The sequence below is a fragment of the Perna viridis genome, chromosome 3, assembly GCF_037379345.1.
Source record: "Perna viridis isolate PV_CMFRI_1.1 ecotype Kerala chromosome 3, ASM3737934v1, whole genome shotgun sequence".
NCBI lineage: Eukaryota > Metazoa > Mollusca > Bivalvia > Mytilida > Mytilidae > Perna > Perna viridis.
This window is the reverse complement of record NC_142447.1, coordinates 48,915,336-49,027,328: the sequence shown is the minus strand read 5'-3', so window position 1 is coordinate 49,027,328 and position 111,993 is coordinate 48,915,336. Positions and strand designations below refer to the sequence as shown.

The following is a 111,993-nucleotide window of genomic DNA, read 5'->3' as shown; positions in this document are numbered from 1 at the left end:
AAGTTCAAAAATCAAATGAACACTATACATATATGTCCGAAGGAAGGCATATAATTGCCGTATGATTTTTGTTTACTTACAATATATGACATTACCATGGTATCGCATGCTGTCATAGTTGTCAATACACACTTCAATTATGTTTGATAACTTGAGTATAAGTGTATAGATCTTTATGAAATTATACTACAAGGTGCCATACCACAAAGGGAAACTCGGGATTGATTTTTTGGCTTGTGACTGTATGAACTGAATTAGGAAATTAGAGCAAGCATTATTGTCAGTAAGGCCTCAATGTAGTTCCATATCTATTGATTTTAAACACTTGTAACATTCTACAATAATAATTTTAAAGAAGCTTTATTTTATATATCAATATACGTGTATTACACCAATATAATTATTGTATACTATATGCTGAGAAATTTAATGATTTTCAATTTTTACAACCAGCTGAGTAATAAATAAATTTATATAAATAAGAAAGGTTCAATGAAATAGTTTTGGGGATATACAATTATTATTCACTTTTCACTACCAAGTATATTATTATAGGTGGATCCAGGAGAAGGGGGAGCATTGGCCTGCCTCTTATTTAATGTAAAAAAAAATTATGTCAAAACTTGAAAAATACTCAGAAAGTAAACACATAGTTCAATAAATTTGTCTAATTGTATTATTGTATGATTACTACTGTTCGGTGTTCACTGATCATTACTGTAAAAGTCCTTCAATTCCTGGATACCAATTTTCATGGACTAAGGAAGAAACACAAGTTTGTGGATTATTGAATTCATGGTTTTGAGGTTTTCAGTATACACATTGATGGGATTCTCTTTTTCGTTGGGAACTGAATTTTATGGTTTGGCTTACCAATGAAAATGAAAATTGGTACCCCACGAATAACAGTATTTTCACAGTATATCAAAGTTTTGTCCAATGTGGTCTTACAAACAATGTAAATAAACTACAGGTATTCTTTAGCACGTTGAAATTTTGAATTATGTATATCAGGTCAAGTTAAGAAATGTTCCAATGGAAATTTTAAAGTTCTTTGAAAAGTTTCATTCTGTGTTAGAATCTTGTTCTGTGCCAAAATTTTAATCACAATCCAACCTCTGAATTGTATTAAGCTTAAATGTTGTGTCCATATTGCCCCAACTGTTCAGGGTTTGACTACTGCAGTTGTATCAAGTAGAACCATGTGAAGCATTATATTTTTTTCATGAATTGATTTTTTAGTCCTAAAATTATGTTTTTCATGGTGGTCATATGAGAATCATACATAGCGATTTTTCCTTTGTATATTGTACTTAGTTCTTTCTTTGATTGTACATGTAGTACCTAGTCTGTTACCTTTAGTATGTTCATGCTACATGTACTACACTTTTTGGTGGATTTGTGTTGCTCACTTATGCCCTTGATTTCTGTAAGTGTATTTCTATTATTATTTTCATGAAATTTTTTGTGATTTACTCCTATGTCATTTCTTTCCCCACTTACTTTCAAGCTGTAAACGAAGGTTTTGTAAATATTTTACATATTAGGTAAATGTTAGCTTTGATTGAGTATAACACTCTTACATTGGAGATAGAAGTTGAGTTACCAGAACTGAAATAAACAGTTTGCAGACATATTTGATTATTTTATTTGTCAAGAATTGGACTGTTTTATGTTGAATTTTGGTCTCAAAGATGACAGTGTTATCAAAATAGCTTCCTGAAAATAGAAGAAAATATCATAAGTAATACTGTAAACATTAATTTTCAATGGTTGCTAATTTTCGTGGATTCTATCAAGATAACATATTTGCAGGTATTAATTTTTACAGTTTAAAAAAATTATCAGCGTTATTAAGAATAAATTTTGCGGGTACTATTCTTTGCTCTTTTCTGCCCATGCAAAAATAGCGAAAATTAGTACACCATGAAAATCAATACTTTTACAGTGAACACCTAAAACGTAAAGATTAATTGATTGATTGTTTTACTGTTGGTTCTTAACGCCCAAGCTTAGTGATGCTGCAGGCCTGTTCTTTTGACACTCGAACCTGCACAAGGCTTAAATATAGAGGATACCTTTATAAAACTAAAGTGTGACCAATAAATACCATGGACTTTTTTGTGATTGTTTGATAATTGCATAATAATTGATTAAAGAATGACTAATCAGTATGACTTCTAAGTGAACTACATGTATAAGTGATGACTACCTGTGAAGAATCAATATTTTACAGACCAGTTTCAGAATATACTACATGTATCTATCACTCAATGTTTGATAAATAGATGTATGATACATACTTAGGTGAGTCCTAATAGAAACAACACTGCTCCACATGAAACTTACCATAATTATCTATTTTTGAAAATATTAATATGATTCCAAATTTAAATACTTTGCACACTTTAAACTAAAAAAAATTCGCAAAAGACTTCACCAGTGTAAACACAACTAAAACCAATCATACATATTAATTTTTTAACCAAATCCACTAAGGATTAACTTGCAAGTTCTATTTGAGGAAAAAAATACATCAAAGACATGCATTGAAACAAGAAGTGGATTCATTAAGTTTAGAATGCCTTACACAAGATATAATTGAACATACTAAGTGCTGCACATCAAATTTCAAATCATGCCAATGACAGATTTTCAAAGTACATGTGATATAATTTATGAGACAGATGACAAACACACTTACCAAAAAAGCAAGATGGGCCAAAAAGTGGGAAATACTCATATTTCCTTGATATCAGGAAATACTGGAAGTTTGGAAATTCATGAACAATTTAACATAATGCATTGGCTTAGTTGTTCATTGTTCTAGTGAAAGAGAGAGGGACAGATCGGACAATAGCATGGAGGTCCATTAGTGCAAAGGTTAATCCTCAGGAGATGATGATAGTCAAAAGCTTGAATTGTCTGAAGTCTTTATAGTTGGTACGTCATTGGCTATGTGGCTACAGGTCTGCATTTCAAAATGACAAAATGGAAACAACCCAGAATACAATGCAACAGATTTTGCAAAGATAGCCTGAACTGGTCAAAATTGATACGCGTACATTGGTATTGGTATTTAGGCTGTTTTGATCAGATAAGTTTTTGGGTTGTTTTGAAATTAAAGTCAAGGGACAAGCTGGAATTTTTTTTTTTAATATTTATAATACATACGGATATATCTCTCTAAAAAGGCAATGATTGTCATTCTCTCTAAGAATCAATGTTGGGATATAAAAATGTATCATATTCTTTCTTTACCTCAGTTCTGATAGTGCGACTGCCCTGTCCTGGACAGGTATTTAGATAATATTGAAACAATAAGCTTGGATCGTCAACTGATAAAGCTTCATCTGCATCTAAACTAGCCTCCAAACCTTTCAATCCTCCAAATACTATCAAACTATGCCTACAATTGATCAAATTGGAAAATATTCTTTAGAAATATAAACATCACAGAGGAGAAAAAATTTTAAAAATTGTTAACGACGACGACCGTGGCAAGTGGTGAGACCATGCAGGGCTGTTGGTAGCAGAAACAGCCCGTTTGTGACCAGCATTTTCTGCATGTCTTTTAACATCATTTACTCTTCCATGTACAATACTGAAAACAAATTACATGCATATGGTTGGTAATATGCCATTAGTCACTGCAGATAATACTAGTGAATGGACAAAATTTGAGCCATGTGTTGATTTAAGCAATTTAATCCACTTTGGTAAATATTTGCAAGAGTATTTCTTCTTTTTCGTGGGAGTGTTGGAAATAACATACCCCAAATGTCATTGTTAATTTTCCTTCAGAGTAATCATCCTTTTGGTTAAAAAAAAAAAATTAAGAATTTAATAAATTGTCAACTTTGATCTGGACCTAGCTATCATTCGAAATCTTAAACTATGCTGGGTATCCTGATTCATTGTGAAAAGTCTAGAGAGCATCCTAGCATTAATCAGCTATCCAAAGTCTTGAGAGAATCCTAGCATTAATCAGCTATCCACAGCTTTAAATCATCCAAGTGCATACAAGTCCAATGGTATATGTGTAAAAAAAAAAAACAAAAATGGCACCAAATAAAAATAAAAAAATATAATCATGGGAGGTCTTCCAGTAGAAGTCAACAATCAAAGTGCTAATCGCTCTGGCGGTTTTTGATTCTTGTGAAAATTGTAGCAAAAACAAAATTTCAAAGATTTTTTCCCCAATTTTAAATCTATCTAAAAGTTAATGTGCATCTACAATCAAAGGCCATATTAACAGAATATTTATCCTACCTAACAAATATACTTAAATAAAACCAATATCAGCTTAAGAAAATAATTTCCTTAACACAAGATTTTCCAAAACTTGACACTTTTATCAAATTGAATTTTCTCGCCAGTTTTACTTGGTTAAAATCACTGCTCTTCACTACCTATTTATAAATAGTAAAACATTAATAATAGAATGGATAATTTGACTTATAAGTGTATTAAAATCAAAATACATGTATTTAACACATTTTATCCTTCAAGACACATTACTGCAAGAAATAAATTCCTTAAATGTATATTTATTACTAAATATCTTTCAAGACCAAAAAGGAGTCCCTCAAATCATGAGTTGATATGAAGACTAGATGTTAATTTTTTTTAGCATAAATAATAAAATATTATTGAGCTGATAAATTGCAAGAAACATATTTACTTGTTATAAAAGAGGTATTGAAAGATTTAAAAGGCATTTCATTTGGACTATACTTTTGTCAAAAACAGGATGACCAAGAAACTGACCAATTGCAGAAAAAAGGTCTGTTTTGTGGGAGTCTAGCAGAAATCAGGAGGGTTAATACATAATGAGTTACATCTTACATAGCATAGTCGGGCAAGTGGTCTAAGCCAATGAATTCAGGCAATGTCATAGATATCACAGTTCCATCAAGGAAATGACCAAAAATTTATTCAGTATCAAAGATAATTAATAATCAACAAATGTAACTGATTTGAGGATCTCTTAGTAAAATAACGGCTATGAGATAATAGACCAGAAAATATGTTACTTCTGATATTCACAGATTTACTATACTATTTAAGAGCTCATTCATTTTACCAGTAATTACTAAAAAACATATATAAAACAAATTGTATAGGAACTGATCAAATAAAGTCCCCATCTCAGTTAAAGTTACTTGTACATAAAACTTACTGGTAATCTTCTGATGGACTGAATGCGTCAATCTCCAATCCCCTCTCCGATGTTCCTATTGTCAGGTCATATCCAGACTTATAGGGACATTCTGTGAATACAGAACCCAGACTACTGGCTATCCTGACATTATATCCCCAGTATATCCCATCTTCTTTCTGAGGAGTCAATGGAGATACCACTTTACCATGGAGTTTCTTTTTCTCTGGAGAAAATGAACAGATTATGGCATAAAATGTGCAATCTACTTAGAATAAGATAATATGTATAAATTTCAACTGGGCAGCAGCCATTGATACAAATAATTTCTAAATAAATGCTTTGATTAAGAATCAATTCTTCAATTGGACTGAAATCAATTAGAAATTAAATTATAAGGATTATCTTTTTAATTCCTGTGGATGAAAACAGTAGACAGACAGACATATGGACACATAACTGTCATTGAAAACAGGATGGAGAGGATGGAGAGATAGACAGATGGACATATGCCTGTCAATTTTGTGTCAATGAAAACAGAGGATAGACAGACAGACAGATTGTTGCAAAAACCGAAGACAGAATCTTCCCAATGATATACACCTATCAATGAAACAGAGGGTGGTGGGCTGATAAACACATACCTGTCAATGAAACAGAGGATGGTGGATAGACAGAGACACATGCATGTCAATGAAACAGACAGAAAGATGAACACATGCCTGTCAATGGAAACAGAGAATGGTGAACAGACAGATAAACACATGCCTGTCAATGAAACAGAAGATGGTGGACAGACAGATGGACACATGCATGTCAAAGAAATAGAGTATGGTGGACAGACAGATAGACACATGCCTGTCAATGAAACAGAGGATGGTAGACAGACAGATGGACACATGCCTGTCAAAGAAACAGAGGATGATGGACAGATGGACACATTCCTGTCGATTTTGTGTCAATGAAAACAAAGGATGGTGGACAGAGAGACAAATGCCTTTTAATGAAGCAGAGGATGGTAGACAAAAAAAATTAACACATGCCTGTCAATGAAACAGAAGATGGTGGACAGACAGACATATGCCTGTCAACGAAAACACAGAATACATACAAATAGATGGTTGAGAGACAATGAAAAGATAAGATAGACGGGCATACCTGGACACACTTCAAGGAAAACCAAGGATGGACGGACAGGTTGACACATATCTGGTTAAGAAAACAAGAGTGTGTCAAATAGTATTTTGATATTACATGTATGTGTATTTGAGTTTACAAATTGAGAATAATGTATTCATCTTATAAAATGATTTGACAAATAAAGTCTACCTGTAATAATTACCTGAATATTGGTCCAATAATTTGACAGTTACCCTAAGACCTGGCTGTAAATGTTTATCTATCTGTACTTCTTTCTATAAATAAAGAGCAGATACACAGACAATAAATTAATTTTAAAATATGCCTTAAAAATAGTGATCTGAATAGAACTTGAACACAGTATGTGCCAAGTTTGGATAAAATATGTTCAAGAATGTTTAGTGGAAATAAGGGTGCTAAGGCCAACAAGCAATTTGTAAAAATTCAGTGAGCATTGTTGTGTTGTATGAAGTGAGCTGGGCAGAGGTGGAAACAGATATCATACCTCATCATAAATGAAATCATCCAAAGACTGAATACAGTTGATATACTTCACAATCAATTTACTCAAAGAACCCAATCAAATGCCCAGAATTTACTACGCTGAGACATATATCTGTATTAGAATTTTGGTTGATTCAATTCATCGTGAGACATGATATCTGTCTCCAGTGTCATACTGAATTTTTACAGGATGTATGTAGTATAACTGTAACCCTTCATAACTGTTTTCACTAGTCAATGATATTGACGTCAATAACTTCAATAACATCACTTTTCTTTACTGGTGAATGTCTAAAAGTAGTCATATTAAAAATGTCAAAACATGAAATTGACAAAATATGCATTTTGCCCTAATCTTAGCAATCATTGGAAAGATTACATACTTTGAGAAGACCAACATTAACAAATGATCCTTTGCCAGCCTTGACAGGTTTGTCTAGGACCACTCCTTCTCTGTACTGGCATTGGTCCTCAGCCCTCATATGGTGGGGGCAATCTAGGGGGTTCAATATACCTGAAATGTAAGAAGCCCATGTGGTGGGGACAGTCAAGAGGGCTCAATATATATTCTATGAATTATGATGGTTGTGGTTAGTAGTAGGTTCAGAGAACAATTTTAATTTTGTAAATGACAAGTCATCCTGTAGATTGTTGCACCAATGAGATATATGTAATATGTTACAAATCTAGTTGAGAGTGATTTTGATCAAAAACAATGTATGATTGATCAAATGCTCATTAAAATATTTGCCAATAAATATTTCACTTTATGGTAGAGCTTAACTCCAGAGTCTCAGAATCGAAATAATAATTATTTTACTATACAAGTTACTAATGCTTGTGGAATTTTTTAGAAAGTCATGTTTCAAAACTTTTTTAAAAAATTGATTTTTATATTATATCATCTTCTGTTGGTCTGTCCAATCATCGGTTAGTATACAGTTTTGTTTCCGTATGAAATTTGAACAACAACTGGACCAAATACAAACAAACCTTAATGAAATATTGGCAACTATAAATTACATGTCAAGATCAATAATGGTGTATAATGCTGTTATCATTCAAAAGATATGGCTCTTTTATAATTGAAAACTAGGAGGGTTACTGGTATCTATGACCACCAGATCAACTTTCCCAATATTGAACTTACCAGCATATTGTAAATCTTTATGCTGAGGAAAGAATGACTTTCTGAGATACTGTGGACATTCTAGATACTGAAGGATTCTTGCCATCTGGACATTAGCATGACCTTTCTTTCCAACACCATGAAAATCTCCCTCTACACTTCTAAATATCAATTAATTATACTACTATTAATGTTGCTATGAAATATAATCTAAAAATGATAATTTATACTTTATTTTTTGAAAAAACATAATCAATAACAATTTTTATTTACAAGTGTAAATAAAGTGGTTGTAATGCTCACACATAACTAATACATACCCGGTACTTTTTGTTTGAAGATTTATAAATACTTCAAGATAACATTGCATTTTCATATATGTATCCTTAAAATTTTATCAGTTCAATTAGACTTGCATACATACTTCAATAACCTTTTGAAGTAAATAATCAAGATTATTTACTTATATAATTGCTAAGAAAAACACACTAACACCATATTACCTGTCCAATGATCCAGTTTCATCAAATATAATGATTTCATTAACTTTGAATATAACAGCAGCTCTGGCTATCTGAAAAATGCACAAAAAGGAAATTGGTTCCAACCTCATAGAATAATATAAATTAAAAATAAAAAGGGAAGACCCCAAAATGTCAGTGCAGGATTAATTTACTCCTACACTGTGTGAAAATCAAAATGAGCCAAATTGTCACTTTTTGGTCAAATGACCAGTAAGAAATTCCAGGGTATGTATGTTTGGTCATGTTCAGACAATTTTTTTTCAGCAGCATCAGGAACAGTGTATACCAAATTAGGCACCTCCACCAGTATAAAAATAAACATAATACTTTATTATCATACCCACATACATACTGTCCAGCAATGAACTAAATATCAGCAAAAAAAATTCCGAAGCATCAGCAATGGGATGATTCAAATATAAAATTCCAAAACACAAGGCCTAAACATGAAGACATGAAACCAAGACGATCTATATACACAATGTAGCGAAGCCGAATAAAATAGATCATGTATAAAACTGAAGATAAGGGAAACAAGGCAAAATACTAATGCACTAGCAATATGTACTCCCAAAAACGGGAGTGACATCAGGTGCTCTGGGCTCATCCTTTAAACCCAAATGCACTTCTTTCTACAACAAAAGCAAGGTCTTATTATTTTTTTACCAACAGTTAAAACTTCACTCATACTATATAAAGCATTAAATTCAATTTAAGGTAATACATGATATATTTCAAAATTACAGAGAGGGATAGATAAGTATTTCTTTGTGTCTTATCCAGGAATAATAACATCTATATGAAGTAAAACTGAGTAAACCATATACCTGTCCAGCTAAATATGTCCTTAGTTCTGGTGACTGAGCATTATCCAGTATAGATCCTGGTAAGGCTATTGATAAAGTAGCTGGACCTGTAATTACCATGTACATTCATATTAACTTGTTTTAAACATGCATATAAATGGAAATATTTCCACAAACAACAAATATTAATTATCTTTTAAATTTAGGCAGAAAATACAAATCTGAATAAACAGTTACATTAGAATCTCTGTATCTTTATAACAGTAGATCAGATGATAAAAGAGTGCAATCATTTGTTAATGTATTCTTTCTTATAACAATATAGATGTGTGCAGTTTTGTGCATGTCATAGAAGACAAAAGTGAATAAACATTTACAAACAGTGCCAAAACACTCATACTGAAGAGCCCAGGAAATAAAAAAAAAGCACTTTAGTATAAAATAAAGCTTAAACAAAAAAGACTAACTTGTGAATAAAAAGAAATACATTCTATGTGGTTGTATCAGATTTTGTTGAAGAAAATATCTTTTAATACCGTTACATATTATTTTAGTGTACCATTTAAAAGACTCTTATTATATAGAAACAAAGGTTTAAAATACAACCCATCATAAACAATTATATATAGTATAAATGTCATCTTAAGTAATTAAAATATTGAATGAAAATACATATGCCATATTAATATTAATAAATGTACTACAGTTTTAACCTTTGACTGTTTCTGTAACATTCAGTTTATCATTAGCATCCTCTTGTTTTCTCTTTTCTTCCTGTGCTTTTTCAAGTTTCTGAATAAGTCTTTGTTCCTTCCACTTTCTTCTTTCTGCTTTCTCTGGACAAAGATAAGAAATATTTTTTCACTACTGTAATTTTCAGGACCATTGTGATATTTTGGAACTTAATGGTTTTTAGCCTGATATTCCCATGTGTTATACAGACTTTCCTTTTGACTACTGCCTAGGGTTGATGAGTTCAGTAATTTTGTTATTACCCTTTATTTCTTTGAGTAGAACAGCTATCCAAAATAAAACAAATATTTAACAGTATCATTTCACATAATATGGATTAATATCTCTCTGACCTTAATGATTTAGGTTTTCCTTCATGTATGTGTATTTCTATTCTCATTTGATAAAATAATTCATATGTTTTAGTTTGACTTTGCCATGTTTTGGGCCATGCATTTATAATACCTATAACTTAAAGAAAATCATTTAATACTAATTCTTAAAAGATTTCAGTTGTGATCTGTCTGGAATACACTTTAAGTCCTGAGTACACAGTATTGTATTCATAGAGAAAGAGAAGGGGATCCATATTTCAGGTTTTTATGTATGGAAAGAGAAGGGGGTCCAGACATAAGGTTTGTATGTACAGAAAGAGAAGGAGGTCCAGACTTCTGTTCAGGATTTTATGTACAGAAAGAGAAGGGGATCCTGAATTATGGTTTGTATGTACAGAAAGAAGAGGGGATCCTGACTTCAGGTTTGTATGTACTGAGAAAGAAGGGGATCCAGAATTAAGATTTATATGTACAGAGAAAGAAGGGGATCCAGAATTAAGATCTGTATGTACAGAGAGAGAAGGGGATCAAAACTTCAGGTTTGTATGTACAGAGAGAGCATGGGATCCAGAAGTAAGGTTTGTATGTACAGACAGAGGAGGGGATCCTGACTTCAGGTTTGTATGTACAGAGGGAGAAGGGGGTCCAGACATAAGGTTTGTATGTACAGAAAGAGAAGGGGGTCCAGACTTCTGTTCAGGATTTTATGTACAGAGAGAGAAGGGGATCCTGAATTATGGTTTGTATGTACAGAAAGAGGAGGGGATCCTGACTTCAGGTTTGTATGTACTGAGAAAGAAGGGGATCCAGAATTAAGATTTATATGTACAGAGAAAGAATGGGATCCAGAATTAAGATTTGTATGTACAGAGAGAGAAGGGGATCAAAACTTCAGGTTTGTATGTACAGAGAGAGCATGGGATCCAGAAGTAAGGTTTGTATGTACAGACAGAGGAGGGGATCCTGACTTCAGGTTTGTATGTACAGAGGGAGAAGGGGGTCCAGACATAAGGTTTGTATGTACAGAAAGAGAAGGAGGTCCAGACTTCTGTTCAGGATTTTATGTACAGAGAGAGAAAGGGATCCTGAATTATGGTTTGTATGTACAGAGAGGAGGGGATCCAAACTTCAGGATTGTATGTAGAGAGAGAAGGGTATCCTGAATTAAGGTTTGTATGTACAGAAAGAGGAGGGGATCCTGACTTCAGGTTTTTATGTGCTGAGAAAGAAGGGGATCCAGAATTCAGATTTGTATGTACAGAGAGAAAAGGGGATCAAAACTTCAGGTTTGTATGTACAGAGAGAGAAGGGCATCCTGACTTCAGGTTTGCATGTACAGAGAGAGAGAAGGGGTCCAAACTTCAGGATTGTATGTACAGAAAGAAGAGTATCCAGACTTCTGTTCACTTTTTTATGTAGGGAGAGAGAAGGGGATCCTGACTTCAGGTTTGTATGAACAAAGAGAGAAGGGGATCAAAACTTCAGGTTTGTATGTACATAAAGAAGGGTATCCAGACTGCTGTTCACTTTTTTATGTACGGAGAGAGAAGGGGATCCTGACTTCAGGTTTGTATGTACATAGAGAGAAGGGGATCCAGAATCATGGTTTGTATGTACAGAGAGAGAAAGGGATCCAGAATCATGGTTTGTATGTACAGAGAGAGAAAGGGATCCAGACTTAAGGTTCTAATGAAGGTGAACACATTGTTTGGAAACATTAAATGAAAAAGTTTGATTTTTTGTACAAAAAAAATGTTTCAATACATGTATACTCACTTTCCTTCTTCCATTTCTTCCACTCCTTTGGCTACAAAAAAATAATAATAAGCAAAATCCTTGAATAATATTTACATACATGAGAAATTACAGATGGAAACAGGTTTACTCTGTGGTCAAAAACTGCCGCCATAAAATACCCAATATCAAAGAATTATTTAAGTACAAATGTTGACAATGTATTAACTGTTAGTAGTTTTCATTTGCTAAGATTTACATGTATGCCCACTCAACCACAGAGTTAAAATTACATTGACAATTACATGTATCATGCCTTGCATCATTATACAATAATAAGGCCTCACTTAAAATAATTTTGGTTTCCCCTTACCCGATCCCAGCTCCTGGCTTTGGGTGGATGGGTAGGAGGGTGGGTAGGTCGGCGGGTGGGTGGGTAGGTAGGTAGGTAGGTAGGTAGGTAGGTAGGTAAATGATTCTGTAAAAACCACAATCCAAGTATGAAAAATATAAAAACAGTCTTGTCAGAGAATGGCAATACATTTATTTGGGTAGGGCCAATTTTTATGGGAAGGTAGGGTAAGGGGAAACGAAATGAATTTTAATTTTGGCCTAATTTTCACAGGCTATGTCAAATTTCCTTTATTTTCCTTTATGTAAACACCATTGAGATAACGGATTTGTTGCTTTACTGTAGATGGAATGTTTTTTGTTTGGTAAAGGATGAAATATAGATTTGTATTAAGTTAAAAACATATCCATATCATGTGATTTAAAGATCAAGGAATTATAGCTAAAGCATACTGAGTTTTGTTTAGGCTCTTACATGTACTTATATGCTTATCAAATTTTAAATTCAGCTCAAAAGACACTCTTAACTCCTTAACTTTGGTAACTAGCACTACCTGATCATAGTCATCATTGTTATCCTACATTGTGTATCGTTCACTACTTTTATTACTGGTACAGTGGATTGACCCCACTCCAGTGGTCAAAATATTAAGCCTCCAATAAAAATTGAAAACAACAATTGATGGACATGTTTTGTTTCAATATAAGTAGCCTGAAAATTCTTCTATTGAATCTGAAAAATATTGTTTTACAATTGTAAATGCTAACCTACTTAAGGAAAGGATGAATGACAAGGGTCACCAGCCACCATTATCGATTTGTATAACATGGTTCCAGTGAAAAGGTGAAATTCTTGGTCATGCATGCATTTAATAACCTGATTTTATTGAGGAATGCCTCCTTCTTAGAGGACCATTAATCAGTTCTGTTTATTTATTGTAGGTTGATAATCAATATTAGAATATTATAATAGAATTTTAGGGTGTACAGTAAATGATATAGCAACTTATAAAAAGAATAATAAACAATATGTGAAAGTTCAACATGATTTGAATATGTTTAGTTAATACCTCTTGACCTGTCATTGATGATGTACACAAATGTATGATCCAAAGGCACAGGCCCTTGTTCTTTGTTATAAGAGACTTCAAATTTATGATTGCACCAGAAAAGGTTAAACTACTACAATATTACCCAGACTCAGATCTCCAGGACATTTGGACTACATTGTATGTACTTATACCAATATCTTATTTTTCCTAATTGAAAGGGCCCATTTAAGGCATATGAACATAAATATGAAAAAAAACATAACAGCTTCTAATAATAAAAGTAACATAAAATGATAGTTCAAATGCAAGAGGAAAAGGTCTGTAATCAAGGGGAGATAATTACGCTATTATAGTAGTTCATATTTTTTCAGTTTTTTTCTGAGTTGCAGGCCTTTATAGTGGTATACACATAAAATAGATAAAAGAACTACTATCTTCATTACTCATAATCCATGTAAAAGATTATTTTTGCTTAAATTAACTATAGCTAATATACTGAGGTCTCACTGTATCATGGTAGTTAACTGTTTTCTATATTGAGAAAAAACAGGCCTTTGGAAAGCGGAATTTTATTTTGTCTGAAGTTACTACAAAATCTAATCTATCATTGCATTTAACCTATTTTTCTGATGCAGAACCTTTAACACTCAGTAATTGCTTGCAAAATGGTATGGTAAATTTCTGTGCCTAAAAAAAATGCTACCATTGTATCACTGTATTGAAAAGAATATTCTCTAAAATCATTTTTATCAAAAACCTTGCAATGGTAATTTGTAGAAATGCACTTCAACAACTTTCCAATGGGTCATGGTAACTTTTAAATCCCTATTTCATCCAGAGACATTTAAATTTAATGATATTAATGTTTCTGTTTTATCTTCATTCAGTTTGACAGCAATTTTCCAAACATGACCATCGAAAATTTTGAAAATGGCTGAAAGAGTAATCAAGGGAACCAAGATTTCAGAAATGTAAAAGAATGTAATCAAAAGACAAAGACCAGATATGGAAAACAGACACACTACAAAACACATAAAATAACCAAAATAATACATACAAAGTAACAAAATTAAATGAGTAACTCCGACTCCACTAAAAACTGGGAGCATGAACCAGATGCACCAGTAGGGTAAGCGTCCCCTGCTTTTCTAGAAACATCTGTTGAGTTGCTCACAAAAGGTCAAGTACGGGGTAGACAAAAGAGGAAAGCAAAACTATGACATATTGAACAAATCGGTTCTTACGGTATAGATGGTTACACAGTAACGATCCAAGAGTTCATGGTGACGACCATAAAACTTCTGTAGTGATAACTTCAATCTTTAAGCAACACAACCCTGTTCCAGAAGCCTAGTCATAAAAGTCTAGCGCAATTATGAAAACAAAAAGTCTGCGTAGATATGGCAAACTCTGGCATAACATATAAGTTGTGAAATGAAAACTCCATATGCAGGTGCTGAAGGGATGTTGCCACAGATGACAGATGACAATATGGAAAGAAAATCACATAAAAATTTTGAGTTGGTCCCTCATTTCCCTGTCTTAGAGAAAACTTTATAAAAATGTGGTTTCAAAGTTTACACTTACTGTACATGTAGTCCCTCGGTCAAACACAATAGATATTGAAAAAGTGTATCATTCCATGTTCTTGATCTAGATCAGGGACTTTATATTACAGGGACTGGTCCCTAGGTGTGTAACAATGTGTAAATAATGTGCAAGATTATTACAGGTGACTTCTCCCTCTCATACTGAAATGTGTAACCTGTACTTTTACCAACCCCTGTACCAAAATACTCTTTTGCCGATTTCTTAATTATTAAAGTGATATCTCCACTTGAAAATTGGTACACGATTACAAAATAATATGACGGCTAGGCTAGAATTAAATATTTTTAAAATGCATTTCAAAAGTTTTTATTCGATTTTCAGTTTTCAAAAGTACCGAAATGTGTAACCCAAAATTCCCATACCCAGAGTCAAAGTCTGGTATTTTTGTTATCTGTACAACTTTATAATATATTTCACATTGGAACATCATAATATTATCAAAATATTCAAGGGTAATAAATCAAAATTGTATCAAATTCTATTCATGAGACTTTCGTTTTCATTCTTGATATCTTGATAAGTGTGTATCCATTCCTTGCTGGTATGGGGATCTGTGTTATGTACGGTACCAACTTAAAACTCCTGCAATTCTTTTTTTAAACAATATCAAATCTTTCAAAAGCTATCCAGAGTCTTAAATAAAAGTTAACATCTGAATGTTTTCTGAAAATCGTAAAAATTGGGACAGGAAAGTGAGAAATAGTCAATTATTAGTTTGGTATGGTAACTTTTGGTTACATATTTCTGGATTTTTGAGACTATAAAATCAACAGAGTTTGAAAATATCATAACTGTTTTCAACTTGTTTTAACTTCAAATGGTAAACAACATCAGTAAAAAGTTTTGGTTCAAGTTTCAATAAAAAATTCCTTATAATAATGAAAAAAAATCAGTGATGTAGTGATTTGGGTCCAGGGAATTCAGTATGGGTACGTGCACAGGTTACACATTTCAGGGTGTACCCTCTAATAAACACTCCCTTTCTAGAATAAGACTAGTTCTAGCCATACCGTATCTACCGGAATCTGGGTCGTTTCGCCACGAAACCAGTTCACAAACAGAGTCGTTTCACCTACTTTCCTGTTCGCCTCTGGTCGTTTCACCTACATACTACTTCGCCTACAGTCATTTTGCCTGTGTTTTCGTTGTAATTTGCAACTCGTCATTTACGATTGGATTGATGTTTAAGTTAATAGATATACTCAATACGGAAAGTGAAATTTAAAATTATAATACGGTAAGTCAATATAACAATTACCTACATATATATCGAATTACGCTCAGTGGACTTCAGTCATGTAAGTTTAGCCTCCAGTGGCACCTAATATGTGAAAAAAAAAAAAGATTCTGTGGATATTTAAGTGTTACTCAACATGTGGCACACACCAGTCGTAGATCAAGAATGATAAGTCAATTAATTGCAGGTGGGAATGTTCTTGTTGTTTATTACCTTGTTAAATAATCAACACGTGTTGTAGGTAAGGAACATGAATTTCCACATTCATTTTAATTATTTGTAAATGAAATATGAGACTTTAAATATATTGTAATTTTTCATGGTCAGCTATTCTGTTGGAAAAGTCAAAAGAACCATCTAATGACATGTCTGGGTCGTCAGGTACCTCTTCTGGTGCTGGCTCCGGTTCTGCTTGTGCTGGGTTGGGTTCTGCTGGTGCTTATGGTTGCACCCAGTTCCGTTCTTCACATGGTGCACATGTGAAGTTCAGACCATCACCATGCTTTACCTGATTGAAAGTCTGGAGTGAGATACCTCTAGAAAAAAAATTTATTTCTTTTCTTTCCATCCCTAAGTAAGTCTAAAAAGTTATAAAAAATGTTAAGGAGCCCATTAAGTCCAAAATTTCGATAAAAGTAATGAATAAATCAAAATAACAATTGCCTGTTGTCTAATCCATTTGCTTTATATCAATAAAATATAAAGAAATGAAAATAACGAGAAATACAATACAAATGAACTGAAAATTATATCAATAAAAGTAAAACTCATACATACGAGTGCCACAAAGTCTGTGCTGCCAATTATCATACACATCACAAGACACTGCATGCTGTCGAGGACGAACCTCTCTGTTGCACGAAATACATAAGTACACTGGCATAGTTTTGGGGAATAATGAGAACTTTTCATATTATATCGTCTTTATATACTTAAAAGGACAACTTCAAAGCACCAAGCTGTGAAATGTGAACTTCTCTGATATTTCTAATTTCTTTTTCGGTCACATTTCTCGAAACTTTCAAGTAAGTTACTTTTTTCAATTTAATTTTTCAATATGTTTAATTACCGTTTAATTAGTTTAACAAATGTTAATTCGATTAAATTTTTAATCACGACAAATTTTCAAATATAACATTTATGATCTTAAAAAAAAACATCATTTATATATTAAACAAACAACCAAGCCACGTTTGTTTATTCAATTAATTTAATTGCGAAGCTGATTGATTGCATGCATAAACTTAATTATTTGGCATTTCGTTTTTTGGAAATACTTTGCTTTCCTCATTTTTATTTCTCGTAAACTAATCATTTTCTTTATGCATATACATGTATAAGAGACAAATAAAATCGGTATTGAAATGCATATTTTTAATGCAAACCATAATAACCCACTTGTTTTTTTTTTATTTATTTATTTATTTTCCTTTAATTTAGCGAGCACAGCAAAGCGGTGTGAACTCTACGGTTTTCACATGTACTTTCTATATTTCCCTTAAGGTTCCCCAATATACAAACGAAAAAGTCATTTCCCATAAGTTACAAAAAGTGACTGTCCTTACGGAGAAAATTCATCCTTCAATCAACTAAATAAAAAAATATAGGTTAAGATTACGTTTCAATGAAAATAAATTCATTTTTTCTGATAGTTTTCAAGTCTTTTTTTATTTATTTTTTACTTATTTAAAGAAGTTAATGTTAAGTTTTTAAAAACTTTGGGAAACACGTGGATGTGTATGTACGTGTTATGGTGTATCTCCGCTGTTCCACTGTTGCTGTTGTCAAGAACCTAACCCGCCTTGGAAAAAATATAACTCTGATTGTATTATCAAATCGAAGCATAGCTTATCTAAGATATAAAAGGCAATCATTTTCTTGTTTGGAATTTGCAGCTGTTGTCTGCATTTTGTTTACGTCACATAATATTTGTAAAATATTCCCACCATCCGTGGAGAACTGTAATATTTCTGGTATCTGTACAGATTGATCTGACAGGCCAAAACTGAAAAGGATATTGCTAAAGTTGTCCCTAAGGGATAAAAAATGTACAGTATTCCAAAGTGCTATAAAGTTATTGACCATTTTGAGGGTGAGGGGAAAGGAGGTATGGGGTTGGAATTTTGGGGAAAAAATTGTTCAAGTTATTCATTTATTTAAAAAAAACTCCCCCATTAATTAACATGACAGATTTTCAAATAGAATTATTGATTTTGCTTGCTGCTTAAATATAAATAAAAATATTGCACATGCGAAGCAAAACTTTTCATCAGGGTTGACCCCCCCCCCCCTATGTAAGGTCCTTTATTATTTTTACGAGTCTCGCACAGTTGATGCATGTATGGTAAAGCTCATGGTGCTCCCTGTTTTAGGCAATGCCTACCCCATATTATATTTTACATAAACCCTCATACACAGAAATCTTCATTTTTCAACACATTTCATACCGCACAACTCACTTTAGTAGGTGAAACGACCCAAGGGGAACAGGAATGTAGGCGGAACAACTCGGTACTCGGTACCTATCTATCTGGCCTGTGTCACCAAGGAGTCTAGTTTGATTATCTGGAGAACATGCAAAACAACGTGTACTAAATTATCTGCAACCAGATATCAATACTAAGCACAGCAACAGATATTAAGTCCCAGACAAATACAAAATGTACAACATTACAGTGTTTTGTTGTTGCTCCCAATACTGTATGTACAAACTGAATCTAAATAAAGGAGCCAAGATGAAGATGAACTTACCTACAACAATACGGTGGGATCCACGATATTTTGGGAACAGGGTATAAGTAGAGGGATATTTTTTGTTCAGTAATTATACTTAACCATAAAATCGTTACATTTTGTGGTAAATCTGATTTGTCATATGATCTTTTCGTTCCTCTGTCTTCTTGCATGGTTAGAAGCTCGAAGGCGTCGAAGCTCAAAAAATTTCTTGCACAGGGGAAGTAATTGTAACTCAGGGAAATTGCTAAAACCAGGATTTATTGAAAACTCTAAGAATGAAAGAACAAGAACGGAATAGACGGATTATAAATTGCAAGGTTTAATATTTTCTCTTTTCAGATTTTTATTATTCAATATTTAGTTCTACAGCAGCATTTTCATCGCCGTTTAAGAATTCCTAATATACTTTTCCTGATTTTAGGCGGTCCACCAAGTGCGAATCAATCAGCTGACGACTTCCAGTGATTGAAATACGCATATCTCTTTGTTGGCAGAATTGATTTGTTTCAAAGTAAGTTTGGTAATAGATGGTGTCACGAAGATACAGTGGTAGTCTATTAATCTTATCACTCTTTTTTATAGCTTGGGTGTCGTAGTAATAGGCACCACAGGCACAGTCACTGCATCAATCATGTTCAGGCTTAGTCAGGGAGTATATCCATCTTTAATATTGAGAGCTGAATGTTTCAGGGAATAATCTTTGCAGTTTTACTCATACAGATGAAAAAAGTTCATCTTGGCTCCTTTATTTAGATTTAGTTTTTACATACAGTATTGGGAGCCACAACAAAACACTGTAATTTTGTATTTGTCAGGGAATTACTCTCTGTTGCTGTGCTTAGTATTGATATCTGGTTGCAGATAATTTAGTACATGTTGTTTCAGAGCATGTTTTTTATGTTCTCCAGATGATCAAACTAGACTCCTTGGTGACACAGGCCAATGACAAACCCATTTGGTTAAAGAACTAATTTCATAGCCAAGTGAATTTACTGGCTGTTTAAATCTACATCTTTATGTACATGTACAATGTACCTACCATGATACAGGTACATTTAGAAAAAAATGCCCTTCCACACTTCCCTTTCCTCAAAAGTCTTCATTCCACAAAGAATTCAAGATTTACTGTAGTGTAATTCATGTAGCTATCCTAACCCAGTGAGTTTTTTTTCAGTTGGGTGCCAAATGTTATCAGAGTTATGATTTAACTCACAAACTTATACATGTACTTTGTCACTCAAAATCAAACACTAGACAGGTAGGTCATCCTGTCACACTTTGGTCCTCAACTAATTACTCAGACTTATTTTAACATTGCTATTAGTCCCCACATTATATACAGATTTATTTCATTTTTCCTTTATTAATGCAAAATGTATGTTATAAAATTTAATGATGATATAGCAAATAAACGATTTAAGCATTCTTTTATTTTTTTATGACTTTTAAAAATTTCTGTTTAAACCCGTTGGGAGAACAAATCTCCCATTTTCAAAGGCTGTCTCGTGTCTTGGTCAAAAGATAAATTTGTACAGGTGCGTAGCTGCTGTTAGGCAAAAAAGCTTTTGCCTGCACTTAATTTTGCCAATTTTTTTTTTTTTTTTTTTGAGATAAAATACATCCAGGGAGCTTGGTGGGGGGGGTGGCTTTGCCCCCCTGGACCCCCTGCCGTAATTTTGCCTACACTTCAGTTTTGCCTCAGCTACGCGCCTGTTGTAAATAAACTGTATAACAAGAATGGAAATGGTGAATATGTCAAAGAGACAACAACACATCTGGATGAAAAATGGCCAACTGATTTAAAAATGTAGATTTTTGAATATTGAACGATTGATATCGTTAGTGTACACTTTTGACTTAACCCAGGTAACAGGCTTATAAACTAGTTTACATCCTTCAGTCAATAAGTAATTGGTTGTAATTTTCCCTCTGAATCTTCTAATTACAACACATGCTAATGATAATAATATTAATTTATTAATTCAGCAGTTCAGAAAAATTAAAAAAGGAAGTTTGTCCTTGTCAAAACATAAGTCACAATATTTTTAACCAAACAATGAATGGACAGTTGACTTCAAATAGACTCACATATGGGATCATTTTCAATCAGAAACTCAAAATGTGACAGAAAAAGATATTTTAAAACTGTATATCATGTGGACTGATTTCCTGACCCAAATCTCAAAATTCCCTGAATGGAGTTTCAAGGTTTATTCTACATGCTATGATGTATGTATGTTATTAGTCCCCTACTAGAAACTTTGGTTGAATTGAACTTTGGTTTGCATTCTGTCTGTTTGTCTATCTGTCTGCCAGTCTGCTAAATCAGATTTCCACACTTTATTGTCATTTTTGCAGATATTCATTAGATATTTGGTGAATATGCATTGCTTTACCATGAAAGAGTAATCAAGGGAACCAAGGTTATAGCGGTAATCAAAAGAATATAATCCAGGGACAAAGACCAGACATGGAAAACAGACACACACAACAAAGAACATAACGTAACTAAAATCATACATACAAAGAAACAAAAGTAAATGAGCAACTCGGACTCCACTAAAAACTGGGAGCATGGACCAGGTGCACCGGTAGGGTAAGCGTCCTCTGCTTTTCTAGAAACACCCGCCGAGTTGCTCATAAAAAGTCAAGTCCGGGGTAGACAAACGAGGAAAGGTAAACTATGATCCGTTGAATAAGTTACAGATCAAGTTCAAATTTTATTCCATCTATATATTTTTGCAGGGTGATGGTGCTTTGAAATTCATTGGAAATACTCAGTTTTCCACATTTATTTTTGCCATATTTGCTGATGTTGATTTTATAATTAGTGAGTTGATTTAACATGACAATTTACATATCAAGTTCATATTTTGATAATGAGTAAGCAGTTACACTGTATATCTGAGTGAGTTCTAGTTTAAGTTCAATTTTTTTTAGTCTTGTGAATTTTGGCTCAGTTGTGGCCTTGTGTATTTTGATTACCAGTATTAGTTGTCAGGGCTTTTTTCTGTGACATCCTGATTAACTTATTATTACTATGGTTGTTACTGTAAATAGTACATGTACAGGTTGGACTGGATGTTATTTGGTTTGCTACCATGTACATTTGTAAACATCAAACTGTTGTTTTTTTTTTTTAAATTCTTGTCTATTTGTCATAGTTTCTACTTTAGTTAGTCCTTGATTATTTATTGATAGTACATTATTTCAACTTATAACAGTGATATAACCATGTTGGTTTTTGTTTTGTATTTATTGTTCTTTATTATATGTACATTATGGATGTACATCTGTACTTTTCTGAGGTCAAAAAGTTGATATGGATTGTTACATGGTAATGAATACTTTTTGTTGTTGTCAGTAATACAGTTCAATAGTGAGTTTGTATTGTGTAGAATGTGTTATTTTCTACCCAAGGAATACTGGTAGGTATAAGTGGTGTACATTTTATAATGTGACATAAAGTTGATGAATTGTACATGTTTTATGATAAAAGTTAAATATCTCGATAGACCTTGTTTCATTTATTGGTACAACAGATGTAAATATGGCATGTCTCTCTAAAGCTCAAACTTAAATTTCTTTTTTTAACTAAAAGGAATTATAGTTCTGATATCAGCATGTTAATTTTTTGTGGGTGGAAAGTAAGTGCAAATGTTAGATTAAAACACCACAAATGATACATGTAAAAATGTTATCTTTCCAAATATTTATGCTAATTATATCCCACGCAATGAGGTAACGAAGGGAATAATGTTTTTGACCCGTCCGTCAGTCCATCTTATCTTTGCCGGACTTTTTTTCTAAACACTTGCAGATATTGACATTATTTTTGGTATATAAATTTACCACAAGTTACAGTTCAAGTATACGTTTTGTTCTGCATTGATGATTCTTACCAAAATTACGGGCCTTGAACTTAGAAAAATTCACAGAAAAAAACGTTTCCTGTATTTTTTTCTAAACGCTTGCTGATATTTATATAAATTCACCATGAAAAGTTTCAGGTCAAGTTTAATTTTCATTCTGCTCTGATGATTTTTATAGAAATTATGGGCCTTGAACTTAACAAAATTCACAGAAATTACAATTTTCCAGACTTTTTTCCAAATGCTTACAGATATTGACATGATTTTTTGGTATATAAATTTACCATGATAAGTTACAGGTCAATTTTATGTTTCGTTCTGCTCTGATGATTTTTACCGAAATTACAGGCCTTGATCTTAGCAAAATTCACAGAAATAACAGTTTTCTGGACTTTTTTTCGAAACATTTGCAGATATTGACATGATTTTTAGTAGAGAATTTAGCCATGATAAGTTACAAGACAAGATAGTAGTTGGTTCCGCTCCGATGATTTTTACTGAAATTAGCTAAATTCACAGAAATAACCGTTTTTGGACTTTTTTTTTTCTAATCACTTGCAGATTATGACATGATTTTTGGCATATAAGTTTACTAGATAAGTTACAGGTCAAGTGTACATTTTGTTCCGCTACGATGATATTTACTTTGGATTAACTGAAACACAAAGAAATCACAGTCTGGAGTTTGAAACTACCGTTCTGAGTAATAGAATTTAGTTAAAAGATAAAGTTCTAAAGCCTAAAAAACATTCTTATTTACTTGAGTAGAATCCAGCATGGATATGTGAGCGTGCTCACTAAAGATCTTTAATTTTAATAACTACCAAATTGTACATTATAGAGACTGAAGAATTAAGAGTTTACATGACTTCAGTCATGTCTCAGTATATTACTTTATTTACATAACAGCCTGCATGTCATAGACATGTAATAGAGGTTACGTTCATCTTCTTAAGTCTGTCACAAAGTGTAATAGGTACTCATTTTACTGCTGTTAATATCAGTTTCTAATACTGTAACACAACATGTATGTAAGCAATGGATATATATCAAAGTAGGACATTATTTTTAAAAACATGTAATAGTGTTCAAGATGTGATTAAGAAATAAGTCCCATGTCATATTTGTGAAACTTTATATTTAATTGATACATGTTCAAAGTACTACTAAATTTTTTTGGAAACAATTTTAGAAATTCTACTGGGAATGTAATCAGAGTAAATGTTCTTTTAAATATTTTTTTACATCCTTGTTAAACTCCCATCATGATCAAATAATTGTGAAAAACATTTTATAACAGACCAGAGTATTTAGGGTCATTAAGGATATCAATTTATGACATGTTGTTTTAAGACTGCTTTGTGTCATACATTATAACTAGACTTTGGCCACAAGAGTAAATGTTTACAATGTAGAGTAATCCAGTTTAAACCTAATATTGATTATAGGAGGGAACATTTTAAGTACATGTATACTAAAACTTATCTTTTACATGTTAAATATAACAAATAAACCGCATATGTGTTCAAAATAATTGGAACTAAAAATAGATCTAAATATTGTAATATTGATATTACATAATGCATACTACTTTATGGATTATTGGATTTGAGATGTAATCCTTACACATCTTATTCCATCAATTATTAATAAATATTATATTCAGTGTTTAGTATTAACAGATGGTTGGTTCTTATCTAATATTGGTCATATTTATTGCATTTTGATTTTTTAAATTGATAAATTTTATTGGAATTATTAAGGAATATCTATTGGAGAATTTACTATATTTGCAGATAAACAATGTCTGAAGTTATAAACACTCCAGTGAAACGTCCAAGATCTGGTACTAACAGTATGAACGGAAGCATTGAGGGATCATACAAGATGTATAAACGAGACCCTGCTCACAGGTATATAATATATGTAGGGTAGAGTTAACTTTATTTATCCCATTAGATTGTAGAGATATTTATAGATCAAGTTTCTTTGAGATGCATACTAGATGTATATTTAGTGTAAACAGAAATAGTTCCCCTTCTGTTTTGTAACTAAAGTACGTCAGGATGATTCATGCTAATTATGTCATTATCTACGTCATTATCTACGTATACCTTACTGCATGTACCTGTGTGGTGATTGGTTTTACCTTGAAATTCTTTATAGCTGAAATAAGCAGTGCATTCTCAAACATCACCTCATTTGTACATATGTATGTACACAAACACATTATCAATGGAATGCTTTGGATGGTCCATACATAATTATACCCCCACTTTCCCAAACTTTCACAGAATCTTTATTACATGTTCCCATGTACACCTCCTATTTTAGATTTTGATCTCAAGTACCAGTAATTTGGGGGTTGCATGTAGCAAAACATGGACTTTGTCATTAATGAATGTCGCTACTCCTGCTACACCAGTGAATGGAATTGAAACTTTTACACAATCTTTAATACAAGTTTCCATTGCGCACCTCCTATTTTAGATTTCAAACCAAATCTGTATGAAGGCAAAAAAATGCATATTATCAAATGGGGGAGTTGGAGTATCCAGTTAGTGAGCATTGCTCACAATTTTTATACTTTGTAATTAGTGTAAAGGAATCTGCCAACCAGCAAACTTAATGGGTATCGGATCGTCAAGTCATGATGATGCAGCACAGACAAAAAAATTATATAAGTCTAAAGGATTATACAACGATAACGATAAAGATGTTAATACATTATAATGAAATATATAATGAGCAAAATTTTTAGTCAACAAATGACCTTCTACAGTGCCTTAAATAAACTGAGTGTGTATGAAAGTAAATGGTCTGTGAATACAACTCACTACCTAAGCAGGTGAATACCTGTGACTTAAACAATTTTATTGACAGTTAAAGAAGATCTTGAACATTGTGTTATAGACACATGTGTTGATCTTGAACACTGAACTATAAAACTAAAAATATTTACAAACACTGTAATAAGAAACTACAAAATAGGAAGAACTTAATGGTTTTTGTTAATTCCATGTGGGTGTAAAACACAGAGTTCTTTTATCCAAAATCCCTCCCGCTTCACTCTCTGTAGATCGCTCCAGACCATGTTTTGTTCCACGATGAAGATTTTCATTTTGTTGAAATCATCGAGGCAGTGGTTTGGTAATCTGAAGTGTTGACTCACTGGGAGTAAAGGCTTTTTTGTTAGGTTGCTCCTGTGTCCGTCCGGTGGAGCAAATGTATAACATTAGCACTCTTGGAGTGCACGTTACAAAATATTTTGTTGAGTTTTTTGAAAATCTTCATCGTGGAACAAAACACGGTCTGGAGCGATCTACAGAGAGTGAAGCGGGAGGGATTTTGGATAAAAGAACGTGTTTTACACCCACACATAGACACACACACAATGTCTCAGAATGTGACGACTTCTGTACAAATTCTCCTGTCATACTCTTAACATAATCCTAACATAATTTTTTTAATATTCCTACAAGATTTTCTATTTGCTACACTGATCCAATTGATACAGGGAAGATAATGTCAAATTATAGAGGGGTCTTTTATATACATGTATATGTTTATAGGAATCTCCTTGTCAATTCATCACCATGTATATAAAAAACAAATTAAACAAATAAGGTATAAATGTACATGGGGATGAATTGACAAGGGGATTCCTATATACATGTACCTATTCCTCTATATTAAGTTTTGGATATTAGATGCCATTGATTGTCCAAGAATCTTATGTTGTGTCAAATATACATTGTACAAAAGATACTAGTTTAAATTATTTAAGTAAGGGATTTTAGCAATAACTGCCTCATTGCAAACACTGATCAAGTAATTAATAAAGGGAGATAATTTAAACATTTGCATGGCTGTTTTGATTTCTTATATCAATTCAAACTGAATATTACACAATATTCAATGGGTAAGTGTTCCTGTCTGTTTTTAACACTGCACAAATTATGATAAAGGACTATATTTAAAAAAAAAATTATGTACATGTATGAGTAAATATTTTTTCTCTTTTTTAATTTGTCATTTTGAAGGTTTTAGAACAGCTGAGTGGTTGAAAGGTTTAATTTTATTGATCATGGACTCTTTTGGCATGCAACAATCTTTGAATACATTTCTTCAAATGAAATGAAAATAAAACTAATTATTGTGGAATTTTGTTTATATTTTAATATGTTCTCTTTATTTTTTTTAGAGTTTTTGTTAACAGAAGCTTGAATATGGCCAAAATAAAGATTTTTGGTTTTGACATGGATTATACTCTAGCAGGTATATTCAAGTAAACACTAATCCATGATTAACAATAAACTTTGAAAAAGTTGGGTCACATATTTTTAAGGATCTATTGAAAATTAAAAATCTGTATAATATTTTTTAAGGTTTGACATGGTATGTCATAAGTGATTTCTTCATTTCTGTTCTTTCTAATGTAAACTGTTGTTTCTTTTTTATCATACGACTGTAAAAAAAGTGTGATCGTACAATGGTATATTGCTGTCATTGACTGCATTGTTGCAAGCATCCATAGAAAATTTGTTCTCAGACAGTAATTGAGATATGAGTGTATGGATCTTTATGAAATTATACTGCAAGGTACAACACCAAAAAGGGAAGGCTGGGATTGATCTTGGGGGTTTGTGACTTGAAACACTAAGGAATGAGGTGCCAGAAAAGAACCAGAAACAAGTACATGTATGTTCATGACATCTGTGACTATCAGTGAATGGATGTCTTTGAAATTGTACCACAAGGTACCATTTCACAAAAAGAAGGCTGGGATTAATTTTAGGGGTTGTGACTTGAACCATTCAAGAACTAGGTGGCCATAAAGTAGTTTAAACAGCATTATCTTGTTGTGTGGACAATAAAAAGGGACAACTTTGATTCTGGTAAAATTCTTATCCAGTGCCAAATATTTGATCACAATCAAAATTCAATGCTGCATCAAGCTTGAATTTTGTGTCCATACTTGCTCCAACTGTGTCTTGGTTTGACCTCTGTAGTTGTATCAAGTTGTGTCCTTTGAAGCATTTTAAAAAGGTAAAAAAACTTAAACCTTTGTTTCCTGTTACGTGTCAGAAAAAAAATGAGTTTCACATTATTTACTTATTTTTTTCCCAAATTTCATAGAAAACAACTTCAAAAACATCTTATTAACCACCTGGACACTGAAAATGTACTACCATCTGTAAATAGTCAGGTCGTTTGATGGGACAATTGTTGTTTGTTGACTTGAAAATAAATCAGTTAAGGGGTCAAGGCATGAGTCAGTCGGGTAACAGGACGCAGAGGTATGGTTTTATTTGGCATAATAGCTTTTGTTTTAGATCATGTTGTAATAAAATATGGCAGTACCAGTTAATAACAAGATTTTATTCATTGTATCTCATTGCTGTCTCCCACTTTTAGCTCCACTTATCATTAATTTCTTTTGTTTTTCACTAAACACAAGCTTTCTAGTGTTGTAGTTTTTTTCATTTTAGTGTACAAGTCCCCAGTATATGAGAGTATGGGATTTGAGAAGTTAAAGGACAGATTGATAGCTATAGGATATCCTGATGAAATCAAAGCTTTCCAATATGACCCAGCTTTCCCATGCAGGTCTGTAAATCATTATAAAAGAGTACTAACTGGGACTAAGCAGTAACAGTATAGTCACAAGCACACAATCTGGTAGACTGAAAGAGAAACAAGGCCTGAACCCAGAGAAACAGAACTTTAAATTAAATACATGTAACTATATACTGCCTCTAACTTCATTAAATCTTAAAAGTTTGATAAGAAGTAACATGATGTTCAGTCTATTTTATTCTCAGAATTATAATCATGTATTATTTTATTTTGTGATGTCCAGGCTTGATAGGTAATACAGTTCTAATGATGTCAAGATAGAAATGTGCCCATGATACAGGATGTTTGCAAGGGTTAAATGTAAAGTCCCCTTTAACACATGCTGTTATGATGATGTATTTTTTTTATTTCCAGAGGGTTGTGGTTTGACAAACAGTATGGAACTTTATTGAAAGTTGACTGCTATGGAAATATATTGGTTGCTGTACATGGTTTCAAATTCATGAAAGGGTAATATACTTTATTTTATACAAAAAAAGAAGGAGTTTGAAGTTGCAGTGAATTCGTTAGTCTGTTTATGACATTATGCATAGAATGACATACCAGTAATAGAAAATAAACAAGAAATGCTTATTTTTTTTCACTTCTACAATTATATCTCTTTATTTAGATTGAAAACTGAAGAGAGACAAGATTTACAACAGTTCTCAGTCTGCTGTTATGAAGTCTGTCTTAGGTGTGAAAAATGCCTTATATTAGATATTATTGCTTGAAGGAATCAGAAAGCTACACCATATCAAAATGCCAGATTGACATAATTTTAAAAAAAAATCCACATTGTCAAAACCAAGTGTAAAAGCAAGATAAAAAAAATGCCAACAAATATACTTTACAAAAATAATTTGTTTTTTGTCTGTTATATTGTAGTTATGAAATAGAGAAATTGTATCCTAACAGATATGTTCAGTTAGATGAGAATAGGATATATGTACTGAATACATTGTTTAACATCCCTGGTAAGTTTTACAGTTTTGAACATTATGAAATATAGGTTTCTAGAAACTTGGAAATATGTATGATTCAGTCATGCTAGAATTGATGGAACTAATAAAAATATATTCTAAAAAAACACAAAGGGGGGCATTAGCTATTTTAAGCAAATGTTTTCTAGTTTCAATATGTTATTATACACCAAACAACACTCTTTCAGGTGTATAGGAATCCCCTTGTCTGTCTGTCCTAAACAAAACCCCTCCTAAATTGTCATGTAGTCAAGTTAAACAATTAAAAATAAAGAAACCTCCTACACAGATTTGATGAATCTGGGTATACTGATTTTGAGTTATATGTCCACAATAAAGGTTAGATATCACTGTGATATATAAATACATAAGTTGCAATTTTTTCCTGTATACAGTAATCTTATTTCCATAATTTATAGTTATACACTGTGTCATAAATTGGTTCTGTTTATATAATTTTAGAGACCTACATGATAGCATGTATGATTGATTTCTTTACATCAAAGAAAGAGTTTGTCAAGTAAGTTTAAGTTCTATGGTAACTATGGTAACTGACTTGCTTTTGATGTAGTGCTAGTGAATGGGTGAGTACAAATAATTGATTTATTATAGTCATACAATCTGTTGACTTTATTTGGTAAATAAAGGGACATAATTCAGATTCAAAACTGGTTACGGGAGCATTGGTTATAGTAAATCCAGAAATTATTGTTAAAATATTGGTACATATATAGTATGTTGTTTTGAATTTTTTCAATTATTACCAATAAAAAGCTGTGATTCTCAGTAATGATATTATGACATCTTACTTTAGAATAGAAAATTTATGATGTTGTGAATAAAATTTCTGAGTTTATTGCTATTTGGTTATTGAGTTTTGAAGTTTCATCTGTTTTGTTCTGTTGATTATGTTTAATTTATAAACATTTGTGAAAACGTTTGTTTGACGATAAATTGCATTATTGGAGTGAATGAAAAATATATATATATATATATATATATATATCTAGTAGCATGGAAAACACATAATACTTGACAATGTAATACTAAAGAGTTACAAATAACATGTAACATAGATTTCAATTTCCTCTACTTAACAAATGTAATATATTTTTTGATAAGTTGAATTTGTTACACATAGTGTATGGGTTCATCTTTTATGTATTATTCTTGTAAATTCTCATATGATCTTGTCTACCACAGATTTTTGGGTTTCAAAACTCTTAAATTTTTTCCAGTTAATTTACAGGCAGGTACTTCTTAAAACATCTTTAAATCAGAACAGTTATCTTCAATACTGAAAGCTGATTAGTCAAACAAGAATTTATCACATGCATGCATTAGTTTCATTTGTGTTTGGTTCTGTCTTCTTCACTTGAGGTTGGCATCAAAACAGAATACAAGTACTGAAAATTTATCTGAGTATAAGCCTCTTTTTATTACTTGCTTAAGACTTGTTTTTATATGACCACCAAAAAAAATGCATTTATATAATGTTATTGTGCTGTCTTTGTCCATAAACTTTTGGTGTCAAAAAAATTCTTGATTATAAGTGTATAAAATTTTATGAAGTATACCAGAAGGTGCCATACCATAAAAGCTAGGCTGTGTTTGATTTTGTGAGTTGAACAATTAAGGACCAAAAAAAGGATCACTGCAGTTCAGGTTAAAATGTTATTTAATTGCAATCAAAACTCAGAGCTGTATCAAGTTTGAATTGTGTGTCCTTAAATGTTCAAGGTTTGACCTCTTTGTTCATATCAAGCCACCAGGGAAACATTTAATTAAAACTAACTTCCTAAATTGTCTATGTAAAAGAAGAAAAACCAATGATGTTAAGACTTAGTTGGTTATGGGTATTTTAAAATATTCTTGCCCCCTCTTCAGTAAGGCTTTTGAGTTTTATGTGGTTATTTGGTACTCAAAGGTGACAAATGTACATTGATGCGGTTCATGCTCAAGCAGTACATCTTGAATTTTAGATTGACATGTTTACCTAAGTTTCTGATTGTTTTAAGGTTTAAATGATGCAATTGAACCATTTTCTTTAGTTGAAAATACACACTATTGATAGGATATTTTCGTTTTTTTTGTTTTTTTTTTGTTTTTTTAAATAATGAGGGATAGTTTGCGGAAAAATAAACCCACTTACATTTGTCAGTTTTAAGAAGATAAAAGATGAATGATGTAGGAGATGATTTATATGCTATTGACAGGTGATGTAACCATGGTAACCTGTCCTCGAGTTTTCCTGGTACTGTATTAGGTAAACCTAATCTCTACCTTGGTACTGCAGAATTCTGATAAACACTTGGTTAATTGTTTCTTCTTGCTTAATGATAGGATGCATGTTTTCTCAGCGGAAATTATTCATTTATTATTAGTTTGATTATACTATTTCACACTAAAATGCAATTTACAGTTTTTACAATATCAATGGAAGTTAATGTGAAAGCAAGTAATGTTACAGATACCACAATTCAATTTTTATTATTGGGATTGCAACACAAACACATATTTTGCAATAGTAAAAGCAACATAGTTATTTTGAAAGTACTAGTAACTCCTTTAAAATAACTAACAAGGCTGCAAACTAGTGTGCATGAGTTTATAAGGGGCTCGTATTAGAAAAAAAAATGTTCACAAGACCGTCAGAATTCTGCAGTTTTTGAAAATAGTTAAAACAAAGAAATTAGAACAAAGTAATGTTAAAATGTTTATGAACATGTCTTACAGATTGTATTGAAAAAATATGTAAATTCTGTTCAGTAATAAATATATTGTAGTACTTGTTATATTGGATACTCTAGACATTGATATTTGTTATTTAATGAACATGCACATGCATTCTAAAGAATCATTTCTCTTAGAATTTATTTTCCTGTTTTATTTGCACATTCTTCAGAGATAATGTTAATGTATATATGCTTTTTTGAATATGTAAATGAAGTATTATGCAATGAAGAACAAAACTGTTTGTGTGTACCCATTGGAATGGTACTTTTGTATAAAAACTGTAACATTGGATACTGTAAACGTATTAATTTTCACTGGTGCCAATTCTCACAGATTTTGTCAAATGAACATATTTGCAGGTATAAAGTTTTGCGGTTTTTGATCCCTGGGAAAATCCTGAAAATTAATACGTTTACAGTGTATGGACATTGGTCCTTACTTGAGTCATCATACTGCTGAAGGGAAATATTCACTCATCGTTTAGTTATATTGTATGAATATGATGAAACCTTTGTGTGAATTTGTCATACCATCAAAGCAGGAAAGCTCACTTATATCTTCTGTTGCTTAAATGTTTCTTGGGAAGTCCTTTAGGCAACTGTTGATCACATGTAGTACCACAGAGAAACTGTTAGTCAAGTTAGTTTATTGTTTTGTAATAATCAATACTGTGGTTTATATATCCTCAGGCTGGTATAAGATTATGTCATATTTTTTTTTTGAAAATTTTATCCCAATAGATAGATTTTTATCCAGAATATTTTGTTTTTCTGCTTTCAGATTAGAGAGAGGGGTACGGTCTGGTGATTTGTTCATGTCTTACCAATCTATATTCCAAGATATCAGAAATTCAGTAGACTGGGTCCACTTCCATGTAAGTACAATGTACTTTGTAAACTCTGTAGACTGTTCCTATCTTTTTTAGTACTTCATGATATCAGAAACTATGTAGACAGGGTTCTTCTGTGTCAGTGCTTCCAGGATATGAGAAGTCCACTTCTGTATCGGTGCTTCCAGGATATCAGAAGTCCATTTCTTTGTCAGTGCTTCCAGGATAAACACATATCAGAAGCTGGGTCCACTTCTGTTTAAGCACTTCTAGGATATTAGATACTCTGTGGCCTTGGTCCACTCCATTGTCAGTACTACTAGAATTTTAGACATTCAATAGGCTTAGTCCACTTTTATATGACTAATAATGGAAATAGGTGTGATCTTACTTGATCCTTTGAGATATGACATATGAGATTTCAAAAGTCCACAGAATTTACAATTATCATGCTTAAAAGAAAATTATGGATCCAATTGGTAAATTGACCCATTTGCCATTTATGTATTCATTATAAAGCTTGGAAAGAGGTTTTTTTTTAATTTGACATAAGTAATACTTTAATGACAATAATTACTTATTTGAAGAAAAGAGAAAACTCAAATTATGAAGATAACATTGAATTTTAACTTCAACTTGAAAATTGAATTTCTTGAGATAGGTATTGAGATAAGTGTTGTTTTACATATACATGTAGCTTCTATTATAATGATTTATAATGACTCATTTCAGGGTGATATGAAGGATGTTACTGTTCAGAACTTAGAGAAATATGTACACAAAGACAGAAGACTTCCTCTGTTCCTTGAAAGGTTTGTTCTTTTACCAATAAAATGGGATATTTGATTTTAGTGCTGAATATAGATAAATGATGTAGCATGTTTAACATTTGGAAGCTAGCTAACAGGATAAGAATCTAGAATTCATGATCTTGTATCACATTAATTTCAATTTATCAATAGAATTTGAACACTGATATGGAGTAAAATTAGTCATTTGTTTATAATTATAATTAACAACCACAGGACAGGTAACCAGAGCTGTATGTATGACATGAAGTCTCATGGTCTTGTTTACTTTGCATCTTCATCTGTGAAGCCAAAATCTTATCAGTCTTATCTGGAGATATTGAGTAATGAGTTGACATCATTATGTATATAATAGATTAAAGTCATGACTTTGTGTATTGTGTCATCAAAAGCATTTTTATGCCTCTATGGGGGGAATTGGTGACTTGCAGGTTTACTGCTGTATTTTTGATAGATTTTATTTATCTATAAACCATTCAGGCATTCATGTATTAAGCTTTGGTAAAACATGGAAATTGTTAATGGGGATCATTTGAAGTTTATTATGAGGCTTTATAGTCTAATAGGTTGTACACTGTTAATACTACTTAACTCATTGTTAAGCACCAATCTGTTGAACAAGGATGATGATGGCATCCTTTTCAAATGGACATTACTTCCAGTTCAGGATTGTGAGGGCACTGTTGTGGCAAATGGACAATTGTATTGTATTAAGAAAAACAAAACAGTAAATAAAAAGATAAATGTTTATCAAGAAGTGTTTTATTTTCAGGATCAGGGAATGTGGTGCCAAGACAATGATAATAACCAATAGTGACTACAAATATAGTAATGTAAGTACTCAATAATGTCAGAATTATAGGGTTTATAAACATCTGAACACACAGTTAATAAAAACTTAAATTTATATGCTGTAAGAAGGAAGCACTTTATTAGTTGTCACCCTTTGTAAAACATGAATTTACTTATTTTAATTCTATGCAAGTTTTCAAAATATTTAATTTATATTCAGTCTTTTATTACCCCTCTTAAAATGTTAGATGGAGTATATAAGAGTGACCCTATCTGCCTGTTCATCCACTTATCTTGTCAGCCTCTCCCTTATCTACTTATCTAGTCGGCCTCTCCCTTAACTGCTGATTAATTTTCATTGAGGTTTTATATGAACCGGTAGATGTGCATGACGGAAAAAAAATGATTATTGAAAGAGTAATAAAGGGAACCAAGATTCTAGCAGAAATCGAAAGAATTTTATCCAGGGACAAAGACCAGACATGGAAAACTGACATACACAATAATGTAACTGAAATAATACATACAATGTAAAAAAAGTGAATGAGCAACTCAGACTCCACTAAACACCAGAAGCATGGACCAGGTACACTGGTAAGGTAAGCGTATTCTGCTTTTCTAGAAACACCTGCCAAAAACAACTGCTGAGTCCCTCCAAGGGGAGGTACAATCAAACTATAAGATTGTAAAATTATTATGATTCTGAGAGAAGAGGATATTCCTTTTGCTTGTTTGCTGTCAATATTTCTAGTTCTTGTAGAACTGTTGATATATACAATGTGCTACAAGGATGTGTTGTGTAACTTACGTAGTAAATACAGTATCTTTATTTTTTATTTCATAGAAAATTATGGAATACCTGCTAGATTTTCCAGAGGTAAGACTAAAATGATAATCTCCCCCTCCCCGGTGTGTATCATTTTAGTGGTATGTATATAATCAATGATTTTAAGAGAATCAATGTCTTATGAATGTTAGTTATTAATAAATGGGTTGATCACAGAATGTAAAGATTTAGGATGAACTTTGTTCCTTGGTTTTGATATCCATTTTAAAATGACCACCAAAAAATGGGGTCGTACTAGTGTATCATGCTGTCATCATCATTGTCCAAAAACATTTGGTTTTGGAACTGTAACTCGAGTATAAGTATATGTAACTCTTTGTACCACAAGGTTCCAAACAACATATAGGTTTGACTCTTGGGGTTGTGGCTTGAACTGTTTATGTATTAAGGACCAAAAGGGTCAGAAATCAGCATTTTCATGATGTCTGGTCAATAACTTGGGTAAATGTATACAAACTTTTTAGAAATTGTACTAAAATCAATGTTTCATCCTGGAGTAGGAAGGCATTTGATAAATTTTGGGGTTTGGGACTGGAACAGTTAAGGGATTATGGGTGAGAAACAAGCATTTGGACTGTACCTTAAAAGTGTATGGAGCTCTATGAAATTATACAAGATGCCCTACTACCAAAGGAAGGCTGAAATTGATAAACGCTGAGGAATTGGGCCAAAAAGTGTCCACTTTGAGATATGTCCAAATTCTGTCTGGGACGACAAAACATTCACTAGCAATCCAGATTTAGAGCGATACCTAGTTTGAATGGTGTGTTCTGACTTCATATTTGTCTCAACTGTTCAAGTGTCAACCTCTGTTGTCGTATCAAGTTGTGGCCTGTGAAGCATTTACTGTTATGTAGTAATAAAATGCTTCCCAGGCCACATCTTGATATGACAACATAGCTTTACCCTGGAACAGTTGAGACAAATATGGAGTCATGTATACATTAGGGTTTGCTCTAAAGGTACAGTATCTGAATCGATCTGTGCTACTAAAATTGCAATCGGTCATCAATCACCAATCAGTCATTGATCCGTCAAACCAATACATTAAACTGGTGATTGCATCATGTGACTACAGACAGTCAATATATTTTAAGATCACTTGGCGTCAGTTGTTGTCGTTGTCCGTTGTTAAAAAGTTTTCAAAACTCTTCTCCTCTGACACTACTTGACCAATTGGAACCAAACTTGTTATGAATATTATTTTGGGTATCCTGCATAGAACTGATGTGGGGATTTTTGATCCGTCAGAAAACATGGCTGCCATTACTAAAAATAGAACATAGGGGTCAGACAGTAGTTTTTCGCTTATATATCCAAAACTGCTAGGTTTAGCCAAATTCTGGCAACGGTAAAAGTGTTCAGCATGAAGAGTTCTATTGGTGGTCATATATTCGTTTTAATCCATTGAGCCATGTAGGAGTTATTGCCGTTTTTTGCAGTTTTTTTGCTATTTTTAATGTTATTTTTTTCAAAAATCTTCTTCTCTGACACTATTTAATCAAATGGAACCAAACTTGGTATGAATGGTCCATGAGGTATCGTGCATAAAATTGATGTGGGGATTTTTGATTCGTCAAAAAACATGGTCCGCTGTTACTAAAAATAGAACATACAGGCCAGACAGTAGTTTTTCGCATATATCTCCAAAATGGGTAGAATTAGCCAAATTTCTTTTTATTGCTAAAATGATCCTTATTATAAGGCCTACAAAAGTCTCTAGATATAAAAGTTGTTGGAAAACTCCTTGTAAGAGTTATTGCCCTTGAAAAGGGAAAAATGTTTTTTTTTTTGCAGTTTTCAGCCAATATCTTAAGAAAACTATGGTAGATAGAAAGAAACTTTCAATTAGTGAAATGATTCTTATGATAAATCCCACCAAAGTCTTCTTGAGTCAAAATTGTTGGACAACTTCTTGATAAATTTATTGCCCTTGAAATGTAAAAGTCAACCAGGTGAGTGATTCAGGCTCCTGGGAGCCTCTTGTTTTATGGATTCTGTTGTTTCATTTGTCAAATTTTACACATATTTACATAATGCCAAAATAAACACCAATTCATTACTTTTACTTCACATTTTTTTTATTCTTAACAAAATTTGTGGATTTAATATCTTAAATTTAAGGTAAATTTAATAGGTACATTGTTGTAGTATGCTGGGTTTGTTCCAATGAAAATTCTTAAATTTACAAGAACCAATCATTCTGTCAAAATAGAACTGGTTATTGATCCATCAACGATCAATCAGTCAGCGGCCATCAATAAGTCAAATAATTGCACTGATCAGTTCAGGGGCTGTACCTGATATAAAGTTAGTTATTACAGATCATAGATGTTATTGTAATATGGAGGTGTTTCATTTCATCTTTAAATATTTGTGTATGTATTGTTATAATGTTTTAAGAGTTGATGTGATTTAAAGTTTCAGCGACCAGAACATGGGGTATGTACCTGTGTGCTGATAAACTGGATTGATTTACCCTACATAATGCTTTACTTAAAACCATTTTATCATGTGTGGTTTTTATAATTCATAAAAAAATTATTTTTTATGAAATATCACCATTTGAAGAGCTTTAATGGACATGTATCTATTGTTTGAGGTACATGGGCTATATATATAGATTAGTGTAAGAGACTGTCAGTCATCCACGAAAACTAAGGGATGTATTCTGAAATGAAATACTAAACAACAGAATGTCTTTTTCACGAAGAATAAATTATTTTCCTTCTTCCTTGTGCACATTGATTTCGTTGATTATAAAATTCTAATTTTTGTTTTCTTCGTAAATTCAGCCATCCCGAAACCTTTTAACATTCTTTAGACTAACAACTGTTACATTTTTATACAACTGTATAATGTTATGGTCATGACATTGTCTGGTGGCATCATTGTTCGTACACATTAAACTTAACCACACTAATTTTAGTATGAGAGGAATCATATTTGGGTAGGTTTTAGAGGTTAAGGCCTTGACAGTTTAGAAAGTAAAGCAAACAAAGGACCAGAAGCCTTTTCTGGTTTTTGTACAATAACTGCTGAATGAATACATAAAACTTTGAATAACAAAACTGGAAACTAGGGGTTCTTTGATATGCTGAATCTAAGCATGGATTTAGATAATGGATTTGTGTGCCCCATTTTCAAAGTGGTTCAAATTCTAGAATCATTTGATTTCAAGAAAAAATAATTCTAGGGGTTCTTCAATATGATGCATTTAAAGATGTAATTAGATTTGGTTTAATTGAAACATATTATGTAAATGTCCACTTTAAATGCTGTAAGTTCTCTGACCACATTCATTTCACATCCATGATATATGTTTTGTCAATACTTATCCTAATTCTTAAACTATTTAGTGTTCAACCTTAGTGTTTTTATCAAGCTTTGCTCCCGTAGAGATTATATCTACCTTTGGTTGACATTTGTAGTAGCTAGCTATGTTTTGTAAGACTTATTTTTGTATAGTTTTCTTTTTGGCTTTATTTATAATGTGTATATTTGTTTGCTTCATTGAAAATCCATCTTTAATGGTAAATAAATTCATTGACCAGAAACAAATATGACTTTACAAGACAGACTACTAATGAATTACTTGATTAATTGCAGACAAAGGGAAGAGATTGGATAACATTCTTTGATTATGTCGTTGTTGATGCCAAGAAACCATTGTTCTTTAAAGATGGCACTATTCTACGTAAAGTTGATAGAGTAAGTATATGTTGACATAATACTAGTAGGAATATCTACTGCAATTAGTACAACAAGTGATAGTAGTTCTGTTGTCAAAGTCTAAAATTGTTTTGTGTTTTGTAACTTATAGAACACATTACATTCTACATTATCTATGATCTTTTGCTGACAATGCTGAACATTACACATTTTACACATTTTGCAATGATGACATTTGTTATTCAAGTTTTTAATTTAAACTAAACCATTTATTTTAGGCCACAGGAGCATTGAGTTTGGGTCATCATGTTGGTCCATTGGAAGCAGGCTGTGTATATTCTGGAGGTAGGATCTAAATACCAGTACATATATATACAGTCATGATTTTCTTCCGCTTTGAAATGGAATTACACTTTTTCCTTTTCTTTTTTTACTGTGTGTTTCGCTCTGATTTCCTTAATTTCCACCATTTTGTTTGATTTGAAAAGTCATCTTTTTACACTTTACCTTACATATTAACTGTAGCATGATACATTTTACTATTCATTTTAACTGTTAAATTAAACTTTTTTCTATAACAGGTTCTGTAGATGTGATCTCTGACCTGATTGGTGCCAAAAAAGGTAAAGATGTACTGTATGTAGGAGATCATATCTTTGGTGATATTTTACGTTCTAAGAAGGAGCGAGGATGGAGAACATTCTTGGTGGTACCCGAGATGGCACAGGAACTTAAAGTCTGGACTGAACAGAAGCCATTATTTGATAGGATAGAAGGTCTTGAATGTGAAATAGCTGACACATATAGGTAGGCTTGTCTAGTATTTGTCAGTGATTGAAATAGCTGACACATTTAGATACTGGTAGGCTTGTTAAGTATTGGTCAATGACACATATACAGACATGATTTTTTTCCCCTTTTTCAAATCCAGACTACCATTACTATTCTTTCTTTTACTGCATACTTACTCTCCATTTTGCCTTTTTCTGCTTTAATTGTTGACCTAGTTAAATCATCCCTATTTATAGGTATACATGTTTTGTATTGGTCAATGATTGAAGCATTTGTTTGTTATCTAAAGATGAAATCCCATCTATGTGGAAATAAATAAATACTTCTAAAATTAATTATGTCATATTATTGGACCTTAATTGATTTTTTTTGTGGGTTTCAGGAATTTAGACAGTAGTACTAAAGAAATACCTGATATTTCACCTTATAAGAAAGAAATGATGGTAAGTAAAAATTAAATTTGATTTTTACTCTTTATCTCATTATTCATTATAATATTGGCTTTCAACAGATACAACTTAGGATGCTATCAATTTGTTATAGCCCTTAGATTTATGAAAGGAGGACTTAAGATAGCTAAAAAAAAATTTTGATTTAGGCAAACAGTTAGAAGTTAATTTTTTTGTTGCTTGGCATTTGATGAATGACTTTCTCATTTACAATCATACCATATCTCATATTATTATATTGTTTTGTCTAAGAATTAATGAATAAGAATGCATTTTGCAGGAAACTGTCCACCAGTTAGATTTGTCCTATGGTATGCTGGGAAGTCTTTTCAGAAGTGGTAAGTAAACTTATTAATTTGCTAGATACATCTTTGATGTTAATGAGTTGAATATAAAATTTGGAGATATGTAGATTCTGTTGTTGACTGACTTTATAAAGCTTCCTTTCTTCCTTCTGTTACAAAGTGGGAACTCATCTCTTACCTGTTACTCCTTCTATTTCACTGAATGGAATTGAATGAAACTTTCAGAGTCTATAATACATATACCCAGTGTGCACTTCCTATTTTAGATTTTGATCTGAATCAATTTGGGGGTTTCACATAGCAAAATATGGACTTTGAAATCTGTGAATATGGGGACATTGGGGACAAATCTCTTATCCGTCACTCCTCCTCTTCCTCTGAATGGAATTTCACAGAATCTTTATTTCATATGGCCATTGTGCACCTCCTATTTTAGATTTTGATCCAAATCAATATTGAGGTCAAAAAGTGCATGATATCAAATGGTCACAGTTTTTTTAGTTTCCTTTTTTAGCTGGCCTGGCCGAAGGTCACGTCAACTATTGCCATCACTTGGTGTCAGTTGTCGTCGTTAACATTTTCTTCAAACATCGTCTCCTCTGAAACTATTGAATGGATTTGGATGAAACATAAAAATTATTTATCCTTAGAGTATCTTGCACAAAATGACCGTTTGGATTTTCAATCTTTAAAAAAAACTTGGCCACCGTTACTAACAATAGAACTTAGGGATCAGACAGCAAATTTTTGCATATATTTCCCAACCCATTAGATTTAACAAAATGCTGACTGGGTAAAAGTATTAAGCACGATGAGATCTGTTTGTGGTCAACTTTTTGTTAAAATCTGTTGATCCATGTTGGAGTTATTGCCCTTTTTGGATGTTCTTTTGCTGTTTTTTTATGTTATTACTTTCAAAAATCTTCTCCCCAGAAACTACTATCATAATATAGAATTCAATGAAAGTTGGTATTACTGTTTTTTTGGAGTATCCTACACAAAATGACCATTTTGATTTTTGATTGGTGAAAAAATGATGGCCGTTGTTGCTAAAAATAAATCAGGGGTCGAAATACAGTTTTTTGCAAATAACTCAAAAACCTTAAGCAAAAGTCAGAAGGAGTGTAATACTGTTCACCATCAGAAGAGGGGTCTTCTCTAAAATTTTCATAATGATTTGTTGTCTGTTGTAGGAGTTACGGCCCCGGCAACAGATTGTTTTCTTGTTTTTCACAAATACAATTCTCTGAAACCAGTTGCAACAAAATTTAATAAAAGTTGACATACCATACCTAATTCTTTTAATGTTTACAGCACAAACTGATCATTTTTCACTGGTAAAAAAACATGGCCCTTGTACTAAAAATAGAACATATGGGTCAAATTTCATTTTTTGCTATTTTTTCCTCAACTATAGAAGAATAATGAAAATATAAGCTACTCTTAAGATGAACATGATATTCTGAGCTGACTGGCAGTATTGAAATTATTTTTTAGACATCCATTTTGTGATCATTTTCACCAGTTGCCCAGATCCTAATTCTTTTTGTTTTCTTAAGGAAACTAGGTGTTTTATGTGTTTTAACATTTTCTTGCTAACTTTTATTCTTGTTTTGATTTAAACAATAATTGGTTTATATAACATGATCTTCTGATGTGAATGGTGATGATGAAAATGTTAGATAGCCATGGTTTAACTTCATTTTATGTTCTTTTTCAGCAAATTTATACTGGGCTAATGCCCCCTTAGACCTGGTGGAATAACAGGGCATAGGAGGGACCCCTACCCAAATTTTTTCCAGAGGTTCTAAAAACACTTTGAAGGCATTTTCAACATTTTACAGTGCCTTCAGCAATATTTTGTCAAACATAGTAACAAAGCATGATACCTTTACTTACTTAGTTAATAGGGCATGTTTTGCTAGGGATTGGAGGGGGTTGTCTCAATAGAAGGCACTTTTATATTAAACATTCTGGAAGTCCTTATGTCTTGAGTCAAACTTGAGATGTCGATTATACACAAAAACTGACAAAACTTTTATGGTACTTATATTTGATGATTTGAATTTTTGAAGCGGGGTGAAATATTGAGTTAAAAATTCCTTGATGTCTTTTGTACAAGTTTTCAGAAATTATATATTTACCCTTTGACTTACATTTACTTGACAGTGTATAATGATTTTCTTTTTCCAATAGGTTCTCGACAGACATTTTTCTCAGCACAAGTCCAGAGATATGCTGATTTATATACAGCAAACCTTCTCAGCCTTCTTCATTACCCATTTACTTATATGTTTAGGGCACCTGCTGTTTTAGTAAGTATCTGTCAACTACTTTTCAGTGTAGACTACTAGTGTTAGACACATCCTCTGGTTGTACATCCTTTTCTCTCTATATCTCATTAAGGTAGTCATAACACATGGTATCTCTTTTCAGTGATATACAGTTTATGTGCTTTCAGTGGGCAAAAGAGTTTGATATAATTAAAAAGATTATCTTTTTTTCACATAAACCTATAGGAAACAGTTTTTTTTCTGAAAGGCCTGTTCCATAGGGGAGATTAATGGCAGGAAAAATTCTTTATAGAAGTATAAAGAGAACTTATGTGTTTCGAAATTATCAGGAGAAAAAATGTTGGTGACCCCTGATTTTTATACGACTGCAAAAGATCATCTATAGACACTGGTTTTCGCAATAATTTGAGTATTGGTTTATATTTATAAAATTTTGTTACAAGGTTCCAAATTACAAAAGGAAGATTGGTATTGATTTTGGGGGTTATGGCCCCAACTGTTTTTGTCGTCTGCCGCAATGTGGAATGGGGACATAGAAATGCTGGTTATCTGTCCGTGTGTCCGTCTGTCTGAGGACGTAACTCCTCCGAAACGGCTGAAAGGAATTTGACCAAATTTTGTAGGATTGTTTGTCACTATACTAGTCCACCATAATTAACTGCTATTTTGATTCGACATTTTTTTATGGGAGTTATGGGACTTTGTTCATTTTTCACATTATTCGCAATGTGAACACCTTATGGAAGCAATTCCTCAGAAACCGCTGAACAGAATTGGACCAAATTTTGTAGGATTGTTTGTCACCATATGTAATTGACCGTACTTAACCGCTATTTTGATTCATCAATTTTTATTGGAGTTATGGGACTTTGTTCATTTTTCACATTATTCGCAATCGGAACACCTTGTGGGCGCAACTCCTCAGAAACCACTGAACGGAATTGGACCAAATTTTGTAGGATTGTTTGTCACCACATGTAGTTGATCATACTTAACCACTATTTTGATTCGACAATTTTTATGGGAGTTATGGGACTTTGTTCATTTTTCATGTTCTTTTTTTGCAGATTTTTTTGTTGTTGTATGAAGAATTCTTAACCTAACTTAAATTGATTCATTAAGATACATTAACCTTGAATCACCATATTGACTTATGAAAGCATATAAGTTTTGAATCTGCTATTTATACAAGTGACGAACATTTGTAATTCAACACTACAGCGGCGGGGGACATATGGCTACGCGTAGCATTCTTGTAGAATTAGGGCTAAAAAGGGGCCTAAAACAAGCATTTCATGGAATTTTAACTATAAAGCTCCAATGAAAACATAGGAATGTCTATGTAAGATATTGTTCCATAGAATTCTATTCTACAATGGTCAGACTTGGATTGATTTTTGGGGTAAAGACTTGAACTTTAGGGGCCATTAAGAGGGGCAAGAAATATACATTTTACTAATGTCCAAACAATAACTCGACTATTAGATATTGAATATTTTTGAAATTGTATTACAAGGTGCCATACCACAAAAGGAAGACTTGGATTGATTTTTGGGGTTATGACTGGAGCCAAGTAAGAATAAGGGGTAACAAAGGGGCCAGAAACAAGTATTTTGTTTCTAATTTCTTGTTAATTTCTGGTCTGATTTTGAATTTTTTTGGTTAGATCCTTATGAAAATCCTTGCCTGATTTTCAATCAGATTTCAGATATCTTTTACAGTTTCCAATGATAAGGGACCAAAGGAGGCCGTGCCCTAAAATATTATTGTCTTCTTTTTTTTTTGTGTGTGTGATTTTGATTTATTTTATTGGATACCTCATGAAAATCAGATTTTAGATATTCCTTTCAGTTTTTGTGCTATAAGGGGCCAATGAGGACCACACCCAACAAAATAAACTTTTTTTTGGTGCAATTTTGAAATTATTTTTTACTGGGATCCATATGAAAGTCTCAGCCAAAATATAAGAGCTTCAAAAAGTATGCTTACAAGTTAACCCTATCATTTACTGTTTTTGAGATAATGAGGTAGAAAGTGATCCATAAAGGCATCCTGAAGCAGTCTTTTATCAATAAAATTGAATTTTATAGTATTGTGCAATATTGTGTCCAAATGAGTTGTTGTGTCTGTTGTGTCCACACTTATCTCAAGTGAACATTGTTCAACAGGCTTCAGTCTTATTATGCTGCACTCAGTGAAGCTTTTTATTTTAACTACAAAAGAATATCCAATGAATACCCTTTTTACAAAAATGTAGAAATTGCATAGCTTATTTTCTTTCTCAAAATTCCTGCCTGCTATTTATATGCCTGCCTTTTAAGACAAGACATATTATCATACCAGTGTCGGCTCATTTTTCACACTTCACACTATAACTCAAAAATGCCACTTTTTTTGTTTAATTTTGGTAAACTGAAAACCCCATCAAAAATGACAACTTTCACTCAAGGATACTTTCTCTATTTGAAGACCATTATTTGATCTCTGCATCACTTGATTTGCTCAGAAATTTTTCATTAGAATGTAAGAAAAATAATGTATTTGAAAGAGTTATTTGCCCTTGAAATGTTCATTTTCAGTGCATTTCAATGAAATTATAACTCGATCAAAATGATATGGAAAATCTTGTCTTTTTTTTTAATTTAACGGTGCCAAAGCCAAATCAAATTTACAAAATAGTTGTTTTTTTTATACTATGTTTCACCCTTTGCCCGATTCTTACAGACTGACAATTAAGATGCTAAAATTGGTGATTTTCACTGTTTTTATCTCATATCTTGGGATCCATAAAAGAAAAGAAATTTCATTTTATAAATTGATCTTGATAACCATGCCTGCCAAAATGTTCTGCCTTGAAGATGAAAGACTCTTTTTAAGAGTTATTGCTTTATGCTATTTTTGACTTTTAAATTGAAAAGAATAATAGATAGGAAGAAATGCTTAATATATAAAATGATTTTAATGGCAATAATTACATAAATCTAATTACCCTGGTAATTACTACATGATATCATAATCACCATTTAATCATTTTTCCCTTTTAACTACAATTTCTTATTTTCCTGGTCAATGGTTCAAGATATCTTAGGCCTCTGGTGTATGAAAAGTTTTAGTTTTGACTACTATTTAAATCTTGGTTCATGAATTTCCTTTTAATTACCAATAACTAGTGTTTTTCTAAATGATTATTTTGTATTGAACAGATGCCCCATGAGTCTACTGTAGAACATGATAATACATACCAACTAGAGGATGGGGATACCAGTATTGGATTAAGACAACGACCTGATAACTTTAAATTTGGTTCTCCATCTAAAGTGCCGAAACCACAAAGTGTGCCACATTTACATGCAGACATGCCAAGTAAAGTTACACATTTTCATGATGAAGATGATTCAGATGATGATTCTAACAGTGCTTCTAGTGATAAGTCTATGTAGAATTTAAAGCTTTGACTGACTCTGTGACTTTCCAGTGATAAATCTATGAAGAAGTTATGGCTTTGACTGACTGGGTTACTTGTGAATCTCTTGTTTAGTGCTGACTATTTTGGGGCCATAAGTAACTTCTAGAATGAAATGTACTACATTTGTACTAAGAAGCACTGAATCAGTAATGTTGGTATTTTTACTTTTTAAATGATATTGGCATGGTATTGTCTTAAGCTGTAGAAAAATAGAAAACTCTTTTCAACTATTTTTTATTAATTATTATGTCTCCACTACATAGACATATTGTAATTTTCTGCCTATCTGTCTGTCTGTTACACTTTTGTAAGCACCACTCCTTGAAATCTACTGCACTGAATTTCATGAAATTTTGTAGATAGTGAGGACATGATATGTAGTTGTGCATATTATCAGGAATTTGTGATTGATGACTTCTGTAAGAGCTCCTGAAGGCAAAAACAAAATTTTGATTTTTTAATAACATGCCATTTAAGTGAGTTTGTAAGTTAGTTATTGTCAATTGTTTAGTATGTCGATAATACATACATAAAATGAAATATTATTTATAGTGAAAAATTGTTTAACTTACTGTAAGAAAAGTACATATATGTGTTGTTAATGTTTATGCTGCCAAACTTTTATGTATACTCTCAAATGTCAGATAGTTTAACGTGACAAATATCTGTGGTGATATTTAAAAAATCACATAGTTTGTAAATGCATGCAAGTTAATGGTCATTAACACCAACAACTCATTGTAATTACTACTGACATTTAGGTGACATTAATAGAAACAGTGTGTAAACTTGGCAATTTTGAATTGGTGTGCAATACATCCTAGCTTTAATTTGATTTCTGTAATTGGTGGTCAGGGATTTTTGTATTTAGTCATATGTTGTAAATACATTGTTAGTGCTAAACCTTTCAGTTCCATTGTTGTGTTGCAAATCTGAAAATCCATTCTGTTACTTGTGACTTAGTGTGAATTCTAAAATAGCTACCCGGTAACAGATGTGGAATAGTAAATATTTAACTTCCAGGTTAGTGTGTAATATCCTAATTTGTCAAATTAACATGTGGTATTTTAGAACCTATTGATTCAGTTCAATTAGTGTAATTATGTGGTTTCTAGATTTTATCAAAACCAATGATATGAAGATATGTCTATTTAAAGTTAGTTGTCTGTGATTACTTTTATGTTTAATTGTTTATTTTAAATGTCCTTAGATATTATTTCCTTTTAGGCTTTCGTTAATCTATAAACCTCCACATCTGTTTTTTAAGTTTTGTTTTTATTTATACATTGTGCCTTTGTTATATAAACTGTGTATTCAGATTTTTTAGTGCTCAACTTTATCTTGTGAGAGGTATATCTATGGTTTTTGCTAACTGCAGCTCCAGTTCCTGCCTTTATGCTTTTTGGTTTAAGGTTTGTTGGTTATATACTATGCTGATAGTTATAGTTTCTTAATATAAATGATATTACTTCTTTTTTTCTGAGTATACTTATATGATTAGGGTTTTTTTTATGCAGATGTAATTTTACAATCCATTCATATATTTTTAAGTCCTCTTAGATTCAGTTAAGTTTATCTCATTATTATTGTTTAACTGTCATTCATGCTCCCAAAACTTGTTGTTTTTAGTAACCTTAGAAATATGTGACCAAACTGTTAAAGATAAAAAGGTGCCTTGATTTTTCACTATCTTAACTCTATAGATTCCATCATAATATATCACATTGGTTTCCTTATCAACAATGTTTTTATTAAACTATGTGTTTACAGCTGTTTATATTAACACCTATGTACACATTTTTTCATTGATTCACATATCTTTTACATATCTGCTGCACATGATCTTGCCAAAAACTTTTATATATGGTATGCACTTTGTATGTGTAAATAACCCATGACTGATATAAAACATTATATCATTGTTGATATAAAATTTTCTTCATTGAACTATTCTAATGCAATATTATCATCAAATTACTGAAATGGGCTAATGCACTTTAATTTATTATCAGAACAGTTAGAGGTGACCTATAATTTCACATATGTATACTACTGCAAAAAACAAATCTTGTTTCAAAATGTTATGGTGTAGTTGACAGCAGCAGTGTTTGTAGTCATTGATAAGTGTATCGACATCTCTATTAACCTGTGCTGAATTTCATAAAATGAAATAGAAACCTGGGGTTCTTATAATCTTGAGTGCTTGTTTAAAAAGTGACATAACAGGCTATTTGATTCATGAATAGCATTGTAGATTCTCTGCATGTCTTAGTTAAATGTGTTTTTACACACCAAATGCACTACACATTTTTTTTGTTTAATTCTTTATCAAAGTTACATTTCTAAGATTCATAATTTTTCATTGACAATGGTTTAAATTTGAAAAATTTTTTACATGTGCAACTTTTCTATTTTTTAACTGTACTTTTATCAATATTCCCTGATTCTTCATTTTTATTGCAATTTTGTGATAAAGATGTTTCAAATAATAATTCTTTTGTGGCTATGAAAAAAAAGAAGACAGTCATGTAAACAAATTTGAAACTTGTTTTGATCCATGAATGTCTGGTCAAATAATGTCTCTGGACAATCCAACCCTTGGATAAATTCCTCTTAACGATAATCAGTAACAATTTAACCTATGACCTTAGAAGCTCTGAAAGCCCAATTTCAGTCTGACAGGAAGTTGACCTGTAAGGATCTTAACTAATTTTAACTTAAACAAATGTTCAAAGTCATAGCTCACTGCTTATTTTTTTGTCAAATTATGAAGGAAAATAAATCCTAGGTTATGTAAAACTGTAAAAGGCATATAAATATCAATATGTTTAAATTTGTCTCATAACTGGTTACACCTGCCTCATATTGCACCCTTCAACATAGCAAGTCAACAGTTTTATATATTAAGTTGAATGCTTGTGAAAAATAAAAATCTGTTTTGAATGGTCCACCATACATAACAAACATAATGCTAATTTTAATTAATTTTTGAGTTTCTGTGTCAAATAATTAGTTACAATCCAAATTTAAAGATGTTTCTAATTGAATAAGGTTGAATATAGTGTGTTCATACTTACTCTACTTGTTCAGGGTTTGACCACTATGATGGTATCAAGCTGCATCCATCCCACTGATATTACTGAAGGCTTGTGTAAATTTTCTTGAAACATATCCAAAAACCAGTCAACAAATTGATATCATTGTGTATGAATTTCTATGTGCATGTTCAATGAAGAGTTATTATATGTGTTTAAATACATTGTTATCAGAATATGGTTTTATTTGAAGGAAATTGGTAAATATTTGAGCATGTTAATTTAGATTATATTATAAACTTAAGGGACCATCATCTTCTTTGTTTGTTGTCATATACTGATTGTGGTCTTTAGAGAGAAATATATTGCTTATGTGTAGACATTTGTATTCTTTACGCTCCAGATAAATATTATGTTTGTATACCCCTCCAGAGTGTGAGATATGAAGTGATCAAGCTGTCTGTCCATTGTTTGCTCAGAGTTTATCTAGTTTCATCAAGAAACATTCATAAGCATAACTACTTCAGGAACTCATGAAAAAGATTGAGTAACTTCTGGTTAAAAAAAAATATCTCCGATAACACATAGTTAAATAATACAACAAAGAAAACACTGTATATTGGTATGGCAGTGCTGTTTTTAGACATTTATAATTGTGATGACTATTGAAATTTTGAGGCTAGACTCGATACTACAGGTAAAGTGATTAATTAAAGGTTGTTTAATCATTACAGAATTTAGAGCACAAACATAATAAACTACTTACACATGTGTATACTTTACAGATTTTTTTTTAGTTTTGTTTTGGCAATTTTATATGATAAATTTTGTAAAACTGAATTGACAATCAGATTAAGTTAATGGTGTGTTAAGGATGGTCAAAGTTGACAGATAAATTTAGCTTTTGATCTAGTGACCATGATTGTCTCAATTGTTCTAGTTTGTGGGGTTGTATCCTGCAAATCATTAGGTTTTAACAATATTCTGACTCTGTAGGTTGTAGCCAGTCATTTGATACCTCTCAAAGTGACATTGAGTACTGTCATTTATTACAATAACTATATTTAGTGATCTACAAAGTTAAATTGGTGTTCTGGGTATTTCTGTTTATTAATTTTCAAGTGTCAATCTACAAGTTCCAAAACCTACACAAAAATAAACAACAATGAATCAAGATTCAGTACAAAACTATTATAAAATGATTATAACATACTGGTACCCTATGGCGAACAAGTTGTTTAGTAAATACTTCATTTTCTTAGTATTTAACTGGATATTAATATTGAGAAAATGAGCTGACATTTTTTTTCAAAGTTCATTGAGTTAAAGTGAAGTAATTGCTCATAATTACCTAAATACCTTACAATTATGGGTAAAGTTTAATGATAGCTTTATAATTTTTTTTGCATTGGCACGATTTCTTTGTATAGGGTGAACAATAAGGACCTTTTTGTACAGAGCAATTATTGCCGGAATAGGACCATACCGTTATACATTTCCCTATCTGATCTACCGGTTTCTGTAAGTGTAAGTCCTTATTCTATATGGTTGATTTATGGCATAAATTTTCATGAATTGAAAACCCCTGAAATTGATTTATGGCATAAATTTTCATGAATTGAAAACCCCTGAAATTGAATAAAAACGAGAAAAATATGTTATTCACTTATAAAAGACATATAACCTTAACTATGAAGATGTTACTGGCATTAGCCACAGTGATGTATTGTTAGTATACACTTTAGTTAACGTTCCTTGGTTTTAAAATAATATTATAAGGCTAATTTCTCAGCAATCATTTTTAGGGAGTATTGGAGATGACTGAAAGGAGAGAATTATTTTCGGGTACTAGAATTCCCGATGGCTTTAGATAGATTTGTATTTAAAATGCTGATTTAGTGGAGGCAACCTATCTTTGAAGCAATAAGGTATTGCTGAAATTTTAAGAATTGACTTGAACGTAATTTTTTTATTCACAAATCACAAACTTTTATTGTTGTCGAGAGACATCATAGGGCTGTTATATTGTTTGCATATAATTACTCCCGAAGACTTTCCCCTAAAGAAAGTTTCCCATTTCTAACGTGGCTTAGATTATACCCCAAAAGGTGCAAAAAGTTTCCCTACTAAGAATGCTACCTGCTAGGCAAGTCTAAGTACTTTCAATGTAAATTTCTATGTTTTCCAATTTACAGAAAATGATTTACATTTTCCCAACAATTAAGGGCAGTTTTGAAAAAAAAATATCACTGTATGTATTCAAGTATTCATTCTACTCTCGCAGACACAATGATTGTGCTTGACGGACAGAATCTCTGTCAGGCTGCAAGGACAGGTACCTGTGGACAACCTAGAGGCAATATCATTAATTCCAGAGCTCACTTAAAACTGGCCATAATCAAGTCCCTTCAAGTTTTAACAAGGAAAGCAGACAGAATTTGGGCTCGTACAGACAGAATTATAAATAGCATCGTTAATGTATGTAACTAACCATTTTTTAACTTAGAAATATCTGAACTTATAGTCAAGATGACTAATTTGTTAAAATGCAAAACGAATTTAACACAAGTTAAGCTAACGTGTGCGATCATCTCCACGTGCAATAGCGTAGAATTATAAGTTGCTCCTCAAGTTTAGCAGACATGGTTTATTAAAATGGAAAATATAGAATTATTATCATGAATAACACCAACATCAATGTTGTTATTATTATGTTGTGTATTGTATCCCAATACTAAACCAAATGCAATTTTTCATCACCATTTTATATTCAGATTTGTAATATTAAAACTATAACTAACAAAATCTACAAAACAAGCGAAATATTTGTTTTTCTTAAACAAGGACATGGATTTTGTACCAGCAATATCTACGGGAGATTCTATACAATCACGACCATGCAATAGGTACATACAGTACAACAGTATCATGAATAGTAGCTTAAGTCAGGTAATATATAAAGATTATACAACGACATGTAGTCGGTAGCTTCTGTATTCACAGTTCTTGGTTCTTACTACATACATTATAAAACGGATTTGTATGTGAAAGCCTTAGCCGTCCACCCGATAACAACTAGATCAGAAATGAAATTTCCATTAACAATTATACAGAGCAAGACAACAAAGCTCGAGTGAAGTAAGATGTGAAACACGTCATGTGTGCACCGGTGTGTTGACAAACGGACGGACAGACTTAGTTGATATTACGACCGGTAAATACGGCCTTATTTTGTTTCATATATCTTGTTACAGTTCTTGTATATTTTTTTTTTCAAAAATAGTCCCGACGGACACAATACTTGAGCTCTTGATATTGGGACAAAACGAAGGTCGTATTTTGTTAGCTGAGAGAACCATGGAAATCGATTTAAAAATAGTAATTTGCTGGGAGTGCTAAATGGCTCTATAAGTATTGTAACAGGCGGATGGACACAGGTATTCCAAAACTAGGTCGTATGATGAAATTCACAGTTCCTTTTTCACATTTGTTTCATCAGAAGGTTTTTTTCATTGGTTCAAAGAAATATTAATGCGACTTAAATCGAAATCTTTTTTTTTTTAATTTAAATGCAACTTAAATCTATAAAAAATTAGAGTAATACCCTAACGTCAACAAAAAAATCATATAAATTTCATTTTTTTGATGCCTTTTTTAAAAAAAACATAATTAAAGTCGAATTGGTTACCATACATATACATCTTTTTCGGAATGATACATAATTGTTATTACAAAGGAATTTTACTCATCACTAGATGCCATATGTTTTATGTTTTCAAGTTTTGCTCTATAAAAAGATCAAAAGTAATTCGTATTTTGATTGATTTCATTTGGAATAAAACTAAGCAACTTAAAAATATACAGGGTTATTTTTACATGCATCAAAATTTCAAATCGTGTATATCTTATAAGGAAAAAAATCGAACACCATGATTGTTTCATTTGATTTCGACAAAGAAGAAAAAAAACAGTTCACTTTTTTATTTTCGTTATTTTTCTTCCATATGATTTGGAAGGGTTTCTCATAATGTAATAGGCTTAAGATCTATTTAAGTAACGACGCCGTACAACACCAGACTTCTCACTCTTCGATCGAAGCAGAATCGTAAATGTTCTCAAGTTGTCACTATAGAATTATATCCCAGTTAACACAACCGACTTTAAATCGGCAATGGCAACTTATTTTTTTTTTTAATTTTCTGAATGAGTGTTCGTTCCCTTTCATATGGATTTATTAAACACAAAGGTAATTGCATGAAAAAAAAACAAACAAACAAACAAAAAAAACACAAAATATAATCTGGATGAATATCATTAATCTTCTTGATTGTAAAAGTTTCAATACAGAGATGAGAGTGTATATTGAAAGGAAATGTATAATTAATTATAACGGATCAGAATTCAATGCTTCAATGCTCATATGAACGTGCCCTGTGCAGGTCTGGGTGTTAAAAGAATAGGCCTGCAGCAGCGCTAAGCTTGTAAAAGGCGACTAAATAGTGCTCAGAACCCTAGCCGGGGGCTAGGGCGCTCTGCCCACAGAGTAACTGGGATGATCCCCAGGTGGTGGAATGGGGTACCCCTGGCGTATTACATGCTGGGGTTGTCAGGTTATAATACGGAAAACCTGACCGCAAACCATAGTGGTGCACCGTGTCGGGAAAGATGCCACATTCCTCGCACGTTAAAGAACCCTACTGTGGTATTCTTCCGGAGTTTGAACCATAGGGCTCCCCCACAGGAGGCTAAATTGCCCGACCCTACCCATCTCTCCCTATTTCCAGTGGCAATCAAAATTTGTCGACCCCATTGTCCTTGTGTCCCATCCCTTTTTCATTTCATCATAATTTCATGTTCATTTTATCATCAATCGTCTGAATATAGCTGAAATATTGCTGCTCGGGCGTTAAATCCCAACAAACATCAAACAAATATCATATGAACGTATATATCAAAAAGTCCAAAAAAAATATACATAAACTTGGTGTGTGAATAGAATTGTCAATGAATTGATAGGTTCTTATATTAAATCAGGACATATCACATTTATTTTCGTGCTTGCATTAAATCGTTCTTGCTATACTGTCACCGTAACAACGTAAGTACCAATTTATTATTACATGTAATTGTTCCATTGTACTGTCAGTATATAATTACTTCTTAAGTTTATCTGAATGAAGTACACAGGTTACAGAAAAAAATGTAAGCAGTTAATAAACATGTTAGAGCAGCCCAATAGAAAATGATCGGGGAATTTAAGTTTTTTGAAAAAAGAACAAGAAAAAATCACGGTGGCCCTCTTAGTTTTCTTTTTTAAGTTATGTAAAATGTCAGATTAGCATTCTATCCAGCTTTCTTGAAATCAAGATCGATGATTTTTTTTTTTTTTTTGAAAATTGAAATAGTAAAGTAGCGACCATCATATTTTTTAAGTTTTCATCAAAGATCCTCTCAAGGTAAAATATAGGTAAATCTATAATAAAATATTCGTTATGATTTATCATATGAAAAGGAATGTCTTATTGCTAAGAATAAAATTAAAGATAGTGGGATGTGGATAGAGGACGCCATGGACGTTCACAGACAATATAAGCAAGCAAATGATATGTGTACATGTATTGGCAATTTCACATATTGTTAAGACAGTAAAACATTAGCAGAAACTTTACCAACCCCCTATACAAAGTGTATATTCGCTATTTTAAAGCTAGTAGAGTTATGTTATTCGAAAGGAATAAGTCTGCGGGGGAGATTGGAATTTTACCTGAATTCACCCGAAGTTTAAGATATTCTATTCTGACAGTCACATAAAATTACTTCGATAGTTTTTCATATGTTATGTTAGATTCCATTCTATTCAAGTTTGTCGTATAGTTTTTTTAAGGATTTAAATGTATCTATGTACTCTCACCAAAATTTGCATTTAATATTGAAGCCTATGATGTTTGTGTAAGCATAGTGTCGATATTTCTTAAAAACCTAGTTCAGGCAAGTTTTGCATGCATTTTTTACTTTCCTTGTGTTTCAGGTAGAATTGTTAGCCAGTCATATAAGGATTTTAAATGAGTCTATAGAAGTGATAAAATCTTTGAACAATTCAGAGTATAGTCAACAATTACGGAATCTGGAAAATCGTTACATCAAATCATTAATTTGTGAAATCACGAAGGTATTGCATTTTATGGGCTGTCCTCTAGTTAATCCCTCGTCTAATACCATTCAGTTATGTCCTGTATACGGCAGATATGGTATATATCAACAAACCTATTTTTTCTTAGGAAGATTACGAAGATTAGTTGTAACATTACATGAACAATACTCATTTATGACAATCGAAGACTTAGTACAGTATTTGCCATCTTAACTAGCAAAGCGGATGGTGTCTTGTGTTTCACAAAAGACTTATAAATGTAATATCGTGTAATTTGTAACCTGTAATAACTTGTAATGGTAAGATCAGGATACTTTAGATAAAGCCATGTAAGGAACAGAGATAAGGCCTCATTCCTATTCATTTTTTTAAATTATTTTCTAGTCACAAAAATTTATAAGCGCATTATTGCCGCCCATTTGTTGATTAGTATGATTTTCTTTATCATGTTCATTGATGTTTGTGCAAAAACTAAATACAATAACACCATAAAACACTGACATTATATATATAGTATATGCTTCATTTCTTTTGTTGATTTTTGAACTATTCAGCGCTTCACAGATATAATTTTGTCCAACATGAGAAAATATAACAAAACACAAAACAAAACAAACAAACAAATAAACAGACTAACTCAAAATACAAGCGTAAGGATATTGAAGTTAACAACAAATTTGCTTACGTTTAGAATTGCAAATAAAATTTGTTATATATGAAACATAATAAACTTTCACGTTGTATTTCGGATGTGAGCTCTTGAAATCAACTATTGCATCATAGCATTTTAGACAAACGACAGAACTATAAATTGTTCAAATGTGTCTATCGATTAAGTAAAGGTGATGGTATCTATACCCAATCTGGGGAAAATTTGAATGCCGATGTGTCAATTTGAACTGACAGTGCAGCCTAAACAAAACCAACACAGATGGAGTTTGAGTCAAACAAAACACATAAGGAAATATGACCACAATACACAGGCACTTGTTTCTATCAATATCTGGGCTTTACTATTTACACTGCCCATAAAAAAATCTGTTATTTTTTATCAATATATATTTTTTTTTCGACTGCGTCGGTTACCCTTATGAAAATAGTACGTTTTTCTGTTTGAAAGAATGCAATTTAATGACAATTTTTGTTGGAGAATTTCAACGGGAGATATCCGTTTGCGTCAGTTTTGCGTCCTTTTGCGCAATTTTATAAAAACGGAAACTCATTTGTCCCAATAATTATTGTATTCGATTGCGCCACTTATTATGTGACTAAGCAAACCGCGGCAATATAATTAAACACGTGAATTGTTCAAAAGAGGGCTGGAACTTTTGACTCAGAACAAACATATTTTCTCGGTGTTTCAAGTTTCAACTTTTATTTCTTAATACCCTTAACCAGGGAACATATGTACAAAACAAAGTAACGCAAAATAACCAAAAAAAAGAGTAAAAATAGATTGGTGCAAAGAACAATTAAACATATTATACATTGTACATAATATTAATTATGTCATATATGGAAGGCAGACATGACTAAAACATCATATTTATAACTATAGAAATACAATCATTTAAATACAGAATGTTTGATTTTACAAAATTTTAAGGCATTATAATATCATAGTTAAAAGTGTTAAACAATTCATGAAATTTTAACAACATTGGAGAAGCACTGAAATATTTCGGTATAGCAATTTTTTCTACCATTTTTGAAAAATGGACAAAGAAAGAGACAATGAACTTCATCTCCTAAATAATTAAAGTTACAAATATTACATATTCGATCATTCCTACCTTCAACCTAAATATTGCCTTTTTTAATTGGTAGTTTGTTATTAACACATCTAAAATTACATAAAGCTTCCTTTAAATTAGTAGGAAGATTTATGAAATATTTTCCTAACTTAAACATTGTATAGTTGATACAGTTAGGTAATACACATACAGTAGTACACCACTTTTGTATAAATTGATCACATAATCTTCGTTTTACAATCTTGCTTAGGTTCACAGATTTAAGTACATTTTGGGTTAACCAATATTCACAACATCCACATTCATTCAGTGTTTTTTTTTCTGGAAGTAATATCCATTTAGAATGATAGATATTTCTATGCATAGTATATAGAACTTTATACAAAATAGATGAAATCTTATCCTTTTTACTACGAACAAATCTTTTCCATAAACAAACAATCCTGCTTCCGATAAATAAATCAATAGGAAATCTACCAAGTTCGCTACATAAAATACAATTAGGAATGGACTTTTTAGCATTTATAATTATTTCATAAAATTGCAAGAATAATAACCGCGTACTTCACATGCAAATAGAATCAAAGTGCTGAGGCACTGAGTCAAGGAAGACCTCAAAGTAATCAAAAATATTCATGTTACCAAATTGTAAGCCAAATAAACCGATCAAAGCCTATACTCGGCGTCACATAAATACGATACTGTTAAAATTTGAATAAAAATATTTTCTACGACTTTATTGACACCTACCGTCGTTTAAATTGTCTTAAATGACTTGCTAATTCGTTTAGCCAAACGGCTTCTCCCTAAACATTGAATCGTTAAGTTCCGGTGAGATTTTAATTCTCGGTCCCAATATTTACATTGTCAAAAGTCGGCCATTTTACAGTGATCGGGTTGCTAGGAGATGTTGTTTACGTTTAAATGGTTTGTCCAAAAACCAAAGAACCCAGAATGCATCTAGGCGCTAATTCGGATATCTCGGATTTATTATACGCGAACATCGTACAACATCGAGAAGTTGATCAAGCAGACGATTGTCACCGGAGTTCGACGGGAACTTATGAACTTCGTTTGTAAACAAATCGTCCCGTAGAAACCAACATGGCGGATATTAGTATAGGATTTTCCCGTAAGGATTTGTTACGCACGATTTCAGCCAATAAACGACTCGTTGGAACTATCACGTCATGCATATATGCGAACTATCTTCAGATTAAACAAAAGAGAGACAACTCTAGCGGTAAGTCCAGACAGTTGAACAAATATAGCTTCAAACCGAAAATGTGCTGTATGTGACGTCGAGTATAGTTCTTTTAAAGAACAACCATTTGTTTTTTAACGCAGTGTATATTTGTACAGTACTTTGATCAATATATATATTTTTGGATCTTGTTTTGTATTATTGCTTTTGGTATTCCTGGCTGTACGCATACGTTGATGTCTTCAAATTTCCGAACACTTAAATCAGCATTTCTTACAAAATATGAATTCCACTGAGAATCACTATCAATATTCGATGAATTTTCAAAATAAGAATGGATCCACACCTTGAAATTTGGGTTTGGAGATGCATGAAGTAGAAATGAATCTAACAGACTGGAGGAAGTTAAACAAAGGCCTAATCTCAAGGGAGATATGAGCAAAAAACTTTTCCTTGCTTGTGCTCACTTTCATGTCGAATTTATGTAATAAATTAAAACTAAAATTCGTCCTTGTCATTGTTGTCTAGATTAGGCTATGGGTTTAACTCGTCGAAACTGTGCACGTACTTACAATAAATGATTAACTTTCTCTAGGAGTTTTTCAGTGCAAACAAGGATAAAAAATTAACTCTTGTTGTAAAAATTACTATACAGTTTAAATATTATCAAACTAAAAAACAACTTTGTAGCTCATAGATTTGAGCAATTTAAGATTCCAATTAAGTTGAAAAGTCAATTGTATATAGATGTGGTGAATACAGGGAAAATGAGAATAAATCCATCTTTTCTTTTCTCCAAAACAAAAAAGTTACTAATGAACCCATACCCTATGAGTACCACTTTTTTATGATGAATCACTATTGCTGAGTATTTTATACCTGTCTGCCTTCAATAATGTATGTGCATTTCTTTCACTTTTTTCTGCATGATTGTTTCACAAATATGTACAAGATTGCAATACAAGTAAATCTTATATTTCGCAAATTTATAACTGCTAAGAAATCAGGCCTCATGTTTTTATAGTTTTTATTAAGAGATGTTGACATATACATTTACAGCTGCTTCATGCTACACATACATGTACCAGCACTTGAGAATCATGAACTTTGTTTCATGCTTAAATAGTGTTCCAGCACAGAAATGGTCTGTTTTACTTTTGCTTTCTTCTCACTTCATCTAGTGAAATTTTTAAGTGATAACCACTGAAAAGAAATCAAGGAAAAAAATCATAACAGTGTCTGATATATGCAAAATGTTACAATGTAAATTCATGATAATATACATGTATTTTAACCATGTGATATGGAGAAACCTGCTCTTGTTGGGAAATATTGTTACATGTACATATAATTTCGTACAAATCAGACAAAAATAAAGGTTGGGTGGTTATAACAGTACCAGGTTTTTACTGGTTTTTAAACCACCTTGTCAATATTCCTCCACTGATCAATACTGGTCGATTGAAATTTTGCAAACAATATTTCTGTCATTATTCATCGTTTTTGCCCTACATTAAAACATGTTGATATAGTATATATCTACTATATTTCAGTGTTCGTAGGTTTTATTCTTTTAATATCAGCTGTATTAATTAAGAAGAAAAAAAAAATAAACATTTCTTTTTCTAAAATAATTAAAATTTATCTGAATAACATAACAAACTTTACAAAACTGTACCGTGTACTTCATGAGCAGATCTTTGTTTCAATAACTATTAATAACAGGTAACATAAGTAAGAGTAGAACAGGTTACTTTTCACCTGTCATTGTTAAAATATCCCCTCATAACCAGATAGATCATAAAAAGTGGTTTGAAGTGATGAGTTTAAAACAATAAATTAAAGTCATTTCGTTTACCAGATAAAAACCTTCTAAATACAGAAAATGGAGAGCTTGCTAAGGATATTGCTTTAGGGCTTCTTCCATGTATGATTTTAGCTACCTGCTGAATTATAATGATGTTTGGACCCCCATTTCAAAATCTCTGGATCAATTCCTGAATGTTGACTTACCCTACTCCGTGTTCTTTGTTGTGTATGTCTGTTTTCCATGTCTGGTCTTTGTCCCTGGATTACATTCTTTTGATTACCAATATAACCTTGGTTCCCTTGATTACTCTTATCTATGAGCAATTAATGTCACATTGTAAAGTGGAAAATAATTTAGATACATGTAATACTATATTACAAATATTATAATTTCATGTATGAAATCTTTAATTGATACTGTACAGCATATGCCAGTAACCATATTTAAAGTACATGCACATGTATTTTTGTACTTTTCAGTTAAAATTTCTTGTTCACGGACATACAAATGTAAACTGCAAATTTTGCTAAGAAATGACTACACCGTTCTACACTAGCAATAAAAATAGTATATCTATCACCAGTTTTGAAAATTCTAAATAACTGTGTACATACAAAGTATATGAATAAATAATGTATACCTTCAACACTTACCTAGTACATTGTACATGTAAGGATGTCCATGAAAATCAGCTCTTAGAGAAGTTCTACTTTTGGTAGCCTTGATACCCAACACATTTTCAATGTACTTTCATGGACATAGAATTTCTAACATAACTGTTTCTTAATATTTAATCCGCATTCAAAATAAATGTATCTGGTATATCTTGACAATGTACTATAAAAGAACCATATTGATAATCAATTATGACTTACATGGATATAATACACATGTACATTGTACATGTATTACTATTTCTTTAAATTCCATACTGAATAGTACATGCCAAAATCTGTATCACATGCAGTACTAACAGGAGACTCCTATATCAACTCAAGGGCCACTGGCCCATGGGGTGATATAGGTCGAGGGTTGATACTGCATATCAAACAGATTTTTTGCATGTCGTGTTTATTCTTTCTAATGTACTTGTGGTAAGCAATATAAGACTAGGGGTGTTGTATAGGATATGGCATATAGGTCTATGGGTGTGATTTAAAGAATGCAATATAGGTCCATGGGTGCGATATACAGTATGCGATATAGGTCTAGGGTGTGATATATCTATATATATATATATATATATGTTGTACTACCATACATCATACATCGTGTACTAAGTTACAACCCTAGATTAATCCTACGAGGAGGAATGACCCGGCCAGCGAAAGTTACAACCCTAGATTAATCCTACGAGGAGGAATGACCCGGCCAGCGAAAACTATATTTTATATAGCCTAGCTGGCCGAGTGGTCTAGGGCGCTGGACTTTGTGCAGGCGGTGTTGCCATAGATATGTCACAGCAGTACGAGTTCGAGTCCCGCGGAGGGAACGACCAAAAATTTGCATCGCAAATTTGACAGTTCTAACATCGTTGGGAAATTTTCAGACCATTCTATACGTTTATATATCTTCCCTGTATCAATTTGATCCGATGGAGCAGTGTAGCAAATAGAGTCGCCACATTCTGAGACGTTGTATAATATTGATTTGTTGTGACATGCATCATTAATTTGATCCTCTATCCTATATATTAACATCTAAATGAACTGTCCCGTACCACCTTACATCGTGTACTAAGTTACAGCCCTAGATTAATCCTACGAGCAGGAACGACCCGGCCAGCGAGAGCTATATTTTTATGTAGCCTAGCTGGCCGAGTGGTCTAGGGCGCTGGACTTTGTGCAGGCGGTGTTGCCATAGATGTCACAGCAGTGCGAGTTCGAGTCCCGCGGAGGGAACGACCAAAAATTTGCATCGCAAATTTGACAGTTCAAACATCGTTGGGAATTTTTTTTAGACCTTTCTATATATATATATATATATTCATAAAACTAGTAGTAAGATAAGTAAACAATATAATAGTTCTATCGATTTCATCTTTCTGCAGGGACTCTTCAGGATAACTGAACGACGTCCATTCAGTTATCCTGAAGAGTCCATACAACATGCAATATAGGTCTTGGGGTGTGCTATAAGGTATGCAATACATGTCTGTGGATGTAATATATAGGGTACTTGAAATGGGTTTGGGGATTTGATATACGGTATGCGATATAGGTCTAGGGTGTGGGTGTGATATACAGAAGGCAATGAAGGTCTAGGGGAGTGATATAGAATGCAATATATGTCTAGGGGTAAGATATACAGTATGAGATAAGTCTAGGGGAGTGATATACGGTATGCGATACAGGTCTAGGGGTGTGATATAGGGTATGCAATAAAGGTCTAGGGTCGGTGTGGAAGTTTGTATTTTAGGAACATGTACAAGTGTATGTGTAATGTCATGGCTCCTGTGTCCACTCGCGTCCCAAGGACATTACTTTATTTCACTGGATACCCACCCCTTTTTGATATTTGAAGATTATCTACTGAATGTGATGAATATGCCACATGACCTCCTTTCAACCCCTTACCGTTGAACAGAGACATTGTTTATGTCTCTGCTTTGAAATCATAATAATTTAACAATTCTGTTTATTTTCTATTTTAAATGCTTCATTGTTTGCTACATGTATGTACATGTGTGTTTACCATTTTGTTGTTTTATGTACAATTAACATATATGTACACTGCTTGAATTCCTGGGATCAAATTAATCACAAATGAATTTTTCCAATAAAAAGGATGGGTGCCAACCCCATGCACCCTCCCCTAGATCCGCCACTATAATCTATACTTACTACACAAAAAGTGTATATTGCAGCTCCGAAAATCCGTCATTAGAAGCTCCCGACATCTTCACTAAATTAACATGATCAGACCGAGATAAATAATTGGCAAATCTCGATTGAGCTTTCCTCCCTGCGAATGTTCGGGTCAATTTGACGAAATAGTTCATCTCTCTGCGTCAAAATTTGAATAGTTATTATCATATATTCATTGAAATATCGCAGCTCTACAATTATTAAACAACCTTAGGTCTCACTAACTACTTCTAACGTTTCCATTACTTTACATGTTAAAAAAGGTAATTTTCAAAGCTTCACTGTGAATTCAAAGGACAAATGACATCTTAAAGTTGCATACCGTTGCAAAGCTTGGAAAATAAGGCTTCTAAAATCATTATGCTAATGGTACGATGATTGTAGAAATTCTTCACAAAATTTACTTGAATAAATAATACTGGAAATCCTCATTTTTACCTGTTCTGCTAACTGACAGCATGGAGGCAAATTACTCACACATGTAAACAGTATTCATACACTTTTGTAGTTAATTACATATATGATTTTAAAGTACACATTCTCAGCTTTATTTTGACTACTTTTAATCATAATACACACAAATAACGCACTTACAATGCATATGTCTAGTTTCAGTGTGTTTTTGGTACTACATAGGGGGGTGGCCATTTGACCCGGAAATGGTTAGTGTGACCTTAATATCGTTACACGCCCATGTTGTACGTAAAGTAAACATCACATATTAGACATGGATTATGATCGGCGGCGGAGCGATATCGTAATGCAAACTTTGCAAGGATAATAATCCGCGGAGTGTTATTTTGGTAGTTGTATGTGGAAATGTCTACCCTGATTACGTAATATAGTTGCCGACGATCTTTAAGTCAAGTTCAATCTATAATAGACTTCCTTGACAAAAATAGGTGCAACCATTGTGTCAAAGATTTGTAGTTGCAAATCAAAGGGTAAACCAAGACTTCTACTCTTACGTAATATACTAAACATAGCTTTTCTACATTGTTCTATCAATTTATTAAAGAACCATTGAAAATAAATTCAACGCATAAATAAGCAAAACCGTCAATGACATTTAAGACTTCATCATAAAATTTAAATACGGGCTTGTCAGGGGATTTACATTTTCTAAATGCAACAGCTTTTAGCAGCATTATTTCAAGGTTCCAAGTTTTACAATACAGATACATAGAATGAAGTGCAGCTTGCAACTCAGCCGTAGATTCGACAAGTATAACAGTGTCATCAGCATATAATAGAATACACCATCTTAGATAAACAGCAATTTCCTCATTATCGAGTACAACATGAATAGCATTACATGTATCAGACAAATCGTCATATGCATTTGATATAAAATGGACTAAATCATTAAGAAACAATGAGAAAAGTACAGGGGACAGGTTTTCACCCTGTCGAACAAACACCAACATTACTTTGAAAATAATGTGACATTTGACTACCTTGTCGTACATAAGATTTAGCATTTTTGTACATAGCTTGAATGATAGTAAACATTTTACCATCAATACAATTTTGAAGTAACCTATTCCATAGAGCTGTCCTATTGATTGAATCGAAAGCCTTGCGGGATTCAATAAAGGCACAGTATAATGGCTTATTTCTATGCAAGTATAAATCTACTAAACATTTCGAGTTGAATATATGATCATGAGTTCCATAGTTTTTCGAAACTCAACATGTTCTTCGCAGAGAACATTCATAACTTCTAGATCATAATTAAGCCTGTTATTTAGTATAGCAATAAACAGTTTACCATAACAGCTGAGTATTGTATTTCCCCTATAATTATCGGAGTTAGCAACATCACCTCTATTTTCATAAATTGGACATATAATACCAACTGACCATAGGTTAGGTACAATACCAGCTTAAAAAACAATGCTTAAAAGTTTAACAAAAATAAGAAGCATTTTTAAGTGTTGAATGCTTTAAAAACTCATTTAAAATCATACCTTTTCACATGATTTGTTTTTTTTTTAATTTTTAACTGCGTTTACAACCTGATTCACTAATAACACTATTTACAATATCGTTCAAACTAGTAAAGGAGTAATCAAGGGAACCAATGTTTTAGCGGTAATCAAAAGAATGTAATCCAAGGACAAAGACCAGACATGGAAAACAGACATACACAATAAAGAACATAAAGTAACTAAAATCATACATACAAAGTAACAAAAGCAAATGAGCAACTCGGACTCCACTAAAAACTGGGAGCATGGACCAGGTACACTGGTAGGGTAAGCGTCCTTTGCTTTTCTAAAAACACCCGCCGAGTGGCTCATAAATAGTCAAGTCCGGGGTAGACAAACGAAGAAAGGAAAACCATGACCCGTTGAATAAATCAGTTTTTATGATGCAAATGGATACACCACAACGATCCACGAGTTCACGATGACAACCATAAAACTTCTGTAGTGATTACTTCAATCTTGTAGCAACATAACCCTGTTCCAGAGTTGACAATTCTGAATGAAAAGTCATCAAGGTTGTCGTAAAGTCAATAGTTTTCCTTTACCATCGATTTCTAAGTGTAGGTCAAGATATTAGTAACATTATTCTTATCAAAATCATCAACATCATCACACCCAACATTATCTTAAGTAGCTAGTTTCTTAAAATGATCCTAAAAACATTCAGTAGACACTTTTTTCAAGTACACATTTTTACTATTGCAACTAACTGACCTATTTAACAAAGTCAAGTAAGATTTTGGATTGTTATGACTAAGTTACGAAGGGGTTTTTTTTAGCAAAAGTTCTTCTATATGTATTATATTGACAATTTAATATACTTTAATATTCTAACTAGTCCTGGCTCGCAAATTATAACACTTGACTTATGATACTCATTTCTTTTTTTTGTTTGTGTGACACTCGGCCTTAAACCATGGTTATATCCTTCCTTAGAAATATCAATATTTTCTTCAACGTATTACTATCATTAAAATCTTTAATAATAATTTCATTACATTCACCAATAAGCTCATTAATCAAAATTTTGGTGACAGAGTTAACATCAAGAGAGATAAGTCGATCATATAAGGCATCGATAATATCAACATTTAAAGCATCATTAAGCACTTGACAATTATTTTCATCCTATTTAGGTTTGATAATGTTATTAACATTATTTTCTATTACATTTGTAGCAGTTATATTACACAATATTTCAATATGTAAAGCATTATATACATTATTTATCATTGGATCAAAAGGCAATATTTCAAAATCAGATACATAAGGGAACAATTCAGGTGATAAACACAAAAATCAACAGTATATGTCAAGGAACCTCTATCGTTAAATAATCTACCATTTGCAATCAGATTTTCAAAGTTTTTACATAACTGTAACAACCTATTTGCATTATTATTAACATTATTACAACAAGAAATTTTTACATCAAAATTTTCTAAGTTAACAATGTTAATAATGTCTTCTAACTTTACAGAAAATTACACTCAACTGCCCAAAAGAGTAAAATCACCTTAAGTACTCGTAAATCTCTCAGCATGTAAACTCTGTAGTCTTTTTCAGCTGTACGGCTGATCAAATCATTCTGAATTACATCTAAAATACTGCCATAGTCACTATATTCTGGTGGTATATACACAGAACCAAATATAACAGTCTTGCTAAAAACATTTTCACATGAGCTATGCAGTACTTTGACATTCTAAAATATACATTCCCTTACAAATATAATTATCCCTCAGATTTACATTTTGCATTTGAACAATTCAATGGTGGCAATGTTTTGAAATGTTCAATTTATATCGCATTATATTGATCTAATTTTGACTCACAAAAGCACAATATATCATAATGAGCAGTTAATTCCTCCAGATTTGGTGCCTTTAATATAAATTCAATACCACACGCATTTAAGCACAAGATCTGACTTATTTTATCGTTCGCGTACATAGTCATACTTACAACAGAAAAGCTTCTTTCTCGGAGTTATGCCTTGCAGCTGTTTTTCTGCTTACCATACATGTTTGATACTTTATGGTACAAATATTATGCCAAATATAGATAACAAAAACCAATAATATATGGATTGGCGTAATTCAAACGATTTGTGGCGCAAATGATATCTCTTAGATTTGTAATTGATAAATAACATTGATAAATAAATTTAAAAAAGTGTAGTTGATAAGTTTTTAATGAGATGCATACTTTATATTGAGTTTTAGGTTTTGTATAAAATAGATTGTGAATTGTGGATTTAAACAGCACTACTACAACCGGCTGAATAAGAAAAAACTTTATAAATATGAAAGTAATATCGGACCCGACATACTGGCAACATCTACAGTAGGATATACATATTAACAGCGGTTATTACTTTTAGAAAACTGTTATAAATCACTCATTTGTGTTGAAAAAAAATGTAAACTTAATGTGATTTATATGAAAACAAATATATTCTTTTTCTGGTTTTCTATAATACCAAGAAAGTTAAGTTTACGAATGTTCTAATAATTTCAAGGGCTTTGTTTTTGCAAAAAACAATTCCTTTTAAATAGATTCCGGTTTCGATGTGGTTTAAATGATGACCAGGTACCTTTATGGTGTATAATATATATAAGTGCATTTTTGAAGAATGTTTTAATTACGATTACACACAAGAACTTTAGAGCTACCGGTTCACTTGATGACCAGTACTAGTTAAGCGGATAATTTATAGTTTAAGCGTATATGTTAAGAATTGTTTTAATGATGATTAATCACAAGAACTCTATAGCTACCAGTATATCGACAACTTAGCGTGATTTCCTTAAAATGTTGTCGGCTTTCTGAATATGCTTTACATTATATAACATGTAAAACCAAGAATTCATTGTTCATTAATGAGGAAACAGTTAAAATGACGTAATATTGTTTTCTGTTTATAATTGCAAGAAAACAGTGACCATTAATTAAAGCACTCATACTACATTTGGATCCTACAAAAAAACTACCGTTTGGTTTTATTGTGGCAATTTTTAAGGTCAAAGGTCAAGGTGAATTGAATAGACAAGTTATCTAGCTTGTCAATTGTCTTCACAGTAAATTCGTCGGAATTCTTAATAATGAATACGGCAAACCGATTTCACATATTATTTGCAAAGAAAACGCATGCGTCTATCATTATCGATAATCATGACCTTTTTTGTAATAGGGGTGTTAGAAAATCTCTGTTCTCCAACAGTTTTTGGGCTTTTTTACACCTCAGCTAAACATACAAAATATTACTTGACATAATTAACCAGATGATAGTACTCATATCCGTAATGTTAACGTATTCAATGTTTAAGAATAACAAGTGAATGCTAGCTTGAAGGACTTTTTACTTGAAAATTTTTCAAGAATTTTACGATGAACATATGAAAAATTCTATAAAACCTTAATATACCCTGTCCGACCAGATCGACCCACAAAACTCTTTATATGCTATAAAGAAGCATAAACAATGGCTTATATTTTACACTAAAAGTAAGAACAGGAACCTGTCGTAATAGATACTAGGGAAGCATTAATACCTTCTAGAAAACATAAAATAGATACTAGTATTCGAAAATAATCACCGATATGTTTAGATGTTTAGACTTTTGTTCCATTTATTAAGGTGATACAAGCAGATTAGTAATCAGCCCTTCCCACGTCCGGTTTCATGTCATCCCATTCAGCACTAACCTATCTTACATTGAACCACATTGTATTTTTTCCCAAAATACTTATATTTAAATGAACTGTATAATGATATATTTGTAAAATATTATTGATGCCACAGATACATAAAAGGTGCTTGAAGATATTAATAAATGAACGGTTGATTTCAGATATTCTCGCAATATACCCGTTGATACAACACAGTTCTACAAACCTTTGTAGAAGTTATGGTTCTATAGCTTTATCAGATAATAAAGAAATAGGACAGCTGCTATTAAGGCGAGATTTCTTGACAGCTAGTCACAAAGCCGAAAGAGTAAGAAGACATTCTAAGGCCATCACTGACCAAATTGTAGGTATATTTCAAAGATTTTAAAGAGAGGTCAAAGTCCTGCGATTTAGAAAACTATTGCTTTCCACATTACGTAAACATTCGAAATGCCAAAATACCTGATATTACTATTGTCATATAGGTTTTATCCCTTAGCATGAAATTGTGTAATTTTTCTATTAATGCATCCCGTAAGTCCTATACATTAGAATTGATCTATGTTTGTTGAAACTTTACAAATTTGCAACATAACAAAAATGATGTTCGATGTAGTTTCAACACATAATATTAAATCAATTTATATTTCTCTATAATAGAAAGAATTGTATCCACGGTTATCTGGACTTAGGAGAAGTACATGGCATTGTTCCAATTCTGTACGGATTGATAGCTTCTCTAGTGTTAAGGTAAATACACGAATAATTTTACTTTAAAAATCATATTTGATGAAATAGATAATACTAAGCAATTTAGTGGAATTCATAAAGAAGCTTTCGTTTTGATGTTGAATTATTCCGATAACACTGATTAAAATATTAAAATTTTCAAAGAATGTGATTCCATTTAAGATATTTCAGTTGTTTCCGTCCGAATGCGATTTCATTTATGATATTTCAATTGTTTCAGACCGAAGCTATCGCTGAATACTACAAAGCTCTCCAAGAGTCCAAAGATATTTTAAGACAGTTTAATATTCCTGAATACCGGACACAGTTCTATAGACTAGGTGATGTTTATATAACGTCCTTGATGAACGAAATGTGCAAAATAATGGCAATAGCAGATATTGCTCCATATAGAACGACAAATACCTCTACAGATACATGTCAAACAACCACCAGATTAGAAAAGTTTCAACAAGCGTACTTTTTTCTTGAGTCTCTCAAAGAGATATCTCTTACAATATATGACGAGTATACATCGATGAGACCTTCTGATATTTTGTAATGGCTGAAGGAAATAGAACCTGTCCTTATGAAGATAAAAAAAATCCAATTTATGTTGAGGTCCATGTCCTTGCCAAGTTGACTTAAAAACGGCGCGTAGCTGCCGTTAGGTAAAAAAGCTTTTGCCTGCACTTAATTTTGCCAATTTTTCTTTAAATACATCCAGGAGAGGCATAAATGATGCTCTAAAACTCTATCTCCGCGGAGCTTCGGGGGGCGGCTTCGTCTTCCTGGACCCCTTACCTTTAGCGGCCCCCAGACCCCCTGTCCTAATTTTGCCTACAATTCAATTTGGCCTCAGCTACGCGCCTGGTATTTATCTGTGATATTAATATTTATATATCTGTATTTTCGTTTGTTTGTTTGTTTATGATTTAAAATATAGATACATCAAAAAATTTTGTCATGATTTTATTTTGATAAAGAAGCCTTCAACATCTAAACAAACAAGATTTTATATCGTTAAAGGATTTGGACCAATTTTCCCTGTGGTTGTCCTGGCTACTTACGTCATGAATGTATTTGGCCGAATGTGGAATCCCGGAACAATAGACGTTATATCATGAAGTAAAACCATACGAAGTGTACTTAGACAAAAAAGACAAAATTGTTACTAAAACCAAGAAGTGACATAAATGAGAATAAAATTTTAACCAAAAACTCTTTAAAAAAATACCAGTATGTAAGCCCCGAACTTAAAACTTTTAACACTCACAGTGAGATCTTGGTACGACAGTTTGACAGTATTAAGACTAGATTTTTCAACACTTTACACTTACATTCAACATCCGCACTTGAAATCCAGAATCAGAAACATCACACAGAGCTGCTATTCCAAGAAAGATAAAACAATCGGATATAAAATCATAGTGATTGGTATACATAATTGGTCGCATTGAGCCTGTCCACTCACTATTATAGGATCGACTTAAAATAAACTGTATTTTTGGAGTGTTAAAAAGTCACTTGAAGTGCTCGATAAATTACGTGCTTATGTGGGGTCTTTCGAATCGATTCAAAGTTTTGATTTTTCAACCCTATACACTAAAACATTGTCTACTATTCATGACAAATATGTTATCATATCAGCAGACAAAGCCCAAGACAACATTGTGTTTGTCTGCAAAATGTATTATATCCAATGTTTATTATCAGAGGTAGACGTAGGAAACAATAACAGTAATAACAGTTTTTAGTGGAGTCCGAGTTGCTCATTTACTTTTGTTACTTTGTATGTATGATTTTAGTTACTTTATGTTCTTTGTTGTGTGTGTCTGTTTTCCATATCTGGTCTTTGTTCCTGGATTACATTCTTTTGATTACCGCTATAACCTTGGTTCCCTTGATTACTCTATAACCTTGGTTCACTTGATTACTCGTTCTATCTGATTTGAACACGAATTTGCATTTTTAGTAAAAATAAGAGTTATTTACTTTGTATATGTGGATTGTCTTCGTTTTCTGTTCCCTATTTTCACATTAAGGACATTTCTTTGGCTTCTGATATCTATTTTGACATATCAGCACCAGACCATTTTAAACCTACAAAAAGGTATGTCCTCTTGGTATGTAGTATCAATCCAAATTCTTCCCATGCGTGTTAAGGGACCACGGCACATCATTATTCATACAATTAATGATAAAACCTGTATCATGCTGAAAACTGCTTTTAAATATAGGGTGTTAGTTTTTTTTTATGTAAAAACGCTATAAGCGAGTCAATGTTAATACCAAGACAAGATATTTTATATTTAACGATTTGACAACAATATCAAAACTATATCCCTTACGAATCACCCTATTTGACGGTTAAGCAAACTTATTGGGTGAGTATTGATCTTTCTGTGGTTTTCTTGCCATAAGAAATAACTTTCCCATACGTTTTAATATTTTACAAGTACGTCTGTATTTGAGAATGAGTTCCTTAATGTATCGGCTGAAAATATTTGTGACTGTTTTACGAGCTTGTGATACCAAAAACCTTGATGTAGTAATTTCTCGCTTATATAAAGATTTCTTTCGTTAAAATCCGAAACATTGTAACAGATACGAGCAAATAAAACCAGTTGTGATATATATACATACCATATGATGGTGACAAGGGGACGTCACCATCTTAAAACAGATAGTTAACGATAGGGAATGAAAAATCATCCTTTTTGCGTAAATTTAAGCATTAAGTTTACCATTATTGATATGAAAACTTAGATTAAGAAACGCACATTCTTTATTACCAGTATTTGATTTATTCAGTTCTGTAGGATAAATTATTGAAGTCGTTGTTGTTAAGAGCCAAAATATCGTTTATATGTTTTCGTTAGTAAAAATAATCGAAAAGAATTCGATCAAATATATTCACGTCCCGATTATTCGAACGACCATTTGAAAACATATGCAAATTTTTGTTTTATGAGATTATGTGGAAGACTTATCATGGACCATGGACCATGTGCACAGGTAGGATAAGCGTCCTCTGCTTTTCTAGAAACACTCGCCGAGTTGCTCATAAAAAGTCAAGTCTGGGGTAGATTAAAGAGGAAAGGAAAACTAAGACACGATGAACAAACCAGTTTTCGTGGTGCAGATGGGTACACCGTAACGATCCACGAGTTTATGATGACGACCATAAAACTTCTGTAGTGATGATTACAAACTTGTAGCAACTTAACCCTGTTCCAGAAGCCAGAAGTCTAGCGCGATACAAAAAGTCTTAAAAAAAAATCAAAAAACGAATGAGTTGTGATATGAAAGTCATTCATATTCACATGAACATTCACCAACATAAATATTTACATGTATTTGCTGTTTTCACGAAAGACATTTATTCATATATATATTGTATTCGCGTTTACCATTCAGAATTATTATCAGACAAGATGATATGTTTATAACATAAAAAATTTCGTCTGTACGAAGAGCCGCAATGGAGAATGTAAATGTTGGTATATATATATATATATTAGAACTGTCAAATTTGCGTTCCCTCTGCGGGACTCGAACTCGTACCGCTGTGACATCTATGACGCCTGTACTAAGTCCAGCGCCCTAGACCACTCGGCCAGCTAGTCTATATGAAAATATAGCTTTCGCCGCCCGGGTCATTCCTCCTCGTAGGATTAATCTAGGGCTATAAAATAGTACACGATGTATGGTAGTACAGGACAGTTCATCTAGGCGTTATTACGTAGGATAGAGGATCAAATTAATGATGCATGTCACAACAAAGCAATATACTACAACGTCTCAGAATGTGACGACTCTATTCGCTACACTGCTCCATCAGATCAAATTGATACAAGGAAGATAACGTCAACTTATAGAAGGGTCCGAAAAATTCCAAACGATGTTAGAACTATCAAATTTGAGAAGCAAATTTTTGGTCGTTCCCTCCGCGGGAATCTGTCTGAAAGATTGTTTATATTACCTCAGTCTCCCTCTTCAAACACTTGTTATTATTGGTGGGCCTTATTATGACGACAGATACGCCCACTTTTGTGACTTCATCGATCGTACTTTAATTTCTCTGTTTAAATTGTGTTGCATGAGACAAGTTTTCTTCTAACCACCGATATTTTTCTTCAATGTCCAATCAGCTCAATATAATGACGGTAATATCGGGAAGATAATCTTCTTATGTCTTCTAAGTTCGCAAAAGGAGAGATTAAGTAGGTATATAACAACGAATTAAAAAGAAATCGACTTATTTCATAATTAAATGAATACATTTTGATATTGAAAAATGGGCCCATCGGAGACTGAAATGTTTTAGAAGGGAAATAACCTATTACAGATCTACTCCCCACACTTCTCCGAAAGAAGTACTAGTGCCGGAAATTGTCAACGGAAGTAAACAACAAACAACAATTGTTAAAGGTTCATTCATGGCATTCGTTTTAATAAACATTATACAGCTTATCCCTTTAAATTTTACAGTTAATGCACATTATATAAACATCACAAAAAATGATTATAAATAAAAATCGATCGGCCAATCCACATAAATTTTATATAAAACTTCTGTTTATAATTATACGAAAATTCGAAAATCGGCGTTTAATTTTCGAAAATGTACCTGTTAAAATCCGGAAATGTCTCTTATCATTACTTTTAGTATACTGTTGGCGAAATATTTTTCCTGCATTTCCAAGTATACTGATTACATACATTTATCTATTCACATAACCAGGCCAAACGTAGTGTACCCTGCTCAGAAGGACTAGAATGTATTTGCTTTACTATCTTCTTATAGCTTTAAAAGTCATGCATATTTATACAATAGTTCAAAATAGTCATAAAAAGTTTAGCATTCTGGTGCATATAAGCTACAACTGAAATTTTGTGACCACGTTGCGAAATGTAACTGTTCTGGACATGAATTTATTGTCTCATTAATATCTTATAATTTTTAAAGTCGTGTTTAAACTTATGTTAAAAATGGCCGTCATAAGCTTCAAATTCTGTTGCGTATACATGTAAGTTACACCTATAAATTTTGGTGCGAAATGTAATAGTGTTACGATAGATTTCAGTCATAAAGTATTTTTTCTATGCTGTATCGAATCCTCCCTGCTTTAGTCCTTCTCACAAAGGCTACATTATTAACCATATTCAATCGTTTGGATTTTTAAACACAAAAATATCAAATATTTAAATTTCAACACACACACACAAAATTTAGAAAACATCCAACAATTTTAATTTCAAGATTTTTAAATTTCCAAAAAAAAAAATTTCGGTAGTGAAATACGGCCGTCTGCTTCTTCATTATGTTTTTTTTTTAAATAAAAATGGTGTAAGCGATTTATAATATGTTATGCAATTCAAATGCAAAATGCAATTTATAAGCCTTTCTTCGTAAAAACAATCATACGTCACATGAAGACATCGTTTCATGTGTTTTAAATTATCTAGTAATGATATACGGTATAGCTGAGATCGCTATGTCATTTTCTACCAACAGATAAAAAATTATTGATTTAAAATGCTATCGGGGAAACAATAAAGTTGCCTGTAATATTCTTTCTTGATATGATTTAATTCATTTTTTTTCTCAAAAGATGTAAAACATCTGACTAAAACTATTTAAGTCTCTGTTTAACATAATTCAAGGGATGTTAACCTCGTACGGAAGTAAATCACTAGTTGGTTCAGCCGAATTCCGGTAACATAATTTAATTGGACAGTAAGAATTAAATACAAATCGAGTTAAAGATTTGACCAAAAACCGTGAAAATCGCCAGGCCAGAACCAATTATGAGATATTTTAGATATTTACAGTGCTTCCTTTCCGGCAGAAAATTTCCCAGTTTATGGTTAGTATATAAGATGTTAGATAATCATCAGAAGTAGACAATTTAGTAATATGGGTTCATCCAAGATAATATTCTGTAAGTTCTTTGAACTACACAAGTTCATATTTTGCATGTTTTTTTGGTTTGTTTGTTTGTTAGTGTTTTTTTTTGGTTTTTTGTTGTTTTGTTTTTGTTTTGTTTTCTTATTTCTAGATAATAAAAAGATTAGTGTCTTTTATTACAAAAAAACTACTTCATTCATTTACAGGTTTTTATCGAATTTTCGTATTCGTTCTTGTTTCCCAAACAAACATCATTTATCTATGTTGTACGTGGGTAGAATACAAAAGGGGTGTCATATTATTAAAAATAATAACACAGAATTCATTTATGTGAATTCATATGGTAAATTGGTTATGATGTAAAATATCTAATATTTCAGCGCTTTCAGTTTTACTCGTATCTATAGTAAATGTCCATAGTATGAAACATGTGTGTGGAGGACGAGCAAATATACAAGTCTTGAATGAACTGGTTATAAACAATCCACAGAGAGTCAGAAACATTGAACATATTATTGAAACGTGTAGGAAAAAATCCTCATGGGTACAGAGACATGCATCAAAGCTTATAAACAAATACGTAAGTTATATAATTTAGTCATTGATATCAAATACAACTTTCAAGTGACAAGTTAAATATCTTTCAAAGAATAGACAAAGCTAACCCATCTTTGATGTAATTTAAACATTTTATCAAATACTACGGTTTATATGGTCTTATTTATTAAATTAACAAAAATTTTTTTTAATATATATGTATATATAAAATATGCATTTTTGCTACTAGGAAAGGTTAGAGCCAATAAGACAGGTGAGATTCAGTTTGACTGCTTATTGTTGCTAATATGGTCATTGTGGCCAAGCAAGTAATGTACTATGCTTTATTTGTCTAATTCTGTATTTATCTATGTTAGGAGATAAAAAATAGAAATACTATTTTTTGTCTTCTTATCTGTCTTTGTATCTTTGTTCCTGTTTTATTTTCGTTTATTTGTTGTTGTTTTTTGGCAACGTAGTTCTGAATTTTGAATTTATCATTTTTCATAATGCTTGTTTTATTTTTGTTATTTATTTCATCGAAGAACTGTACGACAAATTATCATATTATTTATTAAAACAGCGGCTTCAGTTTTGTGTTTATAATCAGCTGATTCTAATCGTACGATCTAAATGAACCCGTGCGAACTTCGACATGAATACCAATTTACACTGTCTAGGTTGCATACATACCTCCATAATGAAACTAACTTCATCATTATCAAGTGTGATAAAATCAATAATAATAACAACAAAATTAAAGAGATGCGCAGCTGTAGTGTAAACCAACCAATCGGTCTTTGGTCTGTAATGTAGTCCTTTTAGATTTTATTTGTAGTTTGAATGTTGAATTTTTTACCATTTGATAGATTTACGTTTTTAGACTACTTTAAAAAAATGTCTTAATGAATTTAGCTGTGGTAACAAAAGAGATTAGTTCCATTAAATTTATTTATTGAAATTACTTAGTTTTAGACTACGTATCTTTTTGAATTAGAAGATGAGTTCGTGATTTTATTTTATACTCAGTATATGTTATAGCGATGTTTCGATTTCTTAAAATAAAATAAAATAATTTTAACATTTTGATTTTAGGGTACTTTATATATAAGTGTCTAATGAGGCTGGATATTAGATGTTATAACATCTGATGTTTGTTGTATACATATTTATGTATGATCAAATATGTGACACTATAATAAACTAATTATTTATTTAGTTGGAATAACTATTGAGGCGAAGAATGTAAAATAATAACATTTGCCCTTTAAAAAAAATTAAATGTCAAAATATTTTAAACCTTATTAATATAAATAAATTGTATGAATATTTTGTGTCTTTAGTATCTGAAATGTCACCGAGTTATATAAACTTAATTCATCAATAAACATCAACATTTTTTTTATCATTTTCTGACAGAGACGCCAAAGATATACTAAAGACGAATATGTTTTGTTAGCTGATGTTCCCCAATGTTTGGACCACATCGATACAGAACAATTGTCTAATTCCATCTGGACTAATGTAAGTATATCGTAGGTATTTCCGTTCATAAATAAATCCTTATTTTTAGCAAATCAACGGGTATATAGTGAATCAAAAATTTAAGAATTTTTTTATCTCAAATACATGAAATAAGCGATGATGGTTTCGTTTGAAATAATTTTCCTTCAAAACATCAATACATGTAATATATGTTTAAAAGTACTGAATAAAAGTACAAGAATATATTGAAATTAATTCAATTACTTTACATTTCATACCCGCCTTACCTGAATGAGATATTCTCATCCGCACAAAACGGAAACCCCTGTCAAAATGGAAAATGAGATATATTCAACGTATATATGTTACTTCATGTCTTCGTTGTTTTGATAAACGAGAATATTTCCTAAATAATTTAAGTACATAAAATTTTCGTCAACACAGTTCACTATTGGCTAATTTAATAGCTTCATACCTTTTTCAAGAAATATTTTGAAACTTATTTAATAATTTTGAAGGCGTTAATATGTATACTTTATAAGCTAATGATGCATGCTAATTTAAGTCTATTGATTACTATATATTTTCTTGCAGACTGCGGAGATGCTGAGGGAACATTACAACGTATTGCAGAGTATAGTAGCAGTATTGTCTACAATGGAGGTAGAAGAAAATGACATGGGATTTTATGAAAGTTTACGATCAATACGGTCCGCCGCTGAGATACTTCTTTGTGAAGTTTATGTTGGTGCTGCTACTCATGGCGGCAGTCTACCGTCAAGAGATCTACGTGATCCTATTCCTCTTTGTCAGCACCAAGAAAGAATGGATAGATATATCAGAGATTACTTCCTTATTCACAAAATTAAAGCCGTGTCAGAGCTTCTGCAGCAACACTATATTGAAGTGTAGTTTGCGTAAAAAACCGTCCATTGAATTTTGTTTTAAAAAGGCCAAGAAAAGGGCAAGTTGGAATTACATTACGTCGAGCATATTCGTCCTTCTAGATATGTTGTCAGTAGATATTGTTTAATGATGCTATAAATTGCAATGTTTTGTTTTTCATTTGATGTGCCAAAATGTGCCGAAGTAATGTGGATTTATTTTTATAAACATTTTATATCTTATGACATACAGTATTTTTGTATTTTATTTTGTTTTATTGTTAAGTTTGATACATATCTGAATTCTAGTCACTTTTGATTGTTGGATTTACCTTTTTGTTAGTGATACAAATAGAAAAATAATGTCATTTACCTTTTTAGTAATACAAATAAAATAATGTTTAAATAACATGGCTAGTTTTTGTCTTGTTTCGATTGCATAGCTACATTTTTTACAATTCTTTTTAAAAATACAAAATATTATCTACAAGGTATAATTATCATTATATGATATCAATGTTCAGGACTCAATAAAAACTCCTAACCACAGATTTATACTGAAATTTAGGAGAGGCGTCAATCGTGGACTTGACAGTACAAATTGAGATCACTGGGGGTGTGTAGGCGGAGCCAAAACGGGTTTTCGCCACCGTCTAATCTAGATCAGCGCCAAGAAATCTTCAATTTCATTACGGTTAACCCATTTTGATGCAACTGCCAAATATAGATGTGAAAAAGAAATTTAACTTGAAAGACAACGTCTGTGCATGATTTAAGAAAATTAGGCTGTCAATCGTGGTATTAGACTTATTACAAGCCCCTCTTTCTAAAGGGGTAGGTTAGGTTTATATCAAATAAACTTTGTCGAATCGATATGGATATTGCAAAAAAAAATTAGTTAAATTATAGTGTAAATCAATCTCATATTTTGTTATAACTGAAAAAAAAATGAATTAAAAAAAACTTCATGCGCTTTTTAAAGTTTCGAATTTAGTTGTCAATTGCAAAATAGTAATCAAGAAAACCAGAGCTCTGGTGTTAATCAAAAGCAACCCAAGGAGAAAGACTAGAAAGTGAAAACAGACGCACACGACAAAGTACATGAACAAAACAGAATAATACGTACAAAGAAATAAAAAAATAAATAAATGAGCAACTCGGATTTGCCTAAAAATTGGAACATGCACCAGGTGCTTCGGTAGGGTAAGCGTAACAGTCAAGTCGAGCGAAGACGAATGAGGAAAGGAAACTGTCACACAGTGAACAAATCGGTTTTAAGTTGCAGATGGAAACACCATAAAAATCCACGAGTTCATGATGACGACCATAAAATATCTGTTGTGATGACTTCAGTCTTGTAGCAACATAAGCCTGTTCGCAAGGCCTAATTGTAAGAGTCAACTTGCATTACAAAAATGTCTGCGTGGTTTCAGCAAGCTCTGGCATAAAGTGTGAGTTGTGGTATGAAAACTTCATACGCAGGTGCTGAAGGAATGTTGCTACAGATAAATAGAAAGTTGACAATACGGAATGAAAAGTCATCGCGTTTGTCGTATAGCTTGGTCAATATTTTTTTCCATCCATCTTTGAGTCTAGGTCAAGATATGAGGCCGACTTCACAGTGTCTGCAATAACCTGCGTATAATCCCCGAAACTAAGATTACTTAACGATAATGCGTCACCTAAATAGCCGAAACTGATATCAAAGGATCTGGTTAAATAATATTTCTTTTTTTCGGATTATTAGAGTGAAGGAATATATGTAGGTCAGCGAGTAGATGCAATATTATTTAGTTGTGGTCTCCATTGGCATCGCTTCCCCGTATTTTGAAGCTATTCTAGGTTTGTAGTTCTCCATGTAATTGTTCATCGATTAAACCAAAGTACTAAATTTTGAAGCACTTATAATAAGCTCCTACAAAAACCTCATAATAGATTATAAACTAGGGGCTTTCCCTGGGTATGCTTCCTCTGGAACTATCTCATCTTAAAATATTTAAATACATCATGGCATTGTCTGGATCTTTCAACCCTTTAATCAGTACTTAAAATAAACTGTAATTCTAAATTTATTTTTTAAATTAATACTTTCTGATGAATTATGTAATGAATCATATTCATAATATTTCATATCTTTTCAGATTTATTTATCTTCTTAAACTGTCAGAATAACATGATACTTTTTAATGTCTGCGGGTTCTGATGTCTCTGAATTGGCCATTTTGATGCTTCGGTATTTTTTGTCGACATTCTTTGACCAGTTAATGTTTGTCTTCTGTCATCCGACCAGAGACAGTCTTTGACCTGTTAATGTTTGTCTGTCTGTCTTCAGACCTAAGACAGTTTTTTGTCAGTTAATGTTTGTTCATCTGTCCACACACCTGAGACAGTCTTTGACCAGTTAATGTTTGTCCGTGTCTCCTCAGAGGACGACATAAAAGCTCTACAGACTCTGGTTTACAGGTACTTCTGTGATGAACATTTATGTTTTTGTGGAAAGACCGATTTTCTTTCATGTCATCGTACTACAAACTTCGTCAGGACTTAAGGTAGTAAAAAGTGTTTCCAGTTTTGTAAGTCTCGTTCCAATACATGTACTTAAGTTGAGTGGAGTAGTTTCTGGAGTTTAATACCATATTTATCTGCAAGTTTTACGTTATTCTCTAAATATCTATTTTAGTTTTTACCATTTTATTTTGATGATGTTCAGTATTTTAGACGTTTATTCAGTATATGTTTGTAATATTCTATTGTATGTTGCTGTTTTTTTTTTAATTTGCATTTTTATTCTCATTTTCAAAGTTCAAGAGTCAATAAATTCTGGTAGAATTTTAAATGATGTCTACTTAGTTTTATCCAATAGCTTTAAGACATGCTAGGTTCATTCCTTCAATTCCCTTATTACTAATCAAAGTTATTTTAGAAGAAATTTGTAAAAGATAATATAGTTTTTTTTATAAACGTTTGTTCATATAAACTATCATTGAAATATTTCTCAAATAAACTTCTATGGTTTTCATCAAATAACATGTAAAATTTGCTATTGTAAAAACCCGTGTTAATGAAAGGAAAATTCTCAATGTGAAAATAATATAAAAAATAGAATAAAAATATTAGAAAAAATATAGTATTTATGTGTTTAAAAATTAAATTATATTTTTTACATTTACACTTTTCATTAATCAAAATAATGTCAAGTGCCTGTGAACAATACTTTTTTTCTATATAAGTATTCAGCGTAGGAGAACAGCTTGCAGGATTTACTACCTTATAATAATACTTGGGTATTTCGACTAATCCTAAGTAAGTTCTTTAAGCTATTAAGAGGGGCGACAGTCTAATTTACGAGGTTTGCGACACTATTACCATTTCCTTTGGAATTATCACTTCCTTTTATTTAGGTCCCATTGGGAATAATGTGTCATCTTTTAACGAATCTGTGTAGGTTGTGCTTGAGTTAAGTTACATTTTATCATTGTGAAATAATATTCATACAATGTATTAGGGTAGAACACTTCTTTTTATCTTGAACATGTGATATCCACTGAAGTGCAGTCGATATTAATAACCATGGAAATCCACGATTTAGAGCCAGAAACGAGAACAAAACATCAAAGAGAAAGATCTAATTATGGAGACTATGATTGCTATAATAAAAGCAGAGAAGAATTAGGACGATAAGAAACCTTGACTAGGGAGGATGCACTTCTATAAAAAAAAAGATATTTGATGTTCCATTTTAATAAAAATCTTCCACTACATTTCTCTTTGTAATAAATTAAAATAAGTAATTCCTTATAGGTGTCCCGTGCGGGTCTGGGTGCCAAAAGAATAGGTCCGCAGCAGCGCTAGGCTTGTCGTAGAAGGCGACTAAATAGCACTCAGAGCCCTTGCCGAGAGCTAGTGCACTCTACCCACAGAGCAAGTGAGTTGCGTGCCCCAGGTAATTAAATGGGATAACCCTGGCATGCTACATCCTGGGGCCGTCGTGTCATAATATCCTGAAATCCTGACCGCAAACCATAGTGGTTAACCGTTTGGGGAAGATGCCACGTTCCTCCCACGTTATTATTAAAGAACACTGCTGTGGTATTCGAAAGTAAGAGGAACCTTGGCACTCCGTCGCAGGAGGCTAATTTCCCGACCCTCGCACCTCTACCTATTATCCTTGTGACCCATCCCATTTTTCATTTCATTTTAATTTAATATTCATTTCATCATCTATTTCATGTTCATCGCCTGGATATAGCAGAAATATTGGTGCTTAGGCGTTAAACGCCAACAATCAATCAACCTTATTGGTATATCAAAGTGATAAGGCACTTGTTCAGACGCAGTCGGTATAGTTGCGCTTTTCACCCTTTGACCTTAAGGACGCTTTTCTATGGAAACGCAGGTCACCTAATTGCAATTCTGTTTTCCGATTGGCCAAATGCTGATAACTTAGAGGCGTGTTAAAAAAACGGTATCGAAAATTTGAAATTGTGTTCGAAAAAAAAAAACTGTATCGAAAATTTGAAATTGCGTGCCATGTATTATTATCTTGAAAGAAATGTAGAAACTTAGAAGTAAACTTATACTGCGCGTCGGCTATCTTTTTTAAAAATAGTACTTGTTTATTCTTGTATTCAAGCATTTAGTATAACAAGTTTTGTGAAAGTACATGTTCATCAGAATAAGAATAGTTCGTTGTCTGTATCTGTCGGTAACGAGAGCAGCTGTCTATATCTATTGGTAACTATGTTCTTTCGATAACTAGTGCTTGTCGGTAACTAGGTTCGTTGTCTGCCGTTGACCAGGTCCGTTTGGTAGAAATTATAAATCTGGAAAATCGCATCACTTAAGTTTGCCGCTGAAGTAATCAAGATACTGTTTGTTTTAAATAAATGTTATGAATAATTCCTTTTTACGTACAAAAAATTATGAATAAAAATGGCTGACTAAACTATTATGTCATTCAAGGAAATAAAACTCGTGGAATTTTTGTCAAGGAGTGCAATTGTATTTTACTCTCGTTGGGCTTTTTAATAAACTTCCGAGTATTTAAAGTTCGTTCGAATCGTAGGTTAACTAACAGACTATACTGTATACGCGTTTGCTGCATGCGCCGGGTGCAGTCTAACAGGAAGTTAATTATTTAGATTTTTTTTTAAATAGTATAGAATTGCAAATATTCTAAATATGTAGAAAATATAAATGATTTATAATTTCAAATGTACATCTTCGCTATTTTATTATCACACTATAATCTTGGTTAAATCATTTAACCCAGTTCTAAGCCAGCTAATATCTTCCGGGTACATACCTCGTAACAATCCCTTTATTGTAGAATTTTAAATACCTAAACTGTTGAAGAAGGTAATTATTGGTACATGTATATGATCGTATTCTATTTTCCACATATTTTCTTTACCCGTTTTTCGGTACATTAAAGTACAATAAAAAAAGAATTTCGTAAAGAAAACAATCTAAAATAACTTTGATTTTTTTTTTATTTTCACCCCCCTCCCCACACATAAACTTAATTTCATAAATATCACCGTTCTGAATCTAATATTCCAAGATTGAGGCATTGTAAGATTAAAATAATTGTTTGCTTATCATTGTAGTGTCTATTATCACCGTTAAAAGACCAGTTTCCATCTGAAAAAAAAATCAATAAAAAAAATTCCCTGTTAACTCGTCACTTGCCCATCATACTTGATGTCAAATTCATTAATCCAAACTTTTTCTTGAGTTTGTTCAAGCAGAAATTAAGTGCAGGGCCAAGTACTTAAACGGAAAGGACAAAAATAATTAATTTTCCTCTAATTACTTGTAAAGAATAATAGAAATTTCTGTCAATACAAATATTTTCTCTTATTTACGCAACAATTATTGTGTTTGTATCTGTAGGGTCGGTAATCGATTGACTATCTTCGTTTAGGAGCCCGTGGCATTATAACGGTGAACATCTCTCACTGCTGTGCTCTGCTGGACATCCTTGTTCAAGTGTCTCTCGTCTTTAATTGTTTCGTTGGCTTTTCTCTTTGCCAATATTGTTATGCTTACAGTCAATATGAATCTCGGCTTCTTGGAGCGCGACATCGGACGTGGACAAAATGACTGTCATCAGTTATTTAATTAGTTCCAACATTTGAATCTGACAAGCGATTGGCATGTAATTAAAATAGTATATAAATATAAAATCTTCAATCTTAGAAATAATAATTGCCCATGCCATGCATATATAAATGTTGTCAGTTTCATAGTACTCAATTTTCATTGAAAGCCCAGACTAGAGTACCTGAATAAACAAATTTGTTTATATGGAGGTAGCTACAGACATTCCGCTTCAGTTTTATAATTACTGTCGAGCACTGGATGACGATGTTGCTAATGATTACTGTAACACCACTCCAATGGTCGTAAATGCGACAGAAAGTGAACTGTACAAACAACGTCAGGAGGATTTTCAAAACCCGTGTCATGCTGCCTCTCAACATAACTTTTGCGTTGGAGAAGATGATGTCTTCGTTGAAAATTTTGATACAAGACGAGACTATTTTGATTATAGATTCTGTTTAAAACCACAAAGACAAGCAGCTAATGTTCGAGAGAGAAAGAGAATGTTGAGTATAAACTCTGCTTTTGAAGAATTACGATCATATGTGCCAACTTTCCCATACGAAAAAAGATTATCGAAAATAGATACTTTACGTTTAGCGATTGCTTATATAGCTTTGCTAAGAGATATGCTAAAATCAAAGGAGACTGACCCACTTTTATTTATTGAGCAGTCATTGAAGTCTGGTGCGGCTGGAAGACGAAGGGCTATCTGGAATACAAGCGGTAAGTAATAGGTTTATATGTGGTAAGACGAAGGGCTATCTGGAATACAAGCGGTAAGTAATAGGGTTATATGTGGTAAGACGAAGGGCTATCTGGAATACAAGCGGTAAGTAATAGGGTTATATGTGGTAAGACGAAGGGCTACATTGTATCTAGTTCTATACGGTTATGTGACAATATATGTGGAATACTAGCAGTAATAACTTATACGATTTAATGTGGTAAGCCTGAGGGTTATCTTGAATATAAGCAAGAACGCGTTATTTTTAAAGCATGTTTACCAAATGCGCAGCTTTTACCTGTTATTTTCCTTGTACCTTTTCTGATAACCAGGTTAGTTCTGTTATACCTTACACCTTACTCAGTTTTGAGTGCTTATTAATGTTCAATTAATGTTTACATTCCAGAAATTTGTGCTAAATTTTAACTTTTTGTGACAAAACATGTAAAAGAATTATTCGTAGTTTTTCGTTGAAATTTTTTATGTTTTATTCATATTACCCGTCTTTTTTCATTCCTTAAAGAAAGGGGTTTCCATTTATGATGTTTTCCGAATTTATACTTTCCTTTTCAGATTTGAAAGCACGATTATCATGGATAAAGTGGGAAAGCCTCGGTGTTCATAGGAGACCAAGATTAGAAGATCTTACGGGATAAAATCTTCTATCTGATTCATTGCAACACTACAGTAGTGACTATCACGGTTGTATTAGTGATAACACTTCTATGATTTAATGCATGATGTAATCTGAGATGCATACCACGGAATAAACTGGAATGGAATTATAGCGTCTTTTTGGTTATTTGTTTTCCCGTGAGTTCCCTTTAACAGTCAAGCTGTGAACAATTTCTGTATGGATAATATCACAGAATATCAAGACATAGATGCGTCTGCAGAAGTAAATTTTAATTAAATTAATATATTAATAAATATTTTAGACGAGAACTTTAATCTTTTCGCCAACACAACAAAGCAAGTGTAAGATTGTGACAAATTTTCTTTTCATATATATAACTTTATCGAAAATTACAATTTAGTGGGTTTCGAAATTTCAAAAATCTGACGGTTTATGGTGAAACAGTAGACTGTGTACATAATTTGTACATCATGACTAAAAACTAAGGCAGATATTTTTTAAAGTTTGCTGTTTTCTGAAGTCAATTTATGTTTCACATATTGCAACGTCATTATTGTGAGGGACCGTCTTTATGAGAATTTTAAGATCATGATTATATCGAAACGATCGGATGAAAGATTTACTACAAATAAAATTTCGTAATATTAATATAAATAACTTCTTTTACATTGTAACATATATATATATATATATATATATATATATATATATATATATATATATATATATGTATCCACTTATCGTACAAAAAAATTATTCAACTTGTCAGGTACAAAATTGCGATTGGTGTTGGCTGTAAAATATTTCCATTTGGACTGACCTCCAAAAATAATTATAGCTGGCAAGAACTAGCAACCATTTTCATGGCTCGAAATTAATCTTTTTGCAATGGTAAAAGGAAAAATTAACTGGTAATCCTCCCGTTAGATATAGCAAACCCAAATCTCCTTTCGTTAGATAAGGCAAACCCAAATCTCCTTCCGTTAGATAAGGCAAACCCAACTTTCTCCCGTTAAATAAAGCAAACCCAACTCTGCTCCAATTAGATAAAGCAAACCCAACTCTCCTCCCGTTAGATATAGCAAACCCAACTCTCCTCCCGTTAGATATAGCAAACTCAACTCTCCTTCCGTTAGATCTGGCAAACCCAACTCTCCTCCTCTTCCCCCGTGAGATGTAGCATAACCAACTCTCATCCTGTTAGATATAGCAAAGCCAACTAACTCTGCTCCCGTTAGATATAGCAAACCTAACTCTCCTCCCGTTAGATACAGCAAACCCAACTTTCCTTCCGCTGTATATAGCAAACTCAACTTTCCTTCCGTTAGATATAGCAAACCTAATTCTCCTCCCGTTAGATAAAGCAAAACCAAATCTCCTCCCGTTAGATATAGCAAATCCAAATCTTCTACCGTTAATTAAACAAACCTAACTCTCCTCCCGTTAGATAAAGCAAAACCAAATCTCCTCCCGTCAAATATAGCAAATCCAAATCTCCTACCGTTAATTAAACAAACCCAACTCTCCTCTCGTTAGATATAGCAAACCAAACTCCTTTCACGTTGGACTCAGGCACCAGAACTTTCCTCGCGTTTGGCTTAGTTACCAAAATTCCCCGTATGTTATACCGGTACTTAGCTACCTTAACTCTCTTCGCGTAAGACAAAGAAATGCACTTTCCTTCAGTTAGACTTGGCACATGTTTAAGAGTAATCAAGGGAACCAAGGTTATAGCGGTAATCAAAAGAATGTTATCCAGGGACAAAGACCAGACATGGAAAACAGACATACACAACAAAGAACATAAAGCAACCAAAACCACACATACAAAGTAACAAAAGTAAATGAGCAACTTTAACCTAGTAACCCAAACTGTCTCGGCATATTATTTTTAACAACCCAAACGATCATTAAGTTGGATTTGACAAACATGCACCAATCCCGTTAGACTCAGCAATCCAATTCTCCCGTTTTACTTGGCAACCCGAAGCCCTGCCTCACTCATTAGACTTGACAACTCAAACCCTACTTCCGTTGAACTTATCCTTCTACTCACGAACGGATCACGACGAAGTAAAGGACTTTGGTGGACTAACTATGAAGAAAGACTGGCGTAAATCCACATAAATAAAATTCATTGCTCGTCATAATTTCACTCATTAAGACCCATGAGTGACATTGATTTGACATCCCGGTTGGGTTGTTGTCCCTTTGACATATCCAGTCTCGTTATCAATAGATATGAAATTAGTTACAAGTACCAAACAAAGTCACACTCCCTTAAAAGTGATTGATCGCAATGAGTGTTGCCAGTACTACAGTTATAGGAGAGCGCATGGCTTAAAAATATATTAATATTTTTTATCATTTCAATGGATCTAAAAGCGGTTTCTTAAAAATATATGAAAGAACATAAGAACATCACAGATGTAATAATTAAACAAATGAACAAGAACAAATAAAACAATTAAACAATAAAAAAAAACAAACACAAAAAAAACCCTAAAAAAACAAAAAACAAAACAAAACAAAACAAAAAGAAAAAAATGAAAGTAAACAAAATATTGTATACATATGTAATAGCATCATAATTATAGCAATTGCTTGCTCATCTGCGCTTACAACCAGTATTAAGATAGATACGAAATACTGTTTCTTATCAATATTGGGTTTATTTATAGGAGTTATTTATTGAGGAATTGAATGCTCGTGGATCGTTACGGTGTATCCATCTGCACCATGAAAACTGATTTGATCAACGTGTCATAGTTTTCTTTTCCTCCTTCGTCTACATTGGACTTGACTTTTTATGAACAACTCGGTGGGTGTTTCTAGAAAAGCAGAGGACGATTACCTTACCGGTGCACCTGGTACATATTCCCAGTTTTAGTGGAGTCCGAGTTTCTCATTAACTTTTGTTACTTTGTAATAATTAGAAGACTGGAAACTTGGTTTGATACAAAATAAATATTTGGCTGCTATTCTTATGGACATATCAAAAGCGTTTGACTGCCTCCCCAACGATATTTTGATCTGTAAACTGTCCTCCTATGACCTGTCTGGGGAAGGCTGTAATTTAATGTTATACTTAATAGTAGAATATAGCAAATAAAAATATGTGATATTGTAAGCCAATGGGTAGATATTAATAAAGGTGTATCCCAAGGCTCAATATTGGGGCTTTTATTTTTTAATATATGTATCTATGATATTTTTTACTTTCCTGATAAAGAAAATTTGTATACTTATGTAGATAACAACACATTATATTACGCTTCTAATAATTATAGTGAACTTGTAAATGACTAATCAAGGGAACCAAGATTCTGGTGGAAATCAAAAGAATGTAATCTAGGGACAAAGACCAGTCATAGAAAACAGACATACACAACAAAGAACATAAAGTAACTAAAATCATACATACAAAGTAAAAAAAGCAAATGAACAACTCGGACTCCACTAAAAACTGGGAGCATGGACCAGGTGCACCGGTAGGGTAAGCGTCCTCTGCTTTTCTAGAAACACCCGCCGATTTGCTCATAAAAAGTCAAGTCCGAGGTAGACAAACGAGAAGAAAAACTATGACCCGTTGAATAAATCAGATTTCATGGTGCAGATGGATACACCACAACGATCCACGAGTTCATGATGACGACCATAAAACTTCTGTAGTGATGACTTCAATCTTGTAGCAACATAACCCTGTTCCAGAAGCCTATTTGTTAGAGTTCTAGAGCGATACAAAAAGTATGTGTAGTTTCGGCAAGCTCTGGCTTAACGTATGAGTTGTGATATGAACACTCCATACGCAGGTGTTGAAGGGATGTTGCCACAAATGAAAGTAAAGTTGACAATTCTGAATGAAAAGTCATCACGTTTGTCGTAAAGTTTGGTCAATAGTTTTCCTTAACCTTTGATTTATAAGTGTAGGTCAAGATATAAGGCTGACTTCACAGTGTCTGTAGTATCCTTTATCTCAGGTTCTTTGGGGGTAGATGCGATGTATCAAATCCCCGAAATTCGGATTGTTTAAAGATAATACGTCATCTATATAGCGGAAACTGAGATTAAAGGATCTAGCCAAACGATATTTTTGCTTTTGGATCAGATCAGCTATAAAGTCAGCTTCATAAGAGTGAAGGGGTAGGTCAGCAAGTAAAGGAACACAATTTGTTCCCATTGGAATGCCGACCGTTTGTTGAAAAACACGTCCACGACACTGAACAAATATGTTGTCGATTAAAAATTCCAGCATTTTGTAAACATCTTCCTCTGTATATTTGGAAGATGATTTGGAATTATTGCTTACGAAGTATGAGGAGTCTCTACCAAGAACTACATATTTGTATCTAGGTGTACCATCTTTTTTGGAAAAAACAACGATGTATAATGTTCTTAAGTCGGAATTTTAACTAAGTATGGGGAATAGAAGTTTACAGTGTTGAAAGACCATTGGTTTTAATGCTTTTATATTCTGATAATAGTCTTGAATGGATTGACTCAAAAAGATCTTTCGAATTTTTCAGGATCCACATTGATTTAATACCACTTCGGGAGTAATAAGTGTTGTGGTAGGACTGCAGACCCTATTTCACAGTTGTGAATATAGAAGTTAAAGGTTTTGGAAGAGGTTTGGTGGTACATTTTGCAGATCCAGCTATGAAACGTTCTTTGTATGGATTCTTGTGGAGTTTAGGAATCCAGTACATAGACGGTAAATCACAATCATCGTCCTTGGTAATAATAATAGTTGTAATTTCCCGCCACACACTTTATGTGCCTGTCCCAAGCCAGGAACCAGGAACGTTTATAGCTTGCGTTATGTTTGTTTGTTTGTTTTTTTTTTTTTCATTTTCATTATTGCAGACCGTGTACCAGTAGAAGTTTAATTGTTGCCGGTTGCTAGGTATTTGGTGAATTTGATGAATAATACCACATCGCCTACTTTTATATAAGTAAGAATTGCAAGATCGGTGAAATTCGTACCACGACTTTTTACGGTAAACATTTCGTTTTGAAACAATCAGAAACTTTTTTATAGGCAGGTCTATACCCTTTCAGCGCCACATTAAGATTGTGGTACGACACTAATATATACCGTTTAGATCATCATTAACATAATGCGTAATTTCAGTCCCTTGCAGTAATAACTTGCCTATGATTGCAGATGCAGACTACATTCGATATCTAAAAATCTACTTATTTAATAGATTAAAACAGAGGGTTCAACTGACCATCAACATTACAGACATCGTTATCTGTTAGTAGGGTTTGTAAGTCTCGTCCTAGTTTCAGTTTTTCTTCCGGAATTTTAAATGTAGAACGTATTGAAATCCGAAGGCCGGTATGCATTTTATTGTTCACTTCTGGGAAATGAAAACGCTGTATCACTATGCAAAATCTTCTATTTCTATGCTTTTCTTAACATTTTTATTCAGTAGAACTAGATATTTGTCATTTTTTGTCAGTATTTTTTCACAAAAATATATTTTGCTTTTAACAATGAACTCAAATTTCAATGCTATGTTAATGACGAATCTCTATGCATTTGAATGGGAGATGAGGACCCATTCTCATGAAATCACGGAGTCATGTGATGAGACTTGCATACCGTATTAAGTAAATTTATACATAAACAAATTGGTTTGTGGTTCTGGATCAGCATATGTTCATGCCACTCAAATTCAAATTCTTTATTGGAAAGAGTGCATATGATGGGTGATCCATACATATAGACAATAAACTTATACACTATTACTAATATTATTATGAGGAAAGTGAAACCTTTTAAAAACACTCATGAAGAAACATAAATTCCAAACGCCTTCCATCAATCGACAGCTAAATGCTCACTAGCCCAAGGAAACATAAGTTTTCCAGGTTTTGGGAATTTTTTTTTTCAAATGGACTTTTTTAGCATTTTTTATGAATATTCAAGAACTTAATTGGCCTTTTTTTAATATTCTAAATAAAATCCTGTAATATTCCATTTTTCAGCCTATGATGTGTGGTCTCTGTCTTTTCCAATCACTGTTCATACCCTCAGTTTTTAGTGAAGTCCAAGTTGCTTATTTACTTTTTTTATCTTGGTTCCCTTGATTACTCAATTGATATCAAAATGGTTTGGTTTGAACAAATCTTGGTCCAACTTATCACATGGTTCATTTTGCTATCTTGGTCGCCTGCAGCATCAAGAGCGTGTTTTAAACTTCAGATGCTGTTTGGAGATTGTAAGATTGGGATGGTGACTGTCATCCTGATTAATTCTTGTCTTGTCTTACTTAGATGTAACCTGAACATTTGAGTTAGGGTTACATTTTGAGTGTAAGTCTATCCAGGGCTTTTTTACACTGGTATTTTTTGTATTTAAGAACCACTGGGTTGATAACTTTGCTGGTGAATCTAAGGTTCCTGAGGGTATTCACCAACCCAGTAGTCAGACTTGTCTGACCCAGAATAATATCATATTTTATCTACCCTATTTATAAAATCTTGCTGCAGTATTCCAAATTTTAAAATACGTAAAACACCGAGGCTTCATTCCTTGCATTGCATATGGTCGAACCTCTCGGTGATGGATTTGGCTTCCTCTTTCGATAGATTTGTTTATTAGTACTTCTTCTATACAACTAATATTTCGATTATGATCTTCTTACATATTTGATTTTAATGCTGTTGATGAGAGGTTACTCCTTGAAACACGTGTACAGCATATCGAAATTTACAATATATGAAACTGGTATTTTTTGTATTTAAAAGATGGCACCACTTTGACCATTTGTTTAAATAAGCTTTGGGAATGATCATTTTGTCTTCTTATGTGAGTACCAGCTGATGAAACAAACTATAGAAGCTGTAATGGATTGATTCTATAGACAATATCTATATTTTTATGTTATACATGTACTAACACATCCTGAGCATATTTTTTAGATATCACAATAGATGGAAAATCAGTAGTTCAGAATGTAAATCAGTGAGTTTGCGAGTACAGGCCTGGCATTAGATAAATTTATCAAAAGTAGTTTTACTAATGAAGTAACAAGAATGAAAATTTATACTGGTACAGAAAAAATTGTCTTTTGGTTTAAATTTATCTTTGTAATAAATAGAAAATACAGTATTAGATTTGTAGCAATGTAAGCTGTACAGTGTTCTAGAGTTCCACTTTCCTGTCACCCAGGGAAAATGCAATTTCTGTGTGGGAAAGTTTATTGCCCCACGTTCCCTTTTACAGGTAGAAGGCTTGATTTTGTAAAAGGATTTGCTAAGTTTTGAAAACAAATTTCAAGTGTGGGAAAGTTGATCTTCATTTTTTTTTTTCGTTTTCCAGTGGGAGCCTGGAATTTGGATAAATCCTAGAACACTGGCTATATTATTCAGTCCTAATTTTTGAAAGAATTGTTAATTTGTCTTCTTAGGTATTAACAAAGGTTTGTCGAAGAGGATGTACTTGATGAATACATATATAAAATAACTATTGATAGACTTAACTTTAATACTATATGCATTGTCTTGTCAAATTTCAGTGAAAAAATAACAAACAGGATTTGAAGACCTATTAATGGAATGTTCAGTATCTTTATCCATAAGTTACGTAGACATCAGATTAACCCTAGGATAGTCTTAAAACAGTGGTACCACTTCAAGAAACACTACACCAGGAAGTTTAAATGTAAGTACATATTACACAATATCTATAACAGTTATTGTTTTAATGTAACTTTATTTTTTTGTCAGAAATTAAGATACTTGCATCACTGAAACACATACTTCTTAGTTCTGTACATGTACTGGTCTTCAATGGAAGCTTTCTTAAGGATAACTTATTACAAAGTTTGTTCATAAATCTTTAGGTTTAAATCATATTAATTACTACATGTACTATTGGCATAAATGAAATCACTTTAAAAAGGTAATAGTATCTGCAACAAACTATGATATGTGAATATTTGAATAATAAAGAAAATACTCAAAGATAATCAAACTCTAATAGAAAGTGATTGTGTACATCATAATTGATATAACTGATTTGTAACTTGAAATGGTATGAAAGGGAAATAAAAAAAACCAGGATTCAAACTGTAAACAAAAGAATATAATCTAAGGATATCAGTATATACAAACACAACAAAGAGCATGAAATAACTTACTTTGGAAATCTTTCCAAATTAAAGGTAAAGAGTTGTCTGTCTTCATTTTGTGGGATTAAATTTTTGACTTTAAGAACATCAAAGTTCAGTTTTTGATAATTTTGTTGACATTTTTACCACATGTTTTGTATATTTTTTTCCCTTCAAATACCAGTGATATTGTTGGCTTTTTTCACTGTCCGTGCGAGACATGACAGGGTAGTCAGGGACGTTAATAACCCCTTTAGTAGTGGCCTTTTTCAAAACTACATCATTCTTTTTTATTGGTGAAATATTGGTGTCACTATTTTAAATTTGAAAATTTGAAATATCACTACAAATCCTTGAATTTGTAGTTAAAACCATAAATTTTATTCAGGATGTCAAGAAAACAATATGTCAAAAGCAGTTAATCCCTGTAATTTAAAATATTGAGACACCATATTCTATCTGTCAATTACCAATTGGGAAATATTTTATCTTACTTTGTATATTTTTTGCCATTTTTTGTCAAATTGGGAAACTTTCTTTAGGCAAACAATGCCTCTTAATACATTTCACAATCACTTAAAACTTATGACATTAGTCTGTTGGCTTGGGGGATCCACTGTTTAACCCCCACTTATCAACTAGTGATGTTCAGGTACTTTTATACCTCCCTTTACTATCTTTGTTGCCAAAGAATACTCCTCGATTTTTTTTTTCAGTATAAGTCTACATTTGTACCATACCAGGTCAAAAAGCTTTGGTTTTTGTGACTCAGTTCGATTATCTATGTCTGCCTGGGACAGCATGTGTGAAGAAACTAAATACATGTATAAATCGTCATGTAGCCAATGTCTCAGATGTACAATGGTATAAATAATTACCATTAATAATTTAATTTTCTACATGAATAAACCACAAAGAATTAATTTTCAAGAAAGAATTTAAAAAAAATGTTAAAAAGATAACCCTTATATTAAGGTATTATCCAACAGAATTCTCATTTACAGCATACTGACACTGTAAAACTCATACTTCAGGCATTCATAATTAAGGTAATGATGTACCAAACATATCCGGTCAATTCAGGCACGTAGATTTTCTTTTTGGGGTGACAATTACTATAATATTTTTATATTTTGACCATAATTGGTTTATGGGGAAAGGGGTATCTTTTAATGAGCTTTGCTCACAATTTTTAGGGCTTTTTTATTTAAAATAATTACTATCTGCTGTTATTAAGACAAACATATCTTGCCAAAGGACTTGGGAAGAAGAACACATTTTAGTGTACTAGAACAGTTCTTACTACCATGTGTGCCTTTTGAAGAAAATGCATCTCTTATCAGACTTAATTTGATATTCTAATATGAACGTCTTCATATCATCAAACATTATATGTTGGTACAACCCCACCTTTAGCACATGCGCATTGTCTTTTTTCTTTCGCTGTTGATTCGAGACAAAACACTCATTTAAAAATGTTTATGCGATGACTTAACAGCTGAGTGGTTATCATTTATATAAGTACACACATTTTACACATACAATGACATAAATATACAAATTTAATCCAACTTCCATACTGGGGAGGTTAAACAGAACAGCCGTTATTTTGGCTACGCCTAGGGAAATTTTTGTCACAAAAATTACTGTATCTGTCGTATTAGAAAAGAATTAATTGCTTCCCAGGTAGATTTGTACTCATTTTAACATGGGTTTGGCATTTATATTCTCATTTAACACCTTGGTGTTACTCATGTTAAAATGTGTACAAATCTACCCCTTTATGAATTTATTCTTAATTATAAACATGTCAGGCCTTGAGACCTGTAACTTGGATAAATACATGATACTGTGATAAGTGAAGATAAAACTTTATTTTGAAACATTGTTTAATATGTTTTTTTATTTGGTTTATTTTAGACTCACTTTGGTTATTAGCTGCCTCATCTGTTTGGTATGTATAATAATTTAAGTTATACAATGTTATTATTTAAATCCACAGACTGATATGATTAACTTGGTCTATTCCCTTCAATATTTCTATTGAGAAATAACTTGTAAATTTGGCTACAGATTTTTACTTTGTAAATAAGCATGAAATGCTTTCCATTTTTTTTGTTGCTTATTATCATATACATTTGTAGAAGACTTATAAGAGTGGTTTCAACTATGACAGGCTGAAAAAAATTCAAGAACAAGCCTATGGTAAAATTAAGAATAATTATCACCAACACTGTGACATTTAGTGATATCATAAACTGTGTTTTTACATGTTTTTATGATGTCTTCTTTTACAGATGTATTTGCATTATTAATGTTTTTATTTTACTTCTACATATTGCTTGGAATTGGAAAAATTACAGCAATAAAGTTAACCAATAGGTTAAGTAACAATGTGATATGACTTACAATGATCATTTCTTAAATATACACATCTGTATGGCAAGCCGTTGTGGAATTTATTCCCCATTTATTGATATCAATGAATATTAAATAACATGTCAATAAATGTTATATACATATGCATAAATGATTTAGTGATATCAATGAATAGATGAATTAGTAACATGTTGATAAAATTTATTAAACTGTTGATAAATCATTTATCAATATCAATAAATTGAATATATTATTAACATGTAAACTACTATTAATTATTGTGTTATAAAATCTTGTTCCCGACGACTTGAAATCCAGGCAATATCCAATAAAATTCCTACCTCGATTAGATTTAATAACATGCTAATAAGTATTCATCAACATATTGATTAATTGTACAATTTATTGATATCAGTAATTAATTATCAACATTTTGATAAGTCATTTATTGATATCAATATTTATTTATCAAGATTTGAATAAATATGTTGTATTTATTGATATCAATATTTATGTATCAACATTTGAATGCATATGTTGTATTTATTGATATCAATAAAGGATGATTTATTGATATCAATATTTTTCTTTAATATCAATAATTCATTTATTGATATCAATAAATAGGTAATAAATTCCACTATGGCTTGCCATTCATCAGTTGTTTTTTTTTTCAGTGGAGGTGTCGTTTATTTAGAGCTGAGATTATTAGATAACCAGTTAGCCACTGTGACAAATGTATTTGATATAGAAAAGAATGAATCCAAGTATATCTATCTTAATCCAGACCAGTCCTTCAAAGGTTTTACTGATATATACCTATATCATATATCTAGACAAAAATATTTTTTTGTATATGCATTATAAATGATTGTTAAAACCCATTATTAACCAATTACCTAAAATATGTTAAAATATGTCAAAAACTGACCAATTGATTTGAATTCAAACCAGGCATCTATACGGGGCCAATATGAAAAAGAGGGCCAATACAGTATCATAACTTCTGGTAGTTTGACACTGCATTTTTGAGTTAGAATTGTAATTTCAGATCGGCCATGTTATAGGTTTCAATGAATCATATTGACTTGACAGCCGTATTGGACCTCGGCGATGCCTCAGGACCAATAGGACCGCCTCAAACAATATGACAGACCTCAAACCTATAATAGGGTTAGTATGAAATTACCTATTTATTAACATATAATATCACATACCCTATATAGCACCCTTAGGCCTATATGGTATACCCAATATTGCACCCTTAGGCCTATATGGTATACCCTATATTGCACACCTTGAAATATACAATATGATGAACATGACAATTCAAATTCTGTACCACTGTTTGTATAAATCCCTGACCTCAGACATGGTGCTGGCTTCTTTTTTGGTGATATAGGGGTCTTAGTTGATATGTGACACAGATTTTGTCATCTAATCTTCGTAATATAATCAATTAGAAAGTGTGAATGACCAAAATATGATCGCAAATGTGGTAGAATGGCAAGATTTAACTCGTGCACAGAACTTGTTCAGTTAAATCTTCAAGCATTCTTGGTAATATTATTGTGGTTATTATTATAAATGATAACCAACTGATAATACTGTTTATTATATTGATTTTATTCTTAATTTTTTGCTATTATCATCATGAATTTCAGATTTTGTTATCAGGGGATTGATATTTGTGATGTGATGTTTTAGTGGGAGATAGTTCGAAAGTGAAATTACCAAATTTATTTCATTTTGTTCTGTGCATTTGTTAAATGTTGGCATTCTTTGTCACTTGTGTGCATATTTTGGTTATTCACTTATTGCAATTGATTATTGTATAATTCTTTTAAGATTAAGCTAACTTAAACTTGTTTGATAAGCCTAGTATAGTTTAGATCTAGAGAAGACCTGAGACATGATTACTTGAATCCCTTCATATGACTCCTGTGATGCATTTATTTTAAGTGACAACTAACTTTCAGCATTGTGTTGATGAAGTTATATATTACAATCATGTTGTATTCAGAATTTGTACTGTAATTAAGAAGAGAGAAATACCTAGATGATGGTTGACTTCTCTCTGTACTGATTATACTTTACATAAAGTTTGAATACAATTTGGAAAAAATATATTTGTGTATAACTTATTAAAGTGCAAAAATTTCTGACGTAAGGTCTATCTCTTTTTCTTTCAGATACAGACAAGAAGCGAACTCCATTTAGAAAAGTGAAAGATATTGTCACTGATAAGTCAGGTAAAAAAATTGTTGTAAATAATAGAAGAAAAATAAAATTTTATCAGATTTTGATCAAACATTAAAATGAGTAAGACTGAAGATCAATCATCCATTGGTTTAAAAGTCTTTTTGATCAATTGAATTGTGGTCTGTTTTTGTCATGATTTTTATATGATCCAAAACATTTAGCAGTTAGATAGTGGTATGGGACTGTTGTCATTGTTGGTGGCATAGTCAGCGTCATCAAAGGGGACAGAAACATTTATTTTTCTGATGTCTGGACAATAATTCAAAAAAAAGTTTATGGTCCTCTTGACATTGTACAGCAAGGCTTTATGTCACAAAAGAAGGGCTGGTAATCTTCCACCATATATCCATTATGGTGTCATAATAGGGAAATTGCTATTTCTATGTGCGAATATGATGCTAAGTTAAACATTTACTCACAATTCAAACTCTGATCTGTATCAAACTTTATTGTGCCCATACTTGCACCAGCTGTTCAGGGTATGATCTTTGCAATCATGTCAAATTATGCTCTGCAAAGCATTTTATTAATTTCTGGTGACTAGAAAGAAAAAAAACAAGTTACTCATACATAAAGAGAGCTGTTAGGGAACACCATACTCTTTCTATTATTATAGTGTATTGGTCCATGGAAGTCCATTTCATTGTTCATATTTTTACTCTAGTTAAACATTTTCCATGGATTTATACAAAGAAAGATGACCCTAAATCATTAATGAGACTAGCCAGATCTACAGATATTGGTAGGCGATGTCTTGGTGTAAAAGCTTTGGCAAAACATCATGACTGGGAAGGTAGGTATAAACCTTTACTTCTCAGTAATATTAGTTATCAGTTTTTTTATTGATGCTATTTTGTTGTAAGGACAAGTAACATTTTGACTGAGAGAGTGAAAACATAAATACAAAGATAATATTATAACTGGACTGTATTTTGTAAAGGTTTTTTTTTAGATTTTAGGTATCTGTACAAACAAGGGGATTACGGTACCATTACTATATATCTGTGGATCCAAAATTTATTGACATTTACTTGTAAGTAAGAAATTTAATGAAATGTTATTGTCATACCTTTTAGAATATCTGTAAATGTTTTGACAGATTATCAGTATAGGACCATAGCACAGGCTCTAGATTGCAGAACAACCATAGGACTGGCTCGATCTGAAGGTGTGGATGCTAGGTTCTTTTTACCAATGCCTAAACCTCCTCCTAGTAAGGTATGTTAGGGCAACCATAAGACTGGCTCCATCTGAAGGTGTTGATGCTAGGTTTGATGCTAGGATGCTATGTTTGTGACTGATTTGGCCAAAGGCCTTGTGAGCTATTGCCATCACTTTGCATCTGTCATCATTGTTGTCCATCGATGTTGTTAATAATTTTTCAAAATTCTTCTCCTCTGACACTACTTGACCAATTGGAACCAAACTAGGTATGAATGTTCCTTGGGGTATCCTGTATAAAACTGATATGGGGATTCAGACAGTAGTTTTTCAAATATATCTCCAAATCCATTAGGTTTAGCCAAATTCTGACATAGGGTAAAAGTGTTCAGCATGATGGGATATATCAGTGGTCCAAATTCTGACGTAGGGTAAAAGTGTTCAGCGTGATGGGATATATCAGTGGTCCAATTTTCGTTAATATGTTAAGCCATGTTGGAGTTTTTTGACGTTGTTTTTTTGGCTATTTTAAATGTTTTTTCTTTCAAAAATCTTCTCCTCTTACACTACTTGTGTCTTGACCAATTGGAACCAAACTTGGTATGAATGTTTCTTGGGGTATCCTGCATAAAACTGATCTGGCTGCCGTTACTAAAAATAGAAGATAGGGGTCAGTAGTTTTTCACATGTATATCCAAAACCATTAGATTTAGCCAAATTCTTTCATTTGCTGAAATGATCCTTATTATAAGGCCTATAATAGTCTCCCAGGATCAAAGTTGTTGGACGACTCCTTTTAAGAATAAATAAACAAATTATGTTTTTTTTTTTTTTCTTGAAAAATATGATAGAAAGAAACTTCCTAAACCTCCTAGTGAAGTATATAATGACATCCATAAGACTGGCTCCATCTGGAAGTGTGGATGCTAGGTTCTTTTTACCAGTGCCTAAACCTCCTTTTTGTAAGGTATGTCAAGACAGTCTTAAGACTGGCTATAGATCTGATAGTGTGGATCATCATTTTTCTTTTCCATTGCCTAAACCTACCCTTAGTAAGGTATGTCAACGAATAGGATAAATCTTCTAAAAATTTGAACAAACTTATGTTCTAGTATATGTATAGCGCTAGTTTTAATGTTTTTAAATTTAGGTCAATCCAGAATTGCATAGAGGTAGAGGCAATAAGTTGATCAGATTATCAAAAGACTCCTTTAGAAATAAGTGTTGAAAAATAGTAATATGAAAATCCTCATTTCTTTTACTGCACTGGTAAAGCTTAAGTAAGTTTTATTGGATTGTTAAGGATTTAGGTTAGGTAATTCTTACAAGTGCTTTTTGAAACAATGACCAGTGTTGTAGCTACAATTTATTTTCAGAAGCAAATCATTTAATGTGGTTGCAATAACACCAACCAAAATGAATTCCTCCCCTTTTTTATGCTAAGAAATTCTTCAACACTGATTTGGCCCTGGCCACACCACTGCTTTCTATATGATGTACCAGAAGAGTGGCTTCTTCAAAATACATTTATGTGCTAAGCATATTTATTGTTTTTTTATTGTAGAAGAAATATTTTATTCTATATTTATAGGTATGGTTAGAAGATGAATACAGAACTTTAATATCCTCTCTGAAGAGTGAAGACTTGGACAAATGTCTCAAACATTTTGCAATGAAGGCATTACAGCTAGGAAATGCAGCTGATGAAAGGGTTTATATATTTCTTTGTATATATTATTGATGACTGTATGAGGTTTTATTGAATGTAATTTTGCCTTGATTGCATAAAAGTAGTAACAAATTACAAAATATAAAAGTGACATAACTTCTTCATACCTTCTTCATGAAGTGATATACTGTAAATGTATTAATTTTCACGGTGTACTACTTTTTGGGATTTTCATGGTGGACGGAAAAGTGCAAAAATAGTACACGTGAAATTGACTTTCAACACTATATTATGCTAATATAATTTTTCATAACCACTAAATTTAAACCCATGAATATAGCTACATGACAAAATCTGTGAAAATTAGCAACTGCGAAAATTAATACATTTACAGTATTTCTTGAGAGCATGGAGATTGAAACCAAAAACATAAATTGTATCTTTTTGTTTGTTTTTAATCTTCTGTGTCAGTGTATTTGTAATTGTGCTTCATTACTTATATAAACAAGTAAACAATATCTTGACATTTTTCAATGATATCATGATGTTTTATCATGGTTCGAGATTTATAAAGAAATGGTTCAAGCAACAAACGGTTTGACTAATCACTACAGTAGTCTAACTTGTTTCTATTGTATACAACATTCAACATCTTGCAGCTGAAAAATAATAAAAAAAAAAACAGTAGAAATTTGTTCCTTCATTGTAAAAGGAAAGATAACTTCAATTTGATTTTTTTTTAATTTCTTATCCCCATATTCTTCATTAATTACAGGACAGTCTGTTCAGTTTTGGTGGAACAGGACTAGAGTTTACTAGATCAGCAAGCCAGGTACCAGAGGAAAGAGTAGAAATAGTCTGTCTTCAGGCCTTAGCCAGTCATTCTGTTGTAAGTCCAAAGAAGCTGGTAGAGAGTGTCTTCAGGCTTGAATTTTTTAGGTTTTTAATGTTTTATGAATTGTCGAAAAATATGGCCACTGTTACAAAAAATAGAACATAATGGTTAGTCAGATTTTTTTTCACATATATCTCTTAAACTGTTAGGTTTAGTCAAATTCTGACTGAGTAAAGCGTTCAGCATAATGAGATCTATCTTTGGTCAAATGTTTGTGTTAATCTATTTTTGCCATGTTGAAGTCATTGCCCTTTTTCGATTTTTTTGGCTATATTTAACATTATTACTTTCAAAAATTTTCTTCTTGGAAACTTCTTGACCAATTTGAACCGAACTTTGTATGAATGTTTCTTAGGTTATTCTGCATAGAACTGATGTGGTTTTTTTTTTGTCTGTTAGCAACATGGAGGCTGTTACTAAAAATTGATTAAAATTGTTAGGCAAAAGTTTTTTTTCATATATCTCTGAAACCATTAGGATTGGCCAAATTCTGTCATGGTAAAAGTGTTCAACATGATGAGATCCATCTCTGGTCAAATTTTTATTTTAATCAGTTAAGCCATGTTTGAGTTATGGCCCTTTTTCACAATTTTCCTTCATTTCAATGTTATTTCTTTCAAAAAATCTTCTTTTCTGAAAATACCTGACCCATTAGAACCAAACTTGGTATGAATATTCTGTAGGGTATTCTATGTAGATCTGATTTGGAATTTTTTTGATTCTTTAAAAAGCAAGGGATGTTGTTACTAAAAATAGAACAAAACGGTCCTTATTGCCAGGCCAACTAAAGTGTGCTTTAGATCAAAGTTCTTGGACCACTTCCATGTTAGAGTTATTGCCCATGAAAGGTGAAATATGATGTTATGTTGTTTTTTTTTACAGTTTTCAGCCAATATCTTGAAAACTATGATAGTTAGAAAGAAACTTTTGATTGCTGAAATGATCCTTATGATAAGGCCTACAAAAGTCTTTTTGAGTCAAAATTGTCTGTCAACTCCATGTTAGAGTTATTGCCCTTGAAATGCAAAAACAATGTTTTTAGAAGTTTCAGCCAATGTCTTGAAAAGTATAATGGATAAAAAGAAACTTTCAATTGCTGAAATGATACTTACGATAAGTCTGTTGACATTTTGAGTCAAAATTGTCTGACAACTCAGTGTTAGAATTATTGCCCTTGAAAGGTAAAAACATTGTTTTTAGAAGTTTTCAGCGGATGTTTTGAAAAGTATAATAGTTAGAAAGAAACTTTCAATTGCTGAAATGATACTTATGATAAGTCTTTTGACATTTTAAGTCAAATTTGTCGGATAATTCCTTGTTAGAGTTATTTCCCTTGGAAGGTAAAAATTTAACCAGGTGATTCAGACTTCTGGGAGCCTCTTGTTCCATTTTTTTGTTGTTGCTATTTTTAATGTTATTACTTAAAAATTCTCTTCAGGAACTACTGGTAATATTTTGATAAAAATTGATATGATAATTCCTTAGGTAAGCCCATTAGGGATTTTTATCCAAGAAAAAGCATGGCTGTTTTTACAAAAATAGAATGTTGCTTATAGAGCACTAGTTTCTGATATTTTGTTTCAAAGTTTTGGTGCTTAAAGCATAGAAATGAGGATGTGGGTAAATCTAGTGCCTTTTGTTATTAAATTTATTTCAAAAGTTACCAATATATTTGATATTATTTTTTTTTTAAATCAACAGAGTTTGATCTCTTTTGTTGGAGTTTTACACATTTAAAGTGGTCAAATTAAATTTAGTAGATTCACCTCCAAAACACTGAAATATTAGGTTAGAAAAACTTCAATATTTTTGCAGGATTTTAAATATTGCAAAAACATAATCAGTATGGGAGGAATACAATTACTTCAACAGACTTACAGTAAGAGATATAAAAGTATTGTGATAAGGAGACAGATTGCCAAGATACTTGGGAACTTAGCAGTATATCAATGTTTTCATGAAGAAATTACTAGGGCAGGTAGGTTATAGTGTGTTGTCAGAGTATGAAACTGGTCTCATAAAGTAATGTTTAGAGTAGAGAAGCATAATTAATATTTGTAATTAGGTCTATTGATGAGTTTGTCATGGTATACCATGCACTGTCTATTTGTTTGTCCATCTGTACATCAATAAATCATATAATAACTGAAAAATATTTTGAGGACTTTTGATAATATTTTAGTTATAATATTTGCCTGCATAAAGGAAAAAAAGCAGCAGTAGTTTGTTTTTATTGATTGTGGAAACCACCGAAAAAGGAAGAGGGCATATTATGTGGTTTAATGCATCTGTTTATTTTTATCTGATATGTCTTAATATAATATATATAACATATATCTTGTTAGGTAATTTAACATGTAAATATGCATTTGAATGAAAATGTATTAAAACTGGAGATATATATTTATGGTTTACAACTTTTCTTGTTGTTAATTGTATTTTTGTTTTGTTTAATCTGTTGATAAGAATTTCTTGGAGTGTAATATACCAAATAATTAACTATGATATCATTTGATCATGCTTCATGTGTTTTAGTGAACTGTTTGAACATTGTATAGATATTCTTTTGATTTCATCATATTTCTTTACAGGTTGGTTAACAGTACTCTCCAAATGGATCTGTTCTAAAGATCTTGTTCTATCACTTCATGCAGCAAGAGCCCTGGCTAACCTAGATAGAGACTATGTATCTTGTATATATGAAGATGGAGTTCACCTCATCCATCCTATCTTTAGGGAGAAGTAAATATATAATGTGTTTTTATGTCCCAGCCTTATAGGTTATGGGTGAAAGAAGTACTGCTAATCATATGTACATCCCATAAACATTCATTAGCTACCAATATGTTTGTCAATCTACCTGTTTATTTGTCTGGTTGTCTGTCCACAAATTTTATAGGACAACCCCTCCTAAACCAAGGATTTTGATAAAATTTTAAAAGAATGTTAGGCATTAAATGTGTGCTTAAATGAATATACTTATTGTCTGATGCCAGCAAAGAGAGATAATTCAACAAATGGCTTAATTTGTTGTCAATTCTAATTGAAAATTTAGGAAACATTCTTTTCATTATCTTGGCATTCTTATTTTACTGACATTTTCTTTCATTTCTTTTTTACATTTATATATACTTTTTACCATTACTAGAATACCAAATTTTTTGCCAAATTAATTCCAGCAAACTATAAGGAAAAATGATGTGGCATGCAGTTTTAATGTTAATATTAAGTAGTAAAGAATATATATTTTTTGTATATACTTTTATTTTTATTTGTACATTCCATTTGAAATGTACATTTATGCTTATTTTATGTGTTATCACTTAAACATATATTTTGACTACAATTGAGCATATTATAAGAATATCAAAGAATACTGATATTTAGTCATACATTGTCAGGAAATCCATCCATGCTGATGTCATATTTGTACATGGCTTATTAGGAGGACCGTTTAAAACATGGCGACAACAGGATCGTAAAGTACCGGACCCTGATAAATCTTCTGATGGTACTGAGAGTGTCAAGAAAGGGACTTATACTTTCTGTTGGCCTAAGGTAAGAGTCAAAACAGTTGGTAAAATAATATCTTCAGTAGCCAATATAATGACTATAAACAAAATTTCACAGCCATCAACACAGAGCATTTTCATTCTGAAAAGCTTTCATTTGCCTAATTAAAAAGTTGACAAAGTGAACAAAGCTGTCTGCCAGTTAAAGGTCTTTCTTGTACAAAAACACAACGGAATGAAGCCCATCATTCTGACTTGGGGCAAATGTAGTTTATTAGGGCTCTGTCTTAGGCAGGTCACCCTATAGTGATCAGTCTGTACGTCTATCCGTCTGTTGTGCGGTCGGTCTGTCCGTCCGTAACAAATTTGTGTCCTCTCTATATCTAGAGAACTGTTATGATTTCATACTTTATACTTAACATTTATATCAACCAACACCAGAGGGTGTGTCATAATGTATGTACAACTTCCTAGGTCAAAGGTGAAGATAAAAAACTTTGATTGCAGTTGACAACCCCATGTCCTGTGGTAAAGATTGTGTCCACTCTATATCTTGAGGACTGTTATGATTTCAAAGTTTATACTTGACATGTATATTAACCAGCACCAGAGGGTGTGTCATAAAATGTATGTACAACTTCCTAGGTCAAAGGTCAAGGTCAAAGACTGATTTCAGTTGACAACCCCATGTCCTGTGATAAAGATTGTGTCTGCTCTATATCTTGAGAACCGTTATGATTTCAAAGTTTATACTTGACATGTATATTAACCAACACCAGAGGGTATGTCATAATGCTTGTTCAACTTCCTAGGTCAAAGGTCCATCTGTCGGTAGTACTGTCCATCAGTCCATTCTTAACAAATTGTGCACGCTCTATTTCTTGAGAACCTTTATTATTTCATAGTTATGTTGATGTGTCATAATACTCCCAAAAATGGATGTGAAGTATCGCACATAACGAGACTATGTAATAACTTCAAATAATGCTTCATATCAGCTTATTCACCACATGTTATTGACAGCGGGGCCCACAAAGATGGCTCCCATCTCAATGATATCTAGTTAAAGTTCACAGTAAGTAAAACCAAATGAAGAAAAGGGTCTCATCATCTTTATACTGGATAAAATAATATTATTTAATCTAACTTTTGGGCATTTGTTGATACCCCTGCTCTTTGTGATTAAGGGGGATATAGTAATCCTTATGTGTTTGTCTGTCTGCCAGTCACACTGTTGGTTTCTTGATGATATAAAGAACTGCTCAGCCAAGTATGTTTTTTTGTTGTTGTTGGAATTCATATTGTCATTGTGTTACTGTTTTGTGTTTTGTCTTGTTTTCCTTATCCTCAGTTTTTAAATGTAATCTTATTTTATTCTGTTTGATGCATTGTGTATGTAGACCATCTTTATTCTTTATTTTTATAATTTGGCTGTGTATTTTGATCACTTTAAGTCATATGCCTAAACCATATGACTTTTTTATGCCAGTTTAAAAATGTATAAAATGAAAATTTTTATTAATATTGAACACTCTGTTTACTTTAGGATTGGTTGGCTAAGGACTGCAATAATATCCGAATTATCTCCCTTGAATATGATACAGATCTTAGTACATGGAATGCTAACTGTCCTTTCGAGAGTGAAAAGTAACTATACACTATGATAGAACTTTTTCAAATGCATAATGGATACATAAATAGCTCTAACCTTTTAAACTATTTCCCATTAGGACAAATTTTTCGTACTGTTTTCCTAGACAGATTTACATGATAAAAAACGTCATGACTAGTCTTTGTTGTTAGAACTTTCTAGCTTGAACAACTTAAGGCTGAAAGGCAAACTCCTATAGCACATTAGAAACAGCAAGAGTATCTTAATTTAAGTAATTAAATGTTCTGTTTTTAATGAGAAAGATAAAAAAAACTACTTAAGATACTTTCTCCATATTACTGTTGGATTTCTTAGGAAGTAATTAGCCATTTCAGGCACTTCCCAGGGATGTCTGACTGAAATCAGACCCTTGGTAATAAGTTAAACCTTTATTGATATCTGTTATGATGACTTGTTTCTCTATAAAAGTAAAGAAATTAAATCAATTATATTTATTGTATGTTTATAACATAATTGTTGTTTCTATTTAAAGGAGAGGTTTAATGGTCAGAGCAACTAATTTAATTCAGAAATTAAAGCAAGCTGATGTAGGCTCTAGGCCAATTATATGGGTGGGGCACTCAATGGGAGGTAAGTTTGTACACATTCAAAAGTCTTATCACATTTTACATGGTCAAAAACATACAAGATGTGAGAAAAAAGCAGTTGAATTTTTTTCTCAACCTTTTGTCGCTTTATTTTTTATCTTATTGATAATTTGTAAAAGTCATCTTTTATCTGGCTGCAATAGGTTGTTTCTTATTATCAAGGTATATTTGAAAGTCACTAAAACTTGAAAAAAAAAAAGAAAAAATTGAGTTAAAAGCTAAATATGGAAGGATAAAATTGTTTTTTTGCTTGTTTGTTTACATTGATGCACCTGAAATGAAGCATATATTGATTATTGGTATAGTTAAGTAATTGAACTGTCCATACCTTTGTTAAGTAATTGAACTGTCCATACCTTTGTTAAGTAATTGAACTGTCCATACCTTTGTTAAGTAATTGTACTGTCCATACCTTTGTTAAGTAATTGAACTGTCCATACCTTTGTTAAGTAATTGAACTGTCCATACCTTTGTTAAGTAATTGTACTGTCCATACCTTTGTTAAGTAATTGTACTGTCCATACCTTTGTTAAGTAATTGAACTGTCCATACCTTTGTTAAGTAATTGTACTGTCCATACCTTTGTTAAGTAATTGTACTGTCCATACCTTTGTTAAGTAATTGAACTGTCCATACCTTTGTTAAGTAATTGTACTGTCCATACCTTTGTTAAGTAATTGAACTGTCCATACCTTTGTTAAGTAATTTAAATGTCCATACCTGTGAGATTCTCCCTCATTTACACTGTCTCACATGGGAGAAAGTATTTAGTATTTTTCACAAAAAGTATAATAATTTAACAAAAAACCTCAAACAAATCTTAAATTTTTTTTGTGGGTGATTTTGTAAGATTCTCCACTAGAATATTGTTATACGGTACCCCCTGTTTATGTAGTGTCGTGACATATTGTTATATGGAACACCATGTTTATAATGTCCAGACATATTGTTATACAGTACCCTATTTTATATAATGTCTTGCCATATTGTATTATAGTACCCCTGTTTATATAGTGTCTAGACATATTGTGTCTTGACATTATTATATGGAACACCATCTTTATAATGTCTAGACATATTGTTATACAGTACCCTAATTTTATATAGTGTCTTGACATATTGTTATGCTTTACCCCCTGTTTATGTAATGTCTAGACATATTGTTATACATTACCCCCTGTTTATATAGTTGTTAGACTATTGTTATATAGTACAGCCTGTTTATAGTATGTCTAGACTTATAGTTATACAGTCTGTTTGTTGTAGGGTTGTTGATTAAACAGATGTTATCCCTGGCAGATGATGATACACAGTTTACCAACATGGTGAATAATACAGTGGGTGTAGTCTTCTACAGTGTACCCCACCGTGGATCAACTCTGGCTCAGCTATCTAACACTGCTAGCTATATAGTGGCTCCAACAGTAGAGGTCCAGGAGATGGGTAGAGGTGTGTTACTGCTGTTCCTTTCCAACCTTTACCCTAGGAGTGTATATAGTGATCAAAATGTTTGTTCTCTTGTCTGTTCATATATCACAGTAGTTCAACCTCATAATTCTGTTCTTGCTTTGATAAGTGATTTTGAATATCTGAGTAAAGACAAGTTGTCCATAATTGATCATGAACATATTGTTGTGACATGTCAGCTATCAACTATTTATGTTTTGTTGGTGAAATAAATTTTAATTGTTCATTTTTTCATAACTTTCATTAGTTTTAAGTTGATGAAAATGTTTTTATTACAGATTCGCCTATGTTGAGAAGATTACATAAAGATTTCCAGCAGTTAATGATGAATTATGGATTTTCATGTTTAAGTTTTGGTGAACTGGAGAAAACTTCCATTAAAACGTCAAAATTAAAGCTGTTGATAGTTCCTCCTGAGTCTAGTGGTATGTTTTTATTGTGTTGGTGTGTACAGTTTGTTTTTATTTTATACACTTCATTATCTAGTCTTGAAATAAACTGAAAACACTTTTTTCATATTGCCCTTTAACTCTTTGTAATTTTATATCATGATTAAATAATATAAACATGACTCACAAAGCAAAGAAAACACCATATCAGAATCTTCCAGCAAAGTGTCCTCCAAATGACATTATACTAAAGGGGGTGGATAGGGAAACGACAATACAGTACAGTTGGAGACAAGTCAGTACTGTACAGTGGTAGTCCAGTCAGTACTGTACAATGGGAGACAAGTCAATACTGTACAGTGGGAGACAAATCAATACTGTACATTGGGAGACAAGACAGTACTGTACAGTGGGAGAAGGGCAAGACAATATTGTAAAGTGGGAGACAAATCAATACTGTACAGTGGGAGACAAGACAGTACTGTACAGTGGAAGACAAGACAGTACCGTACAGTGGGAGACAAATCAATACTGTACATTGGGAGACAAGACAGTACTGTACAGTGGGAGAAGGGCAAGACAATATTGTAAAGTGGGAGACAAATCAATACTGTACAGTGGGAGACAAGACAGTACTGTACAGTGGAAGACACGACAGTACCGTACAGTGGGAGACAAATCAATACTGTACATTGGGAGACAAGACAGTACTGTACAGTGGAAGAAGGGCAAGACAATATTGTAAAGTGGGAGACAAATTAATACTGTACAGTGGGAGACAAGACAGTACTGTACAGTGGAAGACAGGGCAGTACCGTACAGTAGGAGAAGGGCAAGACAATATTGTAAAGTGGGAGACAAGTCAATACTGTACAGTTGGAGACAAGTCAGTACTGTACAGTGGAAGTCAAGGCAGTACTGTACAGTGGACGACAAGACAATACTATACAGTGGATAAGTCAATACTGTACAGTGGGTGACAAGACACTACTGTACAGTGGGGGACTAGACATACTGTACAGTGGGCAACAAGCCAATACTGTACAGTGGAAGATAAGTCAATAATGTACTGTGGGAGATAAATCAATACTGTACAGTGGGAGACTAGTCAATAATGTACTGTGGGGAACAAGACAATACTATACAGTTGGAGAAAAGACATTGCTAATAGGTTTGAAACAGTTTTTGTTTTGAATAAAAAGTATGCATGGAAAACAGATCATGTTTTGTATTTTCAGATCCAGGTGTTGGAGAGTATCATGCATTGAAAACAAATCACCTGAATGTTTGTAAGCCATGGGATAGAGAGTCCTATATATACCAAGAAACTCTTAGATTCATCAGGAAATGCCTTCTCACGGGGAGGATAGAAAATCTTCTGAAAGCTGGAAAAACATTCAGGGATTCTGATAGATAACTCAGAAACAATGAAACTTTTTATGATGCCACTTAAAAAAGTATTTAAAATTTACCCAGCAACTGAAATGTCATTTAAGGTTACACTATTGTTATTGTAAAAAGTTCTTCTGCGTTGATGTTTCGTTTGAAAATAGAATAAATTTATAGGTTACCATTCCCAAGGCTTAATATTGTTTTCATTTTTTTAAACATAGACCATAGACTACACTGTATATGGCAAAAGAGTTCCCTATGTGCTGTTTATATGTACAAGAATATAATAATATTATATCTGTAAGCACTTTCAGATATATAGTATTATCCACAACTTCAGCATGTATATGTTCCCCCTTCCACATTGGTGGGGAGACATATTTTTCTTGCCGAGTCAAACTATCTGTCTGTCTGTCGGTTGGTCCATACCATTTTTGTAAGGGCAACCATTTGGAAACTACTGCAC

The 111,993-nt window shown here is 32.3% G+C and overlaps 6 protein-coding genes across 16 annotated transcripts; 5 read left to right on the top strand and 1 right to left on the bottom strand.

Annotated features, from left to right (window-relative positions):
* Positions 1-1,630: 1,630 nt before the first annotated feature.
* LOC148622708 (28S rRNA (uridine-N(3))-methyltransferase-like) lies at positions 1,631-19,282 on the bottom strand. 2 transcript variants are annotated; one of them, XM_088572776.1, is made up of 11 exons: positions 19,166-19,282; positions 12,108-12,138; positions 9,978-10,100; positions 9,286-9,371; positions 8,438-8,508; positions 7,956-8,095; positions 7,189-7,319; positions 6,504-6,576; positions 5,183-5,387; positions 3,262-3,409; positions 1,631-1,719 (listed from the first exon to the last, which is right to left on the bottom strand). In XM_088572776.1, exons 1-11 carry the CDS (start codon positions 19,220-19,222, stop codon positions 1,654-1,656), a joined length of 1,131 nt encoding a protein of 376 aa, XP_088428902.1. In that variant the 5' UTR covers positions 19,223-19,282; the 3' UTR covers positions 1,631-1,653. The 2 variants fall into 2 exon arrangements, with proteins under 2 accessions (XP_088428902.1, XP_088428903.1); XM_088572777.1 differs by having other exon boundaries at positions 19,152-19,280.
* Positions 19,283-19,494: 212 nt separating this feature from the next.
* LOC148622707 (cytosolic purine 5'-nucleotidase-like) lies at positions 19,495-49,930 on the top strand. 2 transcript variants are annotated; one of them, XM_088572774.1, is made up of 19 exons: positions 19,495-19,563; positions 24,721-24,837; positions 27,129-27,202; positions 28,417-28,534; positions 28,919-29,014; positions 29,432-29,520; positions 29,989-30,046; positions 33,043-33,136; positions 33,824-33,903; positions 34,673-34,733; positions 35,537-35,569; positions 37,961-37,981; positions 39,149-39,250; positions 39,490-39,556; positions 39,793-40,018; positions 40,386-40,446; positions 40,733-40,790; positions 42,954-43,072; positions 46,255-49,930. In XM_088572774.1, the coding sequence occupies exons 2-19, from the start codon at positions 24,728-24,730 to the stop codon at positions 46,489-46,491; spliced, it is 1,704 nt and encodes a 567-aa protein (XP_088428900.1). In that variant the 5' UTR covers positions 19,495-19,563; positions 24,721-24,727; the 3' UTR covers positions 46,492-49,930. The 2 variants fall into 2 exon arrangements, with proteins under 2 accessions (XP_088428900.1, XP_088428901.1); XM_088572775.1 differs by lacking the exon at positions 37,961-37,981.
* A 1,236-nt stretch (positions 49,931-51,166) lies between these two features.
* LOC148622706 (uncharacterized) lies at positions 51,167-56,210 on the top strand. Its single transcript, XM_088572773.1, has 3 exons — positions 51,167-52,030; positions 52,397-52,501; positions 55,581-56,210. Exons 1-3 carry the CDS (start codon positions 51,806-51,808, stop codon positions 55,914-55,916), a joined length of 666 nt encoding a protein of 221 aa, XP_088428899.1. The 5' UTR covers positions 51,167-51,805; the 3' UTR covers positions 55,917-56,210.
* Positions 56,211-76,030: 19,820 nt separating this feature from the next.
* On the top strand, positions 76,031-78,869 carry LOC148622705 (uncharacterized). Its single transcript, XM_088574058.1, has 4 exons — positions 76,031-76,224; positions 76,432-76,455; positions 77,601-77,705; positions 78,261-78,869. The coding sequence occupies exons 1-4, from the start codon at positions 76,066-76,068 to the stop codon at positions 78,576-78,578; spliced, it is 606 nt and encodes a 201-aa protein (XP_088430184.1). The 5' UTR covers positions 76,031-76,065; the 3' UTR covers positions 78,579-78,869.
* Positions 78,870-84,834: 5,965 nt separating this feature from the next.
* Positions 84,835-86,312, top strand: LOC148622704 (helix-loop-helix protein 13-like). Its single transcript, XM_088574057.1, has 2 exons — positions 84,835-85,381; positions 85,956-86,312. The coding sequence occupies exons 1-2, from the start codon at positions 84,859-84,861 to the stop codon at positions 86,036-86,038; spliced, it is 606 nt and encodes a 201-aa protein (XP_088430183.1). The 5' UTR covers positions 84,835-84,858; the 3' UTR covers positions 86,039-86,312.
* Positions 86,313-91,151: 4,839 nt separating this feature from the next.
* Positions 91,152-111,710, top strand: LOC148622703 (protein SERAC1-like). Of its 9 annotated transcripts, none has more exons than XM_088572764.1 (17): positions 91,152-91,279; positions 93,549-93,694; positions 96,063-96,096; positions 97,199-97,323; positions 98,714-98,773; positions 99,448-99,576; positions 99,883-100,001; positions 101,536-101,655; positions 102,389-102,502; positions 104,324-104,486; positions 105,100-105,250; positions 105,910-106,066; positions 107,567-107,667; positions 108,165-108,262; positions 109,546-109,728; positions 110,025-110,171; positions 111,374-111,710. In XM_088572764.1, the coding sequence occupies exons 2-17, from the start codon at positions 93,589-93,591 to the stop codon at positions 111,550-111,552; spliced, it is 1,986 nt and encodes a 661-aa protein (XP_088428890.1). In that variant the 5' UTR covers positions 91,152-91,279; positions 93,549-93,588; the 3' UTR covers positions 111,553-111,710. The 9 variants fall into 9 exon arrangements, with proteins under 9 accessions (XP_088428890.1, XP_088428889.1, XP_088428891.1 ...); XM_088572763.1 differs by having other exon boundaries at positions 91,153-91,292; XM_088572765.1 differs by having other exon boundaries at positions 91,170-91,288.
* The last annotated feature ends 283 nt before the right edge of the window (positions 111,711-111,993 follow it).

Bases quoted from the DNA above. Each gene is read 5' to 3' on its own strand.
- LOC148622708 (XM_088572776.1), bottom strand. From the start codon at position 19,222: ATGCAAGAAGACAGAGGAACGAAAAGATCATATGACAAATCAGATTTA. The intron at 6,577-7,188 runs GTATGTAATCTT...CTTTATTTATAG, and splicing joins TTAATGTTGGTCTTCTCAAA to AAAGAAGTACAGATAGATAA. The intron at 3,410-5,182 runs GTAAGTTTTATG...GATCAATTGTAG, and splicing joins AGTCCATCAGAAGATTACCA to GCATAGTTTGATAGTATTTG.
- LOC148622707 (XM_088572774.1), top strand. From the start codon at position 24,728: ATGTCTGAAGTTATAAACACTCCAGTGAAACGTCCAAGATCTGGTACT. The intron at 29,015-29,431 runs GTAATATACTTT...GTTATATTGTAG, and splicing joins GGTTTCAAATTCATGAAAGG to TTATGAAATAGAGAAATTGT. The intron at 33,137-33,823 runs GTAAGTACAATG...GACTCATTTCAG, and splicing joins TAGACTGGGTCCACTTCCAT to GGTGATATGAAGGATGTTAC.
- LOC148622706 (XM_088572773.1), top strand. From the start codon at position 51,806: ATGTATTCAAGTATTCATTCTACTCTCGCAGACACAATGATTGTGCTT. The intron at 52,031-52,396 runs GTATGTAACTAA...TTCTTAAACAAG, and splicing joins TTATAAATAGCATCGTTAAT to GACATGGATTTTGTACCAGC. The intron at 52,502-55,580 runs GTAATATATAAA...CTTGTGTTTCAG, and splicing joins TGAATAGTAGCTTAAGTCAG to GTAGAATTGTTAGCCAGTCA.
- LOC148622705 (XM_088574058.1), top strand. From the start codon at position 76,066: ATGAAACATGTGTGTGGAGGACGAGCAAATATACAAGTCTTGAATGAA. The intron at 76,456-77,600 runs GTGAGATTCAGT...ATTTTCTGACAG, and splicing joins GGTTAGAGCCAATAAGACAG to AGACGCCAAAGATATACTAA. The intron at 77,706-78,260 runs GTAAGTATATCG...ATTTTCTTGCAG, and splicing joins CTAATTCCATCTGGACTAAT to ACTGCGGAGATGCTGAGGGA.
- LOC148622704 (XM_088574057.1), top strand. From the start codon at position 84,859: ATGGAGGTAGCTACAGACATTCCGCTTCAGTTTTATAATTACTGTCGA. The intron at 85,382-85,955 runs GTAAGTAATAGG...TTTCCTTTTCAG, and splicing joins GGCTATCTGGAATACAAGCG to ATTTGAAAGCACGATTATCA.
- LOC148622703 (XM_088572764.1), top strand. From the start codon at position 93,589: ATGTTCAGTATCTTTATCCATAAGTTACGTAGACATCAGATTAACCCT. The intron at 104,487-105,099 runs GTAGGTTATAGT...ATTTCTTTACAG, and splicing joins TGAAGAAATTACTAGGGCAG to GTTGGTTAACAGTACTCTCC. The intron at 108,263-109,545 runs GTAAGTTTGTAC...TGTTTGTTGTAG, and splicing joins GGTGGGGCACTCAATGGGAG to GGTTGTTGATTAAACAGATG.